This window comes from Neomonachus schauinslandi, chromosome 3 (assembly GCF_002201575.2).
Source record: "Neomonachus schauinslandi chromosome 3, ASM220157v2, whole genome shotgun sequence".
In the NCBI taxonomy this organism is placed as follows: domain Eukaryota; kingdom Metazoa; phylum Chordata; class Mammalia; order Carnivora; family Phocidae; genus Neomonachus; species Neomonachus schauinslandi.
The window spans coordinates 5638232-5782410 of NC_058405.1; positions in this window are offsets into that span (position 1 = coordinate 5638232).

Below are 144179 nucleotides of genomic sequence, written 5' to 3' on the forward strand. Positions count from 1 at the left end.
ATCTCAACATACGAATTTGGGAGGAACATGATCATTGCCTACACCCCACGTCAAATTCAACATGCCCCCCACTGAACTCATGAAGCCCCCATGTTGACCCTAATCCCTTCAACTTGCTGCTTCTCTGTGGCCTGTCTCACCACAGTGCAGAGCCCAGTGACCCAAGAGCTGAGTGATGCTAGATGGCGCTTTCTCTCTCTGAACTCTCATATCAAGCGGACGTCAAATCTCTCGTCTACTCCATTCCACCCCTCCTGTCCTTCCTCAACATTTGTAGTTCAAATCATCTCATTTCTCTCTGGGAGCTACCTACATGAGAGTCCTGACAGTCTTGTGGTCATGCCTCATCCAATGCGTCATCTATAGCAAGACCACGCTGATGGTTCTAGAGCCTAACAATGATCAAATTGCTCCCCGGGCTAAAAGATTGTTCCGTGTTTCCTCATCACCTACAGACTGAAATCTAAAATTCTTTGTACAGCATACAAACCCCTGCCAATTCTTTAGCTTCAGATCCCCATGACCTGACCGCTAATTTTTGTGAATGAATTTGTCAAATGCTACAGGTGATTTGGTGATTATTGGGAAAATCAAGAAGCTGTCCCTTTGCCTTAAGTCTTTGCATCTGTCATCCTGTCCTCTTAAAATTCCAGAATTCCAAGAGGTTCCTAGAACCACTACAACCCAACTCATGGGTTGCCTCCCCTGTGAGCCTGTCCCTCCAGTGGGTCTCCTTTGCTAGCATTCACCCAGGTGCTGCCAGGCCCCCCTTCTCTCTTCTCCCTCCAGAGCTGGTTGTGAAAGTGCTCACCACTTCATTCCAACTCTGACAATGGGTGTCATTTCCCCTCGTGATCAATACAAGAGAAGGAATCTGTGGTCCTCACATTGTGATTCATGCATAATTGGAACGTAATGAAATTTCGTTGAATTAAGGGAGGTCTTTCTTTGCTTTCGTGCAGGAGTTTGGAGCCTACACCACATAGTCCCAGCTAACTGCCCTCTTCAAAATGCCATGACATCTGAAACTTTGCTACCAGTATTTCCCATCCCAGAGGACATGCAGACAGCAGGTGACAACATGGATGTCAAGATTAAAATATACAAGACTAAATTCACCACCTTTCAAGCCATCCAGCTTCCTGTCCCTTATTTCTTTCTTTTGTCAGTAACATTCCCGATCTAGAGACTTAGTATCTTGGGATCCATTAGATTCATCCTTCTGTTTGATCCCTTCCTTAACATTTACTATTCCTTGGTATTTCAGTTTTCAAAGTGGCCTCTGCCTGAAGTCTCCACCATGGGGCTGATCCACACAAATATACTGCAAGGTCTCTTTCATAAAGCCATTCCTTCAGCCTGAACTTCAACATTTCTGTATGTATCTGACATTAAAAATTTCAGTCCTTTTATAATTTGCCCCCCAATTTTTTTTTAAGATTTTATTTATTTGAGAGAGAGAGAGACTGAGAGAGAGAGCACATGAGAGGGGGGAGGGTCGGGAGGGTCAGAGGGAGAAGCAGACTCCCTGCCGAGCAGGGAGCCCGATGCGGGACTCGATCCAGGGACTCCAGGATCATGACCTGAGCCGAAGGCAGTCACCCAACCAACTGAGCTCCCCAGGCGCCCTAATTTGCCCCCAAATTACAAATCCAACTTTATCCAAAGTAAATCCCCATAGTAAAGCTTTCTCCCTCTCTCTCTCTCTCTCTCTTTTTATTTTTTTGAGTTAGTCTCATTCTTCCCAACAAAAACCATGTTCCCACCTGTGTTCATGTGGCTTCACACCAAAATAGCTTACTGCTTCTTTCATTGTTCACACAGAGCCTACTCATTCTTCAAAGACAAACTCAAATTCTGCCTTGTCCTTGATCTTGACCCTCTTGGAATTCTGGTATTATATGCCTTTAATGCACATACTATGCTTTATCACTACCTAAGTATGATTCATGCCTTGGTCAGGGCTGCTACAACAAAATACCACAGATTGGGTAGCTCATAAACAACAGAAATTTACTTCTCACAGTTCTGAAGGCTGTAAGTCGAGGATCAGGGTCAGCACAGAGGGTGACAGCTCTCTTCTGGGTCACATGCAGACTTCTCACTGTGTCCTCACATGGTGGAAGGGAAAGGCCTGGGGAGCTCTGTGAGGTCTTTAAAAGTCACTGATATTCTTCAGGAAGCTCTCCCCTCATGACTTAGCATGTCTCCAAGTTCTCCTGAACTAACACCATCACCTTTGGGGGATGAGAACTTCAGCATATGAACTTGGGGGAGGGGGACACATTCAGTTTGAAGCAGTTCAAGTGTTCTTTCTGGGGGTACTGAATATACCGTGTGTGTATGTCTGTGTGGGTGTGTATGTGGGTGTGTGTGAGGAGAGAGAATAAATATTCCATTGATTAGAAAAATAAAAATAAAGCAGCAGCTGGAGCTGTGTTTATTGCTCTGACTCTGGTGTGCTCTCCTTTAGATCTGAATCTTCACTGCACAAATCAGAGCTACACGAGTCATTAACACACAGCAAGTTGGGTAATTGATCCTCAGGAAGTGGCGAGCCTGATTTTAGAAGCTTTAGTTGAAATGGGTATTGCGTATAAATGGATAACTCTGCACAGATTTAGCTTCCTACTATTTCTGATTTGCTTTGACATACTTGGGGAAGGATGGGGGGCCTCATCCTCACCCCCAACACACATAAATCATTTGTGTTGAGAGATGTTTCATTTGAGGAAAATCATTTGAGGGGCAAGGCCTACACTTGTGAAACGTTCGTATCTGGTCACGAAAATTGAGAAGACACATGAATGGCGATTCAGTAGCCATGGTGTTTGGGTTTAGATGGTAAGATATCCAGGTTCAGGGAGAGATCCAGTTCTGTGGCAAACGAAGGCAGGGTCATAAGTCAAAAGGATGTGGGTGACAATGGTTAGACCATGTCGTATGGGAAAGTGATGGAGTTGACTTAGCACTACGTCTCGGCATTACCCAAAGCACTGGGAAACACTGTCTTTCATGAGCCTCCATCTGTACCCCTTGTCCAATCATCTGTACATCAGCTGCTTCCCAGGCTTCTGGGGTGGTCTCTTGGGAATACAGCCCACAAAGATTCCCTAAGTTCTGTGGGCCTGCATGATGGTAACTGTAGCCTTGATCATATTATATTTCTAGGACTCTCACCTGTTTGATGTTTATCAGGAAGGCTAAAAGGTACGCTTATGAATCAGCTAATAAATAGCTTCCTCAAATCTAGATGTCAATGATAGGATGAAATCAAAGTCAATTTAGGCTAAAGAATTGGTACTTCAACTTTCATTAAATATCTTTAATTGCTTTTCTTTAATCATATGATATGCTTATCCATTTTGAAATGAAATGGAAAAGGAAAAAAACAAAAAACAAAAAACAGTGCAGTACTCAGGAGTACAAGCTTTGGGTTAAAATCCAGGATGCCTCAGGTACTAGCTCTGCAATCTCGGACAAATTACGTAATGATTCTGTTTTTCTGCCTCATCCCCTGTAAGATAGTGAGGATGTGGGCCCTTCCCTCTGGAAGCCATGTTGTGTTGAGTCAGGAAGGGAACACAGGTGTGATAACACCTGGCATAGAGCTGGGATGAGGTACCGCAATCATAATGTTATTATAGACCCACAAAACACCCTCTAACTCACCTTGGTAGTCAAGGCCTCATATATACAAGGAAGATTACATCTAGCAAATAACCCTCCTGACCACCTTCAATGAGTTTGCTGTCTAGCTTTCACCTTCTATTAGCTTTTTTGTTTAATATCAGTTACTGGCCCCAGTTCACAGAGCAAGTAGCAAACCTGCAACTGAAGATGGGCCTTATGTGCTCTTTCTCTTGACCACTTCTTACAGTTTTTCTTTTTAAACTATAATTAATTGTAGGGGCACCTGGGTGGCTCAGTCGGTTAAGCATCGGACTCTTGATTCGGCTCAGGTCATGATCTGAGGGTCTGAGGTCGAGTTCCGAGTCGGGCTCCGCACTCAGCGTCGAGTCTGCTGGAGATCCTCTCTCTCCCTCTCTTTCTGCCCCTCCCCCTGCTTGTGTAGGCTCGCAGTCTCTATCTAAAACAAATAAATAAATCTTTAAGAAAAATTATAATAATAAATTATTATAAATAATAATGTTATAATATTTATAAATAAACTATTATATATTTATTATAGAATAAATAAAATAATAAATTATAATGAATTGTAATGATAATGTATATTGAAGAGTTCAGTGGTAACATGTAATTAGCCTTCAAGGATCAGCATGAAAGATGGGAAGGATGTAGAGGTCAGGGTTGTGGATGCCCCAGTGGAGAAGTGTTGAATGGGAAAGGCAAGATGGAGGCTCCTAAGCCAGCTTCGATTATCCTGGTATGTCTTCATCTGTGTGTTTGATAAATGAATGTAGATATTTAAAAAACTTCATCATGCTGTACACTTAAAACTTGTACCCTTTACTTTATCATGTTATCTTTCAAAAAGAGAGCTTAAAAAGTCAACCAAGTATCTGAGAAAATTGTACAGAGCATACAGTATTTTGTAATGAATGCACGTGTTCATAGCTCTCATTCTACTGAATATGGGTTAGTTTTAGATCAGGAGCTTACACTTTACCACACTTATACACAGTAAAGAGGAGATTTGGCAATTATTTGTTTGAATTAACATAGACAGCCAAACTTGAGCAGAAAAGAGATAAGATTTGGAAGACCGACCCATTGTAGATCAAACATGGTACCCTGAAGCATGTTTGGAGATACACCCTCTGCCCACGGAGGCAGGTTAACCAGCAGCCCTTTCGCTCCCTGGTACCCCACACGAGCATCGTCACCTCAGGCCCGTGGACTCGGCCACATGCTTTCTGAGCAGCCACACACCGAGCCTCAGAAGAGGGACCTGGGGGCCAGGCCATCTTCCTTCCAATTAGACGGCTTTGACATGAAAATCGAGGGACATGGGCAGGTCACAGGGAGCTTCACCTGTGTGTCCCCAACAGCACACAGATGAGACTCTTTTCTTAGGCCAAAGACCAGAGCTAATGATCCCCAGGGACTAAAGGAGAAAACAGCAAGTTCATTGCCTTCTACAACCCACCCTGTACGTGAACTAAACTGGGATTTGGAGCCAATTCCTTTCTTCCTCAGGAACCTCAGTGAGGATTGCCCTCAACAGGCCAGCATTAAAAGCACCCGGGGAGGGGGAGGAGGGCAGGCCAGAGGAGTGACCATAGCCGCTCTGTATTAGCACTTTTTGCATGCCAGCACCCAGCTAAAGGGTCGCCTTTAAATCTCAAGACTACCCTGTCTCAGCTGTCATTACCTTCATGTTACAGAGAAAAGGTCAAAGCCTAGGAAAGCTACAAAAGACCAAGTCAGCAAGTGCTGAAGGGAGGAGTTAGTGGGGGAATGGGACATGTGGGGTGGCAGTGGAGACCCCAGCCTGTCCCCAGAGAGCCTCTGGAGCTAAGAGGATCCTTCAGACTTGTCACCAACTGACACAAGGAAACTGGCCTTTCTATACCCCACCCTCGACCAGTCACTAGGTGGGGTCTCCCTGGGGTAGGGGCACAGCCTCAGCCAAGGCAGCTTCCCTGTGTGAGGGGCGTCCCTGGTGCAGTTGCCTAGAGTTGCTTTAGCAAATTACCACAGACTTGTGTGCGCCCCCTATAGATATGTCCATGTCCTAAGCCCTGAAAACCATGCCCTTATTTGGAAAAAGAGTCTGCAGATGCGCGTAAGTGATGGATCTAGAGATGAGATCCTTCTGGATTATGTGTGCCCTAAATCCAATAATAAGCGTCCTTACCAGAGACACTCAGAGGAGAATATGGAAAGAGGAGAAGGCCATGGGAAGATGAAGAGAGATTGGAGCAGTGTGGCCACAAGCCAAGGAGCTCCCGGGGCCACCAGAAGCTGGACGAGACAAAGAAGGCGTCTGCCCCAGGGCATTCAGTGGGGGAGCACGGCTCTGCCGGACACTGGATCCCGGACTTCCGCCCTCCGGCACCATGAGGGATGCACTTCAGTTGTTTATGTTTCTGTCGTAAATGTTTGTCACCATGATAGGTGGTGGCCGCCCCGGGAAAGGGAGAGGTTGGGAAGCACCGAGTGGGAGCCCTCAGCAGGCTGACGGCCAGCGGGGCGGGCCAGTACCTTGGTTTCAAAAGGAAGGACCCGAGGAGTGCACCTCAGCACCCACCACACCACCGCTGCTGGCTTCCTTCTTTCTGTCCTTCCTGTCTCTGTGAGCCCCCCACCAGTATCTACCTTTCACACCGCACCCCTGGATGGGGTGCCAACAGTGCTAGGACAGTGTCGGGCTATGGGCACACCTGCTATGAAGGCAGCAGTAACTGCCCACAGCTGGTGCTCAGAATGGTAGACCAGTAAGACACGTTGAAAAGCCTCCAAGAGCTTTGTTGGGGACATCCTGACACTGTCTCATCCACAACTGAAGGAGGAATGTAGCCTGAGGGGCAGCTCGAGGCAAGAGTGATCTTTGATTGAGTCCTGGGAAGGAGCAGACTGGGTGAGGAGGGAACAATCTGGAAGACAGGACAGGAGGTTGAGTAGCAGGTCTGGGCATGAACCTCCAAGGCTGGAGCGAGGAAGGAGCCCACAGGGAGTGGCTCGTGGACTTCTGTGGCTGGGCTCCTCCAAATGCAGTCATGGTCTGGCAGCCGACCTCAGGCAAGCTCCCCAAAGTGAGCACACGGGGACCCTTGCAGGGTCAGCATGTCTGAGGGCATCCACGTCCCCCACAAACCTGTCCTGTGGATCCTGTTGCGCTAACATTCTTTTCATTTTTTAAAATAAGGAAATGATTTCAAACTCTTCCTATTGACAATGTAACTGCCATATAGAGAAGTTAGCAAGGGGCGCCTGGGTGGCTCAGTCAGTTAAGTGGCTCCCTTCAGCTCAGGTCATGATCTCGGGATCCTGGAATTGAACCCCAGCGTGGGGCTCCCTGCTCTGCAGGGAGTCTGCTTCTCCCTCTCCCTCTGTCCCTCCCCCCACTCATGGTCTCTCCCCTTCAAATAAATGAATTAAATCTTAAAAAAAAAGAGTTTAGCAATTTGTTACAAAAACAAGTCTAAGTTTTAAATCTTCTCTTTCATGGATATGCTATTCACATATATAGGTATGTATGGATATCTTACTCATCCACATCTCTGTATTTTACACATATAAAATCTTTACCATTAGTCTCTCTCTGAGTCGGTGTAGGTGTCCCGGTTAGTTTTAACAATGCGCAGATAAAATATGATGACCTTTTTTGCGATCGTATTTGAATCTCTCCACGTAGATATAAACGTAGGAATGCAAGCAGGATTTGTCTTCCTCTGCATTCCGAGCCCAGGGCCTGTGTTGACAGTGGCGGGAAGTCAAGAGGACCAATGGTGGTGAAGACGTAGAAGGCTGAGCAGCAGGGAAGGTCACCCCTGCATGGACACATCCTGAAAGCCGGCGCCGCTCAACGTCCGTCTCACTCCTGCTTCGGAAGGCACCTGCAGCATCAGCTTCTGGAAGCCGCCGAAACCAGTGCACGCCTGGCTTCTGTTCGGTGCACAGAGAGCAGCATGGAGGGGAGTGGGGCAGGAGGGGGGCTTTGAGCAGAGCCGGCCCGCGTGCCCGGCCGGTCAGAAGTGGGGGCGCAAACCCCTGCTTTGTCAATAGACACCTCGGGCTTGCCGTGCACTTGTCCACAAAAGCTGCCACGCCAGGCCTATTGTGCAATTCTCCTCTGATGGGAACTTCGGCCTTGCGAGCAAATGGACTAGCTTAGCTATTAAGTGTCAATCAAAGCAGCTGGGGGAGTGTTACAAGTTTAATTAATTTGCGTAGTTTGGGTTTTTTTTTTGTTGTTGTTGTTGTTGTTGTTTGGTTTTCACTCTGTGCTCACTCTAGTTCATTTTAATGTACTGCATTTAGGTGAACAAAATTCCACATGCTTTTATCACTGGGCTTTCTTTTTTTTCTTTGTCCTTTTTCTTTCCTTTGCTTGTGTGTGTGTGTGTGTGTGTGTGTGTTGTGTGGCCCTGGCAACAGCCTCAGATCCTGGGTGTAGATTCTCATTTGCTGGTTTCTCGCCCGGGGCACGGGCACTTACCGATACCTGTGAGAACTCAACTGGTGTGGGGACAGATTCCGCGGAAGGAGGGGTCATCAGAGCCTTGCCTGCCGGGCACTTTGCTTTCTTCCAGTGTCCGTCACCAGTCCACTCATGAGTGTGGCTTTGAAGAGGAATCCTGGGGAAGCAACTAAGTAATCAGTGATCACTCGTTCTCTCTTTCTCAAAGGGAAAAAAAAAACATGATGTAAAGACTAGGAAGTATACATCAGGAGAATGATTCCTTCAACATTGCTTCCGTGTTCCACTTCCTCAGTTGACACAGAGAACAATAGGAAGAACATTTATGGATGAGGCTCCAAAAATCTCCAGGATTTGTAGCTCACCGTGGACCCTGTTCACATTTCCTTAGTTATGTGCGTGAACTGTGAGAACCTTCCCTTTCCTTGAACGTACGGAGACAAAGGTGCATCCAGCAAGGGGTTGAGCTGAGCCCAGAGGGAGCATCCACCTGCAGAGCCTGTTTCCAGGGAGCAAGGGCCCTGTCCCATCACCCCTTCACCGGACCAAGTCTCCTGTTCCTAGCCAACTGGATTTCTCAGACCCCGGCCTCAAATGTCCACCTTTTGTTTACAAAATATTATCTATATAAAGACAAAAAGGAGGAAAATAACAGGAAAGCAAGCATTCTTAGCCTTGTCAGATAAGTGCAAAATTGGCTTTTATAAGCTGGAAGGAAGCTGCCTTCAGGGTGTCCGAGGAAATCTGCACAAGGACAATCTATTTTCGTATTCCAGCATCGAAGCAGTGCACCTAAAATGGATACAAATCATCTCCTGTCCGAAAAACACACAAGATCCAACGGGAACCTCCAAGACAACTGTTTAGATTTTTTTTTTTTAACAATAGTGTACAGTCCCAAATAACTTGAGCGGTATGATTCCAGCTAATAGGAGAGCAGAGGAAGAGGGGTCTATAAAGAAGAGCTCCAGGCAGAAATACCAGGTGGGGAGCATGAAGGAGTTTCCTCCGAGGAAAGGCTCAAAAAAGCATTGCCCTCAGCGCCTCCCTGTCTCCCTGCCTTCCTGCCCACGGCCACGGCCACGGCCATGGCCACACTGGGAGGAGCCCAGAGTGTTAGCATTACGGCCACTTCCCATCGACAGTACCCGCTGGGAAAAATCCCAACCCTATGCCCAGCAACACAGGGTTGGTTAAATAAAGCTTTTTTTGAAAAAAGCAATGGCATCAGAAAATATTCTTGTTATAGTGTAGAAAAGCAAATGACACAACAGGATCCCTCTGGAAGACTACTGGCATTGGTGAATTAATACAGAGCTACCTCAAGACAGACAGGTGTAGAGAAAAAGGGTTGAAATCAGGCAAACCAGCAGATGAGGAGATTACAGCCAACTGCTGTTGTCTTTCCATTTTTCTCTGCATTTTTTTTTTTAAAGATTTTATTTATTTATTTGAGAGAGCGAGAATGAGAGAGAGTACATGAGAGGGGGGAGGGTCAGAGGGAGAAGCAGACTCCCCGCCGAGCAGGGAGCCCGATGCGGGACTCGATCCCGGGACTCCAGGATCATGACCTGAGCCGAAGGCAGTCGCTTAACCAACTGAGCCACCCAGGCGCCCCATCTCTGCATTTTTAAAAACATTTTTCTAGGGCGCCTGGGTGGCTCAGTTGGTTAAGCGACTGCCTTCGGCTCAGGTCATGATCCTGGAGTCCCGGGATCGAGTCCCGCATCGGGCTCCCTGCTCGGCGGGGAGTCTGCTTCTCCCTCTGACCCTCTTCCCTCTCATGTGCTTGCTCTCTCTCATTCTCTCTCTCTCAAATAAATAAATAAAATCTTAAAAAAAAACAAAAAAACACATTTTTCTATATTGAATATATACCGGCTATTATTTTATAAATTTCTAGGGGATCTTTTGTCTTCCCAGTACACAGAGCTGCTGTTGCTACTCCTCTTAGAAATAATTTCTTTCATCAATGCCAAACTTTTCATCTCCTCGTTTTCAAAGGAACATTAAATTCATGCACATGATGGCTGTCCTGTATTAATCAACAGTCGCTTTATTGATAATAAAGAAATTGGCTGAGTAACTTATTTTCCACTTTAAGGATTGTTTTACTATTTTCTGTGACTCGACCTGAAGAAAAGGTATTAAGTGGGTATTGGTTTCATCGAAGTTTAACAGATTAGAAGGAAATCACATGTTTCAGAACTTTCTTCATGTTCCATGTTGATTCAGTGTCACCTTTATGTTGAAGTGAACACATCCACGTGTATGCACGTGCATCCAAAATGCCAAAAATTTCAGTCATTTCTAAAAATGTATATGCAAAGCTATGAGTTTTAAAACCATTATAATAAAACAACAGGCATGGGCAATAAATATGAGTTTCCTATTGCATGAACTATTTCTTCCGAAAAGCTAAGGCATTTTTTCAAGTATCATTTAATCAGACGTGGCACCTCCTACGCTCTTACAAATTTACCTTGACTAGCGGGTGTGGAAATATGGAACCCACGTGGCGTGCGCATCAAGTACAGAACTACAAGTCACCCACCAGATCTGTACGAAGCAACTCGATTTTCAAAACGTGTTCCATTTAAACACTTGTAGAATGAGCCACAACGTCAAGGTGACTGGACGAGAACAAGCAGCCTCTCACTCCTGGCACTCACGTGAAGTTGTAGTTTCTTCAAATATTTATTTTGTTTCCACTTGCCAAGATATTGTTTTGGGGGAAAATAAGAAAATAAAAGGTCCTTTGTGACAGGCAGCCGCAGAGAGTAAGATGAAATCTCTCAGCCTGTTAGCGTCATGATATCCATCCCAAGTTCTTCATCAAGTTTGTTTTCATTCTCGACGCAACACCGATCCCAAGCGAGAAAATACTTTTATTCCCAATATTCCAATTACTTTGCTGGTTTCTATTTAGTGCTTCTTCCCTCTGTTTCTCCACCTTGATTTCCTCCTATTTTTCATCCTGACACTCACACAAATGATTGTTAATATGCTTTCTAGAATTTGGCTTCTAGTTGCATTTCTTTTCAGCTAATAGCTTGGAGTAGGCAAGCATGAGCCCATAAAAATACAATCTTTAATCTTAAGGACTTCCTGTCCAGAAAGGCATCAGACCAGACCCAATGGCACCGGGCGAGCAGCATGACCTGCCGAGGCTCCCAGTGTGGATAAACAACACTGATTAAGAATTACACTCTGTTAGGGATATTCTCGGTGTTTCTGCATCAGAAACAGTCATCTTGCCTATGCTGAAATTTCAGTTTGTTTCCCCGGGAATAAAATGAAGCCTGTTCAGAGGGTGAATGCCGCAGAGTGTTGGATTTCCCTCCCTGGGTTAGAGAAACACAATAACTCTGTTATGGGCCTTCCCTCTGGTACCTAGAAACCACCAGAAGGGCGGGGAGGACCGTTTTATTCAGGCCCAGCTGTTAGTTTTTCTTGTAGCTCTAGGGTCCTGACACATTTGCCCAGTTGCTACCCCCTTAGCTTTTTAAAGGTCTCACAACGTCCGTCTGTGCCACCAAGGAAATGGTTCAACCTCAGCCCTGTGCTTACGAACCCCAGGCTGTAGCGGGCATCTTGACATCATGCCAATCTACGACTTCCCACCTCTCTGCAGCATCTCGCTTTGGATTCTCTCCTCCGCCTGTGAGAAACAGATACTCCCCTGAAAACAATGGACTGTAAATGGAGAACAGTTAAGAATCAACATCAGTTTCTCATAAATCTAATTTCCAATTTCCCACCAGTCTGGGCTCTGTGTACAAAGTCGAACACACACTCCCCTGTGGGAATTGCTCGCTCGTGTTAGGAGACCCACCTTGACTTTTTTCAGCTGGCTTTTCTCCTTGGTGGAAAGAAATACTATAATGCAGCAGAGAGACTGTAGAAAGGAAGTTATTAGAAATGGGTGGATTTATTGTAATTTCTTTTTTTCTATCCTGGCTGGGTGTGGGAGGGAAGATATACTTGTCCGTAGCAAATGCATATGAACATTTTTCCATGCTAACTTGCAGCTGCCTGGCTGAAGTCTACATTTTTATCATTCTGTAGAAAACTGCAGTAAATGTATCTAAAAGAAAATCTGATGGTATGAACTAATCATTCATGAGATTAACCTAAGAATATTTTACTCATTTTGACTCAACAGGAAAATATAAAATAAGATCCTGTATTTACTAATAAAAACAAAACATCACACAAATATTGGAGTGAACATAGTACAACTTGTAACTGAAAATGGTCCTTAAACAGTTTGTTGTCATTGCAAGATCAGATTCAGTGTGAATCCTTTATGTTTGACTTCTTAGACGCCAACTCACTTTACTGAGATATTTTATTTATAAGTAGTGTATGTTATTTCTATTTGGTTGAAATCCTTTTCTTACTATTGGGACAACAAATGAAAGTATTCGATGCCAAGATCTAAGAAGTGCAGGTGTCTTCTTTTAAGTCACTATTCCTTTAAGATCCTTGTCATCCCACCTCTTCAAATCATATGGTAGGATTAATGCTTCTTAAAAGCCTATGAGGAGATGTCAACATTTAGGTCTATGGGCACAAATAAGCTTTCTCCTGCAACATCTCTACCAGGATGGCTCAGCTCTAGTGCTCATGGGATCGTGTAGCAGTTAATGATTCACACAGGTTCTAGATCTGAGTATAAAAAGTTTTGATAATGACTTTAATGCCAATAAAAACCTGTAGCTGGAAAATAAAATATAGAAAGTGGCTTATCTGCTAACCTTTATCTTTCAAAATAAAGAAAATCTTGCTCATGTGGATGTGCCCTGAAACTTAAAAAAATCCCCTTGAAAATTTGTTTCTGTTCTCTGTGTTAATAGTAAGGAAGGTTAAAACTTTAAAAAGAAAGAAAAGTGGTGAGAGTAGAGAGAAGTCAGGACAGCACCTGGGAGCCCTGCACCCCAACTTTGACCAGGCCAACATGCCAGCAACAAATCACTTCCCTTCTTTGGGCCTCAGTATCCCCTTCTGTGAGTCTCCTCTGGATGCAGAAGGCCCATGCCAGACCCAAGGGCAACGCTCATCCTGCACACCTAGCACGTCCCAGCAGCTTTTCACACACTCAGTCCATCAATACGCCCAAACCCCATGAGGCACACACTGTTGGATGAGGCCACTTGGGCCCAAAGAGACAGAGCTCCAACTGAAACCCAGACCAACGATAGGACTGAGCGGTTGACCATCGCACTGGCCCGCCTTTTGATCTGGGGCTCTAGCTCTCATTTGAAAGGGAGTCAGAAAACACATTGTTGGCAAGAAAGGTCCATGAGGCATGTGTACAAATCGGGGCGACTACTCTGTTCACACTCTAATCTCACCTTCCCGCAGTCCGCGTCTGGGGTGGGGAATGTCATCCTACCCAGAGGCACCCTACCCTACCCAGGGCTGGGCACAGGTGCACTTTCAAGAGCAATGCCAGGGTTGAATGACCAGATTCCACCGTCTTATCCTGAGCCTTTAAGTTGCAGAAACTGGACTTAAAAAAAAAAAGGCATTCGAGGTATCGAATGCCTCGAGGTGATCATCCTTATAATAGCAGATTTTGCACTTTCAAGACTGACAGGGAAATTATTGCCTCCACCCAAGAGCCACTGTGGTCATTTATGAAGGAGCTGTTCAAACTTTCTTTGTCTCTGCCATGGTGTTCACAGTCTTGTGCAAGATTTACACGAAGTAGATTTTTAAAAAAAATAGCAACAACGCAGCTCATATTTTATCCGCATTAGTAAACACATGATAACCCCTGCAGCAGGCTGGTTTCCTCCACTCCCGAGTTCCGAGGAGAATTTCAAAACACCTGATGTTCCTGGGATGGCTCCAGTCTGGTTTTCTGAAAGCTACAAAGCCACCGACTTTAAGAAAAGCCTCCTCATGGTCTACTATTTTTTTTTTGTGGACTCTAGAGTCAGTATCTAAAACTCAAAACTATTTTCATCAATTTGTGTTTCTTTTCAAAGATTTGGAAACCATGGTGCAGACGCTCTTTTTTCCTCCAAATACGTTTTTACACAAAGACTTTAATATCTTCAGATTGGATTAATTCATTTGTTTGAGCTGCTTATAGATTATGAGGATAATTGCTTGAAGATATAAGAACTGATATACTGGAATAGTGCACTATTTTACATTCAGCTGTATCTTTTTCAAAAAGGCTTAGTGCTTCTGAGATGTATTTGGGGTACCTGCCCTTCTTTGTATCATGATGTGGTTCTCCAAGCTACCTACATGATCTGCGCTGAGTGACAAAGGGCCCAGTGACTTTTTCAGAAGCAAGTGGACCCCAGACACCGTTCCTGCTCAGTGATTCTAACCTGGCATCATCCTGTCAGGATGATAAATTGTATGTACAATTCAGAGTCGGAGCAGATGGGAGAGTGCTGGTTATTAAAATCTAAATCTGTTTTCCAAACAAAAAGAGAATTGTTGACCTCTCAATGAAACATAGATTTCTCATAAAGGAAATGTTGGATATTCCAGTTTTCGTAACTGAAGCAATTATACAGTTAGGGACACCTAGACTCTAATAAAAGTAAGGTTGGTTCTAAATGAACTTAAGGAGAAGGCACTCACTCATTTATTCCCCAAGTTCACTGGATGCCTGCTAGCTTCCAGGAAAAGAAAGATTTACCAGAAAATATGCTGTGAAAATAAATAATATTTTTCTTTCCATTAAATACTTAATTTGGGGGCAAATAAACTTTATGTTAGTGTAGCCTAGTCACATAGGAAGACTGTTTTAAGACGTGCTCTACAACAGCAAAAAGGAGACGAGACACATTTGGCTCTTAAAATACTTGTAAATTCACTAACCTTCAAGGCTATTCAAAACCCCATTTCAAAATTTCAGCCCATAGATGGAGAAAAATAATGTAAAAGCTAAACTGAATTCTATTTGTTGGCCCCAGAGTTTTATTCCAGCCAGAGTAAAAGAAAATCAAGAGATTTCAGATCCAAATTTATTGATTTATTCATTCACTCTTAATTTAGCAACTATTGATTGAGCTCTAGTATGTGACGGTATTCTGGAAACTTCTGGAAACTGTCATTAACATATTATTGACCCCAGAAGTCATCTTGGTCCCTGATGCATTAGTTGTACCTTTGGTGAAGCTGAATGTCATTAGTCAGCTTGATTACCTAGATGACCTCCAAAAAAACATTCATAAAAAAAATTCTATTTATTAACCTACTATGTGCTGGACACTTCATTCATTGTCACGTAGCTCTACAAAAATTCTCAGGAGTTTCAGGTGTCTCTGTCCCACTTACAATTAATGAACCTGTGTCTTAGGAAATTCTGCTCAACGTCTCACAGATTAAATGGCAGAATGGAACTTGAACTCACCGTTGACTGGCTCTGAGGTCCCGTCCCCATTCAGGGCACCACACTGTCTCATAGGGAAGGGACACAGCTCTCCATCGAAGCAAGCAGGCAGTTCAGATCTCTGAATTCTTACAGAAAACAAAAGCGCACTCTTCCATTTTAATGTTGGTACTGATTTTTCTTTAACGAGTTACAGTTCAAGCATTTTGTTTTCAGAAAATGTAACTATAAATTCCTATAGGCCAGTATCTGCCAAAACGTACCAGAGATACCCGGTAATTGAAGGGACAATCTAAGGGGCATGTGATTTACCCATTCCTCTAGATTTTCTAAGCCATATTCCTGAAAGATGATATCATCAAAACCCAAACAACTAGATTATATTATCTTCTCTCTCTTAGAGAAAGTTCTTAACACAAGTTGAAATTTAATATAATGTCCTAAGGTTTGAAGGGATAGTATAGAAGGCTTTCATCAGAAAATTCATTCATTAAACAAACCTTTACTGAGTTTATGCTTTATGCCAGCCCTGTGTCTGAAATACAATGCTAAACAAAAGTATATTTGGCCTCTACTCTCATCAAACTTACATTCAATGACTGCAAGATACAGAAAATGCTCGCGTACAAATTACCACTCTGCTAAGTACTTTGAAGGAGAGAAACATGATGCTTTAAGAGTGGATTATGATAGGGTTTGACCTAGGCAGGAAATTCTCCTACAAAACCATAGTCAAAAATGATCCTGCAAAATATAAAACTATCTGTTTTTGTTAAGATTTATATATAAAACATTCTTTGTAGAATTAGATCAATTAAAATATGTTTCAAAAAATATGTTTCACTACTTGGTTGTGTGTGTTTTTTGCAGTAATTTTTTTTTTTTTTTTGCCTTTCATCTGACAAAGACCAACTCTAATCTAATCTAATTTAATCTTGTCCTTAAAACATACTTTCTAGATCCTCAAAGCTAAGTTTGCTGTTCAACAGTATTAAGGTATATCATTTCTCTTTGTCACTTTAGCTTTGTTCTCCTTGTATTTTAATCGCTCTGTTTTAGATATGCTTTAACATTTAATATGCCCCAAACTTGTTTTTTGTAAACTGTTAAGAATAAGTAAAGAGAAATGATTAATAAATTGCTTATTTTTAATTTTCACCACATTTTTTGCCGGTTTTTAATTTTTTTTTTTTTTTTTTTTTACTGCATCCCTGGTTGAACCTAAACTAAGAGCTGAAAGTTCCTCTGGATTCTTGATAAGATTTCAAAGGAGCATTAATGGGTGAATTTGTAACAAACCTCAAGGCAGTAAATATCCTGGAATTGTTGAGAACAAAGGTCTTAAATATCCTTCAGGAGAAAAAGTAAAAATTCCCAACAGTCTTTCACTTTTCAACTTTCTACCACAAGGCATGGAACGTGGAATTAAAATGCCTCGCCATTTATTCAACATTCCACCTTACGCTAGATTCACGCAATCTGATCACAACAAACTGCTTAGTGATACCTTGCCCTCCCAGATTTGGGCGGTGAGAGAGAAGGGAAGCCCAATCCACAGACATCTGGGGAGGCCAGTGGAGGCTCTGCTGCTGGTACTCCCGCCGCTGACAAAGTAGCATCAACATCCACATCTTCCACACGGAGAAGCCTGACCAAGAGCCAACATCGGGGGCACACGCACACACACCTTACACCTCTCATACTTTGAGAAATGTCCTCGGAGGAGGTTCTTCCTACCAGACAATTACACGTGTTGTTTGAGCGTTACATTGGTCACATGAGCTTTTGTGCCTGCCTGCTTCACTATCTAGCCCCTTTACTAAAGGAATCTTTTATATAATACAGTTAGTGACCCTTTTGATTTGTTTCCCAATGATTTATTTTTTATTTTTATCCTTTATCCTTAGAAGTTCTTTTTTTTTTTTTTTGTTAAAGATTTTTTATTTATTCATTTGAGACACAGAGATACAGAGAGAGAGAGAGCATGAGCAGGGAGAGAGGCAGAGGGAGAGGGAGAAGCAGGCTCCCCGCTGAGCCAGGAGCCCGACGTGGGGCTCGATCCCAGGACCCTGGGATCATGACCTGAGCCGAAGGCAGACGCTTAACCATCTGAGCCACCCAGGCGCCCCAGAAGTTCTTTTTTTTTTTAATTTTTTTTTATTTATTTATTTGAGAGAAAGAGAACGAGAGAGAGAGCACATGAGAGAGGGGAGGGTCAGAGGGAGAAGCAGGCTCCCTGCCGAGCAGGGAGCCCAATGTGGGACTCGATCCCGGGACTCCAGGATCATGACCTGAGCCGAAGGCAGTCGCTTAACCAACTGAGCCACCCAGGCGCCCTATCCTTAGAAGTTCTGATTGTCCTTACAGAAAGATCTTCTGCTGACTTTGTGAGCTATGCCAATTAAAGAAAAAAAAAAAAAATCCTTTCCCCCTTACATAACAAAAAATACTTAAAAATCTTTGTTGTACTTGGTGGATACTCTATTCCAAAGCCTCAATATCCAAATCTGCAAAATGACAATGATTTTTTAATTAAAAAATTAAATGCATGTCTATACAACATCAATAAGATCAGGAAAGTTCACGCAGCTGCAACCCATCTCATTCCTTATGTTCTCCTTCTCCCTTCTTAAAATTATATTTTGGGGGTGCCTGGGTGGCTCAGTTGGTTAAACGACTGCCTTCGGCTCAGGTCATGATCCTGGAGTCCCTGGATCGAGTCCCGCATCAGGCTCCCTGCTCGGCAGGGAGTCTGCTTCTCCCTCTGACCCTCCTCCCTCTCATGCTCTCTGTCTCTCATTCTCTCTGTCTCAAATAAAAAAAAAAATTATATTTTGGTCATTGATTTGGAGCAGTGAGAATGTGTTCCAGTTAATCTAGGGGAGCATGGAAGATACTGTATCAATGAAAGATTCAGGTGTGAGTTGGATATTTACACAGAAGCATAATGGAACCATTTTAGTTAAGCAAATTTTTTTCTATTCCAACCAGTCTTCATTGTGTCACAAAGCAGATGGTCATCGTTCTAACTCCCTTTTGTATTGGATATAAATGGGGACTATCTTGAAAATGAATTGGTCACAATAATATACCTAGTCACATTGATAACTGACTCAAATAGTCTTTTTTGTGCCATTATTTTATATTGTACATACCCTTATCTTTGTCATGAAAACTTAACAACTACAGAGTAAAATAATTATTGTCCATTTGCTTAGTAAAGATTAGAAAGATGAACTGACCCAAAGTATATTCAGATTGAAAGTAATGAAGAAGAAGCAATGCCTTCATTGGTCCTACCTTAGTTCAGCTTTTTAAAGCAAAGAAACCAGCTACATGGAATGCGGCCTGGAAGCTGAGTTGCCGCAGGACTGTACAGACATTCACATTTCCAGTTTAAGTGCACCCCAACCAATTACAGTAAGTCCTCAGAGAAATGAGATATTTCTGCATTATCTACATTTACCTCTTTCTTCTAGGTCATCTGCCTTTTCCTCCCTCAAATGTCACTTTTGCTTCCAAATGTAGCTATACTTGATAATTAGTTATATATTTTAGAGGACGTAAAAATGGTCACTGGGATGCCCTTCCAGCCAACACACTGGAACACCAAAGACTAATCATCAGTCTTTATGTCTAAATCCACTGTGACTTAAATCAGGTAGAAAGAAGTTTCCAAAGTCTTCCAATCAAGGTACAGCTCTGGTGCTTGAAAAACTTCAGTAAATCTGCCCCCAGACAAACATCTCTTCATTTTCAACTTCTCTGCAATGAGGTGTGTTCTGCCCAAAAGCTTTCTCTTCTTGAGTTTCTCTCTGGAGGATTTGTGTTTCTCTGGTGTCAGGAAAGTCGAGCTAACTTGATGAGCTATTTTCCTTCCTGGCTACACAAAGTTCATTAGTGTGACTCTAGCTTAATCACACTGTCTAGCATCGTGTCATTGGTAGGTGACCTTTGAGAAATGACCTAAGAGCTCTAGGCAAAACTTTTCCTAGGAGAGCAGTAGAGTTGTTCACCCATGGATCAATTAAGAAAAAAAAAATGGACCTCAAGGGCATTAAGGCAAAAATAATAAAGTTAGGGAACATGGAGAAGAGTTGCACATGAGGAGAGAATAATGCAGCTCACCTCAGACAGTTCAGAGTGCCTCATGTTAGCCTCCAGGGCAAGGTGTCTTATCAAGTCAATCTACGAAAATGAAATACATACCAGATGAATGAAAAATAATACTTTTGGAAAAGAATAATCTAAGAAGTCAATAAGGAAAATAAACTCAGCTGTGGTGACAAAAAAAAAATTGAAGTGACAGTGAAGAACAAATTGTTGGTGACAAAATGGTAATAATAAACAAAATGGTAGCCAGCCCATCACACACCGGTGTAAGAGTTCCTTTTCTAGGAATGGAACTGAATATCAAAGAAATGTCAATAGACGCTCATTGATGCTCTCTTGTGAAATACTCTTCCCAGAATGATACTTCTTATGCCTGTTTCTCAGACTTTCTCACTTTTAAAACTTTCTAACCTCTTTTGTTTAAATGCATACTTTGGTGTCAGATCTTTTCCATTATGACAGCATCTTTTAAATAGTTGAAACCTTACCTAAATGAGATTTCTAATGGGAGGCACTAACGATTCTGGTTTGGCAAATCCTCCTTTGTCATTCGCTGTTTTCAAATCAAGTACGAATTGGATCAAAAAGCGCCAACTGCCGGAATTGAAAACTGTTGTATTTCTGTGAAAATCCGAAGGGCAAACAAAGATGTGTAAGCGAGGTAAAGGTGATTTTACGCAAAGGATGTTTTCCAGCTTACTGCAAGGAGCTAATAAATGCATGTCTTAAAATTCACTTAGAGTGACCCAAGAAAAATGTTAAGCTTCGATTAAGCACAGTGAGTCTTGCTCACCAGTAAAATTAAAATAAAATAGTTGATATCCTGGAAGTGCCTAAGTAGTTAGCTGCTATAGAAAATTAACCAAGAGGATAACAGCCCCCAAGAACCTTATGATATAAACAAATGGACAGAGAGAAAGCCTCCATTTTTATGAGAACACGGGAGGAGGGAAAAGGGATACAAACACCAGAGGTTCCTTTTCTAGCAAGCTAACGTGTTTGAGCACAGCACTGAAGACGGCTGAGTGCATTCCCCCACCCTGTAGTGTAAGACTGGCCGACCGCGGTCTGGGGAGCAATGGTGGACCCAACTGAGGGACAGATGTGAAATTACGTACAGTTGTTTCCACAAGAAAATAAAAAAGAGGGATTGAGGAAGAGACCACAACTAACAAGAGACAGGACAAATAGAAGGCCCTATGTGAAGAAGGCAGACTGGAGAACTGAGGTAATCCCAGATTTCTTCCTACGTAAGGACTGTGTTTGGGTGGGAATCATTCCAGCCATGGGCTTCTGTGGGTAGTGTGGTGCCTACCCACCTCTTAATTTTTTGTTTCTGTTGAAAATCTCCCAGCTACCCTATTTCTCTTGCCACTTTTACAGCGCTCCTTGAAAATAGCATTTAAAAGAAGGAATAACAAGCTGGCACGTCCAATTTTGGGTGAAGACCGATGATTGCCTTACAAATGTAAAGTTTTTGTGCCAGTGGAGGAACCAAAAGATTGAGCCCTAGAGGAAGTTGGAAATCCTTGGGGCTTTTGAAAGTTGGAAGGAAGATAAAGAAATAAACTTGTGGCTCTATTTAAATAAAAAGTATTGTCGGGCAGAACCCTGACCTTTGCAAAAGTCCATAGCAAGAGGACTGAGTCTACTTGGAATGAATGTCTCAGTTAAGTGAAGGAAAGTCTGGCAGACAATGGTTTTAATTATTCTTCCTACGTACCATTCTGCAGGCACTTTGCCAAGCGTATTTCCAAAGAGAAAATGCAAACACAAAAATAAGATGCAAATGGTTCTCAAGTGTACTAGTATGTCTTACAGAAATGTTCTGGGACTTTATTCATGTTTTTAAATTTGCTACTTGTCCTTAAAAGCCATCATGTTTTTCACAACTCTCTTAAGGTCGAGCACTTGAAACTTCTTCAGCTCTATGAGGGGCTGTCTCCATTTCGCTAAATGCGTTTTCTCAGAAATTCTGATGACTTTACCATCAACTTAAACTTTGAGGTTCAATGTCAAATGGAACGGTAGAACTCTTTCTATAGGACGTGTAAAAATCGAAATTCAAACATAAACTAAAGATGCGGTTTCCAAAAGGTTAGAAAGAGGAGATGAGACATGTAACAGATTCCAGTGTCAAGAGTAACTATTTAGGAAATGTGTCAATTTTTATTCCTTATTCTTCTACAAAGATAAAAGGATAAAAATGCTCTGTATTTGCAGAGTGTGATGATTACCCGCTGTCTTTGCTTTTGACAATGTGTCAGGGTTTGGTTCCTGTTTACCGAAGTCAGGGAAAACAAGGTTATTGTGAAGGCTACCCAGGGCTGTTTACATAACACACCTCTGATTCTGGGAATGAGTACCGCTTCCTGCTCAAAACCGAAAAGAAGAAATGCACCATGTAGTATTCTGATACACTAAAATCATAGCAACAGGGATGATCAGTAATGTCTTAGGTTAATGAGAAATCTCATTTCTACCTTCCCATGTACCTTCAAACAACACCAGATTATCCTGTGAACTCACTGTGTAATTCACCTCTTCCTTTTGTATGAAATACCATTCCCCTTTGCTTCCTTTCTCCAACTAATGAACACCTACTCATCTTCTAAGCTTTCTTAATTCCAGTGCCACCTCTTCTGGCTTTCCCCAACTATGTCAAGCAGGAGAAAAGATCCCCTCCTCTGCATTTCCATAGCATTTTATAAACACCCATCTTTTAACAAATATTCTGTGGTATCCGAATTAAATGTTTACATGTGGAATTCCAATGCTAGCAAAGCCCTTGACTTATTCACCCTTCCGCCCCTGGAAAGTAGTGGTACAGAGACTGACAGATAGTGGTCCTTTAATGCCTGTTTGCTGGATGAATGGACCGAGGAGAGAACAAACCCAGTACTCTGAATCAAGGCTGTTTAGTTCTCCTTATGTCAGAATCATATCAAAATCATAAGACCTTACGGGATTCTCATGCAGGATGCAGGAAGAGACAATCGCAAACAAACATGAGCCAACCTAAAAGATTTCTACAATCTTTTCGAGCTCTAGCAATTTCTGATTTTTAGGCATTTAAGTGGTGAGCCATCTCCTGTGTCTCTTTTCTCATGTATGGTGTCAGATGTATGGAGAGTAGTAGAGTTGTGGTATTATATTTTCTTAACATCTTATTTTTTAGGTAATCTCTACACTCAATGTGGGGCTTGAATTCACAACCCCAAGCCGAGATCAAGAGTCACATCTCCACCGACGGAGCCAGGCAGGTGCCCTGAGTCATGGTATTATTTTGGCATATTTCTCCCTTCACTGCCTTTTTTAGAAGTTAGTGAAGCAGATGAGCTCTCTCTGCTGTCCAGGCAGATACAGGGTCCTTTCCTCTCCCCTTGAAGCAGCCGGCACCCTAACACAGCAATCCTCCCCTGGCCCCCACACACCAGTGCCAAGGGACTCACAACAGCCTTTACCTGGGCTCTGGGAGAGGCTACTTTGTGTTGACTTTGGTTGTATTATTAACCACATTCTTTGAGATCATCTATAGTTCTCAAGATGAAGCCCTTCGTGGTGTTTTCTTACTAAAGCAGATTTTGAATTTCTATAGGGAAAGATGACCGCTACCAACCAAAATAGCATCTCGCCGGAGAAAGAAAATTCACTTGGAGGTAAACATGGTAAATTCCGTTTAAAAATAAGGAAGAAGTGAAAATGACCATCAACACATTCATGAGCAAAATAGAAATCTCAGAAGAGCGAAGTCATACACTGGCCCCTATTAAAGCTGATTTTTCCAGAAATTTCTCTACAAGAAGATGAAATTTCGCTCTAATGATGCATGCTGATTGGTTACAGAGAGAAAAGATTTCTCTCTGTTATAGTAGCCTCGTGTAAGGGTTGTCTTTGCATTCAAACATTTATTTACTCAATAAAGATATCTCTTTCTGCACCAGGCTCTATACAAGGTCATGCAGCCCCTCAAGGATTATTCGCCGACCTGGAGTGAAGGCTCCATGGACACTGAGAAGGTTCAGAACGGGACCAGGCACAGAGATAGTCTCTCCATTCCACACCACACATGGGTCATTCCAGTTGAGGAAAGGATGACATTGGCCCAGCACTTATGACATTTTCCTCCATTTTTTTAAATAGTAAAGTCAAATTACCAGTATTTAAATATATATATTTGGTTAACCTGTGCCAACCACTAGCGAGTTTTCATTAGAAATATAACCATAGTTTCTCCTTTTGAAAAATTGAAATATCGATAAGTTGTAAGATTAATATTAAAATATTTAAATAATGTTGAATAAAGCGGAATGAAATGGTAGATTAATTATACACTACGGCGGGGGAGGGGGGTGGGCGTCGTCTTTTCTGAAGAAACCTGCATCAGCTCAGAGCACTCATGAGGTTGAATTCTGACTCTGACTTTCATTAGTAAAGAAATGCTCTAAATCCCAGCTCTTTTTATTTTCCAAATGTTCACGAAGTTTTCATGAAAAGGAGAAATAAAGCATTTCACAGCAAATCATAGCTATTTCTATAAGCTGAAAGGACTTCATGGAGGAGACAATTTGAGGACATCTTTCAAGGATGATAGAAGTTGGGTAAATAAAGAGAAGTGGAAAATGTTTCCATGTAAAGAGTATGATGAAACAGTCTCAGAAGTCATTCTGCTTATCTTGCTCAGAATGCAAAGGCTTAAAGATCTCCCTTAATTGTGCTGAACATATTTCAAGTTCATTTTCCCCCAAAACGAAGTATCACTCACAGTCTATCAACCAAGTAGAGTGTAAGAAACCCCCTCACCACTTTCTTGGGTGTAATGGGCTAATTACTCTGGCTAGGTTCTCATCCCAGTTTTTGCTGCAGCCTCCATGGGCTACTCTCTGTGATTCCTCACTCCAGATGTTATGAGGATTAACCTATCAGTTTGAAACACCTTGTAAAAACATGCCAGGCTTTCTAATTCCTTTCTGAATTAATTCCTGTTCAATCCACACTTTTACCGTGATGGATTTTAAGCTACACATACAATGGTAGCACCCCTGACCCCGAACTCCAAAATTCCCCCAGCCTGCTTGTCTCACATTATTTTAATATTGCAGAAACAGCAAAAACGGTGCTTCCAAATTCTACTTAAACAAGGGACTTCCTGGGGAAAGATTGCTGGGATGTTCTGCGAGGACCAATTTAGCATTGCCTCTCTCGTATTTAGTCCCATTTATGAATGTGCTGCCAAAATTTCTAAACCGTGCAAGACAACTTAAAATCGCAGTGAGAATTAGATTTTGTTGCTTTACTCATCTTAATGCCCACAAGATCCTGGGGTTCTCATTTTTTTTTTTTTTTTTTGGCCATGAGAGGGGAAGTGTAAGCAGTCATATCTGGGTCCTGGCTGGACTCCTTGCTATGACTCCAGAGAAGGCTGAGCTCATGGCACAACCAACTTTCCTCTGTCAACCCTCGGCAACCCCCACGGGCCACACTGTGAGTGAGCAGTGTCATCCTGGTACTTGGCAAAGAGCTCTTCTCAACTGGAGATCATCAGCACACATCTCCCCGCAGATGCTTAAATTCAAAGCAAAGACAGAATCCAACACGCTAACCTAAGGTTCGGTGGGTCAGCCAAGCGAGGCAGCGCACCAAAATGCGTCCCTTTGGCAAATTTTCCTTTCCTACTCAAATGTGTCTACTTTCAGTTAACAAGTAACAAGATTTAGTCACACTGGCTTTTTTTTTTTTTTAACTTTAACCACTAATAGGAATGAAGTAAGTTGGCCATTTTTTAGAACTCATTTCTTGCAGAAATCTTTTCTGTGGTAAGAATTGAAAAGAAAATCCCTCATTATTGTTTGAGGGGAAAAAAATTTAAAAACCCCCAACTAATAGATTCGACCTTGAAATAACATTGTGTAACTATTTCCTGGACGAATTGCATTTCCAAGATCTAGTAGAGCTCTGATAACTTGCAATATAAGCTAAAAGGATCATATCTTACTGAGGGCTGATAAAACTAATTTTTCTCACTGTCCCTTAGCCACGCTATGGTATAGCTAAGTGTGTCGATGCTGACAATTATCAGGATCTTATTAAAATATATTCACTTCATATATACTTTAATCTTTAGGAAAACATCATTGCCAGGGTAATACCCTATTTACTCACACTGGCACATAATTATAAAAAAAATAATAAAAAAGAAAAAACCTTAATTTATAAAACTTTGTGCAAGGACACCACAGATAGAGACTTTTAGATAAACCAAAGTTCCTAAAGAATTAAAAAGAGACGTGAATCTTAGTAAAAGAGCCTGATTTGAGGAAGAAAAAGAAAAATTGTCAAAAGCTTCTGACCAGCAATTCCTCCTCAAAAATCCAGAAGGGTCTCGCAAAGGTGACACGGAGGTGGCCGTCCTGTCCTTCCTCCTGTCAGTGGGAAACCGTGTCCTCTGCATACCGCCCCCTCCCGCTCGCCTCCCGCAGCTCAGAACTCGGTTCCCAACGCAGAACTTATCTCACATCTGCCTGGCTGCCGCCTGGGTCCGAACTCTCCTTTGAAGGAGTTTCAAAGTAAAACAAGATAAGAAGCACCTTTTCAAAAAGAATCCTTCCAACAAGTACTGTGATGTGAGAGTGAAGAGCAAGAGCCCTGGTATCTTCTCGAGAGCACTTTCTGGTCCTCTGAATAGATAAGAAAAGGGAACTCGCCCGAGGTGGGGGTGCGGTGGGGGGGGAGGAGAGTGCCACCAGGTAAGAAACAGAGGGGTGTCTCTTCTCCCTGGAGGGGACGCATTGGCTGGACACAGGCCACCAGGCGTCCGGGAAAGACAGTGAGAGACCCACGGGGTGGTGGAGTCCCTGAGTTCTGCACCCACTGGGGAGAAGGGGGTCCAGTTTTCAGAGGGGAAAGAATAGCAGTAACTGTTCACTCAAATCTTCCTGCACCCTCTCCTTCCAAAGCACCTCTTCTTTGGCGAAGAGGCAGCCGGTGGTGCTAAGCCTGGTGCCCCGGGAAAGGGCAGGCTTGGGGAGTGGGGAATGGCCTGACCTGGGCTGAATCACCCAATGAAACATGTTGAAACCGTCACAAGATGTTTTTTTGTGAGATTGACAAGATGAGGCCTGGCCAGTCCACATTCTCCGGGGCCCCAGCAGAGTGTGAGTAATGAACTTAGGCGGGGAACAGCTCCATCACTGCGGACGGTCATGTGCTCTCTGGCCATCTGAGCTAACCCGCAGCCCTGGCTATTTACCTCGGTCACTAGGTTTATAGATACAGGCCAGCATTCACCTCAATAAGATCTATTAAAAAATCTCTGCATATAACCCATTCTTTTGGGTGTGGAGTTTTTAAGAATGTACTCTCTTCAGAAAAAGCTGTTTAATTTTCCTATTTTTTCCTATCCCTAATTTAGGAATTGTTTAAGCCATTAGGGTCTTTACTAAGACCTTGATGTCCCTCCCCCACTATTTTTTTTTTGTAGTTTCCTTTAGTTTGTGTTTTCTTTCTTTTTTTTTTTTTTCACCTTAAGTAGAAAAACTAGTCACATAAGACTTTGAGATAAATTTGTAAAACTGGAACCAGTGAGAATTTTACTTTTATGGAAGTTAGTTAATTCGCTGCTATAGCTTCCTCTACTTCTTCTTCTTCTTCCTTTTCTCCTTTTGAAATAAAATATTTTATTTTATTTTATTTTACCGAAGTAAGAAATGAATTCTTAATTACAGAGTTAAGTGTGGGGCTTCATGGTGTACGATTTTAATTCTCCGGAAGTCAGTCTGAACCAACCACTGTTCTTACTTACTCCACAGCAACTGTAAGCCTGGGACTATTTATTTCTTCTATGGTTATTTAAAAGTAATTCTGTAAAATGTTTCTATAAAAGGTTGAGTCATACTATTAAAACATATATTTAAATTGTCAGAAAATGCCGAAGCACATACTATGGGATCTTATTTGTAATATTAAAGAAATTGATGTAATAGCAAAAGTAAAAACTTTGAAGATGGATACTTGATGATACCCTGACCAAGCCATTGATCTTCTCTGAGTCTGATATTCTGTATTGTAAACAGAGATGGGGTTTGGGGTACAAAACAGGTAGAGACTGAAACCATGCAGCTGAAATAAAAGAGAAAGTTAAAAACTTGATTTATCTTATATCTCTGCAAAACTTTCTGGAAAAGCAATGGTTTTAGTAAAAATCAATCTGACCTTCAATTGTCATTCAGTACAAAATATAACATGCTAGGGGTGCCTGGGTGGCTCAGCCGGTTAAGCATCTGCCTTTGGTCATGATCCCCGGGTCCTGGGATCGAGGCCCATATTGACCTCCTTGCTCAGTGGAGAGTCTGCTTCTCCCTCTGCCTCCCCCTGCTTGTGGTCGTGCTCTCTCTCTCTCTCTCTCAAATAATAAATAAATAAAATATATATATATATATATCATGCTTTACATTAAGTTATTCTTTTACTAGGCTACTAGCGTCAACTGTTTCTAACAGAGCCAAGAGCTCAGAAATAAATCAGAACACTTGTAGCCACCCAAAAACGCTATCATGAAATCAGGGGCCTTAAGCGCCCTCTCTCAATCCTAAAAGAGTTCCCTTACAATATTTATAGAAAACATGGCCACAATTTATATGTAAGATGCGACTATAGATAAATGAAAAAGACACGAGGAAACAACTATAGAGTAGTCACACAAGGAGAAAAACAAGTTGCTAAGATATATATGGGAAAAAGTTTCAATTTCAGGAGTAATCAAAGAACTGCAAATTGAAATAAAAGACATATTATTTTAATTGTTAAACAAGGGAATATTTATTTGTAATGATTGTATTAAGCGCACGCAGTAGTTCGGGGCAAGGTGAAGTCTGTCTCTCCCGTCCTGGGTTATGGGCACATAAAGCCGTAGAGCCATTCTGAAATGTAATGTGGGAAATATTTGTTAAGTTCCTTAAGAAGAGTTATCCTCTGTAACAAGGTAACTCCCCTTCTAACATGCCATTTTAAAGAAGCAGTTCAAGCTGCCACAAAACTGGTGTACAAAGATGATTCTTCCAGGCCTATTTATAATAGCTAAAAATGGAAACAAGATAAATTCAAAAATAGGTTCAGATTTATGCAAATTAAACTACAGCCATGACTGAAAATTATGCCTGCAATTTTAATGGAAAAAAAAAAGTTTCTAAAAAATTATTAACATCCTGGGAAAATGCTCACAGAACAATGTTAAAATGAAGAATGAATAATGCAAAATATTATGTGCAGCTTTATCCCAATCGTGTAAATGGTATAATACAGATGACAGCATTATATGTGTAAATAATGCCTACATATTGACATATAAACACACAAAATATATTTGCAGGTTTATGAGTAAATATATATGGAAACCACCTTAAAGAGACTCCAAAGGTAGGAGTATCATCTCTGACTAGTTTGCATGTGACATTTTCCATGATCCTTTTCTGTTTTTTTTTTTCAGTTTCCACAGTGAGTCCATATTATTATCATATAATCAGTATTATACAATATACTTAGAAAAATGACTCATTAAATATAATTAATTTAAAATGCCGCTCAGAGCCTAGTTCCTGTATGTTATGGGCCCACTTCCTTTGCAGATGGCCATGTGGTTTCCTGCTGTGTCCGTGATTAAGATCTGTCCATGAAAAAGGGGAGGGCGGTAAGCTAATTGCAGCAATGCTTCTCAGCAAGCCCCACCCCGTGGGGGTCCCCCTCACCTGGCGGACATCAGGTCTTCCGGCTGGTAAGTCTGATCCTTTAGCAGACCCTCCAAGAACCAGAAATGGAGAGTGGAAGCCAATACCTCCATAAAATGTTGAAAAAGACTTATCTCTGCATATCTGAATTGAGCATGTGACATGATGGTCAAGCCCCAGAGTCAGGAGCGCTGGCTTGGAACCTCAATTTTGCCACTTGGTGGTGAGGAGATCTAGTAAGACATTTCCATCATTCTGGTGCTCCGTTGCAGATCAGAAAAATGGGACGAACATAATGCCTACTCCATAGTGTTGCTATGAGCACTGAATGAGCTAATTCGTGGAAGAATATAGAACAGCACTTGACAATGAGGTTTGGTTGTTACGATTATTGCCGTTTTCTTTTTTTCTTTTTTAAAGTTTTATTTATTTATTTGACAGAGAGAGACACAGCGAGAGAGGGGACACAAACAGGGGGAGTGGGAGAGGGAGAAGCAGGCTCCCCGCAGAGCAGGGAGCCCGATGTGGGGCTCGATCCCAGGACCCCAGGATCATGACTTGAGCCAAAGGCACACACTTAATGACTGAGCCACCGAGGCACCCCGATTATTGCCGTTTTCTGAATGATGCTCTCAAAGCGAAGGTTTCTCCCCTTTGTGAGTCTCCTGACTGCTTGGGCCAAAATCAGGAGGAACCAGGAGGAAAGCTTATCACAGATGAAGATTCCACACTACTGAATAAGAAATTCTGTAAAGGGTCCTGAGAATATATATTTCTGACAGGCTCCAAGTTTGTTCTCAATGTGCACTAAACTTAAAGGCACACTGGACTGAAAATATTATTATAGTTATAATTCTCTATAAATGTCCCTAAGCCGTCAAGGAAAAGTTAAACAATGTTTACTAGTTCTGTGTAGTTAGCTGAGAAGGGCAAATGCCCTCGTAAATTGATGTCTGACAAAAAATGAAGAAATTTCTAAGTTCATTTTATTTCAAAGAGAGAAGTTTTCGGTATCAGGAAAATTCATGTATGTGGAAGACTTCATTCCTTAAAGATGTTAGTTAAAGAAGATGTTACTGTATCAATGTCTGCTTAGGTACAATATTACCTGTTGTATCACAAAAATAAGATATTTGCTTCAAAATAGAGTTGAAAGTTCCCAAATTTTCTAAGCTATGGAGAGATTCTCTCTACCCATAATCAAGTAAATCTGTCTGCTTCTAAATAAAAAGGAGATAGTGAGAGGTCACATGCTTAAAATGATAAGAAATGCAGGGGTCTAACTTTAGATTTTTTTTCTCTTGGCAGGTTTTCTTATTTATTCCCTGTACCTCATGAAAGCAAAGATTTTTAATTTTTTTTTTTTTTAAGATTTTGTTTTTTTTATTTATTTGTCAGAGAGAGAGAGAGCACAAGCAGGGGGAGCGGCAGGCAGAGCAGGCAGAACAGGCAGAATAGACAGAGGGAGAAGCAGGCTTCCCGCGGAGCAGGGAGCCCGATGTGGGACTCCATTCCAGGACCCTGGGACCATGACCTGAGCCGAAGGCAGACGCTTAACGACTGAGCCACCCAGGTGCCCCAAAGCAAAGATTTTTAAAAATTCGTGTTTAATACCAGTGATAGCAGTATTTGATGTCCATATATTTTCAAGTGCATTCTGGCTCACAAAGCCCAGTGCTTTTCTCACCAACTCGACGGGCTGGCTCTCCCGAACATGTCCACATGGGCCAAATGCAAGCCCAGCATTTCTTATACTCAGGCTCCTGGCATCATCCGGGGAGTCACTTCAGGTCAGGATGGAACATTCGTCAAACCCCCTCCACACACAGTTCAGGTATAAGGGAAGAAAATTCTACACAGCAAACTGAAGACTTCCATCAATACACATGCCATAATTGCAATTATAGCAGATTTCTACTCAAAATCCAAGCATTCATAACTTCAAAAAGTTCCTCCGTAAAATAGTTTTACTTCGGTAAGCATTATCAAGATTGATTTCCAGGTCAATTTTAAATTTCAGAATTTTTATCACTCTAAATGCATATTAGCAAATTAATCTAATTTATAGACTATACCTTACTTAAGTAGATGATTTTGTCTAGGTTTCCCTGAAATAAATGAGGATTTTGGATGACACTGATCTCCTTAATTATACTAAGGAGACAACCATTTATTTTAAGTGCATGCCATTCAGAGTTATTTTTAGTTCATGGTAGATATCAAAATATGCACTTGAAAAGTTGAAGAAAGCCATGCTTGTTAAATTGGGAGAAGATAAATGAGCAAGCTCAGGAAACTTTCAAGACTTTGGCTACTCGCAAAACGTACTCATGTCAGCATCCAAATATGCCTCAAGTTTCCATTAAACATCGCTCCCATTCTTGAAGACAGTTGTTTAATGACCAATACAGTGGACTTTTAACACATCAGAGGTCAGGATGATTTAGACATTCAGGGGGTATACCATTCTGCTCCCAAGAAAAAACTCAATGTCAACTAGCTAAAGCTGTCATAATGCTGAAAATAATAGTACCATGGTTTAGCCTCCATTAGTCTCTCTCTCTCTCTTTCTCTCTCTCTCTTTTTTTTAAGATTTATTTATGAGAGAGAGAGGGAGAGAGAGCATGAGTGGGAGGGGCAGAGGGAGAGGGAGAGAGAATCTCAAGCAGACTCCGCACTGAGTGTGGAACCAGATGCCGGGCTCAATTTCACGATCATGAGATTGTAACCTGACTTGAAGCCAAGAGTCGGTTGCTCAACTGACTGCACCACTCAGGCGCCCCCCATTAATCTCTTAAAAGCTCATTGCCATCTCTTTGTCAAAATAATTCATTACGAAGCTGAAATTAAGCGTGACATTGTAGAGAAGTAGGTAAAGTTTGGAAAGAATATGAGTTGACACAGATGGGTCCCTCTCGATGACATCAACAGGGACAACCATAACGGGATCATTCATATGGAGTCATGGATGCCCCAGAGGAGAGCAGGAGACTATATGACCCCAAATGGTAGTTGTCATTTGTCTTGGGTGTGTTTGTTAGAGATGTATCCATCTATGCAGTGGTAATGTTTTATCTCTAATTACAAACATTCCAAAAGCTGAATAAATGAATATGCGTGGTGCAAAAACCCTGCAGTCCTTTTTAAACATTTTGAAAGGCTTTCTATAAGGTAGTTCATTTGAAAAAGGCCCTATTTGTTTAAAATGCAATGTCTTGTTATTGACTGTTTTCATCCCAATTCTGATGAAAACTAATATTCTAATCATACCAAATAAAGTTTGATAAACCAAAAAAAATTATTTCTAGCTAATGATATTGTACGTGCTTAACTGTCCTCCCTCTAAACAAAAAATTAAAGGAAGAGTTCTTGATAAGTTGAGTGGAATCAATTTTTCAATGTAGGAACAACAAATAAAGGAAGCCTCCTGATTTAATTCTTCCATTCATCGTATCATATATTTCTCCCAGGAAAAACTCTCAATCCAAATTTAAGCTGCAGGCTTATGTCAAATGGACTGAATGCTTATGTCCCCAATAAATTCATATGTGGAAATTCTAACCCCCAGGGTGATGGTATTAGGAGGTGAGGCCTTTGGAAGGTGATTAGGTCATGAGGTGGAGCCCTATTGAATGGGATTAGTGCTTTGATTAAAAAGACCCCAGAGAGCTCCACAGCTCCTTCCATCCTGTGAAGGAAGACACGGCAAAAAGACCAGCCATCCAGGAAGTGGATCTTCAGCAGACTCCCAATCTGCCAGGGCCTTGATCTTGTACTTCCCAGCCTCCGGAACTGTGAGAAATAAATTTACGTTGTTTATAAGCCACCAGTGTATGGTTTTTCTGTCACAGCAGCCTGAACAGACTGACGGCGGCTTTCTCCAGCTCTTAAAGTTCCATAACTAAGTATGGCTAAGCGATTGGTTCCTACTCGCTCCTCCAGGAAGCCAACAAGCTGAACTGTAACCACCTCTCTTGAAGGCAGTTGCACAAGCCAATACCCCGCCCCCTCTCCCAGATCATTTGCTTCCGCTCCAACCTTGAATCTAAACCCCTTTCACACATTTTTGCACACTTCTGCTGACTTTCATTGTTAAAGAGGAAGATGCAATTCAGACTCATATTAGATTCTCCCCAGAGCCATAGTAATGCTTTGTAGGTAAAAGAGGCTAAGTGAAGTGCATTGCTCCTTTATTCTATTATTACTGCATTTCCTAGCTTTTAATAGTGTAAATGCAAGTACTTGCTAACTGAACTCTTCTTGGTGAAGTTCTCTCTCCAAACTCAAGAACTGAGTGGATTTGGCAACTATTTCAGGGATTCATTTTCTGAAACCTAAACACTGATAGGATTCTAGGATTTTACTAGTTAGCAAGAGGCTTGGGTGCTAGTTTATCCGCACCATCTTTTATTATCTGGGGAATGCTGAGCATGTCATTTAACTTGATTGGGTCCCAACTGCTTCATTTTCAACAAATACTTACCCAGTATCCACTATCAACTAAGCACCTTGCCAGTTCAAGGAGAGGACCCATGCCAATTACCTGAGCTGAACCTTTCACGTGCTCCATAGTGTGGCTATTAAACAGTTGGGGGGGTTGGGGGCACCTGGGTGGCAGTTAAGTGTCCAATTCTTGATTTGGGCTGGGGTCATGATTTCAGGGTCATGAGATTGAGCCTCCTGTCGGCTCCATGCTGGGTGTGGAGCCTGCTTAAGATTCTCCCTCTCGGGCGCCTGGGTGGCTCAGTTGGTTAAGCGACTGCCTTCGGCTCAGGTCATGATCCTGGAGTCTCAGGATCGAGTCCCGCATCGGGCTTCCTGTTCAGCAGGGAGTCTGCTTCTCCTTCTGACCCTCCCCCCTCTCATGTGCTCTCTCTTTCTCATTCTCTCTCTCAAATAAATAAATAAAATCTTTAAAAAAAAAAAAAAGATTCTCCCTCTCCCTCTCCCTCTGCCCCTCCCCCTGTTCAAGAGGGAGCCAGCTCTCTAAGAAAAACCAAAGAACAAAAAACAAAAACACTTGAAATGTGGCTGGTGAGACTGAGAAACTGAATTTCACATTTTAATTTTCATTAATTTAAATTTAAATTGAAAAGCAGATATTTTATTTGGTCATTAGAAAACTTTAAGTATGTTTGGAACAACTTGAGCAGTTAAATTTAATTTTTAGCTGTTAATTTTATGAAATCTTAATGCAGATTGATCACTCCCAATGAAAATTCCATGCCCAAGTTGGGGAGTGTTATAAAGAGCACACATTCTGAAAGCTAGTAAAAATAGGAGTACAAAATACCCATTAATAATTTTTATATTGATTATATGTTTAAGTGGTAATATCTTGGATATGCTGGCTTATTTAAAACATATTTTAAAAATTATCTCACTGGTTTCTATTTCACATTTTTTAATGTGGCTGCCGTAGCTCAGATGTACCTTACATTATATTTTTATTGGATAGTGCAGGTCTAGAACTCCAAAATAAATGATCCCATGTAACACACCTGCCTCACCTCTAGCTAACGTCCCATGTTCCATGCAACCTGTCTAGGTTTTTCCCCATAGAAAACCCAACTGTACTTATCTTCAGTCCTTTGTACCCTGCTTACTTCTGAGCCTTCCACCAAAAGCAGCTGGTCGCAATACATTTGCTTGCTCTGTTGTTTCTCCCAGTGTGTGAGAAGTCCATGGGGAAAAGAACAACCTGCTTTGCTATTACACCCTCAGTCCTTGGCATAGCACAATGGCACACATGGAGCAGGTGCTCACACGGGTATGTATAAAATAGAAAGTGTACGTGTTCCCGAGAAGAGTCTACATTTAGCACCTGAACGTACCAAGTTGTTGTTCTTTTTAATATGACAATTCACCTTCAAGTAGAAAGTCACCTAAATTTCTTTAGGAAAATTTCCAGTTTTTTAAAGAACCACAGACCAGGAGTTATCAAATCCATAAATGGCAATAAATATAACTTAGTTCTTAATATTTTTACCCCAATAATTTGAGTTAAAATTGGCATATCTTTAGAAGCACACAGAACGTTTTCCTCACACATACACACAAAGAGTTAATTTCTCCCACTGCGGCCATTCTTCAAGATATAAAGAGGTAGTACTCAACTCCTCGATAAAATCATACATCAGTAAAGCAATTTGGAAATAGACACCCAGTTCGACCCTTTGTTTTCCCTCATTATATGCTTTAACTTGTGCAAAAGGGATAGAGAATGATTTCCCTGGCATCCCTGACTGTCACTTATGGCTGACATAATTCATGGTATGAGGATTGCTATTTGTGGTTTAATTAGATTGAATTCCCACTCATAATGTTATATGTGTTTGCATATTATTTGCTAAAATGTAAAATAATAGAGCAGTATTCTTTGAAAATTTCTTTTACAATCTTAACATCCATTACTAAATAGCTTTTGTTTCATTTGTCTTTTAATTTAATTATTATAACAGCAATATTATAATTTAAGAAGAAATGAGCTCCATTCTCCCCTGTGTATGCTGACATAGTTTTACTAAGAACCTGCTGGATTCTGATGAAACAGTACCTGAAAAATAAATAGAGCTCACAGCTGTGTCAAGAAAAATATGGTCTCTCTACCATGTCATCCACCAGTGCGTCTGCTCAAAAAGTTAATAATTGATCAGATACCAAAAATGTGAATCCTGGGGCTGGAAGCCAGTGCAAAATATGCCTTCATTGCAATGTAACTCTTTGCCAAAGAGACTCTACCAATGAGCTCTTAATGCAAAATCCCAATACTCCTGAACTCAAAACATACAAGATCCATTGGATTTTATAGTTACCTTGACATTAACAACAACAACCAAAAAGATTTAAAGAAGCACTGGGCTAATGTGTAGAATGAATTAGATAATATTTACACATTAGAATACAATGTCAGAGAGTCACTCTGGAATGGCAAAAGCCTCTGAAAATCTGCCTCTCCATAAAAGCAATGACAACATTGGCAAAATTATCAAAATCAATTTTGTCAGAACTGTGGAAACTAACCAAAGATTTGCAACAATATGAAGAATGTTTATTCAATAAAAACAGCTGAATCTCAGTAAGAACAGTGAGCTTTGGGCATTTTAACTTGCTCTATTTCCATCCTTTACTCTTTATCTCTGCAGGAACCTTGAAAACCAACAGCCTTGCAATCATGATCACCATGAAAACCAGTAGCCTGGACGCCACTGGTGGGTGCAGAAAGAATTTGGAATTACCCCAAAATCCCCCTTCACAGAAAATTATCATTGTTTGATCTGTCTAGAAGTTCCATGGGAACCCTAAATTGTAAAGCTTCTCTTCATTTGACAGTCAAAATAAACTCACCAAAAACAATCTCTTCCCAGAACATTTTTCAAAAACAATTACTCACAATTGCTTAACATTGTGGCTGTCTGAGTAAGTGATACAGTTGAGGCAAATGAGAGGGAGCCTCCCGAGCAGGGAGCCTGATGTGGGGCTCGATCCCAGGACCCTGGAACCATGACCTGAGCCGAAGGCAGCTGCTACCAACTGAGCCACCCAGGCGCCCTGAGATGTATGTAGAATCTTTGAAGAACTCTGACATATTCCTGAAAATCAAGAGGTCCACCTGCATTGGTTTTCAAGGTTCCTGCAGAGAGGACCTAAACCAGGTTTAGGAAAGAATTGAGTAAGCCTTAATATCTCCCCTCTGGTGGACTTTGAGCTTCTGCACAAACAGAAAGTAAAAGCTAACCTGTCTCCTGGAGTGTTGAAGCTAGACCCTCCAGGAGGCTCAGAGCCTGTTGACAGGGCTGGGATAGTTATTCATTCAAGGCATTTCAGGAAATCTTGGTGTAATCATTAGCTGGCCACTAAGCTAACTGAGCAGAGACCTCAGTGGTTATAAACAAAGAACAGAGACTTTACAGAATTAGTTCAATAAAATCATTAAACAACAACAACTCTATAAAAGGAAAGGATGGCCCATACACACCTTGTAAAAAGCAGTCAGTAGAAACCTTCCCTGAAGAAGCCTAGATACTGGACTTACTAGACAAATACTTCAAATCAGCTCTTATACATATAACCAAAGTACTAAATGAAAACACATCTAAAGAACTAAAGAAAAGTATGAAAATGGTGTTTCACAAAATAAAGATTGTGAATAAAAAGATACAAATTATAAAAAGGAACCAAGGAGAAATTCTGGAGCTGAAATATCCAATAACTAAAATGAAAAATTCACTACAGGTCTCAACAGCAGATTTGAACTGGCAGAAGAAAGAACCAGTAATTTTGAGATAGGTCAATTGAAATTATCCAGTCTGAAGAGGAGAGAGAAATAATAACAATAAAACATGAACAGATCCTTGGATCCAACCTATCAACAGAGGCATAATGTGAATGCTGGAAGGAGAGAGAGAAAGAAAAAGAAAGAAAGAATATTTGAATAAATAATGGCTGAAAACTTTCAATATTTGATGAAAAACATTAATATACACATCCAAGAAGCTCAACAAACTCCAAGTAGAGTAAGTTCAAAAACATCCATACTTAGACACTTTATTTAAATAATCAAACTGTAGAAAGCCAAAGACAAAAAGAGAATCTTAAAAGCAACAAGGGAGAAGTGTGACTCCTTGCATGTACAGAATCCTCAGTAAGATCAACAGTTGGAGGAAAAAAAAAAAAAAAGATTAACAGTTGGTTTTTCATCAGAAACCATGAAAGCCAGATACAGAGGGATGCCATATTTAAAGTGCTGAGAGAAAAAGATTGTCAACCAAGAATTCTGTATCCAGAAAAACTCTTCTTCAAAAATGAAGGAGAAACTAAGACATTTCCAGATAAACAAGCTGAAAGGGTTGCTCACTAACATAACTGTCCTATAAGGAATACTAAAGGGAGTCTACTGGACTGAAATGAAAGGACATTATACAGTACTCAAAACCACATGAAGAAGAAAGAGCATCAGTGAAGGTAACTCATAGCTAAATATAAAAGGCAATCTAAATGTACATTTTTGGTTTATAGCTCTTTTCTCTTCTATCTGATTTAAAAGATAATTGAATAAAATAATAATTATAAAGTTGTTTCCATGGGTTTATAATGTGTAAAGATGTCATTTGTATGACAATAATAGCACAAAGGATGGAAGATGCAATGGAGCTATGTAGAGGCAACATTTTTGTATACTATTGAATTTAAATTGTTACTAATATGAACTTGATTGCTATTAACTAGGATGTTAATTCTAATCCTCAGGAGGTCACTAAGAAAATAATCAAAAAATATAATAAAAGAAACAAAAATGGAATTAAAATAGTACACAAAGAAACATCTATTTAACACACACAAAAAAATGCAGTAATGGAGGAACAGTTGAAGAAAATAGACATCAGACATTTAAAAAAACATAGCAAAATGATAATGTCTTGGGCTGAATTCTGTCCTCCCCCAAATTCATGTGTGGAAGCCGTAACCTCTAGTATCTCAGAATGTGACTGTATTAGAAGATATGTTCTTAAAAGAACTGATTAATTTAAATTAGTCCATTGGGATGGGACTTAATCCAATCTGACTGGTGTCTATAAAAAAGGAAATTTGGACATGCAAAAGAAACAGGAGGGATGTACGTACACAGAAAAAGACCATATGAGGACACAATGCGAAAGCAGCCATCTGCAAGCCAAAAAGAGAAGCCTCAGAAGACATCCAACCTGCTAACCCTTAATCTTGGCCTTCTAGCTTCTGAGAACTAAGGAAATTATTTTTTATTATTTAAGGCACGTAGTCTGTGGTTCTTTGTTACAGCTGCCCTAGAGAACTAATACAAGTAGACATTACTTCTACCTTATTAGTAAATACACTAAATACAAATGGATTAAACACTCCAATTAAAAAGCAGAATGAATTGGGAAAAGAAAAAACAAACAAACAAACAAAAAAAAACAAGCATGACCTAACTATATATTCTCTCCAAGTAACACGCATTAGATTAAAACACAAATATGTTGAAAATAAAAGGATGGAAAAATATATACCATGTAAACAGTAACCAAAAGAGAAGTGGAATTGCTGTATCAGAGAAAAAGCCTTAAAAAAAATGATGCTGGAGACAAAAAGAACATTCTGTCATGATAAAAGAATCCATCCATCAAAAAAAAATTCTAAATATGTATGCACCTAACAAGAGCCTGACAGAATTCAAGGGACAAGTAAACATTATAATAATAGTACTTGGAGACTTCAACACTCCATTCTCAATAATGGAGAGAAGAGCTAGACAGCAGGTAACAAGGAATTACAATTCTTGAACACCATAGACCAACAAGACCTAAAAAACTTATATAGAACAGTTCATTCAATAACAACAGAATACACATATTTACAAAGACACATGAAATATTCTTTAGGATTGGGGACCTGGGAGGCTCAGTCAGTTAAGCATCTGACTCCTGATCTTGGCTCAGGTCATGGTCTTAGGATTGTAGGATCTAGCCCTGCATCAGGCTCTGTGCTCAGCGGGGAGTCTGCTTGGGATTCTCTCTCTCTCTGTCCCTCCCCCGCCAAAATAAATAAATAAATCTTAAAAAATATATATTTTCTAGGATAGACCATATGTTAGGCCATAAAACAAGTCTCCATAAATTAAAAAGGGCTGAAATCATAAAAAGTATGTTCTCCAAACATAATGAAATTAGTAATCAATAACAGAAGGAAAGTTGGAGAATTCACAAATACATTAAAATTAAATTATGCATTTCCATATAATCAATAAGTTAAGTAAGAAATCACAAGTAAAATTATAAAATACTTTTAGATGAATGAAAATAAAAATAACATACCAAAATGCATGTGATGCGTCCAAAGCTTAGAAAGAAATTTGAGGCTGTAAGTGCCTATAGAAAAAAGAAGGAAGATCTCAAATAATTATCCTAACCTTCCACCTTAAAATGTCGGAAAAAGAAGAGCTAGCCAAAGGAAGGAAATAATAATAATTGGAGCAGAAATAAATGGAATAGAGAATAGAAAAAACAATATAGAAAATAAAAAATTGTTTTTTTGAAAAGATCAGCAAAATTGACAACTCTTAACTGGTCTGACAAAGAGAAAAAGAGAGAAGACTAATTAAAATAAAAAATGAAACAAGGAATATTACTACCATCTTCACAGAAATAAAAGGGATCATATAGAATACTATGAACTAGTACATGCCAAACAGATTAGACAACTTCAATGAAATGGACAAATTCCTAGAAAGACATAAACTACCAAAACTGACTAAAGAAAAATTCGAAAGTATGAATAAAGCTATAACAAGTTAAAAACAAAGAACAACCAAAGAAAACTCCCCACATAAAAGTTCAGGCTCATATATCTTCACTGGTAAATTCTAAAACATTTAAAGATTAATACCAATCCTTCACAAAGTCTTCCAAACCTACACTAGGAAGGAAGACATCCCAACTCATTCTCTGAGACCAATATTACTCTGATAATAAAAACAAAGACATCACAAGAAACGAAAACTACAATCCAATACCCATTACGAAATAGACATAAAAATTCTCAATAGTGCACTAACAAAAGCAATCCAGCAACATCCTATGGGGATTATATACTATTACCAAGTAAGATCTATTCCAGGAAGGCAAGGTTAGTTCAACATATGGCAATCCATCAATGTAGTACATTACAGTAATAGAATAAAGAAAAAAAGCACGTGAGCACGTCCATTGAGGAAAAAGCATTTGACAAAATCCAAAATCCTTTCATGGTAAGAAAAGTTAATAAACATGAATAAAAAGGGACTTCCACAACCTGAGGAAGGAATCTACCAAAATAACCCCACAAAAAATATCATACTTAATGGTGAACAAATGAAAGCTTTATCCCTTAGATAGGAAACAAGACAGGATGCTCACTCCTGACACATTTAGGCAACACTGTGCTGGAAGTTCTAGCCAGGAAGATTAGGCAAGAAAAATAATAAAAAGACACCCAAAGAGGAAAGAAATAAGTAAACTATTTCTATTCTCAGATGGCATGGCCTTGGATATAGAAAATGCTAAAGAACACACACACACAGGAAAAAATACTGTAAGAACTAATGAACAAGATCTGTAAGATTACAAGATACCAAATCAATTATACAAATATAAATGGTATTTCTGTACACTAAAAAACCAATTTGAACATAAAATTAATGATTCCATTAACAATAGTATCAAAAGGAATAAAATACCGACAAGTAAACTTAACAAAATAAGTGTAAGACAAACACTGAAAACTACAAAACACTGTTAAAGAAATTAAAGGAGATCCAAGTAAATGGAAAAAGCATGGAATGGAAAAAGTAAATGGAATCATGCTCATGAATCAGAAGACTTAATATTGTTAATATGGCAAATATTCCCAATTTGATTTACAGATTTAACACAGTGCCTCTCAAAATTCTAGCTAGCTTTTTTGTTGTTGTTGCAGAAATTGACAAACTAATCCTAAAGTTCTTATGAAAATGCAAGAGAACCATGACAGCCAAAACAATCTTGGAAAAGAAGAGCAAAGTTGGAGGACTCACACTTCTGGAGTTCATAATTTACTACAAAACTGCAGTAATCAAGACAGTGAGATATGGGCCTAAGGATAGACATATAGATCAATAGAAAATAACTGAGCATCCAGAAATAAACTCTTACATTTGTGGTCACTTGATTTTCAGCAAGGGGCCAAGAAAATTCAATATGGAAAGAATCATCTTTTCAATAAATGATGCTGGACAACTGGACATCCATATTCCAAATAATGAAGTTCCATCTCTACCTAGACCATATGCAAAATGTAACTCAAAATAGAACAAACACCTAAATTAAGAAAGAAAAATCTTGTAAGAAAATGCACGCTTAAATCTTCATGAACTTGAATGAGGCAATAGTTCTCAGATGTGACATCAAAACATAAGTAATGAAAGGAGAAAAAATAAATTGACCTTCTTCAAAATGAAATGCTTTTATGTTTTAAAGGACTCCATCAAGAAAGTGAAAATATAAGGCACAGAGTGGTAAAAAATATTAACAAATCACATATCTGAAAAGGTTCTTGTATCCAGAATACATAAAGAACACAACTCAACAATAAAAATATAAATAATCCAATTTTAAAATGGTAAAAAGATGTGAATGGACATTGTTCCAAAGAAGATATGCAACTGGCTTACAAATTCATGAAAAGATGCTCAACATCATTAGTCATTAGGGAAATGCAAATAAAAACCACAGTGAGATGTCACTTCACACCCACTATGATGGCTGTAATTGAAAAGACGTACAATAGAGACTGTTGGTGAGGATGTGGAAAAAGCTCATATGTTGCTGGTGGGAATGTAAAATGGCTCAGCAACTGTGGAAAAGGGTTTGGCATTTCCTCAAGAAGTTAAACATCACACCATATAACCCAACAATTTCACCTTGGGTATGTATCCAAGAGAACTGAATATATACGTTCACACACACAAAAAGTATACATGAGTATTCATAGCAGCATTAGTCATAATGGCCAAAAAGTGAAAACAATCCAAATATCTGTTGAATGAATAAACAAAATGTGGTATATTCATACAATGGATGATTATTCATCAATTAAAAGGAATCAAGTATCAGTACACGCTGCAACATGGATGAAACTTTCTCAAAGTGCACATCATGATAAATAATAGAATACAGTCACAAATGATCACCCACTGTATGATTCCATTTATATGAAATGCCCAGAACAGGCAAATCCATAGGGACAGAAATTAGATTAGTGTTCTCCAGGGACAGGGTGGGGGTGAGAATGGGAAGTGATTGCTAATGGGTCCAGGATTTCTTTGGGGGTGATTAAAGCGTTCTGGAATTAGATAGTAATTATGAATATGACTTTATAGCCATGGGAGTCTATGATACTATCGAGTTCCATGCATTAGAAGCAATATTAGCAATACATAGAGCAGATAAAGAGAAGTGGCTCCGTGAGCCAAACACCTGGACCTTGCACCTCGGCCCCACCCCTCCCCCCCCAGATGCCCACTGAGGGAAGTGATGGCAGCATCACCTGATATGGCCTATACTCTCATTTTAGAGATGAAGACACTGAAAGACGAAGGTTGAGTTGCCATCACAAGAACACACAATTCGTTCTTGGCAAAATGTGTCCAGGCTTTGGGGGAAACGACAAAGGCAGAGATGATGTGCAGAGAATGTTGAGGAATGTTCAGGAAAAGAATAGTGCAGTGTGGAGAGAGCCAAGACAATTGCATTTCTGTGATGAAGTCATGCAGACCTGGCATGAGTTTAAATTAGGCAGTGATGCAACCCCTGTTGTGTGGGAGCACGTCTTAAACACATCTGTCTCTTTCACTATGCTCTGCCTACAATAAATGTTTATTGATTCAATGAATGAATCAGTGTTCTCCTTGGGTTTGTTCAAGGGCAGCCTCTGGGGTGTTATCTGCTATCTATCTGCAGGATGGTCAGAGGTGGCCCTCAGCAGGGAAATAAGATACTCTTTTCTACTCCAACATGCACCGGAACACAGGAGAAATCCTAGGGGAGGGATTCCAGAAAGTTTCTCCCTCCTCCAAGCTTGAGAAGGAGGGCACAAATTTCCCTTGCATGCAAAACAGAAAACAGGGTACATTGTGCCCTCTTATTTCTTTATTTTTTTAAAGATTTTATTTATTTGAGAGAGAGAGAGAGAGATCACAGAGGAGAGGAAGAAGCAGATTTGCCGCTGAGGAGAGAGCCCGACATGGGGCTTGATCCCAGGACCCTGAGATCACGACCTGAGCTGAAGGCAGATGCTTAACCGACTAAGCCACCCAGGCGCCCCTCTACCTTCTTATTTCTTAATGGCCCAATAACCATATACGAAGTCCACACTTTGGTCCTCAACTTTCATCTTTTTGATCAGCCAGAGGCAAAAATGAAACAGGTCCATTCTATAAATACAACAGGCAGACATTTCCAAGGAGTACCCACCAGTCCCGCCTGACCTTCATTCAACACCCCAACAATTGGTACAGTCTTTGGGGGTGAGTGTCTCCGAACTTAGTCATGGTCTTGGTTGAATGGGGAGAAAAAGCATATGAACTTATCTGAGAAACAAAGACTGGTGAAAGAAAGAGCCTTCTAACCTGGAAGTGAGAGAAATCTTTTGTGAAGACATTTCCTAGTTTTCAATGCCCAGGGAAGACGTACACAATAGGGAAAACTCCAGCGGCCAGAGGGGAGGAAATCTATTTATTTGCACGGTATTGTTCCTTGCATTAGATCATGATTCCCAGGAAGTGCTGTTGTGACCGTTTGAATTCTAACCATTACAAGATGCAAGTTACGCCTCAAGATGGTAATGTGAACACCAACAATAATGACTTATCTAAAACATACATACATTGATTTTAAACATACAAGTCATGGCATTATCCAGTACAACCACCAGCTTAACCTTGGGGACGTGACCCGGGATCACAGGGCTATTCCTTATTTAATAATCTCAAGGAAAAAGTCCGAGCTAATGTCTGCTTCTCATGGTAGAAATTCCTGGCTCTTTCTTTGTTGGACATTAAAGCTATTAAAGGGTTTCTATAAACACTGTGGGTTTTTTTTTTTTTTCAGGTATACTCTTCTATTATTAAAGTTTATCTGAAGAAAGAATTTCTTTGGGGAAATCTATGCCAAATTGTCTTTCCTGAGGATGCAACACAAGGAAAGATGTAAAAAAAAAAAAAAAAAAAATTATTTTGCCAGAGGGGAAAATACTCCTAACATTAGCCATGATGCACTTTGTTCTCATTATCATAAAATACAATCATCACCCATAAACTTGCATAGAAGACATGCAGGGATCATTCCAATCACTAGGGAAAATTATTCATCTTCATGTCCCCAAGTGGCTGTCAGCTTCGGCACAAGGGTGCACACCCAGAGGATGTTGTCGGGTGATCAAAGGCCAACTGCCCTGGTCCCGCCTCCTCCAGCAGGATGGGTCAGAGGTGTCCCTCCGACGGAAATCGAGCGGCTTCAGTTCCACAAATGTGCCTCGGACCAACACCCCTCTGCTCCTACACACCTGACCTTTGCATCCTCGGTCGCCTTGCATTTGGCATGGCTTTTTATTCCATTTTAGAGCCGCTGCAGAGAATTCCTGTTGAGATTCGTTACCCTCCTTGACATGTCCCTCCTCCTTTCCTCTCTGCCCCTTCTTTTTCGGGGGGGGGGGGATGAGATGATGTAAATTATCCCTTTGGAATTGAGAGCCAAACTAGCCCTCCCCGGAGCACCCCCGGCAAAGGATTGGGATGAATCAAAGCATGCTTCACATTTTCAAAGAAAATGCCTCCTCAAATCAGATTTTTGATGACTTTAATTTTCCCCTTTGAGCCTCCAGTGGAATCATAATTCTCTTTATGCGGAAGAAAGTACATTGGCTCCATTAACCAAATACTACAGAGCCGCTGAGTGGAGAGAGGGGGACAGCTTGGCAATCAGATGCTTATGTAAAGGTTCTCATTTTCTAGTAGCTGCTTCTAACATGCGTGACTCTGTGCCAACGAGGAAAATGGGCTCCGTATATAAAGCTTTTTAGGAGCTTACCATGAAGCATCCTGGTCCATTAGTCCTCAAAGCATTAGGCTTTTTGTTGTCTCTTGCCAGCTTAGTGGGTTGCTCAGCTCAGTGTGGTGCGCTGCTAAATGAAATCAAATCAAATCAAATTAAAACAAACAAATGAAAATGGAGTTGATGAGCACAAGGCTCACAGATTACCCTGTGGTTTCCATATAATCTAATTATTGTATCGGGTAACTTTTATTCCTCTTCTTTTTCATCATTTGTGAAGGATGAGTAAACTTTGATGACTATAACACAGTTTAAATAACTTGGACGCCAATTGGATAGCACCCTAAAATTATAAAGGAAAACAATCTCCTTCATCGTTTTGCATTTTGATAAAAAGAGGTTTTCTACAAAAATATGGTATCGTTTATTATTTTTATTTATTTTTTAGATTTTTCGAGCATGGTTGACATACAATGTGCTTTTATTTATTTATTTTTGCCTTTTTTGAATTGATGGGTAATTGATATATAGCATATTAGGTTCAGGTGTACAACACAATGGTTCAACATGTGTATATATTATGAGACGATCACAAAAATAAATAGTTTAAATAAGCCAGATATCACTGGATTATTCCCTACAATCTGGAAGATGCTTTCCCCTCTATATATGGAAGGTGAAAAGAAATTCCTTTCCCCCCTGTTTTTTACAGCCTCTGGTCCCACCAGGCATGGGGACTTACTGCAAAGTCTCTAAGGGAGGGAGGACTCTAACTTTGCATATTCCAAAGCCTTGCTTAGCCACGACAAATTGCCCTAAATCACACTGGGTTGCTTTGTTCAAAGCATTGTTTTCCACTATTGCTTGTGACCAGGTCTTTCAAGGCAAAAAATAAAAAGGGGGGGTAGGGTGGGGACAATTATACAGATGACCCAGGCCAAGATCATGCCCCATGCTCCTCAAGAGATGCCCAAGGAAAATTACTGGGCGCATTGAATAAATTGCCTGAGTTCTTCACTTCGTTTTAGAAGCACAGAAGTGACACATCATCTCTTAAGGAAAGCTTGGCCGTGGATATAAACATCTTCCCTCCATTTTTCCCTTCCTTGACTTGTCTATCAAGCGCAACACAGGAAGACCTTGAGCTTTGGGGTCTCACTTTGGGATCTAAACTTGCATCTTGTCTCATGTAACTGAACTAGCTATGAGACTGAGTACATTACTTAGCTAATAGGAGCCTCGATTCCAGATTGCTAAAATGAGCCAAATGTAACTTCAAATCCATGCTGTAAGGGTTAAATGAGACAATGTAGTTAATGAACAGTTTGGGAGAGTATACATGCAATAATCATTATTTTGGTTTAATTTGGACTGGATCCTTAGGGCAGTATGAAGAAATCCAAGATCCTATAAAGATCCTTACTCTTATAACCCCCCACCCACCCAAATCAAAACCAAAACAGAAAAACAGAACAATCATGTTAGTGTATATGAGATATTTCAAATCGGTTAGAATAAGTCTTCACAGTGCACTTTGACACATTCTCTGCTTATTGCCTTGCTTCAACAGATTCTAAAGTCCTCCTTCTCTGTGCTTTTCTCTATGTCCTTGGGATACATGGGCAGCATGGATTACCATGCTGACTGTTCCATCAGCGGTTCACTTAGGCATTATTAAAACAAATTCCCAGTCCAATAAAGCCGCTCCCTTTTGTAAACGTAAATTATATTTCACAAGCCTGGGAACATGCGAGATTGCCAAATGTGAAGCAAGAAGCCTTGATGACTTCAGTACGTTCTCAGCCCTTGATTACAATTTGATTTCCTTTGGCATCAAAAGACAAACTATTTTAGTGAACAATGTTCTTCCTTTAGCAAGAGTGAGATCTAGTTACTTGGCAAAGGACCTGTTCATTCGCCAGACAACATGTTCACCCTCTCAGCAAAAGCTGAAGCACCGAGTCTGATTTAAGAGCAACACAGGGCGCAGGGTGGGAACCACAGAAAGTCTGTGGCTCCCTGACGTGCGCATGTTGGAGCGCTGGCTAGTTCATGACCAATGTCACCATTGGCTTCTCAGGTGCATCCTTGCTATGAGGTCACATTTGGGAGTGAATGCTATGCCTTTCACTGGTCCCTAGGCTGTGCATTTTTGTAAGCATGTTTTAAAATATTATGTTCTATTCGAAATGCTTTTTCTTTCCCTGATGTTTCTCAGAGTCACTTGAAGTTTAAAGCTGTGTAGCTTCGATCTCCTGGAGAACCACCTAGCCTCCGCCTAACTTCATACCTTGACAAGTTGCTCTCACAAGAACTTTCAGCTTCTCTCAACAATGTGAACGTCTTTCCTTGGGAGTTCCTCTGAGGTTTCAGCCTGTGCATGGAATCATGCTTGATTACCTGGGGAGTATTGTTAATAGTATTGCTAGCCTTGTATTAGCAAGTTGGCTTACCTCCCATTCTACCAGGAAGGATTTTCCTTGTGTGTGTGTATGGGGAGGAGCCAGGAGCATTCCTGCTCTCGTACTGGGCACAGAGAGAAGTACGAGGACTCAGACACCCTGGGTTCCCTTTCCATTTCTCACACTGGAGGAGAGCACTGACCACATATCCTATCCCCAGTACTTTCCACTTTGGACCAGTACTATTCCAAAGGAGAAAGCGCCTAGTATCCACATGGGATTTTGAATCAGCCTGCTCTCTTCACAAGACAGTATGTGAGCCCATCTACACATCTATATTGAATCCATAATGCCTAGCAGGTACTAGCAGATCCTCAGGTGTTGTATTCGCATTTTAACAGAAGCACATTACAGACAATGAATTTAATCCCACAAATCTTCGCTTAATTTGGTAGGAGTTTCAGGCATCAAAACAGAACCTCAGAGGGAAAAACACATTTTGAGGCAAATGGGACTTTAGCATTTAATTAATTATATCATATAGGCATATGTCAAAGTTGGTTTAATTATTTGCTAACCACAGCACAGAAATAAAATGACCTGAGTCAAGTGTGTGAAACACCAGAATTATCCATATTTGGGCACCCTGATGGAAAAATCAGGCCATCACTTTTTTTCATACTTAAAACTTCTGTGACATTAGGGTGCCTGGGTGGTTCAGTAAGTTAAGTGTCTTCCTTCAGCTCAGTTCATGATCCCGGGGTCCTGGGATCAAGCCCTGCATTGGGCTCCCTGCTCAGTGGGGAGTCTGCTTCTCCCTCTCCCCTCCCTCCCCCCCCGTGCTCTATCTCTATCTCTCTCTCAAATAAATAAATAAAATCTTAAAAAAAAAAAAAACTTCTATGACATCAATTTCACCACTAACAATCCAATAACAGCTTGGCCTGAGTGGATTTTATAATTCTTTTTTCTTTTTTTTTTGTTTAACAGAAGAAGGTCCATTTCAAGAGGTACCATAAATTTGATGGGGAGAAGGAGGAGTGATCTATTAACACTTGAACGTCTTTGTCCTCATTCTGACACACTGAGCAGGTCACTCAACAGCATTTTTGAACGTCTCTTAGATAGGGGTGATTCAACAATGATACAAGATGTGCTTCCTGACCTCAGGTTGTTTCTAATCAAGCTAGGAAATTAAGCACACATATGAAAAACAATGTATGTGGCATATAAAATATGTTCTGATGAATAAAGAAGATAGAATTTCTGAGAAATGTAGGAATGACTTAGTCATTTGGAAAGTTAGCAAAGATCTCTGTAAAATTATATTCTTTTCCAGCAATTCTGCATGTACATTGTAGAAAATTTGGAAAATATGGAGTGGTTCATGGAACAACATGTCAAAGAGTAGAAGTCCCATCCTCTAGTCAAATAGCAAATTTACTGGGTATTTACACATGTGTATGAGAGGGCGTTACGTTTTAGAGAATTGAGATGATATTACATAGGATGCTGTCATGCTTCTTTTCATTTATCATTAAATTATAAACTTTCCCCCCATGCCGTATAACATTTTCAGAAACACTGTCTCATATTTTTGCCCACATTGTCTGTTAGCATTCCCTAAGCAGATAATGGGAGAAAATCAAGAGCGAACCACATATCATATTGGAAAGCACCAGCTATAGTTAAAACCATTCTTATTTAAGAAAGAAATGTACTCAAAAACACACACAAACAATATTAAAATAGAAAGGTGAGTGAACTCGAATGGAGTCTACAAAAAAAACACCAGGCAGATGGCATATTGGAATATCACCTAAAGACTCAGGAGAAAACAGTATCTCTGAACATTATTAAACAGAACCCATAAGAAAGGCTTTCAAGTTTTTGAAATTCTTCCTAACAGTCATATTGTTTACAGTTGTTGCTTTTGAACTTTTTTAGCAAAAGATTCTTATTTTTCATACAAGGGATCCCACTACAGAAAATTCGATAAAGGGCAGGCTTGGAGCTGGTCAACCACCAGTGGTCAAGAAAAAGTTCAGGCTTGGGTTCAGATCAGTAGCTGTAATCGTGAGCTCAATTTGCACTGTTATTTCCAGGAGATTAGAAATTACCAACCTCCCTACTCCTTCCCACCTTTTATAGGCAGTATGGATTTCTGGGGAACGGCCAGATTGAGGATTTCAACCATAATATTTGGAAATGTCCTCCTAAGCATCCCTCCCAACTTAAACAAAAAGCAGGAGGATAGGGGAGTCGAAGTCTCTCTGCTGACAAAGTACAAACAGATTGGGATTTGCTTCCTGGTCCACCCTCATCTGTCCCTGAATGGGGTGAGATGAGAATGAATTCATAAAAGCCAAGGTTATATTATGCCCCGGTTTAACCTGTAACCCACACAGCTGATTATTATTATCTCTGTTGGACTCATAGGAAACTTAGGCTTGTTGGCACAGGTGGGCTGCTTGATCCCAGTGATCTCCTTCTCAAGCCCAAGCTCTTCTCATGGCACAAAATGGGGACTCCATTTACGGGTCCTTTTAAAAGTCATTTTAGGGCAATTCTCCAAGTTTTACCATTTCTTTTTCTTGTTTGGGCAGATTAAAAAATATATATATAGAAATTAGATTTCAAAACAAATCAAAAACTTACGTAAGGGAAAAGTCCCCAAAAGAAATATAATGTATTACCTTTGCGTGGTGACCCCTAGAGGGTGGGACAGAGTGGTTTATTTTTTATTATTTTATGTGTTTGCAAAATGGCTATTAATGAACTCATAATGGAAAGAAGAACAATGAGTTTATTTGTTAAAAGGAAGTATAGGTTAGCTAACTTTATTTCTCTGTCACACGCACACACACAGAGTACACGTGGGAAGAAATACACATACATGCTGAGGATTTACAATTCATTTTTTTTCCTCTAATTTAAAAAATTTCTTAGATTTTCTGTAATGACCAAATAGTAGTTTTATAAGTGAAGAATATGATAAATGTCGTTTCTCAATGAAAAAAAAAAACTGCCTATTGTTTTCTCCCACATCCTGTCTAGGATAAACCAGCATTGAAAACAATTGAACCAGACAATATCTCCTGCCAGCATTTATAGGATTTCTCTAACCCAGAAGTAGGACTACAGTGCATTAAATAACAGAGTCATCAGTTTTAGGAACTTTCTAAATGCCAGGCCCTGTTGGTATATGATCCAACAGTGTATATGATCCCTTTAATAATCCAACATGTAAACTCGATTATGTACTTCCAGTCATGGACGAGGAAACTGAGGCCTCGAGTTGAGGTGTCTTTACCCAGTTGGTAGAGGCTGGTTGAGCCCAGGCAGTCTGTCCACAGACATAAAGTGGCCTTTCTTTAGAGAGAGCACAAAGACAGCACAGAGCTGACCAAATACTTCCAGGACCCATGAAATAGACTTGCTCACAAGCCAGTGCACATTCCTCCCTAGCAACTGCACGGCTCAAGACTGTAAGGGCAGGTGCCCCGGTGTCCACACAAAAGATGAGACCGTTTGCAAAATCATTGTTCTTCCACGAATGAGAAGGAGGCTCTTGGTGCAAAGGAAACACGGAGAGTTCCAGCACCTTGTACACCAGCTTGCGTCCATAGTTCATTCCCTTCCAGGGTAGAAACAACAACAACAAAAAGTATATACATAGTTGTGTGTGTGTGTGTGATCTGTTTTCTAAAGAACCAAAATTTGACTTAGGGAGGGAATCACTGGTTGAATCACTAGCATCACTTCCTTCAGCATCTTGATAACAATTTAGAAAAGGAAAGGGAAACAACAATAGTCTCACAATGTTCTTTTCCATGGGAAAAAATATATATATATATTGAGTACCAAAGACCTATTCAACTTGAATGTGAGAACCTTTCATTTTCTGACAAATCCTCCACGCTGGGAAGAATTCATAATCTTAACCAATTACTGATGAATCGAATTGGAAAGATGTGTGAGGACGCCAACCTTGGGCATGAGCAACAAAACAAATGCCCTCACGTGCTTCTCTCCAACCAGAAGTCGCCACTCCTGGACTTGCTTGGAGCCGGGATGGTGGCTTGGTCATTCAGTTGCCCATTCATTCATTCATTCATTCATTCAACAAAGACATGTAACCGCATTCTAAGATGTCAGGTATTGCCTGGAATACATTTGTGAACCAGCTAAAATTTCAGTCCTCTTAAGAGTTTTTGTTCTAGGGGGTGAAGCCAGCAAGAAACGAACAAATAAAAGTGTGAGATAAATTCAGGTAGGGGTCATGCTATGACATGAAATGAGGCAAGTTAAGAAGGGAAAGATGACAGATTTGAGGAAATGAGCTGTGGAAAGGTCATGAGAAGACAGGTCCCGGATGTGGGAGCTACAGTTCGGATGCTCCAAGGCAGAACTGGCTTATGGGGTCACAGGGAGTGAGAAGGCAATGACCCACACGATCTCAACCCTGTGGGTGGGTCTCAGACAGGAGCAGGGCTGCCAGTCCCCAGATGCCTGGAGACGCTTCCGACTGTCCTATCTGAGGTGGCGGTGCGAGGTGAGTGTTCCAGGCATCTAGTGGGTAGAGGCCGGGGAGGCTGCTCATCACCCTACAACACAGGTCAGCCCCAAACAAAGAATCAGCCAACCCAGGGTATCAGTAGTGCCCACAGTTTAGAAACCCTGCTCTAAATTCTCCTCTTCAGTCTTTCCCAGACTGCCCTGTCTTCCCTGTGATGAAGGAGGACGAAATGAGCAGAGAATTTAGACAACAAACCAAAACAAGCTTTTGTCCCACACTGTATACACCCCCTCAGGAGGAAGAAGGACGGTTGGACTGACCATATATTCACTGTACTCAATGAATAAGAAGGTGCACCCTACCAAAGAAACATACAATGAAAAGTTTCATATAGAATCACTGTTACCTTTATAAAACCTCTAGCTGCAATATTAGGGAATATAAACAAGATCCAGTCTCAATTCCTTTTCCATTCTTTTTTTTTTTTTTTAAGATTTTTATTTATTTATGTAACAGAGATAGAGAGCACAGGTAGGCAGAGCGGCAGGCAGAAGGAGAAGGATAAGCAGGCTTCCCGCTGAGCAGGGAGCCCCATGTGGGGCTCGATCCCAGGACCCTGGGATCATGACCTGAGCTGAAGGCAGCCGCCCAACTGACTGAGTCACCCAGGCGCCCCTCCTTTTCCATTCTGAACCCTCCCCACATTGCCTCTCATACCTTAGCGCCAGGACATAGCTTTGTCTCACACGAGGCAGCAGACACCCTCTTCATTTCCAATTCGTCCCCTAAAAATCTGGCAGCAAACAGTGCAGTTACCATGAGCAGCAGCAGGAAGAGTAAAAGTCACAAGGTGAAAGACAGGGAGAAAAGATGCAGCCACAGGGACTAGAAAGGAGATAGGAGTCAGTGGGCTGGGCTCTTGAGGGGCGGGGGGCCGGCGACTGCCAGCAAAGACCGTGTTGACCGTGTTGGACGCTGCACGGAGAATACGGAAGGAGACAAAAGTAGAGAAAGTCAAAGGGTACAATTTCTAGTCTTCCTTAATACAGTTTTCCCAGTACCTTTCAAGTGAAACGTGTTCATTTCTGCTACCAAGGTATCTAGGATTTGGTGGCATAAAGTTTTGGGGGACATGAGAAAGCAGTTTGTATTTTGGGCAAAATTATAGAAGATTCATGCAAAAGAGTGTGCGTCTGCACGTCCCTGACCTCCCTGCACCTTCCCTGTGGTAAACCACTTCACATGTCCCAAGTGTGTGCTCCCTGACAATCAGCCGGTTGTATTCTTCTTCAGGATTAAAGAGAAACAAGAAAACACTGTCTTTTTCTCAGCCCTGGTCTTACAATCTCCTCATTCATCCATGGGTTCTGATTGCCATGCCTTTCCGCCCGACCCTCACCTCTTTCTTCTCTGTTTAAGTAAAGTGGAGACCTCAGGAGGGAAACTGGGAGAAAAGCCTGCAGGCCTAGAGAGTTCTCCTCAATAAGCTGCAGGCCCGCCAGTTAGGTAAAATCTCCTATACTGACTGGCACGGAAAGATGTTCCCGTACCTACGGTCTAGCACAAATGTATAAAATCTCGGACATTTTTTTAATCTGCCTGAAAATTTGGATATTTATGAGCATTGTGGTAATACTGGGGATGATGTGCTGTATTTCCCACCAAAGTATGTATCTAATTTGTGAAGACATTAAAAAGTAGAAGACACTGTGACCCACCGCAATGAGACCCCCCCACACCCCAAAACGGGATAGGTGACCATAGTGCGAACATCATTCCCGGGGAACCTAGTATTACGTATTTATGGGTGCATCTGCCTCGTTTCACAGCTCATTAACAAGACGGTCCAAGAGCAGACCACAGTTATTGCTTCCTGCACGTACGTCTACGCCGCTGCACAAATAGCACTCAGTTCGGGTACCTTCCGAATCAGCCATGCATCTTACACGCTGATAAATGTCTCTCCACATCACTGGGTAAATTTACAGTGTCTAGAGATAGGGGGAGCAGAGAGCACGAAAATAGAGGAGCGAAGGCTGTTCAGAGCCCGAAAAGGGCGCGTAGGATGGGCCTAGGGAGGCCCCGGGGTCACAAGAGGCGGGCCAGTGGCCGTGCAAAGGCCGGAGGCACATCTGCTGCAAGGTTTAATGCTGGCCATGAATGGCTGGGAAAAGAAAGTTGATAAGGATCAAGTCTAGATCTTAACAGAGAGGTTAATCTTGCCTCTGTTTGGAATACACAGAGTTAGGGGGAGGGGTTGGTGGTTTTTCTTTTCTTGGGGGGTGTGTGTGTGTATGCGTGTGAGTGTGCACCGGGCGAGCCGAAAGTTAATCATCCGTGCCTGCCCCAGCTTCCAGGGCTCCTCTGGGCGGCCAGGCATCCCTGAGAAGGTTCCAGGAAAGGGTCTGGTGGGCGTGGCCCCGCGGCGCTGCCGCAGACCGGCCACTGCTTTTCTTTTCCCATCAGGGTCTAAATTTGTCTCCATTGTTTCTTCTTTTTTTTTTTCCTCTCTCCTACTAAAAATGGGACTCGGGCCCAGTGAGGGACAACAATATCTTGACAGAGCGCTCTGATGGTCGGAGACGGGGTCATCGGCATTGTCCCAGCTCCATGTGCCGCAGAGATTACACCCGCGAGAACAAAAGAAGTGCGCCACCGCAGCGGGCCCAGCGGGTAAACAAGGGGAACGTGACCCGCGGGCCGCGCGCCTTCCTGCGGGGGTTGGGGGTCGGCGCTGGGAATCGCGGCGGAAGAATGGCTCTTCTCCGACCCCACCCCCAGCGTGAGCGCCTGGCCGCGAAAAGCAGAATCGGAGAGCCTGGTTTTGCTCAGGCTCAGGCCCTGGGAGCGGGTTAAAGACGTCCAGAAGCTGCGCGAGCGGAAATTTAATCAACAGTCTCCTCGCACTAAAGGGTCCCCCGTGGCCTCGGAGTTAATACAGCTTGCAGTAGTTCCATTATGAGGGGGGGGGGGGGGGGGGGGGGAACGGACTCCGCATGTAATAGAGGACAGTGTAGTCCAAGATTTTTCGTTTATGGGGGATATTAGACTTACTAAATCAATGGCACGCAAGTCAATGACCCAGATGATACATTTACTGTAGTTTAATACAGCAAATCACTTTCCGGCCACAAACGGTGCTCTCCGCCTGGTTTCTAGCTCAGCGGTGGGCTTGGACGCTCCCGTCAGATCTCTCAGCACCTTTGCCAATATGAGTACCTCTGATTTTAAGAACCCGTATCTTAAAATAATAATAATACATAAAAAATAAGCCAGCATAGCCATAAAAGTTAAAAAGTGTGCACTGTTTCTTTATCTCAAAGATCCAGAGCAGGAAAATGGACCCACCCTGGAAGCCTTTCTTGGATAGATTTTACAAGATAGAAAGAATGCAAATATCCACAGCCTTGCTCAACTGGATCATACGCCTCGATAGCCTCTCGCACTGCTGTAGCGTCTTGGGACATAAAGACAGGACACCAGGACTGGGGTTGACTCAGACATATCAGCCGAGGCTCCCCATATCCCGGTGGCGCCACAGCTGAGCACATCCTGCTCCCCTTTTCTCGTGTTTGCTGATGCTGTCACTCCTGAAAGCAACTTGGGCGTGGCAAGCCGCTCCCAAAGAGCTGATGGCAAGTTGATAAGTGGAGGACAACGGTGTGTACGCTCTTCCCCAAAGTGAAAATCGTGAAACTTTTACTGTTGTTTTTGCAACAATTCAACTTTCATTGAACTTATTGTGCGATGTAATTTATGATGCAACAGTGAGGTCGGCATCCAACATATGGGGGATTTTTTTTTTTTAAAGATTTTATTTATTTATTTGTGAGAGAGAGAATGAGAGACAGAGAGCACGAGAGGGAGGAGGGTCAGAGGGAGAAGCAGACTCCCCGCCGAGCAGGGAGCCCGATGCGGGACTCGATCCCAGGACCCCAGGATCATGACCTGAGCCGAAGGCAGTCGCTCAACCGACTGAGCCACCCAGGCGCCCCACATATGGGGGATTTGAAGAAAGGAATGAACGTGTGTGCAGAAGGTGGTGATAAGTGAGAGACTAAAAGCTACCAAGATGTGCTTTTTCATAATGTTATTACGGCTCATTTCAAAATCCCGTAATCAAATTTCCAATCTTCGTATCGTTAATCACCTTTCCCAGATACCACGGAAGTAAAATACTTTACAATAATGGCCCTAGGTCGTTTTGCATCCACTCACCTCATGGGCCTGGGATAATATTATTTCCCTTTGATTTTTGCAGAGGTATGTGGAACCTGTCATCGTTCGGCATTTGGAAAGCAATTTGCAGCCTCTTGATAGTTGGTCTGTCTTTGAGCTCTAGAGGGGTGTACAGACGAACACGGGCTGATGAGGCCCACGGCAAGAAGAGGACATGCTTCCAAAATACATCAAAGTACACATTAAGGTCATTTTACGTGGGTGTTGAAAGTCGAGAGAGAATGTCAGAAAACAAATTTTACTGGTATCCTAAAATCAGAAATAAGTGATTTAGTGGAACTCGGATTTGGGGAAATTGTACATCAGCCCTGGAGGGCTCAGATAGAGTTGTCTCTTTCTTCTTCCACCAAATTCATCCCAGGACTCAGTGTTTTAGTTTTAAGAGGCAATGACAAATAGAAAAGTCAACTCCCAAACACTTAGGATTTAGTATACATTAATATTCACCTGATCTCAGAGTAGGAAAAGACTTTCTTAGGATAAAACCATGAAAGAAACGATAAAAGAAAAAAAGAACTGTTTATACTTTATCTGATGCTTGCAGTGTACTAGGAAGTGTTGTATGTGCTTCACAAATACCAACTGACCTAATCTCTCTAACAAATGTAGGAGATATACTCTAAATGAACCCCGCTTTGCAGCAGAGAAAACAGGGGCCATGGCAGAGGACACAACTTGCTCAAGATGCCATCACGTATGAAGGACAAAGGCGGGATCCAACCCAGGTCGTCTGACTTTTGAGTATATACTGTAGACTCTCTGGAACCCATGCCTGGACTTCATTTAAAAATGTAAATATCGGGGTGCCTGGGTGGCTCAGTCAGTTGCACGTCTGCTTTCGGCTCAGGTCATGATCCCAGGGTCCTGGGATCGAGTCCTGCATTGGGCTCCTCGCTCAGCGGGGAGCTTGCTTCTCCCTCTACCTCTCCATCCCGCTCGTGCTCTCTCTCTCAAATAAATAAATAAAAGGTTTAAAAAAAATTAAAAAATGTAAACATCTATAAAAAATTTTTTAAAAGTAAACAAAAAAATAAGAGAGCCAGTTAATATCCGGAGGGTCTGGATCAGCGAACCTTAACTCTGGCAACAGAATTACCGGGGAAGCTTAAAAAATGCCAAAGCTAGTACCCCAACCCACCCAATTAAAGTGGAATCACTGGGGAGGAGCCTGACATTAGTACATTTATCAAAGCACCACAGATGATTCTAATGTGCAGCCAAGGTTAGGATGACTGAGAGATAAGGGGAAATTTATATCATCATTTTAACTTAAAAAAAAAATAAAGAAGAACAATGAGCATCAGTAAATGAATCACAGAAAAATTTCAAGTGGATGATGGCAAATGATTACTCTCATCACTGATAAGCAGAGATATATGGTTTCAAACAATGGGACATCATTTCGTTCCTATCAAATTAACAAAAGGTTTTTAAAAATTTTTTGACAATGATAATGGTGATGATAATATCCTTTTTTAGCAAAAGAAGCATATTAGGTCTATAACATGCTTCCTACAAGTAGGTAATGAATATGGATTAAAACACTAAAATTGATTCCACTTCTCAGAATCTATCTTGAGGAAATAGAGATGGGCACATTCAGTCATGACAGCATGTCTGTAACATTATTATTTATAGTGGCAAAAATGGAAACATTGTTCATGGCAAACATCAGGAGGGTGGATAAATATGTTATTGGTACATTGGTACTGTGGACTGCAGCACTGAAGCATTTCAAAGTCCTCTTCGTGTACAGGAGATACGCCTACGGTGGGATATTATGTGAAGAAAAAAAAAAAAAAGGAGAGATAAAACTAGACCCTGTAGATTTCCCAAGCTGTATGTGCCTAAGTAAGTTACTAGAAGACCTTAAGTGAAACACACCATGGTTATCCCCAGGTTAACATTGTTTCTTTTTTTTTTTTTAAAGATTTCATTTATTTATTTGCAGAGAGACACCGCGAGAGAGGGAACACAAACAGGGGGAGTGGGAGAGGGAGAAGCAGGCTTTCTGCTGAGCAGGGAGCCCGATGCAGGGCTCGATCCCAGGATCCTGGGATCATGACCTGAGCTGAGGGCAGATGTTTAATCACTGAGCCACCCAGGCGCCCCAGGTTAACATTGTTTCTTATGATCCCTGTAAATTACAATGGGTGACCACAAGGGTGGGAAGGCAACAAAATCATTCAGACACTGATCTCATCATTCCGCTGAGAGATCTTGCGCAATTCTGAGACCCATGGGGTACTGGTCCCAAATCTAAGGACCTGACATAGGATGCAGACATGCAGAGGTGGTGTTCACCATGCCAAGACTCTTGGTGAAATATTCACCTGCTGTGCTTTAGGATTATGGGCCACTTGCAGCCACCTGTTTACTGGTGTCACGTTAGTGCTAAAGGGTAAGCAAACCTATGCAGGTATTTTCCGAAGTCTAGAAGCAGAATCTGTTATTGGACCACATTAAACAACTTTTAACCTTATGCAAGTTATAAATGTAAGCCAATTAGCATACGTGAATCAACGCTGCATTCCCAAGCTGCATATTAATTCCATTTGTAGGTGAAAGTGTGTAAATTCTAAGATTTCACGATACATCAAATCTTCGGAGGCATGTTTCCCCTCCAGAAGACTCCTGTGTGTGGGGATCAGCTGACACTCATAACCTCTGCACGCTGAGTGTTTCAGTGTCCCCCCGTGTCAACTTCCAGAAAAGCCCAACTGTAAACAAGCAAACAGAAGGAGAATTGTTCTGAGTTTAAGAGATATAAGGAAATAGTATGTATGTGTGTGTGTATGTGTGTGTGTGTGTATATATATATATATATATATATATATATACATTTATGTATATGTAGACTTCTCATTTTTTTTTGCTGAAATCCATCATTTAAATACCCTTTCTTCCTAAAGTGCCATTTCCTCCCCGAGCCTGTCAGTAATAATACCCCATCAGGATTAACTAGACACCAATACACAATTCAGTACATGGGATCTAGATCAAATGACTTTCACAGAGGAAACAAAATCACCCTCTCTTCAGCAGGAAGCTAGAGCAAAGGAAGCACAGAGTAAGAGTTCGACGGAGACTCTATTTTTTGTGTTTCTGCCATGTAAATAAGTGCCACAATGAGAGGCAGCTAACAGCCATCAGGATTAAGAGCCTGGAGGTAGCATGCTACCACGCCATCCTGCCCACTGGCCTGACCACCTTTTTAGAACTGGGGTTCATTTGTACAGCTCGCTGTGAGGACACGGGAAGCTTTGACGCTTTGGCTGTGTCTTGGCTCTATCCTGCTCCCCTGCACGTTATTTGGTGCCCACAAAGCTGAAAGGACCCACAAAACAGTGTAGAAATATCTCGGTGGGCAGCAGATCTGAGGGTATAAGAGAAATAAAGCCACCGGTCCTCACTGGAGGTCCTTGCTTTTCCTATTTGAGGAAATGAGCAAAAAAGGAGGGTGAGCCCGTCTCTCCTGAGCAGTGGGGGCAACAGCTTGTAGACATGTTTTGATACAGGGAAGCTCATAATGCTGCCCAGCTGTGGGATGCACAGAACGACAGCAGAGGAGAAGCCTGACAAAGTGCATCTGGAAGCTGGCTCTTTGTTAAAGATTTGATGTGGATGGACATCTTGGCTATAAACATCGGGGCGCATGTACCCCTTCGGATCTCTACATTTGTATCTTTGGGGTAATGAATGGATAAAGAAGATGTGGTATATATTTACACACACACACACACACACACACACACACACACACACACACAATGGAATATTATGCAGCCATCAAAAGGAATGAAATCTTGCCATTTGCAACGATGTGGATGGAACTGGAGGGTATTATGCTGAGCAAAATAAGTCAATCAGAGAAAGACATGTATCATATGACCTCACTGATATGAGGAATTCTTAATCTCAGGAAACAAACTGAGGGTTGCTGGAGTGGTGGGTGGGAGGGATGGGGTGGCTGGGTGATAGACATTGGGGAGGGTATGTGCTATGGTGAGCGCTGTGAATTGTGCAAGACTGTTGAATCACAGATCTGTACCTCTGAAACAAATAATACATTATATGTTAAAAAAAAAAAAGAAGATAGCAGGAGGGGAAGAATGAAGGGGGGAAATCGGAGGGGAAGACAAACCATGAGAGACGATGGACTCAGAGAAACAAACTGAGGGTTCTAGAGGGGAGGGGGGTGGGGGGATGTGTTAGCCTGGTGATGGGTATCGAGGAGGGCATGTTCTGCTTGGAGCACTGGGTGTTATGCACAAACAATGAATCACGGAACACTACATCAAAAACTAATGATGTAATGTATGGTGATTAACATAACATTAAAAAAAAAAGATGTGATGTCTGCGGCTTGTAAGTGGCCTTCAGGGTTGAGCATAAACCGGTGGAAACATGCCTTGCGGGATCAAATCCCCACTTCATACAGTAACCTGTGATGCATGGGTTTCTCTGTGCTCAGAAATGGGGTCTGCATTTGGGAAGAGGCCAACGAAAGATAAAATCATGTCCCACCCTCAAGGAGCCTTGTTTACTTCAGGCTCAAAGGAAAAGCAGGACTCTGCTTCTCCTCCTTGAGCCTGGGTCCACCCCCACCTGCACTCCACACACCATCCAGCCCAGCTGGGTTTGCTCGCTCTCGGCCTCTACTTTTGCGTACACCCAGCCTCTCCCTCTCTATACCTTCTGGGCCGCCTGTGGAATCAGAGCACGTGCTCAAGTTGCTTCCTTCACAGTTAAGATCTTTCCTTCAGGCCCACAACCCTTCTTTTTCCCACCCTACCTCCCCTTTCCTTCGCAGCCAAGCCCCCGACAGAATACTCGAGCCCTGCCTGCCTCAGCTCTCGCACTCTGTCTGCAACCTTAAGCAATTAATCTGTCCCTACCAGTCGGCCACATCGGCTCTCGCAAGGCAGCCTGCTGGCTGTCACCTGAACGGACTCTAATGTCTGCCCTCAGCCCTGTACTTAGTAAATGAGATGTCGTATGTCCTCAGTGTAGGCTCTCATCTATAGCCGCGAGGCCACGAGAGCTACCTAACTGGGTCACTCGGTTTCCAAGTTCATACTTCCGTAATCCGTTCTCCAGGCTTCTGCTGAATGATCTTCCCAAACCCCAATCCAGTCATCAAAATCTTTCAGTGAGTCCTCACTGTCAAAAGATAACATAAAATGTTGTTGGCGCACGTCTGGGGCACCTGGGTGGCTCAGCCGGTTGAGCATCGGACTCATGGTTTCGGCTCAGGTCATGAGCTTGGGGTCCTGGGATCAAGCCCCACATCGGGCTCAATGCTCAGTGCAGAGTCTGCTTGGGATTCTCTCTCTCCCTCTTCCTCTGCCCTTCCCCAACCCCCTAAATAAATAAATAAATAAATAAATAAATAAATAAATAAAATCTTTAAAAAAAATGTTGGTGGTGCACATCTACTCAATGCAGTGAGTGCCGCATTGTGCCAGGTATTTTTTTTTTTAAGATTTTATTTATTTGAGAGAGAGAGAGAGCATGAGTGGGGGAGCGGGGTAGAGGGAGAGGGAGAAGCTGACTCCCCGCTGAGCAGGCTCCCCGATGCGGGACTCGATCCCAGGACCCTGGGATCATGACCTGAGCCGAAGGCAGACGCTTAACGACTGAGCCCCCCGGGCGCCTCTGCACTGGGCCAGGTATTTTGTTGGTGCCAGGGCACAAGGGAATAAACAGACATAATCCTGTCCTGTGGAGCTTACAGTCAGAATGAGAGACAATGAAAGAGCAAGTAAAGTGACGAATGGTATGGTTTCAAACGGCCATGAGGGTTACCAAGGAAACAAATCCTATTATAGAAATTAAAAGGATGGGGAAAATATTTTGGATAGGGAGGCGTGGAAAAGGTAGCATTAAGGCAAAGCAGAATTAAGATCCAGCTGAGGATTCGGGGAGCACATGATCCAGGAGCATCTAAGGCCCTGATTCAGGACAGTGCTTGGCATGCCTAAAAAAGGGCAAGAGGGTTGAGGCGCCTGGGTGGCTCAGACAGTTAAGCATCCAACTCTTGTTTTTGGTTCAGGTCATGATCTCAGGGTCCTGAGAAGGAGCCCCTCGAAGGGCTCTGTGCCAAGCATGGAGTCTGCTTGGGATTTCTCTCTCTTTCTCCCTCTGCCCTGCCCCGCTGCTGCTCGCTCTCTCTCTCTCAAAATTTTTTTAAAAATAAAAAAATAAAGAGAAGGGCAAGAAGGTCAAGCTGGCTGGACAGCAAGAAGAAAAGAGGCAAGAAAGAAGGTTGTTGAAGTAGGCAAGGGCAAATCCTGCCTGGTCTTACAGGCCAGATCAAGGAATGTGGATTTTTTTTTTTTTAAGATTTTATTTATTTGGGGGCACCTGGGTGGCTCAGTTGGTTAAGCCGCTGCCTTCGGCTCAGGTCATGATTCCAGCGTCCTGGGATCGAGCCCCACGTCTGGCTCCCTGCTCAGGGGAGAGCCTGCTTCTCCCTCTCTCTCTGCCTGCCGCTCTGCCTACTTGTGCTCTCTCTCTGTCAAATAAATAAAAATCTTAAAAAAAAAAAAAAGATTTTATTTATTTGTTTGACAGAGAGAGAGAGAGAACAATATCTATCTCCAGATAGAATAACAGGTTTCTTCTACATTCAAGTTAGGATGCAACATAGGATTGAAAACCTTTATGTGTAACTCTTTTCTAAGCACAAAACACTGTAACGCAATTTTTAAAAACATGCTTTCTCCAAGGTGAAGACTGACTGGCTCATTGAAGAGAGCATCCTCCCCCCCAAAAAAAACTCTGATTGAAGCTAAAAATGACATAAATCACATAGAACTATAATTTGCAAATTCATTGTGTGAAGTAATTAATCAAAGCATGGCTGAGTTTTAGGAGTTGGGACTTTGATCTGACAAGTGGAAGAAATATAGTGAAACTAGTCGGGATCAGGCTGTAACGTTAGGACTTAAATGGTTTTCCATGCTAGTCACAAATTTAATTACTTCTTTTTTTTCCCACTGACAGTCCCAAATTAAAATAAATGAACCACATCGAGACAAATCTCGGATGCATGTAGTGCTTAAGAATATATTGTTCCTGATACAGGAATAGCTTGAAAGCCATGAAGAAGTTTGCTCCTTCAGTTTCCTAAGTGGTGAAGAGGTGGAGTGAGGGGTCAGATGGGCCATGGAGGAAAGCAACCAGCCAAGCCCGAACCAACGTCCGTGGTCTGCTTGGGGGAGCTGGGAGTTTTGTTTGTCGTACAGTCTCTTGATGCATGCCGGTGTGAAGGTTTTAGAAGAAAACACAGCCGGGGGAAGTGAGATAGACAAATGCCCTGTGGTCACACAGTGTCCTGGGCCAATTCCTTTCTAAGTGCAGGTAAATTGTTTTATATTTAGTGACAACAATCGACTCTATTACGAATTAATGAGGGGTCGGAAGCTTGATTGGCGATTGTCTGCCCACACATTTACCATCATCATAAAAAAAACAACAACAACAAAATAGACTACTCATAACTTAAAGCAAGGAGGTATCTGAAGACATCAGGCCAGGGAGCTCTAGAAGCTTTGCCCTGGCTACACCATTTCCAGGAGTCCTTTTGAGGATTTCCCTTCCGGCTCCTCGGCCCTCTGGTGAACTCCTGGTCAGCATTCTCACTTTGCCAGAATCCATCACGGAGAGAGTTCTCATGTCACCCGACCTTCTTGTTTTTAAATTCCCGGTTTCCTAGTATTTTCCCAAGACACACTGTATCTCATTAGAATGACCTGGAAAGTCGCGATGGTCTAGGGCAGCGGTAAACAGGAAGAGAGCTACCCCCTCAAACCGGGGCCTGCTGCCCTCATGCTATTCAGGCTTGGGAAGCAGAGATAAGCCAGCGCATAGAAACAGTCATGAGTATGTGACAGTTTGACCAGCTCACCGGAGGGGTTCAGCAAACGTTTCAAACAGGCTTCCTGCAGAGGCCACACTTCCCTGAGAAAACCGTGTGAGGGTCTGTGTGTCCGTCACGCACACCACCGCTGAAGAGCACAGCCAGAACCCGGCACCTCCCTCTCCAATCCACCACAGTGGCTGTTTCCAGCTTTTTGGTTTTCCACAAACCTCCTCTGACCCTTGGTCTCAGTAGTTCACCTCCCCTCCTTCACAGAGCATGTGGGTGGATGGGGAGAGCCCCTCTCCCCGGCTTCTCACCACTAAGCCAGACAACTGACGGACAAGTGCACCCATCTCCCAAGAATCCCATGTGCTCCAATCCTCCAGACTTTGGTCCTTCCTGTGTCTTCAAGACCTCGCCTGATTCAGCCAGTTCCTGGAGGCCGTTGCCTTCACCAGAGACCTGCTAGGCCCCTTTGGTCATCTCTGTGAAAAGACAATTATCAAAAGGCACCACTTCCTCTGGACTACACCTCTGGGTGCTACACCGAGGCTGAATCTCAGCCCCAGGGTGACCCCTCCCCATGCAGCCCTGCCCTCTCCTCGCCACCATCAACACGGCCACTTATGCTGTTCCTTCCAACCCCAGTGTTTGACTGGGTTCATACCAGCTAGTTTTTAAAAATGTAAAGAAAGAGAGGAAGGTAAGGAGACCCAATGTCAAGATCTTCTCCTCCTCTAGCAAATTCCTATTTCTCATACACGAATTTTCTAGAAGTGTGGTCTCTATGTGTCATCTTCCATTTGGTCTTTAGTCTACTAAAATCTGTCTTTTACCTGGTTTCTTGGCTGAAATCATTGTCATAAAAATCTGTGTTGTTCTTTGTCACCATCGGTGTGCTGTGGTGTGGTTGGCCACTCCCTCTTCTCAAGGTTTCCATACCCCCCCAAAAAAAACCACTCTTGGTTTCCCTTCTTTCTCTCTGACTACTCCTTCTGAGCACACTTCTGCCAGCCCTTTGAATACTGAAGTCTTTCCAGTTACTGTCCTGAAGTGTTTTCTCTTCTCACTCTAATACTCTCACTGGTTGGTCCCATTCATTCCAAGAATTTTAACAACTCTAGCTCTTCCAATGACTCTCCAGCCAAAGAGCTCCTGAACTTCAAATCTATGGAGCCAACTGCCCAATGGACAGCTCTACTTGGATAGCCAACTAGCTCTCACAATCAACAAATCTCAATATGAAACTTGTTATAGCTCGGTGAGGGATATAACTAGGAACTCAGTTGCCCTTGCCAGGAACTAGAGTCGCACCCCTGATTCTTTGCTATTCCTTTCCATCTGCCTACAAGCTAATAGACAAGTCATATCCATTCTGTTTGCTAAGTGACTCTCAAGTCCAGCCAGTGGTATGCTTATGCTCACTACCTTCCCTCCAGAATTCTAAGTGTCTTAACTGTTTTTCCAACCTCCTTTCTTCTTGCCCATTTCTATTCCACTTTCTAGAATTATCTTTCTAAAGTGCAAGTATGACTTTGCCCTCTGCTGCATAAAATCCCTTAGCTGCTCCTTGTTACTCAAATACACGATCTAAAACTCTTTATGGTGGTGTATATGGCCCTGTATAACCTAACATCTGTTTTCTCTGTCCTCATCTCTCAATATCACCTCTGTATGTGAAGTTCCTCTGGTTTCTAGAGCACATATTACCTCTACCATCCCACATAACGTTCCATCTGCCTAGGACCTCAGCTGTCTGACTCTCCACCCAACCACTATGTAGCTCTAGTCCCTGCTTCTCCTCCACAGTTGAACCTGGCCATCACTTCCACTGGAAAACTTTCACTGACCCCCAGCACCCTACCACTTCTAGGTCTGGGATAGGTACTGAACAAATTAAGGAAAATTATTGAGTCACATAAATTATGAATTCAAAGGAGATTCTAGGGGTGCCTGGGTGGCTCAGTCGTTAAGCGTCTGCCTTCGGCTCAGATCATGGTCCCAGGGTCCTGGGATCGAGCCCCACATCGGGCTCCCTGCTCAGCGGGGAGCCTGCTTCTCTCTCTCCCACTCCCCCTGCTTGTGTTCCCTCTCTCGCTGTGTCTCTCTCTGTCAAATAAATAAAATCTTAAAAAAAAAAAGAAGGAGATTCTAGCTTTAATAATGCGAGATGCAGGGCTCCATTCTCCCCACATTTCAGCAATGCTTCTCTCTGGCGTGGACTTCATTCTTGTGTGAGCTTTCTTCGGGAGGCAGGAAAAATGCCAAGCCTGCATTGTCACTGCCTGCTGTCCCAAGGAATTAATAACAAGAGTAGAAGAATGGAACATCAGGAGGGCAGGGAGGTACGTAAAAGTACTACAGTAGGCCAGCCTAGTAAATGATGGCAAAATGTATTCTCCATGAGCTCCTAGGTCATTCTTGAAGCCATCTCTCATGACTTCTGGCCTAAAATGACCATTCTTTTCTACCAGTCATTAGATGGTTTCGGAAGTTACTGTGGACTGGGTGACAAGCACTGGGAATGCACCATTAAATAAGACATGATTTGTCTTCACAGAATCTGGATAGACTGTAGGTAAGTGAGCAGGGACAATATGAGGGGCCGGTTGTTACAATGAAGGAATGCTGGTTGTTATGGAAGTCCATGGGAGGAGCGGAATCCAGCTTTGCAGGTAGAGCTGAGGTTGGAACCACGCATAGAGGGCCATTTACACCTGTTCCAGGGGTTGGAGTTTATCCAAAGGGAAGTCAATGAAGAGCTTTAGGACCAGAAGACAGACAAGTCAACTGAGATGAAGAAAGAGGTAGGACTGCCATGGCTTCAGCCAAGGGTGGCGAGCATAGGGATGGGGATGAGGGGAGAGACTAGAATGCTGCTTAGAAGAGAATAGAGGATTTGGGGGTGATTTAGAAGTGGACAGAGAAGGAGAGGAAAGAATTAAGAATGATTCTCAAGTGATTCTATCGAGTTATTTACTGAGTTCAGGAAGACAGTGTGGGGCAATTTGTCTGTAATCCTTACAGTAGGACCAGCAATCGTGGCCCTTGATATATTGCGCCCATAAAGAAAGAATAAAGGAATCAGCTTCCCTTACACCAGAAAAATGATATATCCTGATAGTGACAGTGACATCTCTGTTATACTTCTAAGAGTCTACTAAGGAGGACAATTAGGAGAACAAAGACTACCAAAGAAGCAACAGAGATTCTACCTTGAGAATTCTCCAAGTGGGACTGGAAAAACCACATGTGTTGAATGGCGAGGCAGAGTTGTGTCTAGCCATTAGACCATTGGATGTATGTATGTATTATGTATTTTTAAAGATTTATTTATTTATTTGAGAGAGAGAGAGAGCATGCACAGGAGGGCAAAGGGAGAGGGAGAGACAATCCATGCAGAGCCCAACGTGGGGCTCAATCTCACGACCTTGAGATCATGACTTCAGCTGAAACCAACAGTGGGTCCCTCGACCGACTGAGCCACCCAGGCGCCCCAAGTCATCGTTTTTAAAAAATTGCTTTTCTAGACTGTTCGACTCAACAACTTCACAATTACATTGGATGGCAGAGATGCTCTTTTGATCTTTGAAGTGTTTAATTTTCATTCTAATTCATTCCAGAATAGTTTTCTTCATATCCAGAATCATCTTCTTAGGAACTGAAACTCTGAATTTATCAATTTTGCATTGCTGGGTAGCACATGAATGAAGAAAAGTAAAAACTATAGATAGTCTTGATGATGATAAGTAATCAGATCGAATACCACAATGAACGCTTTTCACTTAAGCATGTTGAATTCTTTCTTTCTTTTTTTTTTTTAAGTCTCAGAATCCTGAAAATCAGGATAAAACTTTCCTTCATAAAATGCCCAGAAAACTGCCTGTGTTGTAAGAAACCAAAGAGAGCAGTGAGGTCAACATGAAGCTAAAGAAAGAATACTTGACTGCAGACTAAAAATAAAATTGCAATGGACCCAGAGAAGGAGTAAATAAAAAGTATCATTTAAAGGTAACTAAGTTCTGTCTCTCCCTAACCCAGTTGAGTCACTATTCCCTCTTCTTTTCAAAAGAAAAGCTACTTAAGAAAAAATTCTTAGTGGTAGCTCTGCTGTTTTAGGTCAGGCTGCCAGTTAGGTATAAATGAAAAATGTTTTTGTTCCAGTTTTATAGATTGGGAGAAAAATTGGGGGATGGGACTGATAACCTGACGAGAGAGAATGAACGGGGATCAGAGAGAAGTTCTGAAACTTACCAACAGACTATTTGTCTTGTCGCTTTATTGTCTCCATATGGAGCTATTAAAATAGAACAACACAGAAACAGCACATGAAGCTATAGCCTGAGTTCAGTCTTCAGTTATGTGCTTTTTGATTACACAGAAAACTGTATTCAAATTGCCCTTCAACCCACATTTTATTATTTGAGTTGAGGACATCTGGACAGAAATCAGAAACTTTACTGGAGTGACCATTTATTGTGGAAATCTTTGCTGAGCACGCTTAGCCTTAGACCAGCTCGCCCATCTGGTTTCGCCCTGTGCAAATGTATATTGCAAAAGCTTTTAAGTGGGAGGAAAACAATGTGATAGATGTCTTATTTTCCTCCATGGTTGGAAACAAAGCTTTGTGACACATTTATTAAAAAGGGCAGTTTATCTGAGTGTGTATACATGTGTGTTCAGGGTTAAATAAGGCTTAAAAGAATGAAATAGAGTCTCTTCTAAACATTGTAATGACTGGGACAGCTGATAATGTCAATTACAATGACATAGTTTTTAAATGGTTTCTAGGATCTCAAAACAGTTCATTACAGGAGAATGCCCCATGCAGTTAGGTGAGTGAGTGGGAAGGTTAACCTAACCATCACAAATAACCAATCCTATTTTTCACTCTGAATTAACTTAGATCCTTAACTGAATTGATCCACTGACTCGTATTTACAGGAAGGCAGCTTGAGTCAGCTTTGCGGTTCTGAGAGCCTCATACAGACCATCTATTTGCGTCCTGTGTAAGCACTGCGTAGGCTCCCAGCACAAATCGATATCAATATCTAACATACATTTCACGACATTTTCCTTTCTGATTTATTTTATGCGATTCTGCTTTATTCCAGAACCATTCTCCGTTCTTGTTCCACCTCTATTCTCAAAAGGTATAAGTATCTTTCAGAAAGCTGGGAACTATCATCAATTTTGAGTATGACTAAAAACACATTTTCCCAAAAAGAAGCTACCTACGCATGGGGCAGTCTCAGAACAAAGGACAGAGAGAGACTTTTTAGGGTTAAGATTTCAGATGCGAGGAACAAAGGCTCCCTCTCTAGTCAGACATAATAGGGGGCAGGAGTCAAGAGCAGCAGCATCAAACTTGAGCACAAGAATTGGCTGGAGGGCTTGTGAAAACAGATTTCTGGGCAGCATCCCCCAGGGATCCTGGCACAGTTGATTTGGAGTGAGACCCAACACTGTACTTCTGAGCCTACAGATGATGCTGATGAAGCTGGTCTAAGGACAGAGGAACCAATTATAGGACCTACTGGCATCTGGGCGGGAGCCGGCCAGCCTCCTCCAACAGGAGGGGTCCCCAATCAGTCTCTCCACCCAAGTGGCATCTGGGGGAAATTGATTTGTCCTTTCTCCTTGCCTTCTTGGTGACCTCCGAAGGACTAGATCAGGGTTCCTCGCCAAACCCAGTCTAACTGTACACTTACTAAAAACTTCTTTCTTTTTTTTCTCAAGTTTTTTATTTCAATTTCAGCACAGTTAACATACAGTGTTATAATAGTTTCATTTGTACAATATAGTGATTCAACAGTTCTATACATTTCTCCGTGCTCATCATGACAGGTGCACTCCTTCATCCCCATTCCCTTTCTTAAATTCCACATATGAGTGAGATCATACGGTATTTGTCTTTCTCCCAGTGACTTATTTCACTTAGCATTATACTCTATCTCCATCCATGTTGTTGCAAATGGCAAAATTTCATTCTTTTTGATGGCTGAGTAATAGTCCATTATATACATATATATGTGTGTATATATATATGTATTCCATATATATGTATATATGGAATATACATGTATATTCAGCTGTATATATACATAATACACACATACACACATCACCTCTTCTCTATCCATTCATCTATCAATGCATGGTTGGGCTGCTTCCATAATTTGGCTTTGTAAATAACACTGCAATAAACATACGAGTACATATATCCCTTTAAATTAGTATTTTTGAATTTTGGGGGTAAACGGCGAGTAGTACAGTTACTGGATCATAGAGTAGTTGTATTTTTAACTTTTTGAGGAACCTCCATACTGTTTTCCTCAGAGGCTGCACCCATTTGCATCCCCCACCAACAGTGAGGGAGAGTATCTATTTCTCCACATCCTCGCCAACTTTTCACCAAATGTCTGCCTCCAGAAGTACCTTCCTAACCTCTTTTTGCAAAGTATTGTGATCTAGGGGTAAGGGCAAATGATTTCTACAGGGTCCTCCTGCTCCTGAACTCTAGTTCCATCTGTTACTACTTTTACTAGCTTGAGTACATCAAGTCATCTCTTCAAAGCTCAGTCTCCTTATGTATAAACATGGTGGTGGTATAAAATATAATATATACCTCTACAACATCAATGAAGATCAATGAGACAAAGCCAAGTCCCTTTGAAGATGCAAAAAGCCCACCAGAAATTTCAAGGACCGTTATTACACATTCCTGAAAATGTTTTAATGAAGGGAATAAGATCCTTTTGGAGCAAAGGAAGAGAAGACTTAAAATGCACAGCCACATGGAAGGCGAGTGAACTGAAACTCAAGTAAAACAATTCAAGATATAAACAAGAAACCGACCTGGCTATCTGAGTGTTTCCCCTCTGGATGGTAAAGAGAGGCAGAAACCTGAGAAGGCAGGAGGAGAAAGTGCAGGAAGAGGAAAGAGGAGGTCCTGGTGACAAAATGGCCCATGTCACAACCTTGCCTAAGGTCATTAACCGCGGGGGGCGGGTGGGAGCGAGGACAAAAAGCTCAGGGTTTCTCCTTTTTCGGAAGCCTGGACCCACGATGGAGATCTTTGTGTTGTTTGTTTGTTTTGTTTTGTTTTACACTAGGAGTACTTCACCTATAGAATTCTGGGTCTGGGAGTGCGCTTTTAAAGACATTTTCAGTTAGTTACATATTCTTCTTTTAAAACCATATCCTCATTCAAAGAGGGTGCGATATTTACATGAAACAAATATTGCCTTTCATTGTAATGATAACATATTTTCTGCAGCAAAACACCTCTTAGACCTAGAAGACACAGGAAACCATTTCTGCTCCTGTCTCTGTCTCCTCTCATTCTATAAATTTTGTGTCTCAGATGAGTCACTTATAATTTGGTTATTACAATATTTATCTCAGAGAGAGATTAGGAGCCTTAGCCAATGTTTTTAGAATATTCAGAAAGTCCCTACTGTAAGATTTAGAAGGAATGAAAGCGACATTAATATATTACAAATAATGAAAACACAGTAGAAAAAGAGATGATTGAATTCCAAATGTTGCCATTACTCTTTTTCAAAAACAAATTTTTTAAATAAATGAACTCCTGCTAGACATTTTCTTTCTGGAGAGATAATCTTTCCATTAGTAGAGTAATTTGCAAAGCAAAACCTTTGTATTTCCTTGGGTTAGCTTGTTTTTCTTCTTTTTAAATAGATAAAAGTTCTGTGAACAGGTTATTTAAGGGGCCCGTTTCCATTTGCGGAACACGGGAGCCTTGCGCAACAGACGAAGGGGACATTGTGTACATCACATGTGCAAGGTGCTGCTGAGAGAGAGAGAGACCCCCCCCCCCAGACTTCTATCACCAGTCTGGCTCTGGGATCAGTTTTACAACTTGCTTTGAATGCATGAGTCCTGACTGCTAAATTTGCAAATGCCTCCCCATAAAGGTTATGTACCCACTGTAAATGCAGCATCTATTCAAAAAAGATGGCCAGGTTGGTTGCTAGGAGATGGTGGGATCCTCTTAGAGAAAAATCAGTCCTGACAAAAAAAAAAATTTTTTTTTTTACATAAAGACCTTTTAAATATAAATACCTTTGACAGCAGCTATTATTATTCACATCTGAATAAATGGCAGAAAAATGATATTATTCATATGCCATTATACACTAAAGTGTTAAAATAGAAAAGAGTCTTACTCCCTTCTCTCTCTCTCTCTTTCCCTCCTTCTCTTTGTTGTTGCTAAAGAGAAAGGAGAAAGCTTTTTTTTTGTTTCTTTCCTTTGGATTTCTCTGCTTTCCTTTTTGGACTCCCAGTGTAAAGGAACCTCTCAAAACCTCAGACCAAAGATGCGCATAATTGCATTTTTCCTTCCAGACCCAAATGCCTATTTCTAAAGGAGGATGGAAGGAGAGAAGAGGGAACACCAGCAAGACGGCAAAGATGCAAGCAACTTCGCCAAAGTGAGGCTTCAGAGCACGCACGGGGGAGACTGTGCCCCTTGACAGGAGGCACCGTCCAATTCCATTTCAAGAATGTTTGCCATTTTCTTCCTACTGGGTTGACCGGAGGCAAGCTGCCCTATATGCGGGTCCCTGTGCTCGACTTTTGCTAAAAGTGACCCGAACAAATAAAACATGCAGCAAGTAATAACTTGCTGTTTATAAACTGTGTCGTGGATAAATGAAGCTGCAATCTTTCCTAATTTAGTGTGCCCTGCCTGCCCATTGAGGACCTGAGAACCTCCCAGCTGAGGCACACAAAGGCCCAGGGGCACACAATGCAAGCAGGGCCAGGGCCCAGGCCTCCCTTTGACTAGAGCCCCGAGACTTGTCGCCCCAAAGCTCACAATGAGGGATCAGTGCTGAAACACATTTCATTACCATGAGAATGGCCACCCCCAACTCCAAGTGTATTATTTTTGTTGTTATTGTGAATACTGTACAAAGTTTCTCAAGAATTTTTTGTAGCACGCCTTAGAATTGGATGGAGCCATGTTTCCTTACACAAATATTGACATGAATCCCTCCGTTTATTTAGCATTTTCCTGTGAAAGGCACGGTATGGTAATGTCCCTTCATCCTCTTTCACACATTTGTTCTGACTCTTGGCACCAGGAAGTTCTTATTGTTCTCATCAATGCTTACTGGCCCAATGACATTTTTTCCCTTTTAGTGACAGACATGGTGTGTTTCCTTTCCTGAAGTTTTCATGAGAGTTTCTTGTACTATGTTTGAGAGACACCAAAAAAAAAAAAAAAAAAAGGCAACACATTTGCAGGTTCTTCTTTTCCTGGTTCTGTTTTGCTCGGCTTCTGTGTCAAAGCCTCCCTGGCCAACACAGCTGCTAATTATATAAAATGCGGGGATGCCAAATAAGATAGCCCCTCAAAATTCCAGTAACTGGCTCGAAATTCATGGTACATGAATCCACAGCTGGACTGTGGCAGAATCCGTTTGGAGTGTGCCAACGAGGTTACATGTCCCTTTTTTTTTTTAAATGAAGGAGCTTACTTGAGTATCTAGTGTTTCAGGTGCTGCAGATCACACCAGTGTTTTTCTGCCCTCCCGCAATGATATAATTTGCTGGTCAGATAGCATTCTCTCTGCTTGTGATGAATTATTTCAGTTTCAAGCGTTGGTTAGTGTGCTCTTCTTGCTAGAACAGAACTCATTCATAGATTTCTCCACTGAAATACAGAACACAAATGGAAGCAAGTGGAAACTGGCTGAATATGGAGCCCCATCCGCAGCGGGGGACGAGCACCGGGCTCTCCAGGTTGTCGGGAGGAGAATCATTTGACCCTCCCTGTGTCGCCGCTCCGTTGCCGCTCCTACCCATTCTCGTATTGATCCCAGTGGTCCCAAGTATTTCTGGACCAGTTCGATGGGATAAACTGCGGCAGAGCATCTGTACTCTAAACTTTCCATGGGAGAGGAGCGTCTGGGGAGACTGAGAAGCTCAAGGCTGACTTCAACCTCATGAGGGGCATACAGGGACGATCGCACACATCAGGGCTTCTTCTCAGCTCCTTTTTCTCAAAAACGTCAGGTCTGTTTGGGGAAACTGGTTTGATCAGAGAAAAATCACTGCGGGTAAAGGCTGAGACCACTAGAGGTTCCGGGCATGTTGACAGAACCAGAGACCTGTCAGGTGCCAAGCACCGTGAGCAGTTTAGCTGAGATCAGGACCACGCTGGTTCCCATGGACTCCGGAGCTGGGCCCAGGGAAGGAGATGGGCCCTGGCTCTGGGCCCAGCAAGGCTCTCGGGCCCAGGAAAGTGTGGCCCCGTGCTACCTGGACAGGCTGAGGGGCACCATGGAAGGTCAGGGAGAGGCTTTCAGGGAGCATTACCCAGTCCTAAGCATTCCTCACTGTCTCTGCACACCCCACCCCTGTGCTCTACTCTTACCCCAGATCCAATCGAGACCCCCCCTCCCTCCCTGAATTGTGAGCCAGCCCAATTGTCACCCAGTGTGAAGGTTTCCAGGGCTCAATGCAATCATCTCTCCTTGTTGTTACATTCTTTTGCAAGTTACACTCCAGGTATGATTTATTTCTGTTTCATTTCCGGTGACTCAGTTACACAGGATGCAAAATTATGATAATAATGCTTGTCTCCAGATAATGAATCAGGGGGTTTGGATTTCTCATAACAAAGATGTTATACAAATGCAAAGTATCATTACAACAAAAATCCATGACTAAAGAAATTAAATTTCCTGGAATGTTTTATATCTAACAAGAATGTCTGTAATCCTCTCCATTTACCACTAAACGAGGTAGACTACAAGAAAGAAGATATTTAAAAGGAAGGCATGAGTTCAATGGGAAAATTTAACAAATGGGAAAATTGCAGCACTGTATTTTGTACTTTATGGAGAAAAAGGGTTTGATAAACATGCAACAGGAAACCCTGTTTGAGTTCTGCAAGGGAAATTTAACCAGCAACAGACTCTTGTAGATTCTTCAAAGGAGAAGTCTCTATACTTGTTTACCTTTGATATGCAGCTGAAAGAGAACACTAAGGCCTCGGCTTAAAAGGAGTGATATCATGAATAGTTTCCCCAGCTCTGCAAAAAGCTAAATACCTAACCTAACCTAACCGGGCATAGAGCAAAAGCTTGACCGTGAAAAAGCTGAAGAAAACATACACTACATTTTTGGGGGTGTAAGGGGTGACATAGCCCGAATCACTTCCCAAATTCAGTTTTCTTTATTGTTTCATAAACACGCGAGGCAATCAAACTCCGGCTTGTTGTCTATTTTATGTGCCAAGCGTATTTTGAAAATGCAACCTGTTGGCCACTTTCCACACCTACTTCCGACTCCCTTTTTGTTGTGGGGTACCGACTTCTGGCCTTAGGAGATCAGAACAATGACAGCATCAGTACCTCTGGAAATCTCATACATTTATACACCGAGCACCCCGATGTAGAGGTGTTTTTCCTCTACCTAGGTAATGACTGCCATTGCGTCAGGCTGTCGACCCAAGAAGTGTCAATTACCCCACCCCACCTCCACCAGAATGGAGTCCTCTTTGAGCCTCCACCACGCCATTGCTCGAAACACAGTATGCCAGCCCATTTCTGTGCTTCCTGGCAGATGAGAAGACAGTGAGGTTGGCAGCAGAGTTGGGAGCAGCGCAGAGTTTGCTCCAAAATATACAACCTATACCAACTTTAGCTCTATTGTCCCCATAAACACCTCTCATCTCAAACCGGGGACATAGTTCTGTCTGCGTCCTGAATGCGCTCCACTTCCAGGCCATCTTGGATGGAGGCGATGTCCCTGATCCCAGTGCAGTGCTCTTTGCGGATCCGGGTACCAGACTCCACAGATGAAGGGGCTGATGAAGAGGCTCCCTCATGTCTCCAACCTGGACAGGGGTGCACTGTGTCTATATCAGCTTCCCTGGCCCCATAAAGGGTGCAGAACCCTCAGGTCAAGCACCTTCACCTTACACGTGTCCTCATACGCACCCCCTCCTGAGCCCCCCTTAAAGCACCTTCCTCAGACAGATGTCTCCCACCCAGGATCTGCCGACACGTCACTTCGCTTATCCCTTTGGAACTCCCTTTGCATCTGACATAGATGGACAGGTCAGGAGCTTTCTAAGGGAGTCCTACGGGATGAGCCACACCTTTACACACTCACTCAACGGCAGCAAAGACTTCACCTATATGATTGAATCAGAATGAGATCTGCTCAGAATTTACTTTGGGGAAAATAAGTGTAATGGAGAAGCTGAAGAAAGGAGTCAAAGCATTATATTTTAGTACAGTCAAGTTGAAGTCATACTCAATTAGTTACATTTTTAATTGTTTAATTCTAAATATTTCACACCTGCAGGCAAGTGCCAAAAAATGTAACACATACCTACTGACTCACCGGAGACATTAAACAAACACTATCATTTGGCAACATTTGCTTCGAATCTTTTCGTTTGAAGAGATTTAGTTAAGCGTTTTAAATTAAACAACGTCCTTCTTCCTGTCTCTTACTCATCTCTCTCCCCAGAGGCAGCTTCTAATCTCACAGTGGGGTGTACTGTAGTCGTTTTGGTGACTTACGTGTGTCAGAATGCATATACAAAATATATATCGTTGTCAATTTTATAGAAAGGTTTTCATGCTGTTCAGTTCATTTTACAGCTTGCTTTTAGACTCCGTTATGTTTTTCCACATGATCCACCTCGTTATATGTGGATCTAGTTCTACATATATTGTATACTGTTCCATTCCATGATTATACCCTCCTTTCTTCATTCATCACACTAAGAAAGGACGTGTAAGTTGCTTCTTCTCTTTGCTGTTATGGGCAGTGCTGCAAATGAGCATCCTTTTGCACACTTTCTTGAACATTCGTGCGGAAGTTTCCCTAGAACGAGACACCCAGAAGCGAAGTTGCTGGCACCTTCAATTCTCCTCCTGATTGTTCAGTTTCTCTTTAAAGAGGTGATAGTAATTCACAGTCCCACCAGGGATGTGTGCACATTCCCGTTTTCCCACAAGCTCATGAGACAAGTAGGAAAACCACTGTTTTATCTTGCGTCTCCCCGGAGGCCGTGTGGGTGAGCAATCCTCTGTTGGTGCTTCTTTCGGGCCCTTTGCCATTATTTTCCTATCAGGTGTTTAAACTTTTTCCTCTTGATTTGCAAGAGTCCTTCATAAATTCTGGATACGAATCTTGGCTATGCAGGTTGCATATATCTTCTCCACTTTGGTTATCCAATTAATATTAAAAGCCAGTGCTTATAGGAGAGTTATGCCATTAATATTGGGTAACTTATAAAAATGTCTAGAAATTGTTCTTCTTGGGAGAAAGAATTTCCTTCTTTTTGGGGCTGAGCATAAGGCCACTTAGGTGTATCTAAAATGTCAGATGGTGTATATCCTCTTGAATAGTTTCAAAAGATGTGACAGCCTTTAAGGTACCTTGGCATGCTTTTGCTGTTTATGGATATTGCTAAAATTGATTTATACAATAAAAAGCAGATTCTATGTCTGAGTTTGGAGTGTAGAATGCCAGGGGAATATCCTCAAGCAACTACTTATCTTAGAAATCATCTTATAGGGGCGCCTGGGTGGCTCAGATGGTTAAGCGTCTGCCTTCGGCTCAGGTCATGATCTCAGGGTCCTGGGATCGAGTCCCGCATCGGGCTTCCCGCTCCTTGGGAGCCTGCTTCTCCCTCTGCCTCTCTCTCTCTCTCTGTCTCTCATGAATAAATAAATAAAATCTTTAAAAAAAAAAAAAAAAAAGAAATCATCTTATAAAACAAATCCTGTTCTTGACGACATAATTTGTTCTGTGCCCATAGTACGAGGGAGAGCTTCACGAGAAGTGACTGTGTGTCTGTGTACATATGTGTATATTTGTATATGTCTAGGGAGTATCTTTATTTTAATCTTACACTCCACTCGATAAATTAAACTTGGAGGAAACTATGTTTTTATGGCACTAGCGTAACGTATGCATCATGGAAAAGTCATTCAGTTCTGTCTTAATTCTTCACTCATTTCCACTAAAATAAATACAGAACAGATTCAGAAAACTGATGCTGAGGACAGACTTAGTGAATCTGTGAGCCTGTGGCTGGAAGCCTAAAATATTATTTTGAATTAGGCTATTAACTCATTTGAGATAATTCTATCCAGATTTTGGTCTGTATTTATTTAACTGATTTATTGTCTGTTTTTCTCCCTCCCAAATGGGACTCATTACGCCTTTTTAAAGCAGTGTTTTCCATGTTTTCTACCATTTTTATTTTTCAGGGTAGTTTATATCCTAGCTATTGAATTATGTATCATGTAGTCCTAATGATGAAACGTGGATTTACTGAGTTTCCACTTTAGTGGGTAAGTTTGTATGTATGGACATACACACATACACATGGTGTCAAAAAGGCCTTTTTAAAAGATGGTGACTATACATTTAGAAGCTTTGCACCCCTTTAAATATTTCTACGGATTTGTGGAGATTTCTGACATGAAAATGGATTTCCCCACAGGACTAGAAATACTAGAACCATCTGCAGCCCCCTCAGCCATCTACCTGGTGCCTTTGTTGACCTGCCACGGAAGAAGAACAAGGTGAACTAGGTGGTCTTTGCTTTACGAATAGCAACATGGGAACGAGCCTGGGCAGTCTCCGGGGGGACTTGCCTCTGTAGCTTGTTGTGATCTTGTTAGAGCCACTTAGTATTTGTTAATCCATCTGTTAAAGTGAGAACACCCATCTTCTGAGGTTGGTGTGGGATCCACTGTCTTAGCTAACAGCCAGCTAGAGTAAGCATGCAGTGAGTCTTAGCTTCTTCTTAACCCCGAGAGTGTCTCCCTGACTCCTAAGAATATCCTCATTAACAGGGTCCTCCCTTAGTTTTCTCACAAACTGGAAACCATCCCAAAGTCAGGAAACCTTATATTGATCAGCGGTTATCAGCTCCCCAGGAAGCCAGGTAGGCACCTGTGAGCCCTTGAGAGGCACCTGAGTGGGGAGAAGACTATCTGTCACGAGTCATGGCTTTATAACGTTCTCAAACAAACCATGTTATCTTCACAGCCCCACATGTACCAGCAACTCCAGAAATCTGCCTAAGCTCCATGGGAAAGGTCATCCTCATGAACTGTAACACGGCCGGGGGAATCGGACCTTCCCATCAGTAAGAACAGGTTACACTTTTTTTTAAAGATTTTATTTATTTATTTGACAGAAAGAGAGAGCACAAGCAGGGGGAGCAGCAGACAGAGGGAGAGGGAGAAGCAGGCTCCATGCTGAGCAAAGAGCCCGCTGTGGGATTCCATCCCAGGACCCTGGGATCATGACCTGAGCTGAAGGCAGACGTTTAGCTGACTGAGCCACCCAGGCGTCCCAACAGGTTACACTTTTACAGAGGCTGACAGTTTATAAATGTTTTCTTGTGCTTTATCGGCTTTCACAATCTCTGTGTGTGAAGGTCAGGGAGATGGTTCTCCCTCTCTTTTCAAGGAAACGGAGGCTCAAAGTGCTCAAGAACACAAAGGAATGAGCGGGGATTGGGCTTTAGAGTCTTCTGGCCACCTGAATGCTATTATATTGAGTGGAACACTATGAAATGGTCATTCTTGTAGTAGCGTGGATAAGGTCATGTGCTTTCCTCTCTATGAGGCCATCTTACTCAGACACAGTGGGGCGGTACGTGAGACACACGGTCACAAACCAGTCTAAGCAAAACTAGGAAATCTAATTGCGGGAGGCCCTGAGAGTCCTGCGGTGTGGCTGGCGACCGGGGGAGACCGACAGAAGCTCACACGTGGAGACACCCCAGCCCCCTTATCTGGGCATTCCTCAGCTTCATGACTGGGCAAGCCCTCCTCATGTAGTACAAAGCTAGCTACTGAATGCTCCGAGTTTCCCTGGTCCTAACAGCCAGAGATTTCAGCAAAGAGAGGGCTCCCTTCTCTTGTGATGTTCCACGAAGTCCTGGCCTGAGCCGTGGCCTAGCCCAGGTCTGTCACCATGACACTGATGGAGGTTTGGGGGATATGTGATTGACAGCCCTATTGGTTAGGAGGGAGCTTCCAAAGTTAAAGAGGAGCTCGTTCCCAGAAGAAAGGGGAAAAGTGCTGCTCAAGCAAAAATAGCACATACCCATTCACGTAAAGTACACACATCTACCAAGAGTCTAACATTCACTCCAATACTGTGCTGAGACCCGGCTGATAAGAAGATAAAAGCAGAATAAAAGAGAGAAAGAGGGACAATGACTAGAAAAGACAGAGAAAACTGAACTAGTCAGAGATCAAGTGAAAAATGAAACCAAAAAATGGCGAATTTGGTTAACAACACAATAGAATTGATTCACTTGTAAAGCTGAAGAAATGTATTTCCTTGAGGTTGACAATGTTCTTATCTAAAAACATAAGAAAAAGAGTCAAGTTTTATAGGGAGTTTTTAAATAACAGAAGTTGGCTTTCTTCACGCAAAGACAATGCTTCCTCTTTCATCTATCAATTCTTTGTGATGTCATTTGAAAAGTAAATAAGGGGTATCTACTAGACAGCCCACCTCCATTGCCCCAAATTTCAGTTGAGAAACAGAATTGATTTCAGGTGAGAAACAAGCAAGCTATTCACATCTACCCTACAAATTGTATCGGCAAGAGTAAATAAGAAAGAGCCCACTCTGCCTTCACCACACATTAGGGGCTATACATGAAAAGCACCATCTCGTGAAAGCAAGGGAAGCTATCAGTCCAGTGAGTATATTTAATATTTAATGTGCTTGATTTCCTTCATTTTTAAGTAGAAACTAAAGTTAGCTATTCCAGTATTTTCCTTCCACACCCCAATCAGCTACCGGGCATCACCTGAGCGCATGCAATGGCCAGGTCGACGCCGATGTGGCTCCATGACAGCAGGCGGGGATGGCCCAAAACTCTGTGGTCCCTGTGGAAGACAATTATGCTCTTATTGTTTACAACAACACACTGGTGACACAGCAGAAGAGCAAAGGAGAAAATTCAGTTCTGGGAGGGTTATGGACTTTCTTCAAACTCACAGAACTGAATTACTCAGACGATACACTGAGAAGTCGTAGTATCCAAGAACCACGTCCTTATGCCTTAACGAACACCTTACAAAATGATTTCAGAAGTATTTTAGCAGAATATTTTAACTGAATTTGCTATTTTCACCCCCAAACCAAAGTGGTTTCTTTGATCAATGAGTCATTACATAGAGCAAATTTTTCATTTAAATGCCATGGCACCTGATCTTGCTAAAAATACACCAGAAAAATGAAGTCTCGAGCATGTCTTCTTTTTCATAAATCTTTCAAAGGACTCATATAGCATCCAATGCTCATTTTTTCGGCACCATATTATGACTAAGATCAGCTCTTCATTTTAACTCTATACTGATAAAATTTTGACATCTACACATCTCATGGGGAAGAAATTGAAGAATTTCTGCCAGTAAAAGAGAAAAAGAAAAAAAAGAAAAAAAGAGAAAATTCCATTAGTAAATACAGATATTTCTCCATTTTCAAACATAAATGGAATAAACTGTTGGTTATCAGACTTGAAATTATTTAATCAATTCCTATTTCTGTTAAATAACAAATTTTTAGAGACTGAAGGATCTAACTGCTCTGATTTTTTTTTGCACTGACTCCCGAAATCTCTAAAACATTCCAAATCACTTACCTCAACCTTTCTAAAGACAAGCAGAACTCATTGTTTTATAAACAGTAGGGTTTTTTTTAACTTCCAAGTGATGCCCTTGAGAAATGGGATAGCACACATTGTTAGCATTTCAGGATACTTTGCAGAATGGCTGCAAAGAGAATTCAAGGTAAGAAGAGAATTATGCATGACTCAGTTTGATTTCCAGTTGATCCAGAGTCTCAATAGTATTTAACACTTAAGTGTATTGATTATTTAGTTAGTATTAGGCAAGAAAAAAAAGACATTACTTTGCCATGTTTTGTTTAGCCTACTAAAAGTCACTATTTTAAAAGAGGACAGTGAACACTAAGGATTTTTCAATATATTTGCAAGAGTTATTTTCTTCTTTCACCTACTATACATTTAATTTTAAGGAGAATGTATAGTTCGGGCATCTGCAATAATAGGTGTTTGCTGGATAAAAAGAACAAATGCAGAGTACATCTGACAGATTAAGTTTTATTTCGGGCTTAGTTACAAGTAAAGAAAGAGGGGAAGGAAAGAGTGGGAAAATTACAGAATGATCATGTGTTCTAAGAGAGATCCATCATCCAACTCTTGCTGCGGGATATCAGTTGATAGCATCAAAAGATAAAAAGTCTCATTTGCCAATCACATCTCCTAAATAGGAAAACATTTTAAGTGCCAGGCAGAATCCAGTTTATAAATGTTCAGATGTGCTCCAGATTATGTCCTCGGGAAATCCAAGTCACGTGTTCTTCTAACAGAAATCTTAAAAGGAATAATTATTGAAATGATATTACCCTGAGCTTTTCCAGACCGTTACCGTAGACACAAGATGTTCCTGTGGCTTAGGTTCTCCCCCTCCACTGGCTACTCAGTTCCTTTTCCTGACATCTAAGTCCCCTTAGTTACATGACGGCTTTCATTTGCTTTTCATGTCAAATTCAAATTTGAATAGTCTTCTACGATTTGCCTACTTCTAACCAAATGAGAGAGATGTGAGTGGTGAGAGGACTGTTAAATATATTATATGAAGAACATGCAAGTCGAAACAAAAAGAGGGAAGCAGAACATTATTTTATCTTCAAATATCCGAAGGCCTGCCAAGTGAAAGCAACATTATACACATCTTGTTAACTTCACACAGCTTAAGCAGGACCAAGCAGGTTTCAGCCGAGGAGAAGGACAAAGACTTCCACAGTCATGGTTGTCCAAAAATAGAATGAGCTGTCTGGTAAAGACGTAAGTAAAGGCAGTTATTGATCCGATGGAAGAATAACGCAAGATAGCTCAACGGGGAAGTTTATTGACCTGAGGAATAGCTATGGACCCTTTCAACTCCAAGAGAACTTGACTTCCTCTGGTCTTCTTCCCATGCCCCCTACCTCCACCCTCCAACCTACCCTCATCTGATAACCTGGCTTAGATAGTACTTTTTGCTCCTGTTCATTAACCACCAAATTGTCTCTGTTTCAGACGGTGAAACCTTCCTAACTACATGATCATAAGCAAATTATTTAACAGCTCAGGCTTGCAATTTCCTATCTACCTCAAGGGGTGGTTGTGAGGGATAATTAGATCATTTATGTGCAGCATTTAGCACAACTCCTGGCACATAGTAATTACTAAATAATGTTTGCTATTATTAGCTATTATTATTGTACCCCAACTTCCAGCTCACTGTCTCCGTGAGGCGTGCATGCACTGATCAGACCCAGGTTTGGTTGACTCACTGAAGCAATTTCTCTCACTCTCAGGCATGCACTTATTCCCAGCCGTTTCGAACTTGCTTAGAGACATCTGGATAACGCAGTAGAGTTGCCAGCGGTCCTCACACGAGAATCCTACCTGTGCAAAGCAAAAGTCTACTGAGCTTGGTGTCACTCCGATTGGAAGTCTTCAGAGATACAAAATGCCCCCTCGAAGCCGAGGGAACATCAGGCCTCCTACGGCTCACCCAATCTCTGGACAGGCCTGGAACTAGAAGTCAAATCAGAAAGTGGCAGAGACATGGACAGGACCTTCCCTTAAAAACAAAAGGACAACAAACCCAAACTGAAGACAGTCAACAAAATAACTGACCAGTAGGGCCGCCTGGGTGGCACAGTCGGTTAAGCCTCTGACTCGCGTTTTCGGCTCAGGTCTTGATCCCAGGGTCTTGGGATCGAGCCCCGCATCTGCTCCAAGGTTGGCACGGAGTCTGCTTGAGTTTCTCTGTCCTTTCCCCTCTGCCCTTCCCCCCCACACACACGCTCTCTCTCTCTCAAATAAATAAATAAAATCTCTAAAAAAATTTAATAATAATAATAACTGACCAGTACTCTTCCAAAGTGCCAGGGACATGAAAGACAAGGAAACTGAAAAAGAGTGACAGTTTAGAGAAGATCAATGGGTCGGATCACTAAATGCGATATGGAACCCTGGACTGGAGCAGATAGCAGGCCTTGCTTGAAAAATTGGTGAAATTCTACTACGATCTGTAATTGAGCTAATGGTATTGTATCCTCCTCCCTTCCCTGAGTCTGGTCGCGTGGTGTTGACGTAGAGGATGCTAGAGAAGCTGGGCAGAGAGCAGAGGGAACTCTCTGCATTGTTTCTATAAATTTTCTGCAAGTCTGAAATTATTTTAAAATAAAAAGTATAAAAAAGGTAAAATATAAAATTTTTAAGGAGAGACATTTTATTTTACTTATTTATTTAAAGATTTTATTTTTAAGTAATCGCTACACGCAACATGGGGCTTGAACGCACAACCCTGAGACCAAGAGTTGCAAGGTCCACTGACAGAGCCAGCCGGGTGCCCCTAAAGGAGGGATATTTTAAAGGGAGATATTATAAATACTAAATACTCTTACCCCCACACCCTTAAGCACTACTATGAAGTGAAGAAAGAAGCAATAAAAATTACAAAATCAATTATTGTGGACAGAATTGTGTTCGTCCAAAACTCCTGTGTTGAAGCCTTAACCCCCTTAACCCTTAACCCCTTAGGAGGTTATTAAGGTTAATGAGGTCATAAGGGGGGCCCTGATTTGAGAGGATCATTGTCCCCATAAGAAGACATGCCAGAGAGCTTGGTCTCTCTCTTTCTCTCCGCCATGTTGAAGACAGAGTGTGGAGACTGCAAGCCAAGAAGGGGACTCTCACCAGACTCTACCCTGCTAGCCCTTGACCCTGGACTTCTGGTCTCCAGAACTATGAGAACGTAAATGTCTACTGTGTAAGCTGTCCAGTCTGTGATATTTTGTTATGGGGGCCTGAGCTGAGTGTATTTTCTATTCCTGCCATTACAAATTGCCATGAACTTGGGACTTGCCACAACACAGATGTATAATCTTACACTCCTGGAGGTCAGAAGTCCCATTCAAGTCTCACTGAGCTAAACTCGATGTGTCAGCAGGGCTGTATTTCTCGTGAGGGCTCCTTTCTAGTCTAGAGACACCCTGCCTTCCTTGGTCCTTGTTCCCTTCCTCTGTCTTCAAGGCCAGAACAATGCATGTCTCTGACCCCGCTTCCATCATCACATCTGTCTCTGACCACAGCCAGAATGGGTCTGCCCTTTCAAGGATTTGTGTGACTCGATGGGCCCACGCGGATAATCCAAGATCATCTCCTTATGTCAAGTTCCATATCTGTAATCACATCTGCAAAGTCCCTTTTGCCATATGGCAACACACTCCCAGGTTCCAGGAGTGAGGGCACGGACCATCTCTGGGCACCATTACCTCTCTACCACAATTAATCTCTGTTGACGTAAGAGAATTGACAGGATTTGAACTCACGACACTATCAGGAATATATAAAACCACTGGGACCAAATCAAGAAGGTTATTGGGCACCCATACGTAATGTCCCCAACACGCAGGCACAGAGTGGCATGACTAGGAAGGTCATATAGACACCCTTTAGCTTGCAGTTGAGGAGGGAGAAAGGAAGAACAGAAAACACATTCGTTCATGTGCCTCATGGGATGAGTGGAGACTTTGGAGAGATGAGGAGAGAGGGCTGTGCCATCTGGCTACGCCCATGATGTTCCTTCTGAACAAGCGTCCCCCGTTGGAGAAGCTTTGTCTGCAGCCCTAGGTCAGATGAGGAGAATATGTGCTCATCCACAAAGCTAAAAGTCAGGCTTACAAATCAGTTAAAACCCACCTTTCTCATCAAACTGATGCACTCGGCCACAAAGGAGAAGCAAACCAGTACACAGGACAACACAAACATATAAAAATCAGTCGTTCCCCAGGAATAAACCAATTAGAAAACATCACAGAAGAAAAATTGCATTCACAAAAGTTACCCAAGTCATGAAATAACTAATAAGGTATAAAAAAAAATTACAGAAATTTTAAAGCTCCCCCAGGGGATACGGGAGCCGTCCTTACTATATGGGGAGATAGAGATCATCCTTGGATAGAAATGTTCTGGTTTTCAGCCTTGAGGAAAAAGGGCAGAAGCAACAAGCTATAGAAGGGGAGAAAAGCAGCTTAGCACCCTCAGTTGGTGAGTGGCAAGGCCTGATGAATGTTTTCAGTAGAATTAGTGTCCATTTATGCCAGCCCAAAGCTTGCATGATTGTTTCCTTGAACACAACTGGGGATAAAGTAGCCTGCTCTGTTACTTTTCTTTGTGAAGTTTTCACGTATGAATCTCAGCTCTCCCCATACGACTTGAAACTCCCCAAAATAAGAATAGTTTTTACATGGCCTACTCCAATTCTTATCATTTTGATTTACTGATACTGAAATCCTAATATTCTAAATTATTTGCTAAGGAACAACCAGTAATGGATGGGAATTATTTTCCATTTTATGAGAAAGTCTACCCTACTTGTTCCATTTTTAACCAGCCTAAGTACTATAGTATATATAAAAGGGTGAGTAGACTGAATTGATTTGTCTTGATTTTTTCATTTTTTAAAAGGCTCTTCATATGGCCTTTATTATCATGAAATCTGCTTCACATTATTAAAACCAGCAGGGTAAGACATTGACAATCATAGAGGGGGTGCAGTTTACTTTATATTATGGCTTAAAATGCCATCTTGGTCCTTTATCTCTAACATCCTTAAAAAGATGAGAGATTTTCTATAATAGTGAAATTCTAAGTACTGTTACCATATATTTTAGGTTTCTCTTTCTCCGATACATATGTTGAAAGTGATCATGTATCAGTTTGAATAGTGCATCTTTCATGTTTAGAGATTTAAGACTTCATGTTTAGGGATTTAACATGCCTCCAGATTTATAATGAAAATCATGAACTCTAGGTAGTATATCATACCTGAATGGTTCAAACATTATAAACAAAATACGAAAGAAGTAATTTTTACAATTTCTTTGTAATTTGGAATTCTTCCCTATCTGCTTCATTATCTACCCTTCTGGGGGAAAAATTTTATGCAAAAGAAGTTAAAGGAGTTACAAAGGCTTTTACTTACTGTGACCCCTTTGACACTTTACTCGTCTCTCCCACTGGGCAGTTATAATCCTGTAGTCAAATTATGGCATACTTGCTTCAAATATGTTTGTTATTTTGATGGCTTACAAGATGGGTCCCACTCTTCATCTGGTGGGGAGGAAGACCCCACAGGGCGCGGATGACACAGGCAGGGAAATCATCCAAGCATTTACAACACTGAACAGGAAGGAGGAGTCCAATGTGAGAGGACATTAGAAGCTGGGAGAGTCGAGGGCAGGATGGCACAAGAAGAAAGTCAGAGGGGGACCTAAAGAGCTGTGTTCCTGGAAGCAAGGTGAGCACAGGTGAGCTGGGTCATCACAGAATCCACTTCCCTGACTGAACAGGAACCACTGAAACCCTTCGTTCCCCTCACTCAGTGTGTAAAATAGAAGAGGAATAACATCAACACCTCTCGCAGTATTTTACCCCCAATATAGTTGAGCTGACCCTGTGGCCTCTTTAGTTCATTGAAGCTCTTGTCAGTGAAACCTTGTTCTTTTCTGTCTGCAAGTGTTTTAAAGCTGTTTAGGGAGATAGCTGTCTCTCTAGACTGTTTTACACTTCAGGACAATGGCAGTCAGGTCTGCCCTGTGCTGGGGAACCTGAGGTCCCGGAGAGAGTGAGATCAAAGTCCCTACAATTTGGGGTTTCTGGAGAGCAATACTTGAAAGGGGATACCCGTTCTTGTCAAGGGCAGCTGGGACACACAGTATCCCAGGATCCCTGCTTCTCCTTCCTTGCTCATCATGCCCACACCTGACCCTCCAAGCAAGGCCAGGTCCGGCTCTCCTGGGTGTGGTAAAGTGGGAGAATCCACCTTCACTAGACCTTTCTTCTGCTTCCTTCTCTGGGGACATTCGGTGTAATTTAGGGTATGGAGGGAAGATGGAAATAAAGTTTCAAAATGAATTCAGTTGAAATGTTGGCTCTGAGAGGCTGTTCCAACAGTGTTTTTGGGATCTGAATCACGCAATGCAGACTTAAAATAGAAGGATTTGACCCTTCCCACAGAACACACAACACTTGTTGCCCAAAGAGGTGGGTCCTTCGGCTTTAAGCTGCTGGCCAGGGTGGGTCAACCCGGCCATGGTCAGGAAAGGTAGAAATGGCCAAAGCACCTAGGTCATAATCCAATTCTTTTTTTTTTTTTTAAGATTTATTTATTTTTCAGAGGGAGAAGGAGAGCAGGTGGGGCAGAGGAAGAGGTAGAGAGACTCTCAAGCAGACCACACTGAGTGTGGAGCCCAATGTGGGGCTCGATCTCACAACCCTGAGATCACGACCTGAGCTAAAACCGAGAGTCAGATGTTTAACCTACTGAGCCACCCAGGGACCCCCAGAATTCTGCATTTCTAAAGAATGATCAGAATTACACGAGTTAAATAAGCAACAAGAGCCAGATCACAGAAGACAAAAAATACAAATCTAGTAAATATATTATAGAGACATAGGCCCTAAATATTATATCTCAATCCTGTGCCCTGACTTGTCACTTCTGCTTCAGGTTTTCAGGGAGTAGGATGGAAGAGGAAAGTGGAGCATGACTGAAATGGGCAATTTCACCCAACGGATTAAGTTTTCCTTCCGTTTCTCTCCCTCATCCATGTTCTCTCCAGTGGGTTCCTGCCCTCCTGCCCATGATACCTTCCCTCCTCCACTAGAGAAGTAATCGGTTATCACATGCATCCTCAGAAGATGTTTCTGCATCAAATAAAGAGTTGCATGAGGAACCTGAGAGGTTTTTTCCAGATATATATCTAAATAATTCTCTTTTTTTCCCCTTAATATTGATGGAGTTGCTTTTAGTTTTTTAGTTTGTGGTTTGTTTTTGGAATGACAGAACAACAACAAAAGAATCTTTCTTTTACCTTAGGCTCAGGCAGTTAGATCAACTAGCTTTCAAACATTTAGGAAGTTAATTACAGAAATAACATTTCTGTTGTTGAACTATTGGTGTAAAACCATATAGCAACTGCTTGCTTTACCCTGAGGCTTTAGATTGCAGTGGATAGGAGGGAGGAGGGAGGGAGGAAGTAGGGAGGAGGGAGGGAGGAGGGAGGGAAATGGGAGGGAGGAGGGAGGGAAGGGAGGAGGGAAGAGAGGAAGAGGGAGGGAGGGAGGGAGCCAGCCAGGAGGGTGAAAAGAGAAGCAGACGTCTCCTCAGACTCTCTTCACCCTATAGACAACACCTCCTGAACTCATTCCTTAAGAAATCACTCAGTTTCCAGAACAGCTCCTCAACCCTCAAATCTAGAAAGTTTCTCTGCTGGCGGTGGGCTGAAAAGCCCCACCCTCTCCGGGACTCCATCTTCGAGACTGTGCTCTTCATGCCCTTCGCACTGAATTCCAGGAGGCCTCGGCCAACTGCAAAACACAGTTATAAGTAAGAGACCTTGATCTCTCCCACAGGTAATTCACGGAAAACACTTTTGCCCTCAGTGCTTCAAGCCCACACAGCATAATTTTAAAAACCCTCTTATTGATACCCTTTTAATTATTAGTCTCAGGATAGAAAAAAACAAAAAACAAAAAACAACCACAATCAAGCCACCTCTCACCTTGCCTCTTTATTTTTCCTTTTTGTTCAACACGAGGCTCATGGCTTTTTCTCACTTCGGGCCCCGGGAGACCTCATTCCCATCTGTAGGAGACACGATATGTCACTGTCGAGGACCACCTACAGCAGCCTTCTCTGGGGAAGAAAGAGCTTTTGCCACACACAAAAATTAAATCTGTCCAGATTGCCCACTTTAATCACTTGGTTAAGTATAATGCAATGGACGACAATACTTTTTTTTTTTTTTTAATTCTCACTAGGGACAGAACGATGTTTAATTAGGCATTTAAAAGCCCCTGTTAACTTATACAGACCTCATCACAAATGGTTTTTCAACCAGCTCAGTGATCTGAAACACCAATTAGTTTCAATTCACACTTATTATCTGTCCGTCATTAAAGCATTTACTTCAGAATCTAAATTCCTTCGTATTCAAGAAGGTGTTGATGTTTTACTACGGATAAGAAGAATATATATATTTTTTGTCCTTCTAAAAAAGGCATCCCACAAAATGTCTTCCTCTGCATTTTCTTTTTTAATTATCCAAGACTGCAGACCAGCTTTCCCTGAAAATGCCCTTTGTTGAGACTGATGTTCTTGCTCTGAAGTCCTATTTATTCCACTGAGGCCTTCGCGGAGGGCCAGCGATTTCTCTCCTGAGGCAGCCATTCCCAGGAGCATCAGCAGCTGCATCCATCACAGACCTACAGGACTCCAAGGCCACGGCCACCCTGACCGCTATATAATGCATGGCCTGTCTGACTGCCCTTGCTCAAATGGATTGGACAGCTCGCTGCTCACTCAAAAGCCAGGCTTTCAGACAACAGAACACATGCAAGGAAGTATATCAGTCAGGTTTTTCCAGAGATAGGTAGACTATGATAGAGAGAGAGATTTTTAGGAACTGGCCCACATGATTGTGGGGGCTGGCCAGTCCAAAATCCGTAAATTGGGTCATCAGGCTAAAATGCAGGGAAGAGTAAATGTTGTAGCCTTGAGTCCAAATTCTGCAGGGCAGCAGGCTGGGCATTTAGGTGGGTCTTCTATGTGGCAGTCCTGAGAATTCTTTCTTCTTTAGAAAACCTCAGTCTTTGCTCTTAAGGTCTTCAACGACAACTGATGAGGCCCAGTCACACTGCAGAGGGTAATCTGCTTTACTCAAAGTCGGATTTATGTGTTCATCACATCCAAAACATACCTTCATGGCAACGTCTAGGCTGGTGTTTGAGCAAACAAAGGGTCACCGTAGCCTAACCAAGTGGACACATAAAATTAACCACCATGGAAGGAGACCGCACACTAGAACTTGACTGAATGACAGCTCTGTCATTTAAGTGACTCCAAGGCCTTCCTTGGGTCTCAGGTTCCTTATCTGTAACATGCTTCAATGAGAATGAATAAACCGATGAGAAGAAATATGCCTTATGGCTGTCTCAAGAATGAGGAGCATTTGATTAATAAAGTTGGATTTCTTCTTACCGATTTGCCACCCGTAATGGATAAAGGGACATGAGTCCTTCTTGGAGTCATCCAAATTTGAATGCAGATGATCATCAAACCAGTCATATTCTGTTGTATTCAAATAAATACTGTCCGGCAGTAGGGTGCAGGTAGATTTCAGTTGCCTCTGTTTTGGGAGGAGCTTCAGTCTTGAAGGTCTGTATGGGAATAGGCTGAACTCACTGAGTTAACTGAAACCATTCAAAAATCCAGCGAGATTGCTTTGTACCAGGAAGATAATTTATTAATGTTCCATGGAAGGATGGCGGTATAGTGTGAAGAATACTACAGTAGAAGTTATGCATCCTAATTGTGTGACACTGAATCAGTCACTTGACCTCTCTTCACCTCAATTTCCTGTCCAGGAGATAGGAAAGTTGGACAAAATGACTTTAACATTCCTTCCAATTTCAAATTGGAATATATGAGGATTCATGTTTTCTTCCTGAATGGTTTATATTCATTAAGGAGTATCTGATGTTGGTTAATTCCAATGTTTTAAACTTTTAAATGTAGTAGACATAAAGGTAATCTGAAACCTCAAGTCTAAAAGATTTTATTTTCCTGGTCTCTAGGTCACACGGCATAATAACTATTTATATTAACTACTGCAATGAAGTCCGTTAAGAGTTCCATTCTTATATTATCTCTTCAAATTTTTTATTCTCCAAAGATCTTATGACTAAATCTTCCTTTAGCCAATTTGGTTTCAGCTATTTTTCTTTGACAGTATCTACGCTGATATTTTTTTTTTAAAGATTTTATTTATTTATTTGAGAGAGAGAGAATGAGAGAGAGGAGAGCACATGAGAAGGGGGAGGGTCAGAGGGAGAAGCAGACTCCCCGCCGAGCAGGGAGCCCGATGCGGGACTCGATCCAGGGACTCCAGGATCATGACCTGAGCCGAAGGCAGTCGCTCAACCAACTGAGCCACCCAGGCGCCCTACGCTGATATTTATTAGATCTGTTCTTTCTCCAATTTAATACTCCTCAGTGGAATACTCTACTTTTAGGGATTAATGGTCCATATTATTACACCTTTTTGATCAGTTTAGATACTTCTCACTATTTTTAACTGTTCGGTCTTTGCTTCTAAACTGCAAGGTGCATCATAGGATAGCGTTTGAAACAGGGCTATTTTCAGGAACAACAGTAAAGTCATATTTTATAAAAAGAACAGCAAACGTGTGTTAAGTGAATAAGTAAGTAAATGAACGAAGGGAAGGAGGGAAGACTCCAACGACTTACATCTCATTCGTTGACTGTGCCCACAGCACCTACTACGGGGCATGCACCATATACTAAAAAGAGGCTTAAAAGATGGGAGAAAATATGTACAGGAAAAGAAGAAAAAATATCTAAGTGTTAGCTACAAAGCCATACACCCACCCCTACCTGCACATTTCTTTTATCCCATCAACCATCCATGCAAAGAATATCACCCGAGCATCTGCTGGGTATCTGGCCCTGTTAGCTACTGAGAACATGAGCAAAGTAGGAAGGATCCCTGCCCTCAGAGAATTTATACCTCCTCACCTCTCTGCTAAAAACCATACAGTAGGGGCAGCAAATAAAGATGATGCCTTTATTACAAACCAAGAAATCAGGAAGGTTTTTGTTTTTGTTTTTGTTTGTTTGTTTGTTTGTTTCAGTAGAGTTGTTTATTTGGTGCTGCGTGTTGGGTCATGTTGGTGTGAGCTCATACTTCACTCATCAGGTCACCAGTTGGGCCTTTGAAATAAATAATTTAAACCGTGGTGCCCCGGAAGGTACTTGGGCATTCACCAACACCCAGCCAGCACTGATCGTCAGTGGGAAGGAGTCTTTTGGGGCATCATTATTAGTCATGACCTCAGGAGACTCACCAGGGGCCCACAAACAACTCAAGAGGACAGGTGATGTTTGCGGCCTGTGGCGAAGCCAGCTGGCGATCAGCCTGGGAGGGCGGCAGCTTTATGCCGTGTATAGGTTGGTACTGTAGCCCTAGAGGTGTGTGGCCTTGGAGGGCGGGGACATTGTATCCACTGGACTTGGCATGTAGACATAGTCACTCACCACCTGCTCCTTTGATACTGCTCTTCTCTCTCTGTCATGTATATTGGTACCAAAAATAATTTTAAGAACAAAATAATTGATTCAAAGTCTTCATACATACGGAGTCAAAAAGACATAAAATTCAAATGGAGTCGATTGAAACAGGTATTGAGTGCATGAATAAAAGATTTAGCAGGAAATGTGGTTGGAATTGCTGGCTAGAATCAGGCTGGGGGTTTTCAAAGATTTAAAATTATTACACCGCTTCGCAATCATCGATGGCGCCCCCGCTACCTGCCAACGTAGAATGAGACCCTCGGGGACACAGAGATGGATGGAGATATGGCCCCTACTCACGGTGGGGCCTCAAACACCAGTCAGATTTCGTTTAGCACACAGAGACGAACCGCGTAAGCCTTCAACTCTGGTGTATGCCGGAAAAACATGAGTTTTACAATTACGACCACATCACTTTTCACCATTTCTCCTTCTGAAAATATAACTATGTTTATGATGAATGTTCCTTAAAATGCTCAGCACACACTATTCATGTTTCCTATGTGAAAACTGGCAGCTCACGATTGGCATTAATCAGAACATTAAATTAACCACATCTTCCCAAGCAGTGTTAATAACAGAAGGACACTAAACTTAGAGGAGAGACTTATCGTAAAAGTTATATGACATAGAAGCTTTTCCGCCCAGAGGACTTCCAAGCATATAATTTTCAGGCTTCTGCCTCCCCTGCTCAGTCCTGAAATGAGGATTGTTGTCTAGATGATTATTTTATGCACAGGAATCCTGCACCATCACCCAGCCCAGCATATAAATGCAGATCATTTACTTCAGTCATGCCTGAAACCCTCTTCTCCTGATTACATCAGTCAGATGAGATGCCTACCGATCCTCATCTCAAAGATGGTTCTAGAAAAATGATTTTGAAGACTCTTGATAAGCCTCCTCAAAATTCCACTTACAGCTCTAGATATTAGGTACTTCCTTTTGGCAGGTTGAAAATTCATTGAAACTCTTCACCCCCAACCCAGTCCCTCTTCACCATTTCTACTCACAGTCTGGTTGAATATAAGGAAGATTCAAAGTTGCACAGGTCTTACCAACCAGAGAGAAATTCTGTGTTAAGCTGAGCTTAAATTTCATTTGCTATCGTTCAAAAATATTTTTCTTAGTCTATTTTATTATGCAATTTTCCTGTCAACTATTATGTCTTCACAGATAGCTATGGAAGTAGCCTTCCTGATTTTAAGGAACATACCGACTTCCAGAAAGATTAATACTAATGCATCTGCACAATTAATTCAAATGTTCTCAGTTCCTTTCTAACCATTAGCAAAATAGAATAGAACAAGTGAACAAACAGATTGCTAATCATTGAAATGATAACAACTCAACAGGTAGCAAATTATGTCTGCAGACGCTTATATATTTATTTAGTTGGACATTTGTTTAGTCTGTTTCAAAAAGGATTTCAAGTGGCTTCAGTAATTTATAAAGTACATTCGATTGGTTGAAAGGAATTTTTAACTGATAACTTATATGAGTGTTGGGTAGAAAATAGGACAAATTACATCCAAGGCACTTAAAGCAAATTGCACATCTCATCCAGTGGAAATGACAGCCTAGCTGGACAGGAGTCAGTGGACTCGAGAAATGGTTTGAGTTCCTTGAGACTTCCGTAATTACTTTCAATCGTGTAGTTTTCCTGATATTTGAGATTTCTTAAGGTTCCAAAACGGTTAGCGTTACATAACATTGAACCAGTGTGTTCACTGGCCAAAGAATGTAGCTCCCCAGTGATGCTGGCAGGCAGCCCTGCCCCACTACCCACCCCCCCTCCCGCCAACCCTCCCCTCCCAGTCCCCTGCCTGGAAGTGCTAGATCACACATTTCCTTCACACTTGGTGCTTATTTGGAAACAAGCATTGGGTGACCTTAAAACCAGGTGCTCATTTTTGTCAAGCTTCTTAGAACCTTTATGACATAGGCCGATGCTATCCCTCTCATTGTAATCATTAAAAAACAAACAAACAAACAAACCTGAAAAAAAAAAAAAACAGAAGTAAGATGTAAGATGCCTTACACCAAGGCAATATATATGGGATGAGTGAGAAAAATAAATAATAAACCACTGACTTCCTGTCTTCCATTCTCTTTACCAATCGATACTCTATCAAATAGACAAGGAGGCCCGATTCTTTTTAAAGGCTTGGAAAGTGCAAACATTCCTTTCCAATGGCAATTTCATTTTTCTTTCTTACACAATAGCACAAATATGTTTGAGATTTACTTTCTCCCCGTTTCTAAATCTATGTGCTAAAAATTATAAAAACGCAAAATTTGCCTGAGAAGCTTCAAGACTCATCTTTTGACACCTGTTTTTCCTCTTCTTTGACATTCTGTCCCTCTTCTGGTTTTGAAAACGGTACACCCATTAAACCTAATGTTGGGATTGTATATATCACTTTCATTGTAATATAGACCTTTTAATATAAATTGACATCCTTGCGCTCTCTACCTCAAGTACATTTACTTCAGGAACAGAAGCCTTTATTAGCAGTTAGTGCAACTGTTGCATTAGAGACACGACAAAGTATTTTCCTAGAAGGTCCTGCTGAGCAGCATATGCAGAGAGTTCCTTCCAGTGTTGATAAAAATATCCAGCATGTGGAAAGAGATGGTGAGCAGTGAACAAACTGGACAAGAATGAGAAAGGGAAAAGTGGAAAATATCAGCTGTCTCCAAGTTGAGTGAAACAAATACACAAATAATTGGAGAATGAGGCACAATGAAATAGGCATCAGTAGAAATACAAAATAATTCAAGAGAAGGAAATTCATATTTATGGTGTGCCTTCTAAATACTGAGCACTATGCATCTATTTTCATAGATAATCTTATAGTACCATTTCAAATAGGTACTATTACCTGCACTTGAGAAATGGGCTAATTCAGTCTTCTAATATATTTCCCCAGATTAGGTAGCAAATAAATAGCAAAGCCAGAAACAAAGCCACAATTTTCGGGTTTCAAAGTCATGCCCTTCCCACTACACAGTGCTACCCGAAAATGAAGGAGAGGCCATGTCTGGATGAGAGAAAAAACTTCATAGAGTAACTGGCATTTGACAGCTTTGGTGAACAGATAGGATTTCAACAGGCAGTGTTTAGGATAGAGAGGAAAATCCAGGCAAAGGTGGGGGCACGGAAAACAGTGTAGAGATGGTCAGGGCACAACCATCCTGTTTACGTTGGAGGTGATGCCGAACAGTATGGCTGAGCATGATCCTAGATCCACACTCTGGGTCCAAATTCCCACCAAATCACTGTGTCCTAAGGCCTGAAGTTAGGGTTCAGTATTAAGTGCTGCCTAGACATCTGATAAAATCAGGAGGGCTTCAGAGGGCCTTACCCACACATTCTCTTCCCATGTTGCTGCTGCAGATAAGGTTCCCCCAGCCAAACATCACTTCTTATCACGGAGAACAGGCACAGTGCCTGATTGTCCCTGGGCAGTGGGTTTCAGTTCCCTGCCAGCCCACGGAATGATCCAAACAAGCCGGCCACATCGTCCCACGGGAACCAGGGGGCACCCCGCCCTCTTGTTACTACAGACTCGGCAGGTTCACTCTGTCCGCAAACCCCCGTGGGGTCCTGCAAGGCAAGGCGTGTCCTCTACGCCCCAGCTGTGAGAGTAAGTGAGTCCTGTGCATCCCATCTATCCAGCGCCAAGTGTCATGGGCTGGGCCATGCCCGTAACTGGAGGGCAGAAATCCCTCCTTCACCAGTGGAGTAAAGAGGAGACAAACGAAACGACCACTTCTGGCTGTGTGACTGAAGAAGCTACTTTGCCTCACTCTGCTGCAGTGTCCTTACTGTAAAAATGCAGATGAGAATACCACCTGCTTCTTTCTTTTATATTTCATTTATTTATTTGAGAGAGACAGAGAGAGAGAGGAAGTGAGCAGGGGGAGGCGCGGGGGAAAGGGAGAGAATCTCAAGCAGATTCCCCGCTGAGCGTGGAGCCCGATGTGGGGCTTGACCCCACGACCCTGAGATCAGGACCCGAGCTGCCCAGGCGCCCACCAGGATACGACCTGTTTCATGAGGCTGCTGTGAGGGGTAAGACAACATCTGGCACCAAGGAAGCCCCATAGAAGTGTGGTGGCTTTTCATCAAGGGCTTCTCACATGTTGGTCACTGCCTCAACAACGTGCTACATGTTTTAACATATTTAATCCCCATCCGTAAGCCTGTAAAGCAGATACGGTTATTATATTGTATTTTACCATCAATGAGGAAATTGAAGTCAAGAGTAGGGGTGACCCATAGGGTGCCTGGGTGGCTCAGTTGGTTAAACGTCTGACTCTTGATTTCGGCTCAGGTCATGGGACTGAGCTCCATGTAGGGCTCCCGGCTGGGCATGGAGCCTGCTTGAGAGTCTCTCTCTCCCTCTGCCCCCGCCCCTCCCCACCCATGCTTGCATATGCTCTCTCTCTCTCTCTCCTTCTCTCTCTAAAAAGGAAAAAAAGAAAAAAAAATATTTTGAGAGTAGCGATTACCCAGCTGCTAAGAGGCTAAACCATAACAGAGATTTGGGCAGCCAATTCCAGAGCCCTCACCTGTCAGGGGAGGGCTGACAGGTCCCCAGATCCATCTCCCTGATATTAGAGACAAGGGCAACCCCGCACACTCCGTGTTACAGCACTCAGCAGGTGGAACTGTAATTCTGTGTTAATTTGCTGCCACTGTCCTTAGAATGCATGCTCCCTGAAGGGCAAGGACAGGGTGTGTTGTCCATTAGGGACTCTCCAGTCTAGTTCCTAAAACAGCACTCAGAGCCCGGCAGGTGCTTGGCCAGGGGCTCCTCACATCCCTGCTCTGCTCTCTCCCTCCACATCCTCTGGATCTGCTAACAGCACTTCTCCTTTAGAAACCAGCCCTAGTTTCCAGGGCTCTGCATTTCTCCTTCTCATCATCATTCGGGGCCTGTCTACCCGTCCCTGAGACGTAGAATTTCTCTAAAGCTCTGTCCTATGTCCTCCTTGCTCTGTCATCTGTGCATTCTTCTTCAGGAAGCTCACACAGCCACAGTTTAGAGACTCTCTTCTGTCTGCAGCTGACCTGAAAGTCTGTATCTTCAATGCCCCTTTCTTTCTCCAGCCTTACACTCACATTTCTGACCTTCATCCCCTCAGCTGACGGGCCCCACAAATTCAACGTGTCTAAAATTAACCTCATCCACTGTGCCCCAGCCGCCCTCACGTTCTCCTCCCGTGGTCCCTGTATTTCTAACTGTTGCATCTTTTTTTCCAGTGCTCAGGCTGCAAGCGCCCTAGATGGGCTGCCCACAGTGTTTTCCACACCAGCGCTCTCCTGTTTTGACACCTGGCACAACCCCGACGCAGCTCTTCACGGCCTCCGGCTTCCTTAGGCTTATGATTGCCACTAACCGGTTTCCCTCCCCCAGGTTTTCTCTGCTTCTTTCCACCTCCACACGGCTGCCTGCTCATTAATAAGCCAAAAATCTTAGCTATGAACATTTATGGAGGAGTTTGGGGGCCAAATGAGACTCACGGTGTAAGTCTGAAGAGGGATCAGGAGGCAGGAGAACAAAGACCAAAATGCATACATTTTCCAAAATGTGACTTTTCCAAAAAGGAGACGTTTCACAGTGAAATCTCAAAAAGCAATGGAGGTGTGTTTCAAGGGTCAGGGTAGGGTGTTTTGTGTGTCAAAACATAGATCTTAGTGACTCCTTCATTTGCAGATTAGTTCATCATTAACAGACAAAAGAAGGAGCTCGAAAGAGGAAGCAAAGGTGTAATGTAGGGGTAAGTTGAGGCAGGCCACGGGAGGGATGGGATCTCAGGTACAGGCTTGCCTCTGGAAGGACAAGCCATGCCCTCGGTTTTCAGGTTGAGAGTGGGGCAGGGGGCCAGGTTGGAGGAATTCTGAGATGGAGGGAGAGGAACCTGAAAGAGAACTCAAGGAAAGTGGAAACCAAACTAAGGTGCAGACGCGGAGGAACCCATCAAGACACGAGCACTGACATCGTCCTGCTGTGATGTCACTTCCCAGTTTTTCAGCTTAAGTTGGTGGGCTCAGCGTTGTGTTCCAGGTCAGTCCTAACGACTTCATTCCATCAGCCACTGCCACCATCCAGCGGGTTTACCCTATGCCCTGGAATACTCACCCAGGCTCCTGCCAGAATTTTCATGGGAAAAGACGGGGTGAAAAAGGAAAACCGTGGCAAGAATTGTTTTTGACGTAAACAAGCCGAGTGTGCTTCCCACATATTAGGGAAACAGTTGGATTCCACGTCAGTGTCTGGGGACTTCAAACAATGCTACCAGGAAGCTAATGGGACTGGGACACGGAAATTACTATGACTCTCCACTCCATAAAATAAAGAAATAATTAAAGTGTAATTTATCACTGGAGAAACAATGGGGGCTGAGCTGATAAAATACCCAAAGAAACTATGTGAACCATGTGATATTGCTGGAATGGAGTAGATGGTTCTCGTGTTTGAGATTCATGCTGTTCTCCAGAACGGCAAAGGCAATCTAAAGTGGGGGGGTGGGAGGAGATGTCATTTTATAGCACACTTCTGACTGTAACTCAGCCACCATGTGTGTAGGTGTTAGGGGCTCGAGTAGAGAACATATGTTGTCACGTTGGACAAGACCACTTTATGTTTTTTTCATGTACCTTTATTGAGCCTGTGTATGTGGAGGTCGAGGTTGTTAAGTAACAGGGTCTGCCCAGGAATTGGATTTTTGTTTTTGAAACTGTGTAGAATAAACTTTTTTTCTAACAGATAATTAACATTTCACGGAGTCTGGTTGCCTGCTCTGTGGGGAGCAGCTGACTCACTGAACCACGGTGGTATCTCCCCTCTCCCTGCCTCCCTGCTGCCCAGGGGGGTTCTGGGCAAGGCTGAAGAGGTGGCCTTAAACAAAACCACAAAGGAGGCAGTTTCTCGGGGACCCTGAGTTTCACTGTCTCCTCTCCTCCTCGGGAGATGCCTGGTACCCTCCCATCCTCCTCCACTCCCAACAAAAATGCCCTTGGGGCCATTTATTTATGCCAAGGCATGCGAGAGATGGCCATCAGCTCCAGAACAAAATCATCTTTAATCTGCCAGAGTTCACACCTCCAGATGATCGCTGAGCCCTTCCCGGGAGTCATCGGAAAGGCTCTGGCCCCCAACATATCTCCCACTGCTTGGGACTTGGAACCATCTTCAAAGAGCATGTCTCATTTGTTCCAAGGGCCTCATGGTAGCAGCACTTCCTCCTTGGAGAGCGAGTTTGAGTTCTGGAAATAACTAAAAAGCATTCTGAACCCAGTCCGCTGAAAAAAGTTGGGTCATGGCTTTTTCGGTCCAAGATGATTTCATAGGAATTCCTTGCGAGTGAAAGCACTTTGAGATCAGGGAGCCAAGCAGGCACGAGGACCCGTCCGGCTCTGAGCGACTGAGATTCTCCTCACCTCCCGCAGCTGTGCGGATAGCAGTTGGAAGTCAGATGAGGATCACCTTGGCAGTTAACGGGGAACAGGCAAGGGTCCCTATCCCTTGCTGAATAGACAGCAGGGGACATTCTGGTTCAGAGGCCAACGAAGCTTTATAATGCTGACCGGCTGGCTTCGTTCGCCCTGCCCTCGCGGCCTCCCTCTGCTTCCCCCTCCGAGCCACACACCTTCAGTGCCAAGAGAGCAGCCCTGCTCTTTCTACTTTCTCCAGCCCCACCCCTCAGGGCAGGTGTCCCTAGGTTAAAGAGAGCTTTCCCCCAGAGATATTCCAATTCTTCTCATCTCTTGCTTGTAGCCCAAGACCCCAGATCAAATGCAGAAACTCGGATCCCACCCCACACCTACTGCTTTTGAACAGGCTGGGGAAGGCGGATACAAATCAAAGTTGAACAGACATGCCTTCCATCAGGTTTTCAAACTCTAGGAGGCCTCAGGCTCACCTGGGAGTTTGTTTAATGATGGGGCTGAGGGCCCACTCCGAGAGTTTCTGATTCAGTCGTGAGGCCCCCAAACGAATCCGAATCTCTCTCCTTCTAGTTCCCCCAGATTTGGCAGTTTGGTAAGCTTTCCAGATCGTCGGGATGTTTACGGAAGCAGAGTTGTTGGCTCCCCCAAACTTAGTGACCATCAATCCAGTTTGAGGCACTTCTCTCCGCAAACTCTCACTTGGGGGTGAATTTCCTAACTTCTTTCAGTGGCCCACACACCTGCAGATGTTGAAGATCTTCCTTCCAAGCATCGGCAGGGGTGGTTCAATGTTTTCTTGCCCTTCTCCTCAGTTTTCAGGACTGCACACAGAATGACTCATGGTGGGCAGCCCCGATACACCAGAGCGAAGTTCAGACCAACACATTTCTCCCTTAAACCTGGCTGAGTACTTGACCATGGGAAAGGAAATCTCTATGCCATCGGTGCCGAAGAGACAGATCAACTTTATCTTGACTTCTCATTTTGCCAGATGCACTCTCCTTGGTGTTTATATTCTTTCTGCTAGACTTTAATGCTTTGTTTGTAGGTTACATTTTAAACAACATATTTCATCACTGGCCACCACTGTTCTTAAAATAACCGGCAAAAATGTGAAAGTAATGGTTGCAAATAGGTTTCAACTTGAGCTCTAAGTCCCAGATACTAGTAGTGATGCCTGGAGTCCTGTGTTGAGAAAGATTTTGAGGCTGACATCAGATTCAGCATCAGACGTGCAACTGCTTCAGTGTTATCTAAGACAATCCATTGAAATGGGGCTTATAACCCATCCCCAGAGCTCCCACCCCTTCCCTGGGGCTACCTTCATCTTGACATTAGTGATGTCTGCCATGGAAAGGGGGATAGGAAGCAGCAAGACGTTCTTGCCGTCCTTGGTTTTCCAAAGTACATCTTGCTGAATTTTTTACAGGGATTTATATCTGAAGCTAAGGGATACACCCACATGAAAGTAAACTGGGTCTTCTGGGAGACGTGGCCCTCCTAGAGTCCCTAAAATCTTACAAAAGACATGTGTGCCTTCATCTCTGCTCTATATAGAAACATGGCTGCCAAGGTCCATTCTAGAAGGAAACACTTCTTTGGTGCCCACTCAGTTACTCCTGCTCTCCAGTAACTCCCACTCCCTGGTTCCTCTTAACAATTAAGGAAGATTACTGAGTTCACCCCAAAACAAAGTAAATCTAGAGCAGTCATTGTTAACTGGAGGACATTTTTTTTATCATTAGAACTTAGGGGGAAGGTGGGTGTTGCTGGCTTCTAGTGGGCAGAGGGCAGAGATGCTACAGAAAAAACCCTACAAAGCACCAGACAACTCCACAGCAAAGAACTGTTGGGCCCAGATGTGAGTAGTGCTGAGCCGAGAAACTGATCTAGAGAATCAAAATCTAGGTCTCTGAGCGCCTGATTCAACCAATAATAAACCCTTAACTTATGAATCACTAAATGGAGAATATAATTCTTCCAATAGAGGAAAATGAACCCAATTCTTGTGTTTGACCTAGGGAAACTGCTATCTATATGCTATCTTCATCAAATTAAAGGAAACTATGTTTCTAAACTCCTGCTACCCTATGTTCCTGCAAAACCAGACATACGACGTACACCGTTGGACCTGGGCACAACACCTGTGGCCACAACAAATTTGTTCAGGAGATGTGGTTGGGAGGGTAACTTACCACTCCGCTCACCACTAAGAAGGGTCAGACTAAACAAAGCACTCCTTGGGCCCCCCTGCTTACTTGCAGTAAATGATAATTGTAGTTTCTCCATCTTCAAGATCAAAATATTTAAAGGACTTGTGATTCCCACACCTATAAAAATGATGTGCTTAAAATGCTACAATCTTAAAAAAATAAATATTAAAACCTCAGTTCATTTAAGACATCAAGGGGAAAAAAAAGTTGTGTGTTTTTTTTTTTTTTCTTTCCTGATCAAATAAGGAACAAAATCAGCTACAACACTAGATTTTGAAAACACTCGAAACTGTAGCATTTTATTGTAATGAGTCTGTGGCTTTGCAAGGCGAGCTGAAAAGTTAGGACAATCAACTGGATCCCAGAGGGAAGAGTTTAGTTGTGTAAGCACTGGGTTGGGGAATGCATATTCTGTAGAATCAAAGATTCCAATAGTAGCTGGGTTTTCTCAACCCTAAATTCTTCTAAGATGCATAATTGGATATTATGCAGTTAACTGAGAAGGACCTTTGGAGAGAAAAAAAAAGTCCTTTTAGATCTTCATGAACATGAGAAGCAAAGCTTTCAACTGTCGCCAAATGCCATTACCATGAATTTCTTCCAATATATTGTTTAATCATAAAGCTTTATCCTTGATAGTACATGTGGTCCCGAAAGTTCAAAATTATAAACCAAGACTCCAGCACTTGAAATCCCAGAGGCAGACTGTGGCCAACACAAGGCATGTCATATCTATACGTTGTAAAAAGCTACTGATGATAAGGTTGGACTGTGTGGGATTTGATTAAAGTCTCTACCGAGTGCTTTGTGAGCGGTGGCATGGAGAAAAGTGGGTAGGTCTCTCCAAGTGGGTGTAATGGCAACTCAGTAGGAATAGTCATTACACAATTACAAGAAGGGTAGTGTTTCCTGCTCGAAGCCTCCAGGGTTTAAAGGAATTCTGGACTCTCTTGGGCTCCAGAATAATCCTTTCCTTGGACACTCAAAGGATTGTATAGTCCCCATCACTGACAACTGTCTTGGGACCAGGGAACAACTGCTTCAGTGTTATCTAAGACAATCCATTGAAATGGGGCTTATAACCCATCCCCATAGCTCCCACCCCTTCCCTGGGGCTACCTTCATCTTGACCTCAAACCCATTCCCCGCTCTTCTCCGCCCTTCTTATCAGCAATCTCACCAAACACTCCATCCTCACATAACGTTCACAGCGCCACCTGCCTCCTTCCTTGTCACTTCCCCACCAATGTAGTCTCCTAGGGGGTCTTCATTAAGCCCTCACTCTGGTTCCTGCTGATGCTGAGACAAGACGACCTTGGGCTTCCGGTGCGGTGGGTGACCCCGTGAAGGTGCGTTCCAACTGGATCACATAAGCACCCAAGCCTTGAGGGGCAGCTTCGCAATGAAGGCAAATTTTAATTTGACTTTGAAAATTTGGTCTGATTGACAGGACAGAGAGGAAAAGAGAGATTTTCTTTTGCCGCATGAAGAAGTAGGAACAAAAAAATTCTGAGGCAAAGATGTCAGGGCATTTCTAGCAAATACTTGGTCCAGAAGCTCAGCAAGTAAGCTGGAAGCAATGCTAAAAAAAAAAAAAAAAAAAGTTTTGTTTTGTCCAACAGGCCGGAGGAGTTATTCATGTTTTGAGGTCAGAGTGGTTAGACGATCAAAGTGTTTCGGGAAAATTAATTAGATGGTATTATGGGTTGGGATGCAGTGTGGGTGGAAGAGAAAATTCAGTTAGGAGCCATTAGTGATGAGGAGTGAGGTGGGGAGGCCCGAGACTGGGTGGGAAGAGACGGGGAAAGGCATTCCAGGAAGAACCAGCAGCAGGCAGCCGTGCCCAGGATGGGTCGGCTCCCCCCAGGGAGAGCGGGAAGGGCACGGGGATCACAGGTGACTAGGCAGGCGTCAGGCCTGCACTCCATCAGTGGCCTTGTGGTTGGGGCGGGGGGTGCCGAGGCGTCTCTGTTCTGCTTGCGGCCCCCGCAGTCGTCGAAAGGGGTCACCGGGTGGTACCTCCTAGTCATGTGCTGCCGTCGTAAATGATGTCTCCTTGGTTCTCAGCACGCCCGGGCCCTGGCCTGAGTTTGCCCCCATCTGCCACTTGGTGAGTCTGATCAGATTAAATCCAGCCTTTTAGAACTGACCTTCCCTCTGCTTTTGAAGCGCGTTTTCTGAAGCGATCTTGACGACGCTCTCCTTCCCTGGTCCTTCATTTTGAGCCCTTTGAGCCAGCTTTGTGGGCCTGGTGCACACAGCCTGTTTTTGTGGGGTTGGATCTGAATCCCGACCTTTTGCTTTCTGTCCAGATGATTTGGGGCAAGTCATTTAAACCGGCAGGGCCTCAGTTTTCCCATTTTAAAAAAAAGAGGCTGACAGTAGCTACGCAGGAGCATTATAAACATTAAATAGCATGTGATGGCAATCAGCACACTGTGAAATGGTTATATACTGGTGAGAAAATATGAATAATGGAATGGGTATCTGTTGTTACTACGGCACGTACAGAACACTGAAGTCAAAGTCTCGACTGGACTATACCTAAGGAGTAGATATAAATATATATTTATGTATAGTTGAATATATGCATATTATATAAATATATGGACCTAAGGAGTAAAAAAAACAGCAATAACAATAACCACACATAAATCATCCTGCTCTTTAATCTGTTGCATAAAGACCCAAACACACCCGGGCTCAGTTCTTTCAAACATCACTCCACACAGTTAAGGTCCCAAACCCCTGCAGTCATTTACACGCCCATGAACTGAAAGGTTTAAAAAAAAAAAAGAGTTAATCGGTTCTAATCCCAGTTTAAGAAAGGGAATTCTAAAATATCAATGTATCATAACTCTTTTTAAGTAATTAAGCTAGTAGTTAGCCTTTGAGTAAGAAAAGACATTGGAAAAAAACGAATCTTACTATTTTAAAATAATAAAAGTTTATTTTGTTTTGTTTTTTAAATTACCTCTCTTCTTCTCAACCCTGGACCCACCTCTCCCTGCACTTGGGAGAGTCCTATATATCATTTTCAGCACAACGAGCCCATTTACAAATGGGCCCATTTCTGAAAATAGACCTTAACATAAACACGAATTCTTCCCAGAAATCAGAACTTAAATAAGAAAAACAAGTCTGTTTGCTAGAATTTCCTTGGCTACCCAGCTTTTCCTTCTCTCTTTCTGCTCATTTGAGGGAACGCATTGACTATGAGGAAACCACAATAGCCTAGTGTTCATTTACCTCTGCCTAGGAAAGAGAAGAAAACTCAAGATGGCGGCTTCTTAATCACTTACATACAAAGTGCAAGAGGAAGGCTGTGTTCATGATGTTTATGATTGTTTGTGTACCTGTGGTAAACATTTTTTTTTTAAGATTTTATTTATTTATTTGTGTGAGAGAGAATGAGAGAGAGCACATGAGAGGGGGGAGGGTCAGAGGGAGAAGCAGACTCCCTGCCGAGCAGGGAGCCCGACGCGGGGCTCGATCCCAGGACCCTGGGACCATGACCTGAGCCGAAGGCAGACGCTTAGCCGACTGAGCCACCCAGGCGCCCCTGTGGTAAACGTTTGATCTGTGCTTGCTCCTTACTTGTAAAGCCCCCTTCAAAAGGAGTCTTACTGGGATAGCTCTTCAGCCGTGGCTCAACAGAAAGCTCTCTTCCCCACTGGAAGTCTGGGGCTTTCATCTCCCTGACCTCCTGCTTGCTCATGGTCTGTGCACACACAAGGAAGTGGTGCTCTTCAGCATCTAGTGAATCTCTTAAAACTCAAGGAAATGTGCTTTTTTAGTTCATTCTTTCTCCCTAGGGACCACTGATAGTGATTGAGTTCTGAAGAGATGTGGGTAATGTAGGCAACTCATGCCCATTTTTATTACTGCTTAAGTTTTGAATTAAAGATTCAGTATTTCAGAAAAATAGCTTGATATATTAGCATCTGACCTGAATTTTTATGGTGTCATTTGACTGCTTTAAACTTGGCAACTCTCTACACCTCTTCAAGCCCAGCTGGGTGTCAGCAGCACGCTTCAGCCTTGATCCTCGGATATCTTTCCCCGTGATTACTGACAGTCCCTTTGGTTTTGCAGAGAAATGTAATAGCAATCTTTTTAAAGTTATATATTGATTTTAATTAAATATTAATCCATTTTGTACAGTAGAAAAATTAGAAAATACATCAGCCAACCCCTCAGAAATAACTACTTTTAACATATGGGCACAATTTATTCTAGTCTTATTTGTCTGTGTTTTCTACATGCTGGAGACCATTCTTTATGTACAATTTTATATCCTACTTTTGTTTTGCTTTAAAACCATATCATTAGGTGGGTCATTAAACACTCTTCACAAACATTTTAATGGTTACATAATATTTCCTCATATGGATATGCTTTACATTAATTATCCAGAGTCGACATTTGGGTTGTTTCCTACTTATATTAACCCTGCCATAAATACCAGTACTCATAAATCTCTATCTGCACTTCTAAACATTACCCTAGGTCCCTGGAAGCAAAATTTCAGGAAGAAAGGATCTTAGATTTTAAGACCATTTTCCCCCACATTTTAAAATTGGACTGACTTCTAAGGCTTGATACAATATGGTTTTTCACAGTTGTGAAGGAGAATGCACAGACCTGCAGCTTTCAATGTGAGAACATTGAGGCCCCATTGTCAAACATTATGAAGTTACATGTCGGAAGTCTAGAGTTTCCCTGTATGTGCTCCTACATGTGTCTACATGTGTCTCTTCGCTTTTCTTTGTCATTTTACCCATGCCATTGTTCAAAATTTTCTAAAAACACAAGTTAAAAAAATATAACTTTTGTCAAAACATTTTGTATGATATGGATGAAATGTAAAGTGGTCATCTCTGAAGAGATGGACAGAGGAGGGTGGAATGTGAGAATTTTACTTTTGCTTTTTTTCTTTCTCTAGTATTAGAAGTTTCTAACTAAGTACACGTATTGCATTTTTTAAATATCAACGAGGGTGATCTTCATGTGACTACAAGTTTCTTATTGTTTTCTTAAACAAAAGGTAATTTTTGAAGAAATAAACAAAAGGGTCTGTCATCCAATTTATAATGAAAACGATTAGTAGAAAAAGTCAATAAAAAGTTCAACTGTTGACAAAATTGTTCATGGTAAAATATAAATAATAAAATAATAAAAATATAATTTTAATAATGAATAATAGAAACATAAATATAAAAAATTAAAAAGAGTCATCCTCATTAAATGAGATGTGTGAAATTTGGCAGGGAAAATTTGCACTTAGTTGAACAAAAGGCCAAGAAATAAAACCCTAAATGTATAACTGATAAAATTTTCATTTTTTAATATCTGAGGCAGATGAACATTTTCATGTTTATGAGCTCTTATATTTCCTCTTTTTAAAACTGTTCGTGCCCTCTGCTATTTACATATTAGGCTCTTGATGTCTTTTCTTATTGATTTGCCTTACATTTTGTATTACAAGCCTATTAATGATTCATTTGCAATGTTTATTGCAATTTTTTTTTTTTTAGCCAGCTTGTTTATGAAGTATTGCAATGACTACTTTGCTTCTTGCATCATTGTCCTAGTCATTCTTGCTGGAAGTTCTAAGACTTTCAACCCCATTCCTTCATTCATTCACAAGGCAGAATATGTACTTAGCATCAACCTCGTCCTATGCAGATGTGTGGTACTTCTGGGCAGCGGGCATCTGAACTCTGTTCCATGTTTTGCCACAGTCCACGCCCCAAACAGAACAGAGTACTGAATGTATATTTGTTTCCTAGGGTGGCCATCACAAGGTACCACGATCTGGGGAGGCTTAAACAAAAGAGAGATTTCTTGTCTCATGCTTCCAAAGGTAGAAGTCTGAAGTCAAAGGGTCAGCAGCTTTCTGAGGCTGTGAGGGAGAATCTGCTCCAGTCTCTCCCCAGCCTCTGGTGGCTTGTTTCCAATCTTTCGCTTGTAGGTGCATCAGCCCAATCTCTGCCTTCTTCTTCATGGTATGCTCCCTCTGTGCATGTCTCTGCGTCCAAATTTCCCTTTTTATAAGGACACCAGTCATATCGGAATAGGATCTAACCTAACAGCTTATTTCCAGATAAGGTCACATTCTGAGGCACCGGAAGTTAGGACTTGAACATTTCTCTCTTTGTGGGGGTACCATTTGGCCCAAGACAAGTTAACCAAGACCTGACTGAATGGTTCCTGGTTCTTAGGGCAAACAACAGAATCCCCTCTAGCAATTTTTAGACCGAAATAAATTTATTTAAAGATGTGAGGTGACCCTCAAAACCTCTGAGTGAGCAAAGAGCCAGGCTTGGAGGCTACGCCACCGAAAATAATCTAGTAGAAAAAGGTCTGGTCGCCGGGCCATGGGACCTCAGCACACAGTGCGCCAGGACTCAGAAGGGCCCCTGCATTTGGATGGAATGCCCTGCTCTCACTGTCCTGAAATGTTAACGATCTCATCTTTGAGCTTGTGTGTTGTGAGTGAGGTCCAGATAGAACGCGCATGTGCGCGGGAGAAAAGTAACATATGCCCGTGCTCTGTTCTTAGTGGCCTCATTTGCATGTAGTGTTCCCGACACCTTATCAGCGCCGAATTCCGGTGGGCCCACCCTGTGTGGTGGCTCAGGGAGGCTCGGGGCAAGTGCACGGTTGAGAGGAGTAAGCCCCGACAGCTCAGGCCACACGCTCCATCTGAAGTAGAACTTGCTCCGGCAGAGACAGCAGGCCCAGCGATGGCGGACCCTGTCACATGTTCTCTTCCACTTGGCTGGGACAGCCAACAACTCAACTGCCAACTGACCACTTAGACGGAAAGGGAAAGAGAGGGAACTCTTTCCCTACAGCGTGCCATCACTCATGAGTAGCTGGAGCCAGAGTGTGCTGGTAGCAAGCGCGTGTTCCAAGGAGGGAAATAAAAACAGTCTGTGCAACTTCCCACTGTTCTGGTAAGTTGAAAACACACATGCGTGTATGGGCCAGGAAACACACCCTGTCATGCTGGTGATTCTGCACCCTTGTTAAATGCTCTTATATTTACACTTAAAACTGGCGTTGTAGAAAACGAAGATAAAGACAAAATTCATGCTAATAACTCAACCTTTTATTTTTAACTTAACAAGGATATGAAAGAGCAAATAAGAAAACATCATGACAAGTTGGGAAAGAAATGGCAGAAGAAACAAAGGCTTCGTATTTCAACACCTTAGACAGCCCTGTTTTCCGTTTTGAACAAGGGCCCCGCCAATTGTGTAGCCTGTCTAGTAGAATAGCCCAACCCAGCCACAGACTGTGCCACGGAACCCCTCCGCCTCCATAGCCAGACACCTGGCATCAGTGACTCCAGAAATTAAATGCTACCACTCCAACACAGGGGTGCTGGTTTTCCATCAGCGCCCAAACTCATGACCACACACTTGGCAGCTTAACCACCCCAGTGTATTATCTGATGATCAGAAGTCTGACATGGGGTGCCTGGGTGGCTCAGTTGGTTAAGCGACTGCCTTCGGCTCAGGTCATGATCCTGGAGTCCCGGGATCGAGTCCCGCATCGGGCTCCCTGCTCAGCAGGGAGTCTGCTTCTCCCTCTGACCTTCCTCCTTCTCATGCTCTCTGTATCTCATTCTCTCTCTCTCAAATAAATAAATAAAATCTTTAAAAAAAAAAAAAAGAAGTCTGACATGAGTTCACTGGGTTAGAATCAAGGTGTGCGAGTTCCTCGCCAGGGGCTCGGGTGGAATCTGTCTTCTTGCCTTTTCCACCTGCCTTTCTTAGCTCACAGCCTCTTCCTCCACCTGCAAAGTGGTACATGGGTGGTGTACCACTCATGTTTCTGATCTCTCCTCCTCCTGTTTCGTCTCTAATCCTGCCGGGGAAGTCTCTCTGATTTCAAGGACTCAGTGATGAGAATGGACCAACCCAGATAATCCGGGTTAATCACGGCACCCATGGTCCAGCGATCTAACTCCCTGGGCACGTCCACCTCCAGGTCTCAAGGAAGGGCAGCTGCCTGGTGCCGCTTACACAACAGGTGAAACTCTTTTTTTTTTTTTAAGATTTTACTTATTCATTTGACACAGAGAGAGAGAGAGCACAACCAGGGGCAGCGGCAGGCAGAGGGAGAGAGAGAAGCAGGCTCCCCGCTGAGCAGGGAGCCCGATGCAGGGCTGGATCCCAGGACCCTGGTACCGCGACCTGAGCCAAAGGCAGACACCCAACCGACTGAGCCACCCAGGCGCCCCAACAGGTGGAACTCTTGCAGCAAGGGAGTTAAAGAAACATGGTCTCCAGTGCTCCCGGCTGGGTCACGCAGGAAGACAAAGCAGGTACCGAGAAAGACAATATACAGTATCTGCAACAGCATGTTGGTTGGTGGAGGGAGACGGCGGAGAGAGAAAGGAGAATTTTACAGGATGCCGATGCCAAAGCCACATGACATAATGCAGCAGGAGAACAGGCTGAAAGGGTATGTGGCCTGCCATCCCTAAGCTGTGGCCCTCAGCTCTCACGTTGATCTTTTTTTTTTTTTTTTTTTTTTTTTAAAGATTTTATTTATTTATTTGAGACAGAGAGAATGAGATACAGAGAGCATGAGAGGGAGGAGGGTCAGAGGGAGAAGCAGACTCCCTGCCGAGCAGGGAGCCCGATGCGGGACTCGATCCAGGGACTCCAGGATCATGACCTGAGCCGAAGGCAGTCGCTTAACCAACTGAGCCACCCAGGCGCCCTCTCACGTTGATCTTAACAGGACTGGATTTGTAATCTCTCACCATACTCTAAATGAAGCAATTAACTCTGTTGTCTTCTTTCCTCTACTACTGTCAGATACATATATTTTTCGCCTTATTAAATACCCACAATAATCATGTCGGAGAGAGATTAAGATACTATAGAAAACATAAAATTTACATATAGCTTTTGCTTTCTTTAAGTTAAAATGGAACTTTAATATCTGGTTATTATTTATGGTGATATTAAATCTGGTTGCTGTTTTTAATGCAACTTAAATTGCTATAGAGGAGTAAAGCAACAACAACAAAAAACGGTTTTAGTAACACCTAACAAGCAGGCAATGTGATTTAGGCTAAAAGCCTAAAACTTAATTAACTCTGCTGTAATATAGCAAAGGCCATGCACCATGTGTTAAAGAAATAAAAAAGATGGAGGGGAAAATTTACTCCTACATCGATAGCAATTGCATTTTTATACTGCTGATTTCGGAGTAAGCAAAGCATTAGAATCAGGGAGTATATTCATTTTTAGTTTGCACCTAATTTTTTGAAGTGGAGTTTTTCCAGCTAGGAAAAAGCATGCAATAATTTAAAGAAAATGATTTCTAAATGCTTTCACACAAAATTGTAATTTTCACACAACCTAGATGAGCCACGCACACTGAAAACCTTACACAGATCTTTTATCAGGGAAGCTGGGGGCAAGGGGAGAGGGGAACTGGGCAGTGTTGTGAATTTGGCCTTGCTGCTCAGTAAGTAGAGGTGGGCGATCAAATATCAGGATTCAGAAAGAAGAGAATATCCCTAGGCCACCGGGAATTCGTGGAAGTGAGGTTTATTTCTATGTAAAGACACGTTCTGTCCTGGGCTCTGGTGAGCAAGTCACGTAAATCCTTGCATTATGCGGAGAGGTGTTTTCTCATCCTGGTGGGGAGGAAAGGCATCCCGCCGCAGTGGGGTCCTCATTTCACGCCCACCCGGTGCAGCCGGTGCCGCCGGCTTGAGTGTGAGGCTGGAGGAGGGTGGATGCAGTGCTCAGTCTGAGCTGCTCCAGCCCCACAAGGTTTTCCTTTGATCAGATGCTAAGTATTCAACATATGTAAAAGTTTATCATGGGCAATCGCACCATCAGGACCCAAATCGTCATAGTAACAAGGCAGCTCCTTGGGGATCCCCAAGAAGGGGCTGGACATGAAAGAGGAGGATGGTGTGCACGGAGGTCAATCCTTTTATCTTCGTGGAATGTGCCCTTGTGTCCCGACAGAGCACACACACAGGTGAGATCCCAAAATGCCTGCTCCATCTCAGTCCCCCGGGGTGGCCTGAGCCCCCCTTCATTTGGGACACTTTCTGATTTATTCCTTCTGTCACACTTGACCATCCTTACTCTCCTTCTCCCAGAGACCGCTCTCCCCTGGGGGATAATGAATGATAAGATGCTGTCCTTCCTGGGAAGTTTGTGGACAGCCCATGGGAAAGGTTAAGTCTCCAGAAGGTTGATAAGAGATGCACCCACAGCAGAATTTTAGGGCGCTGGGGCAGACTAGGAACAGATCGCTGTCATCAGGTGATCAGGTGGCCTTCTCAGTGTCCCCTCCCCAACTGTACGGTCTGGTGTTCATCATCATCATCATCTTCTCTTCTGCTTTGCTGTTTATGACGCTCTGATACACGCACAGCTTTGTGTGATTAAATGTTAACGCAGCAGGTCTTCCGCAAGCAACCCCGAGGGGCGAGAGGAAGCAGATCCCAGTCCCGACAGTCCTGCAGAGGACCCAGGTCTCCGGCCTGACCACTCGGCTGAATGAAATTGCACGTTTTAGCTGTGGAGCTGTTGCTGAGGAAGCAATTCCTTCAGACCCGGGCAAGTGTGGGGAGACGAGAGGGAATGTCCCAGGGGGAATGAGTGGGGTCAAGGCATTGAAACCTGAAGGGACTGCGAGGTGCAGTGTCGGGCACGTGGTGTGTTTGGGGAAGTAGCCCTGTACGCATGCATCATCACTAGAGGACAAAATTCAGGATGACATGATAAAGGGGGTTCGGAGCCAAATTAGGGAGGCTTGAATACAATACAAAGAAACATGATCTGACCCACACAACAAATACCTCATCTAGATGGGAAAGACACCATCCCTTTCCTTTAACAGACAGGGACCCTGAGAGGCCAGACCACACAGCTACTGAGCGGCAGGTGGTTGCCTCAGATCCAGCCCCCCGACCTTCCCCATCTCCAGCAGCCTCCCCTCATCACATGGACTAGCCACGCAGGTGACCTTCGGTGCTGCTCACTCCCACGGCTGGTAAACTCAGCTCTACCCATGGCTCTTGTGGGGTGAAGTGAATCCCCCCAGAAAGACTTGTTGCAGTCCTAGCCCCTGGTTCCTGGGAACGTGACCTTATTTGGAAATAGGGTCTTTGCGGATGTAAATAAGATGGAAGTTAGGATGAAGTCACACTAGACAGGATGGAGAGTTCATCCTAGATGACCGGTGTCCTTATAGGAAGAGAGGAGACACAAAGAAACACAGAGTGCAGAGGGCCACATGAAGACCCACTCACGTGATGAAGGCAGAGGTCGGGATGATGCGGCTGCCAGCTAAGGACACTGAGGACTGTGGCCACCACCAGAAGGTGGGACAGGGCTGTGCTGACCCTGTTAAGACAGCCGCCCTATTCCTGGCGCTTGGTTCCAGAAGCCCTAGGAAACGAAGACCATGTCCAGAGCAATTCTGGAGCAAACCCAGCTCTCCGGGTGTCTGGATTACTTCAAGGATGGAATTTACAGAGGATCCGTAAGGATGCACAGGCTTCCCTCCCGTCAAGCAGTCAAATCTGGAAGTCACCTCGCCTTCCGCGGGCTCCCCTTACCCACCCGGGGGCCACGGATGTGCTCTTGTCCCTAGCTGCTCCCATCCAGAGTGGGATAAAGGTCAGGTAAGCATTTTCCAAGAGGGTAACATTGTCCCAATCTCGGGCTTATACCTTGTCAGATCATTTGAAACCAGAAAGAGAAACGTTTGACTCAAACATTGGGAAAAGCAACCGAAAGGCCCGCTTGGGCCGTGAAACAGACTCTGATCTAAACTGCCTGGTGTTTACACACAAACTTCATCCCAGAAACAAACTGTGGAGTTAGTAAAACTGTAAGGATGCCAAAACAGAAAACTTAGAGGGCAGAAAGTCAAAAGAAAAGGGCTGACTTTTCTAAAAAATAGAGAAACCAAGACCAAGTAACAATGATTGTTCTAGAATTCAAAACAGCTTGGAAGGTAGCTTCTTTGCCAACAGTGGAAAACTCACTCGAGAGACAGAAGAGAGAAAAACCCTAACCAAATGAAGAAATGCAGGAAGGGGAGGAGGGGGGAAGCATGTAGGGGGTAAGGGTGCATGATGTTGGGCAACATCCAAGCTGATCTAAATATCTAAATGCCGGGTCCTCCCGCAATCTAGGAGAAGCCCAGCAGGTATTAGAGACTTCATTTTACAGATGAGAAAACACACACACATTTGTGCAAGTCACAGAGCTGATGAGTGGAAGAATCCTATTCCAAACTCCTAGCTGAAGATTTAGTGTTTTGGTTTTGTTTTTTGTTTCTGGTTGGTTTTTTTTCAGAACTCCCCAGCTGAGGCAAGAAGAGTGGAATTTTGGCATCCGGATTAAAGCCTATCAGTGCATGAGAGGAAAACGCAAAGGAATTAAACTGAAGACTGTATACACTGGTTTGGGGTTGTTTCTTTCTTCTTCTTCTTTTCATATGGATGAAGAGAAACGAGAGCTTCCCAGCAAAAACCAGAAAACTGAGTTCTGTTGGAATGTCTTCGTTCTAAGGCATGTGTGAATAAAGCAGGCAATAATGCCAGAGGGAAAAGTCTGCTAAGGAAAATGACAATATAATTTTTTTTTTTGGTCTGCCTTTGAATCTTAAAATATTTGGCACAAACCTTCACAATAGTTCAAAGATATTTCCTACCAGCTGTAAGTTAAATATTAGAAGTGAATGTCCTCATTGTGAATACAAACATAAATGCAAGAACATAAAACTGTCGGTTTCAAAGAAGGTTGTACTTCTCATGCAGCTGGTATCTTGGGAAAGAAGCACGAGCACCATTCTTTCCTTCGTTCTCATCTGTGACCCTTGCATCGAGGTGCCTTTGGCCTAAAGCAAGATGTGATACTCTCTAGAAGGTTTTAAAGAGTTTGCTTAACTCGGAGCATGGGGAGAGGGCAGGAGATGGGCCGGCAGGTCATCAACACCAGGCTTTGAATCTGCGCTCTGCCGCTCCGGGGTAAGGGAAGTCAATTTCTTTTTCTCCCCACCCTTAGCCATGAAATGGAGAAATCATACAGCTGTTGTAAGGACTAAATTAGATACTTTGTGTAAAATACTTGCTGTCCTCCATTGAATGGTGGCCCCCACCCCAATTCTATGTCTCCTTCTGACCCCTGGAATCTGTGACTGTGACCTTGTTTGGAAATAGGGCCTTTACAGATGTAATTAAGTTAAGATCTTGAGATGAGATCATCCTGGATTCCCAGGGCAGGCCCTACATCCATGACAAATGTCCTCATTAGAGGCAGAGAGGCAGAGAGAAGACACGAAGGGGGAGGAGAGGCAGAGATCCGAGCCAGGCAGCCACAAGCCTGGGAGCACCTGGGGCCCCAGAGGCTGCACGAGACAACCAGCGGATTGCCCCCGGAGCCTTCATGGGAACTGCGCCCTGCGGGCCCCTTGATCTTGGATTTCTAGCCTCCAGCACAATGAGAGAATACATTTCCCAGTTTACAGTAGTTTACGGCAGCCCGAGGAAACGGACACACCTGTTAACTTCTCAGTAACGGTGTATTCGGTCCTCCCTTGTTCCCCTTCCCCAGCCTGGGGCGGGGGGCCCGTCTCCGCCTGCTGTGGAACCAGGACACGGGTCTCTAGCGGACAACCCGCCACGTGCCCTGCCTGTGGGGAAGAGAAATCAGCAGTGCCCCCCGTTTCCCCGGGCGTCCCCAACAGTGCACACGAGCCCTGTCGCGCCTTCATGGGGTCCTGCAGGGAAGGACAGGCAGCCGTGATGCCCGCTGCGGATCACTGGTAGAAACGGCCCGGTCTCTCTGTGCTGGACGCCGTGGGCATCTCGCCACGCACAAGCACCTGTAATCTCCGCAGCCAGGTCAGGAGGCACACCCGGCTCCAGGACACTGTGCTGGCGCTCATACACAGACCTGAACGATGGAACGAGGGCCGAGCGATTGTCCTTCCTGCCACAGGTCACCAGCTCTGAATACCTTGCAGTCTGAGCTCGTGCAAAACCAGCAGATCGGGCCACAGCACCTGGTGGGTGTGAGTGCAGACCGCTGGCATCAAATCTTGGCTCTGGCACGTCTTCATTCTGGGACTTTGCGGAAAGATTTCAACTTCTGAGTTGAGCCTCTGTTTCCTCTTGAGAAATAAATACAGTCCCCACCTCCTAGCGCAGTGGGAGGGTGGGGTGAGCAAGCCCACATACAGCTGAGCCGTGACCGGTCAGCCCTGTTCTTACCTAACTGCTGTCTCCCTCCTTCGACCCGGGCACACTCTTCTCGTGTCCTTCGTTGACCTCTTCCGCGGGCCATTCTACAGCTTGTCCTTGGATGGGCCCTGCCCTACGGTATGTCAGGCCTGGAATTCCCACAGCAATTCCTCACCATCCTGCCCCTCCCTTTTTACCATCAATGGGAACTAACCCTTTCCCAGGCACTGGTACTGGGCGACAGCAGGTCTGGGCATGGCCAGAGCTGAGCAACCAAGGGCCGGCCATTGGGTGGCAAGTTGTCCAAATTCCAGGGTCCAGAAAGGCAGAGAAGACTCAGCCTTGACTCGAGCCAGGGTCTGTATCCAAAGGGATATAATTCAGCTGAACCTTTTCATCTGATGCTCAAAACTCCTATGAGATTGACAAACTGAGATTTTCAACTGAGGAAATGATGACTTACCCAGTGCCCATCCAAATGCAACGGCCAAGGTCAAAGATGGTACAACTACAAATGTCAGCAGAGTGGGGGATCTGGGGGCCCCACTCAGCTCAGTTCAATTGGCTCAACAAACACTTACTGAGAATCAAGGAATTGTTAGAGCCAGTCCTAAAAAACAAGGGCATAGAGGTAGACACGGAGACGAATGTCTCCCTGCTCTCTGAGAACTCACAGTAAGAGGGAAGCATGTGTGGGGACATTACAGGAGGGAAGTGGGTGCATGGTTCAGTGGCCGTCCTGGGAGGGGGTGGCCCACCCAATCAAGGGGTTCAGGGGGAACCACACGGGGATCATCAGCAGGGTGGAGGAAATAGGAGGAACGAAAGAATTTCCAGGCAGAAAGTGGAAGAGGAAAACAGAGATAGCCGTGTGGTCAGCCTTTGTAGGCAGAGGGAAGAGCCACAGAAGCTTGAAAAGCCATTTGTTTCTACTAACTGGGGAGCAGATGTGGGCAAGGGGAGTGTGGCAATAGACCCCGGGGTGTTGGGGGGGGGGGGGGGGCGCAGGGGCCAGATGACCAAGGGCTCAGAACTGTTTCATGCCCAATGTGAACATTATCTGGTGAGTAACAGGAGACATTTAAGTGTTTTAAACCAAGAGACAAAATCAGTTTTGGATCTGAAGAACAGCTCACCACAGAGGATGGATGAGGGCAGAGGTTCTCAATCTTTACCAACAGAAGAATTTAATTGGGAAGGTTTGTTCAAATGCAGACTGCAGGGCCCACCCCCAGAGTTTCTAAGTCAGTAGGTGTGGGGCAGGGCCCGAGCACTCGCATTCCTAATCAGCTTCTAGCCGCTGTGGCTGGTCTCGGGATGTCCCTCTGAAAGCCACTGCCAGGGTCCGCGGGTGGGGAGGCCGGAGGAGAGGCTCCCAGTGATCGGGCCTGAGCGAGGGCTGGGGCTGAGCAGCACGGAAGGGCAATCTGGTGACCGGTCGCATGTGACGAGGCGGGAGGGAGCCGGACGTACCTCCTAGCTCTCCGGCTTCCTACTTGGGTCGACTGGCACAAACAGCTATGTCAGTGGATGGTGGGTGATGGGGAAAATGGTCCTAGGAGGCCAAACAGGTGCAACCAGACAGGCTTCTAGTACCTCGTGTGAGAGAGATCTTTCACAGCCACGGGCCAAGTCCTCTAGTTTGGGGCTCGGGGAAGGGGTCTACACTGGAGAGCGGACTGGTTTTGTAGCCATCTTAGTGACTCATTTCTGTTAGCCTTTACCTCAATTAGAAAATTTCAACCTGTGTTTTCGCTTTAGAATAACATGATACATTATCAGTACTTCTTAGCATACGTTTTAAACACCAACTGTCCATAAATAGTCCGGAAAAGTATAAAATAAGATACTCTGAATTTTCCATTAATTTGCTAGTCACCTTCTTACAATATTATTCACCAGTGAAGGTGAAATATGTACAGTATGGTCTGTTATGCTTCCAGGCCTTATCTTAGGGGGTAAACTAGGTCATCTACTTTAGGCACCGAAGTAGAAAATGTGTAATTTGTGCTTTATTGTTTTATTAATAATTTTACTCTGCATAAACTTTTATTAAATGACACAGTAAAGTTGTAACAACCTTGTCTTTCACTTTTTTTCTACTGACGTTTTAAATTTCATTTCTCTCTACTATTATTACAAATATACAAATGACTCCATTTATTAGAAAACAACTATAGAATAAGTAAGCAAAAAGCATCTGATTATTATCACGCGAAGTTCGGCAACTATCACTTCCAATGTGACATCTAGTACTCAAATTACTACATTAAATCTATCGCTGAAACCTTCTGTTCTATCAGATTATGATATGGTAGGTTTCGGAGAGATAGGTTTGCACGTGTTACATTTGCTTGACCAGAAAGGCCAGTTCCGTCCAGTGTTTGAGCAGTGTGGTTGTCTTGTTGTCCCGTGAAGGGCTCCGTTCAGGGGATCCCAGTGGTGCCCCTCGCTCCTGAATGGTGACCTGCCAGTGTCCCGCTCACTGCACCTTCCAGAGACACCTGCCGGGTGTGCTAATGGGAGTGTGGTCAGCAGGGTCCGGCTGCGGCACCTGCAGAGTAGCCCCCGGCTCTGACCAACGCCCTGCTGTTCTGGGGGGCCCCAGCCAGTGGACAAGCACAACAGGGGTCCCAGGGCCTGGCTGTCTCTGCCCAATACTCCTCTAGTGAGAAATCTTTGCTCCAGGATTCCAGACTTATTCACATGTTTTCATGGCTTTCTTACCTGTGTGTGTGAACTCCATGAAGACAGTAAGTTTTATCCACCTCTTTTCACAGCAGGAATGCAGCTCCTGACACACAGTGGGGGTTTGCACTGAATGTTTGTGTCCTCCCCAAATTCAGATATTGAAGGCCTACCCTCCCCCCTCAAAGTGATAGCATTTGGAGGTGGGGCCTTTGAGAAGTCTTTAGGGGTAGATGAGGTCATGAGGGTGGTGCCCCCAAGATGGGATTGGTGTCCCTTTAAAAAAGAAGAGACAGGAGATCTCTCTCCCCACCACTGTCTCTCTCTTTCCATCTCTCTCTTTCTTTCCCTCTCCTGTCTCTCTCTCTACCCCTCTCTGTCTCTCTCTCCCCCTCTCCCTCTCCATCTCTCTCTCCCCCCCCCCTCTCCCTCTCCCTCTCTCTCCCCCTCTCCCTCTCCATCTCTCTCCCCTCTCCCTCTCCGTCTCTCTCTCCTCCTCTCTCCCCTGCATGCCTGCACACAGAAGGACACAACAAGAAGAAGGCTCTCTCCAGAACCCGGCCATGCCAGCACTCTGGGCTCAGACCTCTGGCCTCCAGAAAGGTGAGACAGACATTTCTGTTGTTTAAGCCCCCAGTCTAGGTTATCATGTTAGAGCAGCCCCAGCTGACTAGGACAGCTCCCAGTCATCTGACAACTGTCACCGCTCCATCAGGGTCAGAGGCTCTTCCTGCCCAGTCCTGCTTGCCCCCCTCTTTCCTTACATACCTAACAAGTCTGCACTGCAATCCACAGGTCTTCCTGTCTCACCTCAAACAAGTGGTACCCCCATACTTTTCCCAACTCCCCTTAAAATAGGTTAATGGCTCTTGGCTAGGGTAATGATCAAATCTTTAAGGTGTGCTGTAAAGCATGGCGGCGTCTGGCATGCCCTCCAGCCTCCTCACCAACCATGCTGGCCCTGCGGCTCCCTCCCTCCCTGCCCATCTCCGTCTGGGAGTGAGAGGCACCACGAGGCAACATTCGCACATGGGCTCTCTCTCCTGGACCCCGCTGTTTCTTTTCACGCCCTCCTCACCAAGGCAAACTTTACTCTTCCTTCCGAGCTCAGCTCTAATGAACCTCCTCCGGAAAGCCTACCCTGACTGTGGCATTTTCTCCTATTATTAATTCTTATAGAACTGTGAACCTCTTCTTAGAAACACTCCAGTTGTTATCTTCCTATTTATCATCACGGTAGATTCTACTCCTGTCTGTCTCTCCCACTAAACGGAACACAAGCTCCACAAGGGCCGGAAGCACAATTTCTTGTACTGTTGTTACCACCTTGCCCACTGTGTTATCTCCAACATCAACACCTGGCACAGATCAGACTCTCCGAAAGCACTTGTTGAATAAATGAATTAATACACCTTCTATGATAAACGTGAAAAAGCAGAGGGTCTCCCATGCCAAGTGTCGCGATTCAAGATGAGAAACTGTTGCTGGTTTTCTTTCTTTGCTTTTTGCAAGTCTTGCTCCCAGTTTCTGTTCCTGGAATCAGTGACTACAACTAAAGTATATGAGAGCTGATCTCTGGGAGAGAGCCCCAAACAAAGTGCAGCATTTGTAAACATTTAACCCAGGACGCGATGCCAAAGAGCATATGTTGGAGTGGATTGTAGCCATGTGGCATGGAGCTGCAGCGAGATTCTTTATGGTTTTTAATTGAATTGGGGTTGCAGGCCCTTGCTCTAAGGCCCTTCCCCGACCTCCCAAAATAAAAATGTTATAAAACCTCTAGAAAATGTCCATGTTTAAACTAACTCCCGGCCCCTGGGTGGCTCAGATGGTTAAGCGTCTGCCTTCGGCTCAGGTCATGATCCCAGCGTCCTGGGATCGAGTCCTGCATCGGGCTCCCTGCTCCTTGGGAGCCTGCTTCTCTCTCTCTCTCTCTGTCTCTCATGAATAAATAAATAAAATCTTTAAAAAAAAATTATAAACTAACTCTCAATTTCGACCCCTTCCTACTGCAAAGTTCAAAAGTTGGAAGTTCTTCTTGCTTAACTCCTAATTCAGTTCCACTATGAGCTGGGCTTTTCTTTCCAATATGGTGGCTAAATAGGTCAGTCATTGAGTCAAACTTCCCATGCCCAGTTCAGCAGTATCGAACCCATAAGTCCTCAAGGAAGCATTAGCAATTCAGAGAGAATGAACAGTTTCTGTAAGAATGCGTTTCCGCCTTCAGTCTCAGCGAGGAATCAGAAATGTCTAACATCAGCAAAGCTCGTGAGGCCCAGACAGCCCATAAACCGCCCACGTTTTCAACATATGAGAAGTATGTGATGTGAAGAAAAGGATGAAAGCATACAGATCTTCATGGCTCCATGCCCCGAAGAGAAAGCTCCATGCTGGGGAAGACTTTCGCCCGTGTCATCCATGGCCTAAAACCATTCCTGCCACATAACTCAATACAAATTTCTTGAACGGTGAATGAGTGAATGCACTAAAAACTTAGTAAGTTCCAGATTGCTTTCTAAGTACTTTACGTGTAGCAACTCATTTCATGCCTATGACGTGGCAACTATCGCTATGACTTTCAGATGAAGCAACTAGAGAGGGACCAAATAATTGTGCAAAGCCACCAAGCTGGACAGTCACTTTTCGGGATAGGTTTGATCCCCACTTGGCCAGACATGAGGCCAGTACCCCGCCCTGGCCCTGCATGCCCACACTTCCCATGACAAACTATGGTTTCAAGTCCACGTTTCCCTGCCATGTTGCTTCTCATCTCTACACGTCTTCCAGATGAGCCTGGCATGCCCCACTATCACCCCAGTGAAAAGTTTGTCCACTGGGGCGTTTTCTACACTAAGCTGAGTTACCCACGTGTGAAGAGCTCTATGAAGTAGAGCAAGTAGTTGGTGGGACCAAGTTCCTGAAACTAGAGAAGTAGCAGCTGTGCTTTGTTCATGTTACAGTTCACCCATATAGCGGCTTCCTTAGCTTGTGACCGTGAAACGAGACCACGCTTTTTTCTAACATCCAAGAAATGATGGCAAAGCCTCCGGGCCTACAGGCCTAGTGGGTATGGCTCCTCCATACTGACTTGTCCCTGCAGCCAAGCTGCTGCCTCGGCTCTTCTGGACACTGCATCTCCCAAAGATGATGCTCCCGATACCCTCCACCATCTTGAAGACGAGATTTGGCTCTCCAATCCCCCCGGCACAATGACAGCAGCCGTAACCTGCTCCCAGAGTGGGCGCGAGGCTGATGGCCTGCAAGAAGACGGCACTCTATGTCACAGATGCTACTGGGGGGGGGTGGCGTGCTGAGATCCAAACCAGACCTCAGCATCCCTGCCCAGCCTTCCCGGCCCAGTGAGCCCACCTGAGGAGGCCACAACTATCCCCATCCGTGGGAATCTTGGTGGCTCCAACCCCCTGCATCCAGACTTAACTTCCTCTGGGTCCCAGAGAGAGTCCATCCCCTGGTCCCAGGCTCATCTCAAGGAGAGTAGTCACTGCTATTTCCCTGAAGGTGCAGCCCATGTCCCACCCTCCAGTGTCTAACTTGGAAAGCCTGAACCAAACAATGACAATAATTCACAGAGCAATACCCCAAGTCTGGCTTATTCAGTTTTAAGTAACACCATGTGTGGGAATGCACCGGTCCCATTCCAGAAACTCTGTACTGAGCCCCGTTTCACTGCCTTCCCCCACACAAGGAAAGAAAACATCAGGCCTGCTTGTCCCTCATGCCATGGTCCAGTTTTCCAACATGCCACGTAAGGGCGTAGGCAAGAATTCACACACACACACACACACACACACACACACACACAGACCCTCTCAAAACAAGCATTAATTTTAGGGCACTTGAAATCATGATTCAGGGGTGAAAGAACATTGCATATGATTCAGCAAGAACAGCATTTTGGTAAAGACTACAGTTTACATTGCTCCACAAAACACGGATCAGCCCAGCAGGACACATCCGGCTGCACAGCGTGCTGTGGGTATCAAGGCTGTGCCCGATAGCACCCATTTGCCCTCCAAACCCACGGCCCCTCCCCCTAACTGTGCTCGCTGCCTGGGGAGGCCGGCCTATTTGGAGAGCAGGGGGCTCCCTTGCCCTCCAGTCAGGCTTGGCCAGAGAGGGGTCCTGACGGGGAAGAGGCTCCCTCCCTGTGGGGTCTCCTGGAGTTGGCTGCGCCCCTCCTATTCTCCAAAGGTGGTCCTTGCTATGTGATTCTCCCACATCCCAGTAACGACCCCACCCCATGTCCCAGTGGGCCGAGGGGCGGGCAGCTCTGCTTCATGAACTCTGCTTACTGCACTGCTCTTTGGGACTTTCCAACAGTCCGCCCACACCTTTGAAAACAGTCTCTTATTCACCCTCCCCGGATCATCCTGATTCGAAATGCCAGTGGTTTTCTGGTGGGACACCGCTGGACATGGGGCTTCTGCAAGACAAGAGCTGTATGGCCCGAGTTCGAGCAAAGGAAGAGTCTCCTGAGAGTTTGTGAAGCCACGGAATGTCTCACACTCCTGTGAGGCAGTGTCCCACGTCCGGTTCTTCTTTCTTCTCCTGTCTCCACCCAATACTCCCTCCCCCACCCTAGAGCCAGGCTTTTGTTCCCAAATGTAATAAAGAAAAGTGTCTGGAAGTGAACAATACAAGTCTTGGCACCTAAAGGCAAAGTATATTATTATACTTGTTTTCGTAGGACCTGGAAAAGAAGCAACCCGAGAAGAGGAATTTTATTATAAGCTGGATGCCTCCACCCTGGCCTTTCTAGGCTAACCTCTGGAACTTGCCTGGGAGTCTATTTTACAGGGAACATTGGCTATAGGCATTTTTTTCCCATTATAACCATTTGCTTTTTATATATTATTAAACATTTAACCCTAGATTGAGGTTCTATTGCATTTTTAAATTTTAATATTTCTCAGATGATTTGGAAGTGTCCACTTGGAGCAATGTTAAAAGGGTCCACAGATACTATAATTACTCTTACCCAAGAAATGGTAGTTCTGTTTGTCTTATGAAATACCCTTTCGGGACCTGGGAGCTCCGAGCTGTGCTGGGAAAACAGTCAAGAGAATCAGATATAAACAGTGAGGACGGACGCAAAGCAGAAGTTTGGGGGTGGTGTGGGGAAGGGAGGGGTCTGGACGGCTTGCCTCCTCTGTAGGAAGGTAGACACAGTATTGGCATTGGGCATCGCTGGGCTGGTGTGAGGAGTGAGTCAGGTAAGAAATCTGCAGGTGTCTGGCGCAAGACACACGAGAAGCATGCTGCAATTTATTAGTAGAATACTGCAGAGTGTGGATTTGTTACTGATTCTTTGTTGTTCTTATTGCACGAAATGCCTATGATTCCCTAGAGGACATTTGCTAGCATTTGGTCTCTGAATGAAAGGATGGGAATAAAATGCCCTGTGGACCCCAGTGCAGCATCAATGGCCAGTGGTCAGGCTCCTGGGCAGCATTTCCATTCTGTTCTCTGGCAAGCACCATGCCTAAACAAGGGTGGAGATGTCCTGGGCAAACCCAGAATGACCCAGAAGATGCGGGGACCCCAGGCTGAAAACAGGGAAAACAAATGAAAAACATAGGCTGCAGCCCAAAGAAAAGGAAACCCTAGAGGAATTTACTAGGCACCTTCAAGAGTAGACACTGATAATCTGTTACTGAGTATCGGTCAGGAACTGCGCCAGGTGGCTCATACACATTTTCTCAAACCTTCACCACCACGCTGTAAGTCAGGTTTTAGAATCACCATTGCACAGAAGAGAAGACTGAGGGTCAGAGAGAACAGGACCCTGCCTGACCACAGACCCTTCTCATTCTACCCCTTGCCTCCCTTCTGAGAGCTGAACTGCTGTCATAGAAAGGAAAACAGGCCTGTTTCTTTTGGGGTCTGAGGCACAGAACCAGAAACAATGGGTGGAAATGACAGGAAGACAGATTTCAGGTTGATAGCAGGAAGAACTTTGTAACACGGGTTGTTCACAGGCCTGCCTTTGGAGACTAAATTTCCCATTGCTGGGGATATTTGAGCACTGTTGGGGAGAGGGATATTGGAGAGGAGAATCGAGTCGCAAAAGTACATCTGCGTTAAGTGAGCTTTTAGATTTCTTTCCACCCTCCTAAAATTTGTTCAGTCTGTGAAACAATCATTTCCCAGATTCGGAGGAGAGAGGGATGGTTTTGCTTTCCCCTTCACGGTCTCCGGAAAGACTGAGCAAAAAGCTGTGTAGAATGCAAGTGCTCTAGGGAATGGCCACCTCCAGCCCATCCCACAAGCTGAAGGGCTCTGAGGTCAGGATATTGCAATGGGCCCTGAGACCAATCTTAGCATCTTTGTGTGTGTGGGACCCCAGCTGGGAAGTGAGTCCTCCCCCTCAAGTGTAGTACCCCATCCCAGATGCCTTAATCCTTACAGTCATGCGTTGGGGGGTAGTCATTCCATATCTCACACAAAATCTTAGCAAAATAAAATGAAACATAAAATGTAAAATAAGACAACTTTCTTGCAAACAAAGCTTTAAAAAGAGAGCCAGCCAATGTGTTTTAGACATCTCACAAAGTTGCCATTGTATTGCAAAATTATTTTTAATGAAGCTGTTATTATGCTACAAGAATGCAATAAAACATCCGAAACATGAAATTTCCTATTTTTATCACCTCCTGTAAATTTTTCAAAAAAGCCAAAATGATTTGTTTCAAAATGTGTACAGGAATAATTGGATTGAGAGCTTTCATGCCAACTTTCCATTTGGAATGAGATCTAGAGACTGTTACTTCATAAACCACTGAAAATACGAGCACAAAATGAAAAGGGTAAAATATTATGGAATCTAAGTGTAATCAAACATAACACACCCTGGAAGGAACCACTAATTTACCATCTCCCAGTGTGTGGTTCAACACAAAGAACTCTTTCATATAACAAAGTGTTCACACACACACACACACACACACACACACAAATTTGTTTTACCTGAATCCCCTAATTACTTCTGGAAAGAGAAATGCTACATACATGAATTTCTGTATGTGAACACATAATGCAAAATACTAATCCTACACAATATTAAGCACAATATTAATCTGGATTGTTTACAGAGGTGATATACCAGCTCCCTTAATTTCTTCTTTGCAAAGCAAATCTTAGTTATTCCTTGTTTCAAACTCTGGCAAAAATCTAATCCTTGGGTGCTAAGCAAATGCATCATAGCACACAAAGTATGAGGAGTTTATTTCTGACTGTGATTTGTTCTAACAGTCCTGCTAAATGACCAAAGATTAATCATATGCCCAAACATGTAAGTATACAGGAAGATGTTTCTTATCCCGTGATTTCAGATCTAATTTTCAATTCGCACCTTTCTTAAAGCCATCCTTGAAAATGAGTCACTGAGGGAACAGCCAAACCCTCCTCACTTGCAAATCAAGTTTCTGTTTTCGGTGAACACTCTTTCCAAAGCATTCATCTCTGTCAGTGTATCCAGGGCACGCTCCTTCACGAACAGCTTCCAGAATTAAGTAGAGCAATTCTGTCTACCATCTGGCTCCATAAGCAAAGGTTTTTTTCTGTGCAAAGACATAAAAGTGACCTGCCCCCTAGTCTAGACTCACAATCTTTCCAAAGATACCATTCATCTCCTCATCTTTTTTTTTTTTTTAAGATTTTATTTATTTATTTGAGAGAGAGAATGAGATAGAGAAAGAGAGCGTGAGACAGGGGAGGGTCAGAGGGAGAAGCAGACTCCCTGCCGAGCAGGGAGCCCGATGTGGGACTCGATCCCAGGACTCCAGGACCATGACCTGAGCCGAAGGCAGTTGCTTAACCAACTGAGCCACCCAGGCGCCCCCATCTCCTCATCCATTTCCAGTGCATGAAATCTTAGATGGACCAGTCATCAGAGGTGAAAGGATTGGAATCTTACTTCATATGTTTACTTAAGTTGTTTGTAAAGAACATAGAAGCTGGAATTACTTTTTTCAAGAGAACCAACATCCTTGGAACTAACCCAATGTTTACTTTTACTATGTGACAATTGAGCACATTTTCAGAAATATGGTAGGAAACACTGCATAATAGAGGCGACGTGGGTCTTACTTAGCTTTGCAGATGTCAGTGGTTAAAACTACCCAGCTTTCACCAGTTGATCTGGAATGAGATCTCCCACCCTTGGTAACAATCTAACCACATGAGTTTATGCTCACATAATAGATAAAATCACAGTTGGGAAAAAAAAAAAAGCATAAGAAATCACCATAACAAGAGTGAGTTTGAGCTCTCTTTAATTGTTCTTTTAATTCAATGGATTGCCTGCATATGCAAAGTAAGTTTGGGTTTTGGCATCAGAATTGGTTTCTTTCTCCATCATTCTTCGGCCCCACCGGAATAATGTGCTGTGTACTGAAATATAGTCAAGGCCACAAACTCTGAGTTCTCTTGGCTTCTGCTACTGTGAAATTTTTAAACTGATCATTTTGGAAACACTTAAGCCACCACGAAAAGACTTTTCTAAAGAAATCTTATTGTCTTTGACATAAAGCAATTCATGAAATTGGTGTTCATGGGGGTGGGGCAGGAACCACACAAACCCACAGAAATTAAGGCCAGCCAGATTCCGACTCAGGTGAGAATCCCGAAGGATATAGATTTAGTTCTGTGTGCTAAATGAAGCTTCAGTACAAAACTGTCTTCTTTCAGACCCAGCAGCACCGACAGTTATCTAAAGATCTTGGTGGACCCACTGTAACATGCTTGAGTCCCCTGGCTCGATGTCCCACTGTCAGAAAAGTTACTGCAGATGGCCAGCCTCCAGGGCTGGAACTGGCCCTCTCGCTCACTGGCTAAGTGACTCTAATAAGCAAGTCCCTTAACTTCTCCATGTCGCTGCTTACCTGTGCGGTGAATAGTGTAACAGCGCCCAGCTCCAGGCTGTTGGGAGGGTTAAGGAGTTAACAGGGAGCTAAAATAAGAAATAAAGGTCTTTCTTTCAGCTCCTGAACTATACCGCTGGCATTTTTGGGAGAGAAATTTTCCCAATGACTCATGAAACATCAATTTTAAGAAGCTGTACCCAAGGAGAACTGGAGGTAAAGCTATCCACACTTTTTTTTTCCACCTCCGAGAATGTGCCCCATCCTCTGTCCCCACTGCTCATTCGGTCTTTTAGCTTCCCCATAGGGTGACGGTCAACCTAGCTCCTTACAGTTCTGTCTTTCCCCCACTTTTTGGTGGCTCGGCGTTAGGCTTTCAGAGGTTTAACCAGGGGAAGGACAGAAAGCTGATAATTAATGGATTCTAATGACATCTGTCTACCAGTATGAACATTTGGCTTGAGTCCAAGGTAATTCTATCATTTCGGACTGAGTGACGCAGGGTAAAATTTTCAGGCACAGCAAGGGTCTTCCTAGCCTTTTTTATATCATATGGCTTACCCCATCCTTCTTATGACTTTTCTCAGCCTCGGATATACAGACTTAACCTGGGGTTATACAGTTTTTTTCAGTAAAGCCCTTTTGACTCCACTCAAAGGGCAATCCATATGACCAATACCAACCTTACGAAATCTACTTCCTTTACAGTGCATTGCAAATATAAACGTTCAGATGAAAGCTTTTTGCTTTTCAATTATACTTTATGTCTAATAAGAGAAAAGTGCCTCAGGCTTGACTGGGTAAGTTACAAAGCCTGATTTATATAGTTGTACTTTTTTGTGTGTCTATTTAAATCAATTAATAGAAGATAATCGTCTCGGTATTACGATAGGACTGTCTGTGGTGGTTGAGATGAGAGTGGGACCTCCTCGGAGTGATAAATGCTTGTCTTCATCAGCTGTACTCTCTTTGCAGTCTGCATCAGAACAGGTGAGCCTGGCTCCTGGAAGCCAGGCTCCGGCGGGTGATTTATCCAGCTTGCCGCTAGGGGGAGGTGAAGGTAAACAGTGACCCAGATCTGCGGGAGGGAGAAGGGCAAGTGCAGGGAAGGTGGTGAACACCACTGCTCCAACAAGGGGAGAAGAGGAGGCTGGGGGAAGAAGAAGAGCTCTGGCTGGACATCAGAGATATTTATTTATTCATTCACCAATTTCTTCAGATGAATGATTAGGAGCCCTGATAAATGAGCTGAAGCAAGACTGCCAGGAGCTTCTGTTTCCGAGGGAAGGGGGATTTCTGCTCCCTCCTTCATCGGTGCTCACCAGCCATGAGTGCAGGGAAATGAAGTCACAGTTCCTGATAAGAACGGGGATCATGGAAGAATTATCAGCCATGACATGGAACCCACTACTGAGAACATGCTTGGTTGCGTTTTGGTTTTGTTCAGTCTTTGTACTCAACACAAGCTCCTTCCATAACCTCAGTGACCTAGATTAGAGACTGGGTGCTGGGCTAGGAGGGGACAGTGAGAAGCATGGGGGCTACCGACCAAGCTCTAGCAACAGCTTCAGTAGAAATGAGCATTGCATCTCCGGGTCTAAAAAAGAATCTCTCCTCCCAAAAGCCATGTCCCATTCAGCACTTCCCAAAAAGAATGGCAAAAGTCACCACTGAAATGGATTGTTAATTGTCTGGGTTCAGTCACTGATAAGAATAAACCTGCTGAGGCAGCTGGCTTTTGTCAATTCAGCTCATAAGCAATATTGTTCCAGCACTGGGGATCCCGGGGGGATAAGGGAAGGAAGAGGAGATGGGGAAGCAGGTACTCAGAGCAGATGGCCTCACCCTCCGGGAAGAGCCTATCACCCAAACGCCCGAATCCAAGGGGCCATAAGGACCCCAGTCCAATCCTCACCACGGGCCCAGAACTTATCTCCACGGGAGTCTTTTGTGCCAAACTGGAGTCTGAACTGCACCCAGAAGACAATGGGAAGCCCATGGGGGTGTTCAGTCGGGCAGTGGATATTACTAGAAACCGGCCCCGTCAGCACTCCATCATATCATTCTAATCCTTGGCATAGCAATTATCACTACCTAATATTTATTTATCTATTCGCTCGCTCATTTCTTTGTTGTTACCTCCTGTCTCTCCCATTAAAAGGTAAGTCCCATGGCGGGAGAGACTTCATCTGTTTGGTTGACCACAATTCCCAAGTGTCCTCCAGCAGCAGCATGGATGATGGATTGTAGTTTTGGAGGAGAGAGAAAAACTGGATACTGAGACCAAAAGTGGGACACTCGCAGTAATGTATCTCATTTCCACTCCCAGATGGGTTGTGCTATCGGAGCTGGGAGATGGAGGACAGAAGCCAGAGTCTGTGGCATGGGGGGGGCAGGGCAGGCAGTTGAAGCACAAGTATGGACGTGGTGTTTGGGATCTAGAGGAGCTCAGAGGGGCACCTGGGCGACTCAGTCGGGTAAGCGTCTGCCTTCGGCTCGGGTCATGATCCCAGGGTCCGGGGATGGAGCCCCGCATCGGGCTCCCTGCTCGGTGGGGAGCCTGCTTCTCCCTCTCCCTCTGCCGCTTCCCCCTGCTTGTGCTCTCTCTCTCTCCCTCTCTCGCTCTATCTCAAATAAATTAAAAAAAAAAAAAAAAAGAGCTCAGAAAGAGACGGTGGTTGCTACAGTGTGTCCAGGTCCTGTATATTGCTCCCAGCTGCCGGGAGTGTTGGTGGCTGTGGGCTCCCTGCCGAGCCCCTCTCTGGGAACTGCCCTCAGGCAAGAGAGCCACCTTGCCCAAGTTCACAGCAGTGGCATCCAATGACTGGTCGACCAAGGGGGTGGATGATAAGGGGCTGGCCCCTCCCTAATGGTAAGACACTCAGAAAGGCCACCCCTGATCAGTCTCCCAGTGGGATTGGTTGAGGCCCTTCTCATGACCTCAACAGCAACATTCAGATTCTCCTTCTGCCCAGGGTTACTTCCGTCCTTCCTTTATAGATATAGATACCAAGGTTACTCCTCCATAAACTTGTCTCACACAGATCTTCAAATCTACCTCTGTTTCCCAGAGAACCTGACCTAAGACAGCTGGTGCCAGGAGGGATCCGCAGAATAGCCTCTCAAACTGAATTATAGAGCGGGATCACTCACCTGCCAACTGGAAATGAAGACTCATCCCTGGTGGTAAGCGAAATCCTGACAATCCCTTACTCTCTGGAGAAGCACAGTTGTTCAGACCTTCACTGGTGATCAGCTGGGATGGGTTACAAGGTGGAGGGAATGTGCTGGTAGGCTGGGACGTACAATATCCAGGCTTTTGGGAGACTCTGAAAAGCTGCCACTCATGAGAACGAAGGAACCGGTGGCTTTTGCTGAGTCACTGACACGTTACAGAAAGACGGAGTGAGGCCCAGGGCTATGAATCACCACTGGAAGCAAGGCGTGGAAGTTAGAAAGCCTCATGAATAGCAAGCACCTGAAGAGTTCCTACGCAGCCGGAGGGCAGAAAAGGCCGAGGATAAGGAGCAGGGCCTAAGTATGAGGACAGCAGTGCTCCAAAGAATCGGAACCCCCAGCCCTGGCAGATCCACTCATCCTTGCCACAGGCTGGAGGGAGAGGGGCCCTAGGATTTGGATGGGGACCTCAGAGTTAGTGCTGATGGCTGAAGCCTGGAAACACCATGCAGAGCCACGTGGGCCCCATCCTCCCTGTTGAGGCTGCACTCGTCCCTCATTCGAGCACGAGGCAGAGAGGTCTCCACACTGCAAGACCACACAGGCCCCCGAAGAATCGACCCCCACTCCCACTCCCACCAGACCAATAACTAGACTCGGGGGCAGGCAACACATGGTGGGAAGTGCTGGGCGGCTGGGGGGAAAGAGGGACTAAGCCCCAAGGGCCTGTGGGGTCCAGCCCGCGTGGGCTGGCCAAGCTGGAGACGGTGTACAGGGCTGGGTCCTGAGGGTGCTGGATCAAAGGGGGCGGGAGGTAAGGTTGGATGGGAGCTGTCTTCTGCCTTAGCTGGCCAGCCACCCTGGCAAGGGCTCTGGGAGATGGTTGCATCATGCTACGGGGAGGACTCTTGGAACATTGGACAAAATCATGGTCCATACTAAGCAAGGCTGAAACGCCAGAATGGTTGACAAAGATGGTGGAAGAAGTGATAAAATCAATCTCAATCCCTGAGCCAGTTTTCTGACCCAGAACCCACTAATGAAAGGGAGGTCGGGTCCTCAGGAGTCCCGATGGCAAGCGAATACAGTAATGGTCCCACAGTCCTTTGCCAAAGAGATCTCCGGTCATTTATTTAGGAAATCGTGTACTGGAAAAGTGGAATGCTCAAGAATAGAAGTGCCTGGGCACTTTAATCTCATGCCATAAGGCCATCAGGCAAGAAAAGGAGAGATCATCCTGGCAGAGGGGTTGAGCCTTGACCCTGATCATGAACAGGCAGTGCCCTGCTTTGACACAGTGGGGACAAAGAAGAATAAATTTGATACCCAGGTAATCCACTGGGTGGCTCTCTGCGTTCTCATGACCAGTGCTACAGGTAAGCGGACAGATGCAGGAGTCACAGCCTAAGAAGGGCATTGTGAGCAAGGACATAACCCTCTCGGAAATGGAGGTCACGTCACCAGGTAAGCTACCTGTCCCAGCAGAGGGGCCAATTGAGGGGGAAGGCCGTCTGGAATTGGTAATAGAGGAGGAGACAATGACTATCCGTTGTAGTCTTAAGATCAGCTGCAGAGTCTGTATTTGATCCTGCCGTGGACTGAAGGTCTTTGTCCCCCAAAATTCCCATGTTGAAACCTAACCTTCAGTGTGGTGGTATTGGGAGGTGAGGCCCTTGGGAGGTGATTATTAGGCCACGAGGGTGGCACCCTCACGAATAGGATTAGTGCCTTAGAAGAGAGACCCCACAGAGCTCCCTGGGCCCCCCCACCATATATGGACACCATAAGAAGACAGCCATTTATGCTCCAGGATGCTCTCACCAGACACTGGATCTGCTGGAGGCTTGATCCTGGACTTCCAGCCTCCAGGACTGTGAGAAGTCCATTTCTGTTGTTTATAAGGCCCCTGGTCAGTGGGATTCTGCTACAGCAGCCTGACTGGACTAAGACACATCCCACCAACCTTCCTCTTATAACTGCTAAGAAAAGGGAAGAAGCAAAGTGTTGAGGAAGCTAATGGATGCAATAGCATGAGGCGTGGACTGTGATGGGTGCTGTGAGCCATGCAGAGCCACCCTCCATGAGCTGAAGAGAGTGCCGCCCAAGTGCATGCCCTCCCTGGGGTGGGGGGAGCCCTGACTCCATGACTGGTCCAGGAGTGCAGAGGAATAATAAAGACCCACCCCCCTCTGACCTCAAGGTGAGACAACTCTAAAAAACCATCCAACTCCAGAGCTCCCCATGAGATCAGAGACTAAGGAGGAGTGGTTAGAAAGAAAAGGTATAATAAACAAGGAAGCAGTATCCCAGAATCAAGAGAAGTTACTAAAAGGAGCGTGTGCAAGTCTCTGGGATTTTATTTAATGGAATCTAGTTAGAGGGGCAGAGAGGGCAAGTGGAGGCAGGTAAACAGGAAACTGGATTGGCTTCTGTAATTGTGAAATTGGGTGACGGCCACAAGGAGTTTCATTTATATTTCCTCCACTTTATATATATTTGAAATATGTTGTAATTAAAAGTTAAAAAACAGAAACGGAGTGAATATGAGTGACTATCAATACCATCTGGGTGGCAAATACAGAAAACCAGGAAACTGGGGCACCTGGGTGGCTCAGTCAGTTAACCGACTCTTGATTTCGGCTCAGGTCATGATCTCAGGGTTGTCAGGTTTCACGCTTAGCTCGGAAACTCCTTGTTCCTTTCCCTGCCCCTCCCCCTTGCTTGTGCACACACACTCTCTCTCTTTCTAAAATAAGTTTTTAAAATCTTAAAAAAAAAAAAAAAAAGGAAACCAGGAAACCAAGACTTACCTTTTCCTCATCTCTCTGCAGCACTGTCCTAGGCACTGGGAATACAGCGGTGAACAAAACAGGTGAAAATTCTTGTCCTTTATGAAAATTAGATTCTGGTCGGGGGAGACAGACAATAAACAAAATAATTAGGACTGGAAAAGTGATTTTGTGCACCTCTGTGTTGACCCTGCCTTTCCTTCCCTCCCATAAAGGTCTAGGATGGAGTCTTGGTGACACATAACTGGTTCAGGGATCGAGGCAGTACGAGAAAAATATTCTGTGAAGGTACCAGGACCACAGATTGCATATACAAGTTCTTCCTGGGCCGTGCTGTTAGGCAACCCCCAACCCAACCATAAAGTAGAAATATAGTTTCCTCCTTCTCAAAGCTAGCAGGAGTTATAGCACGGAAAGAACCATCTACAGGTCACCCAGAGCCAACTATGCATTCCACTGGGTGGATTTCTACTCCGGGCTCTAAAAGATGCAAAATGACCATAGCAGCTCCACACCCTACAACCTCTGCCATTCAAGTTGCCAGAGGAGGACCAGAGGCTCTTTCCCAGGTTGGTAGGCTGAAGTTCCATTATGTGTCATTGGCTCCAATGGACTCATGTACCCTAAACCAACCGTTGTCACCAAAAGATACAATACACTGATTGACTCAGGCTAAGTCTTATGCTCCTTTCCTGAGCTGAGGGCAGAGTCTTGCTCAAGGACTAGTCATATACTAGGAATGGCAGGATTTGTTTTGACAGTATAGTCCTCAGGACTTGACGATGAATTTTAAACAATAGAGCAGTGATTTCCAACGACGGTACCGCCACTCGGAAGGCAGTTTCAAAAATTTGTGGGAGTATTTCTGATTGCTACAATTATTAAAGGGGAATTTAGTGGGCAGGAGCCAGGGACACCAAATATCCTGCCTGATATAGGGCAGCTTGCAAAGAGAACACAGGCCTGCGTCCTACACAATTTCCATACAGCTCATCTAGAATTAAGCCCGAATATATGCTCTACAACAAGATGGGTTGCAAAGAGATTTGTTTTCTGTGATACTGTCGTCACCCCTGACCCATAGCATAACGAAGAAATTGTTTTGCCCCTACACTTACAAAAAATAAAGCTGAGCTCATTTACAAGATTACCATACTTCCTCATTTTTTCACTTCAAGAGTCTCCGGCTGTAACGTGTCTTGACATGTTATCAAGTATCCACTCCAATTAAGGGTATTTCCCTCATCCTCGTATTTTATGCCCTTGTGGGAAACAGACCACAGACTCTGAGTCCCCTGCAAGATTTTCCCCGTGGTCATCAGAGAAGGAAGGGCCTCATACAATCAACAAGGAAGATGGGGCATCCTGATGCTCAGCAGAGAGGAAAAGGTGCAGCTGTCGTGAAAAGTTTGCACACAATTGGAGGGGGGAAAAAAGGCATTTAAAAGAGTATTGGAAATATGCATTTTCAAAGGATTATAGTATCTATTCAGGAAAACATTTAGGTTCTAAAAATAAATCACAGTGCTTGTCCAGGGAAGCGAAATCCCAGGATCTCATCGTTAGTTTTTTAACGTAGAGTACAGGGCATGAAGATCGCTTGGCTGTCAAGGGGCTGATTTTTTTTCTTTCTTTTTTTTTTTTTTTTTTGGTCAACATTGGAGTAGCTCTGGTTTTCCTAAAGCTAGTTTCTAATCTAACATTGGTTTTTAATCAGTGTCAACTTGGATCTCTGCTCTTTCCTGTTCTTGAACTTTCTGTTCAGAGTGACTTCTGATCTTCCATCTCTTAAATCCAAATGCTTCCCTAGAAACAGATGCATCTCGCCAGTTCATCGTGGACCGTTAGTATCTCTGCCAAGGAACTCATTACCTCAAAGTTTAGTGGCTTAGGGTAATATTTATTACCTCACTGCGTGCCTGCGTCGGGCCTACGCCTCTGCTGCCGTATCACGTGATGGCAAGATTAGAACAAGAAGTGGCTGGAATAAGGGCCCATTAAGGCTCCTCCCAACCACAAGAGATCCTTGTAAGAAAACATCTGCACTAAATGCTTTTTGCATTCCCAAGGAGTTTATCTTTCAGAAGGGAAGCTTTGTCTTTTTAGTTCATGTGTCCCACTTATGTGGAGGCAGAAGTCAGCATCTCGTCAAGCTTATACATCCTAGGAAGCAGAAGGTACCAACTAAGACAAAGAGAATATGAAGCAAATGGGTACGACCCATCAGAGGGTTGAGTTAAAGAAGTCCTTCATTCAAAATATTTATTGAATACCTTCTCTGGGCCAGATCTGTGTTAATTACTGGGAACTGTGCTGGAGGCTAGTTAAAATTTTAATAGCAAGATACCCTCATCTGTGTGAAACTAGGTCAGGGGGACAGAAGGACTCAGGCAGAACTTCTTAAGTAACTAAAAATTTCAGACACGCGATAGACCAACATCTTGGTCAAGGTTAATTACAATAGTAGGAACATTTAATATTTGACCCAGATGTGGAAAGTTTCCCTGGACACCCAGTATGGGACAGAGGAACTGTCTTACGTTGGACTGCTAGAAGCCGAGCCTGAGAGAGGATCTTGGTTCAAGAGGTTTACTTGGTGATCTCGGTCAGGAAAGGGGAACAGAGGCGGCAGGACAGAGCAGGACAAAAGCAAAGCAGGAATGTGGTTTCCTGGAGACGGGCTCCAGGCTGGCGCCACAGGGAGGCTTGGGAGTGGAGCCTGCGCACAGAGTTTGTCCTACCTTGAGGCCAGGGCAGTGATTTATACCTCTGGGCCATTCAGTCACTGGCCATGTGGATTTAGCAACAGGACTACCACTTATGACCTTAATGACCAGGTCCAGTAGTGGGGTGGGAATGTGTTCAAGAGAGAACGGGGAGTGAGAAACTGCAGGCAGTGGGTACCGGCGACTCTTTCGAGAAGTACAATTGCAAGCAAAAGCAGAGAAGAGGGTTTGTGCGTGGCTGGGTGGGCACATGGGCTCAGAGGGTCTTCTTTAAATGAAAACAATTACATCATACTTCTCTACTGATAGGGAGAATCTAAGAGAGTGGGAAGATGATGATACCGAGAGAAAAGTGAGAGTTGAGGGGGCAAAGGGAATAGAAGCCAGTGCACAGGAGGCGGGCGTCACCCTGCTGTGGACAGCGCACTTGGACGGACAGGGGAAGATGGCCTACAATGGGGCGGGGATGGCGACCGGGCGCGTGGACATCCCCTCTGGGCTGCTGTGAGCTTGTCTCTGGACCAGAAAGCATGATCGTGCGCAGAAAGTGAGGGTGCCGGGAGCCGGAGGAAGAGAGCAAAGGTGATGGAGGTCCAAGGAGAGGACAGAGGGCCAACAGGCACCGACAAGAAAAATTCGGTTCACAAATCACTTCTTTAATGCAAATAGATTGTCAGTTGATTTGAGATCCCCTGGGGATACGGTCTGAAAGTAACGACTTCCCATATTCTTTCTGTGTCATAGCACGACCTTTACTTCTGCTACATTCTCATTCTCTAGCCAGAACTTTCCAAGACACAGACTCGTGTTGGTTTTTGTCTCCTAAATATCTCTCATTCTACTTTGTTCTCATCATCTCCACTACCAGCACCTGAGGACAAGCTGGTGTTTCTGGTCTGGACACTACAACAGCCTCGTAGTTAGTCTCCTGACATCCTGGCTGGCCTTCATCCAGTCCATTCTCTTCCAAAAGCTGAGTGAGTTTCTCCACACACAGATCTAATCCTGCTGTCATCACTCTAAACCCTGCAGTGATCCCCACTGTTCTTGGGCACAAACCCTCCACAACCTGTCCCACCATGTCTCACACCTGTCCCTTCACTCCGTGAGCATTGGCCACGCAAGCTTCCTCTCGGCTTTGCTCAAGTAACCACATACTCTTCCCTCTGAAACACTCTTACACCTGCCCACTTTGCTCCATTAACGCCTGCTCCCATTTTTTATAAAATATGAAAGAGAAGTAACAAGAAGTAGAAGGTACACTGAGATGAGTAATATATGTTTGGAGCTCCAGAAGTAATGGGGAGAGAAAGAGTGAGGAACAAGAATATTTGGCGACATATTTACTGAGGACTTTTCATAAAGACATCTCCCTCCCTCTCTCTCTCTCTCCCTATATATATATATATATACATATATATGTATATGTATATATATATACATATATATGTATATATATATATACATATATATGTATATATATATATATCTTTTCTCTTTTGTAAAATTCTCTTTGGTAAAAATTCTCTTTTATCTTCTGTAAAATTCCTTTTTTACATTTTTTTGGTTGTCTTGTCTTACTGAATGAGGGGAGTCTTCTTATCCTGTAGTATCCGTGATATCATATGTATGTATATACCTTCAGCCACTTTATGTCTTGTATGTTTACCTTCTTTTTGGCATCTTTTTATGAACAAATGTATTTAATTTTAATATAGTCCAATTTATTACAAAGTCTCTCTCTATATTTTATACACACACACACACACACACACACACAAGTACCCAATACATACAAACCCCATAAATAAAAAGAAATCCATACCTGGACACATTATAGAAAAACTGAAGAACATCAACAACAAAGAGAAAAACATGTTTAAACGAAGAGGAACCAGAAGAAAAAAGACGGAGTATCTTTAATAAAGTGGCAGTTGGAGTTTCAGATGATTCCTCAACAGCAACAATGGAGGCCAGAGGACAGAAGAGTGGTGCTTTCAAGAAATAACCCTCCCCCTGAAATTGTAGACCAGTCCAAGTATTTCTTAAGAACAAGGAAGGCAGTGAAAACATTTTTGAGGACTTTTCTGCCTAAAGGCAGAAAAAGTGATCCAGATGGAGAGGAAAGAAGAAATGAAGAGCAAAATGGTAGTACATAAGTGAATGGGCAAGCTGGCAACATGGGGGACAGTAAGGGCACGCTTGGAAAGAGATGGAATCTTCTGAGTCCTCTTGTTGTCTAGCTGTAGGATGAAGCCGTTGATTAATTTTAGACTCTGACAATGTAGGCAAGTGATTGGACTTCTAAAATTCCAATCTTTGTATTTCAGCTGGACCACCTGCCTCTCCTGCATTCGACTGCTAAATTAAAGCTTAGCTGTAAAAGGCAAAATTGGGGAACACAAAGAGAAATATGAAAGATATTTACAACCTCGAGGTAAGCAAGGATTTTTTTTTTTTTAAAAACAAGAGACAAAAACCATTTCTCATAAAATCAGGATTGATAAATTGGACTATATTAAAATTAAGGACATTTGTTCATAAAAAGATGCCATAAAGAAGGTAAACATACAAGACATAAAGTGGCTGAAGGTATGTACAATACATATAATATCATGGATACTACAGGATAAGAAGACTCCCATCATTCAATAAGAAGAGACAACCAAAAAAATGTAAACGAGGAATTTTACAAAAGAACAAACTCAAATGGTCAATAAACGTTTGAAAAGACGATTAACCTTAGTAGCAATATGGGAAATGCAAATTAGAGCCATAATGAACAAGCATTTCATATTCAACAGCTGGAAAATGAAGAAGTCTGATGATTCTAAGGTTGCCAAGAGTACAGAGTAGGGGAAACGCTTCTAGAATGCTTTGGGCAATGGACTTTGTAGAACTACCTTCAAGAAAAATTGGCAATATCTAATTAGCCTGAGAATGGACAAGTTTATTACCCACCATTTAAATTCCTAGAGAATCTCTTGTAGTAAGTTACATACAATAATATTCATAGCAGCATGTTTTGTCTTAGCAATAAAAGAGGGAAAAACTGGAAACAACGTAAATATCTTTCAACTGTACAAAAGATAAATAGTCTGAATATATTCATGTAATGCCATACTATACTTTGAACATAATTCAGCTACCCACATCAACACAATAGAAATTCGATAATGCTGAGCAAAAAACCCCCCCCAAAAAACAAAAAAAGAAAACTAGTTTAGGATGTATACAATAATATGTCCTATATAACAGGCAAACTAGAAAATGTATAGTGTAGTTTAGGGAGACATACAAAGCAGGGAAAACCATAAAGAGAGAGATGATTATCACAAAGTCCAGAAAAGTGGTTATTTCCAGTGGTTATTCCAAGGATATGTGATTCAGGAACATCATATGGGGGATTTCTAAGGCTCTGGTGATGTTCTAGTTTGGACATAGATTTCTAAACCTGTTTTATATTTATATAAGTAACACGTTTATATATAAACAAATACATTTATGTTTTATGTACTCTCACATGCCTGCTCTATTTCATAATAAATCTCACGTTTTAAAAAGTGAAAGTGAATAGCAATTGAGTATTACTACTTAATTGAATAGCTACAGTAGCAACGTAGACTTTTTCAGTAAGTTTTGCTATGAGACAGCAGAGAAATGGCGTAGCTAGAGGAGTATGACAGGTCAATAATAGGTCCTTTTAAAGATTGTACTTATTTATTTGAGATTTTAAAGATTTTATTTATTTATTTGAAAGAGAGAGTACATGCACAGGAGTGGGGGCGGGCAGAGGGAGAGGGAAAAGCAGACTCCCCACTCAGCGGGGAGCCCTACGGGAGACTTGGTCCCAGGCCCCTGGGATCGTGACCTGAGCCCAAGGCAGATGCCTAATGACTGAGCCACCCAGGTGCTAAAAATGGGAAACCACACAGCCTGCTCAGGTGCCCATGGGAATGAGCCTGTAAAGCAGAAGCAATAGACGATGCGTAGCAGAGAGAAAGACTAGCTTCGGAAATACAAGCCTCCAGCAGGTGGGAGCGGGCAGGCAGTGCAGATGGGAAGGAGAGGAGCTTGCCCTTGAAGAACAGCACTGATGTCTCACTCTTACAACAGGTTGTAGGGCCAGACAAGTGTGGGACTTTGAAAGGAAGGAAAGATGAGGGGTTGCCCATCTAATAAGTCAAGGCTGGCTACTAAAAGAGAAGCAAGTGGAGAGGAGGGGATATAAGAATTTCGAGAAGAGTTGAGAAAGTGGGAAACATTTTGGAGAGTGTAGCAGAACCCCGAGGGAGTGTTGAGTGCCCACATGGAGCTTGTGGTCAAGAATGTTCACTGAAACCCTCCCACCTCGTGTATAATTTCCCCAGATCACTTGTAACTTCCCACAGGTGAAGGTGCACATGAGCTAGAGGGCTGGGTCCGTGGGTTAACCAGGGTCAAGCTCAGGTTGGCTGGAAGGAGGCTCTTCATTTTGTAATGTTTCCCAAAGTCTGCTCGCGCATTTGTCTATTATTGTTTCTTGAGACCCCCAACTACCAGAGCCCCAATCTCCCCAGTGCCCTGAAGGTCATCCTAGGATGCTTTCTACGACTGGCACTGTGTTACTCACCAAGGCGAGAGGGTTTCACTTACTTAACATCTGATACTAAGTCACTGAATGTTTAAAAAAAAAAAAAAAAGCGTTCACTCTCACTAGTCACCGAAAACATACAAATCCATGGAAAAGGGAAAACACAATGTTTGGCAACCAGTTCAAAAACATGAAACAGATAATGCCCAATGTGGTTAGGAGTCAAATGAAACAAACACTTTCATGTGCAGCTGGTGGGAAGACAAAAGCTTTGTGGGGCAATCTGGCAAGAGCGTCGGAAGTCTTTAAAAATGCTTCCCCTTTAACTCAGTAACTTCTAGAAATCGTCACCAAGAAAATACACTGGGAAATATATAAATATTTAACAACATTAGCTTCACTACATTTTTTTAAGTAGTAAAAAGTTATAAGAAGCATAAATGCCTAAACAAATTAAGAGATTTGTTAAATTATGGCCCACCAGTAATTTCTTTGCAGCCATTAATAATCATCATATAGTGTGTACTTATTGATACAAATAATACATACATTTTAGAATAAAGAAGAGTTGCAAAACAATATATAGTTTCTATTTTTAGTTATAAATATATTTATGTACTATTGAGGTCTATCCCGATGGGGCTTTTTCTATAGACCTACATTGTTGGGAATGCCTCATATACATGTGGTTTCCTTTACTCAAAGAAGTCCAACCAAAAGAATTGTGGACTGACAGTGACAACTGTGAATTGAACAAAAATTCTTTTTTATTTATTATTATTTTTTATTTTTTATTTTTTTAAAGATTTTATTTATTTGACAGAGAGAGACACAGCGAGAGAGGGAACACAAGCAGGGGGAGTGGGAGAGGGAGAAGCGGGCTTCCCGCCGAGCAGGGAGCCCGATGCGGGGCTCGATCCCAGGACCCTGGGACCATGACCTGCGCCCGAAGGCAGACGCTTAACGACTGAGCCACCCAGGCGCCCCACAAAAATTCTTTTTTAAAGGGCTATTTTGAAGATTATGATTCTGACTTTGGTGGAACGAAGGTGGTTGGCAGTGGAAGGAATTACAGGCAAAATTCCGTAAATAAAAATTTATTGACTTTAAATTAAAAAATACATTTATGTATTATCTAAACAGAAAAAAAAAAGATACTCTAGTACTATCTGTGTAACTCTTAGGTAAATCAAAATTATTTCAAAATAAAACTGCTAAAGAAAAAAAAACCTCATC